We start from the raw sequence: 144179 nt of genomic DNA, 5'->3' as shown, positions 1-144179 counted from the left end.
TGACAGTAAGCAGGGAAGAAACTCACTTTTATTTACAGTTAGGCAGCAGAAAATCCCCAGCCCTTATCATACGGCACAGCATAAGGCCTTTAACCCTGGGTGCAGCATTCAAAGATCCAGAAGTCTTTAACAGTTGTTCACGAAGCAGGTGAGCAGGAAGACAATTCCTACAGCCACGTATGAGAGCTAAGGACCGAAAAACTGACTTTCTTAGAGGGGCAACTATTTATCAGTATCCTCATCCATCATGCTGAAGAATGAAAGGCCAAATAAATGACCCTGCTACCGGCCACTATTATTCCAGCACTGCACAATTATTATTCCTGCACTGCACAAGGAAGGCAAACACCTTGAAAGAGCTTGGCTGAGCTTGGGAGACCAGAGCCTGCCTTGCATAAAGCACTGGGACTAATAGATTATGACAGCAGGTAAACAAGTGTGTCCAGGTGAGGCCATCCTGGTGAAGGGAGCCACTGCTGTGCGGTGGCTCTTGGATGATTTATACTGCCCAGAGGTAGAAAGTGGAATGAAGCTCCTCCTCCAACTCCACAACAGGTTTCTCACCAACAACAGCGCTAACCTGGCCTCAATGGGCTGTTATCTCCCCTCACAGACCTGGGAGAGCTGGTGCTTGAGCAAAAACCATTCCTCTCTATTTTTCTCAGTGGAATAACAATGCAGAATTAGTGGCATCTGTTTGACCGTGGTCATACCTGTTCTGCCAAGAGGACCACCGTCCAGCCCTCTTTTCACAGCCAGTCCTGGAGCTATGGCAGAAATCCAAAGAGCAGCCATCAATGCAGCACCTGCCTTTATCTTCTCCACGCAGGTGGCAGGCATTCATGGAAATATTCTCACAGCTGAGGTTGATGGTACTTTAGCAAGGGAGGATGAGCCACCTGCAGCAGGTGTTCAAACGAATGCCCATGGGAAAGAAGGATAACAGCAAGTGCTGCCATCCCCATCATTAAAATACAGAGGGTGTGACACAGAGATGCTGAAGGAAAAATCCACAAGGATCATTTGCAAGGTCTTAAGTCTTACCAGATGATTCACAAAGGGAAACTATCTCACTCCTGAGTCACCGCCTGAAGGACCCCTGCTCTGTGAAATTGCCTTTCCTGCATATGCACAAATAGCTGCCTGAAGCCGTGTTGATTGCACCCTGTTAGATGGTCCCTGTGTGCTTTGGGCAGTACCAGTCGAGCATTGCAAAGTCCATCTATCTTCATGTTTCTTGCTTTCAGTGATTTACAATGTCACACAGAAGCTCGAGGCAGAGCAGGAAATTAAAGCAGATTTCCCACTGTGACCCCCTTCTTTGAATCCCTCCTCACCTCACCAGTGGGCTTCTGCAAACTCACAGGGATAAAGCTCAGCCTCTGTGGCACCGCTTGTACAGCACCGCATGCCTAATGGAGAACCAGAGCGGTACCAAAAGGCCTGGCTGTATTTGTATGAGAATTGGCTCTTGTGTTTGCAGGATCACATTCTTGATACACACGTAGAGTGGGAGACAGTGCCTGCCGCAAAGAATCTGAATCTAAGCAGCCAAGGAAGCATAGAAAGGAAACATTTCTGTTTTCCAGGTAGGGAACCAAGGCAGGAAGCGATTAGCTGATTTGCACCATTGATGTAGGAAATTTGACTCACTTCAGGAAGAAAGCAAGCTCTCCTAAGCCAAAGTGCTTACCTGCTGCGACATCCTTGTCGGTCACCTGGACACCAGACTGCCAGCATCTGCCATGGCAGCACAGGCCAGCATTTCAGTGGCATCCTCTGCTCTAACACAGGGTTTAAGATCTGCAGCTCTGCATCTTGCAGACCCTTTCTTGGCTTTACTGCCATCATACACTGACAGATACTTTATGAGCTTGGGGACCCAACTCCTTCTGTTCACTTCAAAATCACTTTGCTGAGCAAACGGAGGCAAGGGGTGAGCAGAGCCGGTGCATGTCCCAGGCAAGGCTGGGCTCTTTTGGGTTGAATCTTTTGTTCTTTTCCCTCACTGCTTCTGCTGGCTTTGGTGATCTTTCTTCATAAGTTTCCCAAAAGTGACAAGGGCAATTTATTATCTGCACACAAGGCCTTGGGAATCTCCTGGAGACATATCATTCCTGCTATTATCCTCCTCACATGAGGAGCCGTTGTTCTTGTCAAGCTCACTCGCTTCATCCCTTGCAAAGAGAAGAAAGGATGCTGGGGATTTTTCATTAATCATTTTTACGCCGAGAGCTGCAGCTCCCGTCTGCATTCTGATCACTTCTGATCTCTGCCACCATTTTTCATGGTAGCACTTATGAGGATTGTTTTATGCTGCTGGTTTGAGGTGCGTTAATGACCAACCATTCAGTGTCCACAGCAAAGCCTTAAATTTAATGTACACTCCAGTGGGGAAAATCTATTACAGCTATACATCTTCTTTCTTGCTATTCTTCTTCAAGGAAGGTGCCGGTTGCAAAGAGTGGGGGGAGTAAGGGGGAAAGGCTGGCAGGGAGGAGTTTGGCTTATGGTGAAAAGGAGGGAGAAGCAAGCAGAGGTTTCTGCACTTGAGCTAAGGCTCGGAGCTGCCATGGTTGAAAACTGGAAGATGCAGTCAAGGAATGGCCAAGTGGGAAGGGAGAATATTGCCAAAACATAATGATTTCAACTGAAGGGAGCTCAGCATGTCCTAATTTCTGGTCCACGAGGTAAAGCTGCTCCTGACAGCGCGCCAGGGTCTGAGACTTATCTCTGACAGGCTGCTTTTCTCATGGGTTGGGACAGTACCAAGCACAGAGCACTTCCATCACAGTCACGGCCTCTTCACACACATCTCTCAATCTAACAGAGCCAGTCTGCGAGGTTACACAAGGCTGAGGCTGAATTAGCTTCGTTCTGCTCTAGGCTCTGATTCCTTCACCTCCCTGGGCATTCCCAGTTTCTAACAAATGCACTTATGAGTCCAATAGGTGATTATTAATAATGACACAACCGCCTAACTTCTTCCGTCACCTGAGCTCCAAGCCCTTTAGAAAGGCAGTAGGACCAAGCCGCATTCTCCCACTTCCTCTCCAGAGGATGGTGCAAATGTGGTGTATCTAAAAATAACACCGAAACTGGACCTTGAATAAGTCCCTTCCTTTCGCTGTGCCTCTGGACTTCTCCCAGCTACTGTCTATCTTGTGTGCTAATTTTGTGCTGGCTTTCTCTGCAGCGGAACATCAGAGTCTGATCCTGGCATCTGGGATCAATGCCCCTTCCTTAATGTGCATGTACTGGCACCTCCGTCCATGCAGAATTAATCTCAAATGTAATCTTGTCTTTTTACACAAGGGTCAGGAACTGGCTCCTACTCTGTGTGTGCGTGACTGAATACACACTGCATTGTAATTCAGACCCTTTGACATCTCATTTTAATACAAAAAGCGTAAAACATAGGAGCAAGAGATTGGAAAAGACCTTCTAGACCATGAAGTTCAGTTCTTTGAGATAAAATCTCATTCATAACCTATCAAATTTTCTCTTAAAGCTGTTACGCTTCCTTCTCCTACTGCCTTCATCCAAGACCAGTCTTTCCAAGGTGTAGAATTCTCTCTAATTTCCAGCATAAGTTTACTCACAGCGAGGTTGCTCTTATACTAACAGTGTCCTTTAGCTTAAATAGCAACTTCAATACTAACATTAAGAATAATAAAAGTTAATTACGAGCCTAGAGGGGCTGTAGCTGGGACCAGAAATAACCCCAGTGAGCCCAATGTATTCAAGCTGCAGGATAGTAATAAATAACATCTCAGGTTCATTGGCAATAAAACAGCTTGTCCCAGTCGGAGAGTCCAGGAGGGAGGAGAGATGCTGCAATGAGTGGAAAGTGGTGAGGCAGGCTCCAAGGGCACTGCTCAATGTGGGATGCGGGCGGACAAAGAAAAACGCAAGGAGGAAAGAAAAGAAACCTTATTCCCCTGTGCAGAGCAATTTACAGACAGCTGCTTAGTCCCCTGGGACCGGGCGGAGGGGGGAGAGAAAGACATTCTTGCTGCCTTTCAGGCTGGACCTACATCAAACTCGTTAATGTCAATAGGAGGGAAATTGAACTGGGCTTTGTTGTAACCCTAATGAATCCTTTGCCAGTTACAGTAAATTTATTCTTTTGATTTCCCTTTCTCCCCCCATCTTGTTTCATGTGGGCTTCCCCCCCCCCCAGTTTTATTTAATGTTCCTTTTCTGGCAGCTTCTTCTTTTTATTTCTATCCAATTTAAAACACAGTTAAAAAGCTGTGGTTGATTCCAATTAAATACCCCCTTTGGGATTACTAAAACACACACACGCAAACACACACACAAAGACCCCCTCTTTGATTGTTTCCACGGCAACGCATTTAAATATCTCATTCACTGTGTCCAAGTGAAGAGCTGAAGGATTTGGAGAAGCTCTTTCTTTTTCTGCTCCCTCACCTCCCTCCTCCCCCAAATTACTCATGCTATAGCTGTAACTGTAACTGGTGTGATACACATACTGCACTCGCCAAGCTCTGGCTAGAATGCAGAATATATCTGGAATATGCGTACACACTCCTGGAATTCCAGAAAAGGAGGAGAATTAAGCCAATAATATATATATTGCAATAATGCAATAATGTAATTACTTAGGAATGGCGGGAATGATAGGAAAGTGTGTCAGCAGCAAGACAGGTCAAATTCTGCCATTCGCTAAAATAGCTTATCTACAAAGTAACTCTGCTGGGAATCGTAGGGCTGCGTTGGCATAGAGGTGGTTAAGAAAGAAGTGGAAAGGGGCTAATTTCGGATGATACAGTTAACAGGAAACATTGGCAAACTATAGGTGAGGACACTAATCTTTTAAGATGTCTTTCCCCATCGCAGATACAGGACCCAGTTTCCCACTTACTTCTCTTGCATTGTAACACAGATCTGTATCTGAGCTTTCTGTGCAGTTATTTCCAAGACATTCTGGTGGGACCAAGTTCACAGAAGCTTCCCCAGTGAAAATAAGGTCCCAATTTGGCAAGGTGTAGTCAAGATGCCTTTCTGAAAGGTGGGCTGAGGAGCACAGCCTGCCTCTTCCCTCATCGGTGGGCAAAGCAAGTTCCAAGTCCTGATTCTGCCCTCACTTCCCTTGTGTATGCTAGATTCCCACTAAAACCAGTGAGAATCTAAAGGAGAAAACTGGGCCTTCAAACATAGACTTGGGGAAGTTTCTCCCTCCTTTTCAGCAGAGAGTTCTTAGAGTTGAAAGCAGACCCTTACCGAGAATAGGAACCCGGTCACTGGCAAGGCTCAGTCTGTGAAATTCCTGTGCTGAGCTTTCCAGCACAGACTCAGCAATCGCTGGAAAAGTTGATTCAGAAACGTCCTTTAGTGCCAGAAGTTCACTCCTTCTCTGCCCACAAAGTTCTTACAGAACAGAAAACTACAGTGAGTTTTCTGCCTGAAATTTTTCCAATGTCTTGTCACATATTTCTGTAGGAAGCGCTTGCACTTTCCTTTCCTCTGTTGGCTCAGCAATCTGCTCTGTGTCTGCACGCAGCTTGCTCTGTCCTCCTCCTCCAGTGCAAATATCCCAAGGACTGCAATTTGTACACAGGGCTAAGTCGGGACCTCGGTGTTCATTCCCCACAAAGAAGTTCACCTGCGAGTGGTCTCTGTCAGCTACTCTTGCAAGGTCTCAGAGAGGCCGGCCAGACCGCAGCTGGTGTGGTTTTAGCTGTTCCCAGCTCTCACCTTCTTCAGGATGGGAAGCAAAGCTCAGAGCTCTCTGGCTGTGAGCAGGGCCAGGTACTCCCGAGGTGGCTGCAGTCACATTAGTTTGTGTAGCGGCATATTGACATGTGCAATAAGGTATGTCTATGTTAGTACATGTGTCTGGTGGCACCTGTACAGAGGGCCACGGAGACACATCTGCTCCAGTACTGCTAGGTGAAGCGAGAGGTAACACCGTATCTTGCAGGCGGCCAAGTGTGTTCACAGCCGTGACTTGCATGTCACAGATCCACGCACATGTGTGTAGCACTGGATCTGCAGTTTACCCATGGACCTGGGCATGAGCAATCTATAAACCCACTTTAAACACAGAGGCGAGCAGACTGGGAGGAAACTGCAGCACCTGCTGTGCCCTTGACATTTCCCCCTTCCTTCTCCACTGAGGAAGCTGGCTCCAGTGTGAACTGGTTGCTTTGCAGCTGTTAAATACTAGTTCTGCTTTAACAAAGGTGGTATTTTATCATTAAGTGTTCTGTCTCCAAGGAGGGAAAAAGCCCAAAAGCAAAAGTGCACAAGTCAAATCATCATTGCAGTAATGAGTGGAAGACTCCTACAAGGCAGTCATTTTACCTGCTGTTCTTTTCCCTTTCTGTTGCTTTGTGTTCACTCACTTCTTCACTGCAAGAAACACGGCTTCTGGCTGAGCTTTCCACACCCACACAATTGTCCAAATTTAGGGTATGAAAATTTATAAAGCAGAGAGGCAGGTTTAAGTTTGGCCAATATGATTCCTGCCTGCTTTTGAGTGTTTCACGTAGAAGACACGGGCTCTGTCTGTCCGCCGCCTATAAACTATTTTTCTTTTGGAAACAAATAGCGGATGTAAACATGTAGTTTTCTTTTCAGGAGGAAAATATCTGGCCCCTTTGGATTTGGTCATGCAGACTGGCATTCTTTGCAACTCCAGGCCTGTGTTTCTTAATCTGTGAGGTTACAAACCAGCATGGGCTCTGGGGCTGTCTGCAAAGAGCAGGGAAGGGAATAATGAATTTAGCGGACGTGTGGTCTGCTTGTAAAAAGAGCTCGGTCACCAACACAAGCTCTTGAGTGACCTGGCCTCATACTTTCATTCCTTAATGGCAGCAAACTAGCTCTGGAGCTCTTTTCCTCCTGGGCTCCTTCCAAATCCTGCTGATGCCACTACATCAGAGCCCAGGACCCCTCTCAGCCACAGCTGATTTAAGGGAGTCCATCTCCAGTTTTCATTTTTCCTTGCTCTTCTTGTCCTGGAAGCTCTGAGGCAAGAACAACTTTCATACAGATCTGGAAAGACTCCTTAGAGATTAGGGCTTTGCAAACCTCCTGATTAATTTGGGGGGGTGCTGTAATGTTGCCTGGTTTTGCTATTTTATCATGGGTCTCAGCTCTTATTTTTTCTTACAATTTTAGCGTCTGAACCATGGCAAAAAACATCACAATTTCCATTTTTCTTAAAAAAGGAGAGGGGGAATGACAAAAGCTTGAAAACATGAAGCAAGAGAGAAACTTGAAGAATCAGAAATCAGAAGACGAAGATGCCACACGTATTATAGCATTGTTAAACTTGTGACTTTTTAAAAAGAGATCAAAATATTTCTGGATGGTACTCCTAATTTCTCAATGCTTGGTGGAGACCATAGAGAGTTGTGAAATAGTTCACATTTGTAAATATTTTATTCCTATGACTAAAACCCATGTGATTCAAGCACACGTTGCTCTGCATTTCAGTGCAAGGACTGAATAATAAATGACCATGTTGGAAACTACCTGGCCAGAAAACAGAACAAAACAACTTCAGTGTGCATTATCTGACTGTGAGAAGTGAGATGCTGGTGGGAGAGAGAAGGAAAACTGGTGGTTCATCACAGATCTACTCAGGGAACTCTGCAAAGACAGGCATTTCGTGCAACTTTCCCCTTTGCCTGTTTTATTCCATTGCTGGGCTGTCATTTCAGCAACATTTTTAACAAACGAAAACCCTCTGTGGAGTCGATAGTAATTATAGGAATTTATCACAATTGCCAATCAAGGTGTGTTGGAAAGACTCATCTTTCTTGTTTAAATTAGCTTTCACTGCACACAGACCACAAGTTGTCTTTAGGAAATCAATTGCAGGAAAATTACAGCTTTCATGGTGTTACGTGACCTCACCAGCCATCTTGCAGCTTAATTCCTCTTCTCAGATACTTGGGTGGCCTCATACAGCTGGTTTCTGGAGCAGAAGGGGACTATAACCCTCAACACAAAGCCAGAAATAATCCTCTATGCTTCTGAATGCAGTGATGGTATCAAACAAAATGCAGGCTCACCCTGGCCAGGTTTGTAAATAAATGTGAGAAGAGGAAGCCCTGGCCACATATATGCCTTGGTCTCGTTTGCTGCTCCAAACCACACTGGCATGAATTCTGCCTTCGGCTGTGCTGATACAGCTGCCATTTTAAATGGAGACAAAACTGACACACCTCAAGGCAAAATTCAACTGTGTGCGTAGATGCAAATGCTTCCTCCTAGATGATTAATGCACATTTCTAAGGACTTTATTCTCTGCTGATAATGCTGCCATGAGGAAGATCCTCAGCTGATATATATCAGCTTGAGATCTGACTCTGTAGAAGAGTGAAGGTAAGCAATTCAAGCCAATAAAGGGTTGATGATTTCATTCTGCTGATAAGAGTCTATATTCCTGTCTCGTCCAGAGTTTTCCTGCCACCCACATACTCTTATTCCTAGGTTTTGTCCAAGTATATATGTCAGGGACTATATGAACCACAGACTGATATACTTGAGAAATTAAATTAGATCATACAACTGCCCAGGGATTGCTGACTCCTTCCCTTGACCTAGCTGTGCATTTGGAAACAATTTACTGATCAAGTTTTACATCTGAACATGCCCCTTTGTCTGAAGAAGAGTCCTGGCTTGTGCAGATGTGCAGTGAGACTGGGACCACCTGTAGGGTAACACCAGAAGAAACCAACAGGGCCACATCAAACCGTTCCCTGATTCTGTCTTACATTTCCATCTCGGACTAATATCTGTGGTGATCAACAGGATTCTTTCCACTGACTTCACTGGCTTTCAATAAGGTCTGCTGTATTTGAAGGATTCTAAGTATCTAACTGCCATTGATTTCAATGGTTGTTAGGCGCTTAAACGAATTTTAAAATTCTAGGCTTCAGTGATTTTTACATTGGCATAGCCTGTTAACTTTCAGTAGGGCTATTCCTGTTATACATTGCTGTGGGTAAGCTAAGGAGAATCGTTACAGTTTACCTGTAAGGCCTTGGTTGGCTCCGGAACAGCTTATCCTGTGGGCTAAGACACCAGCGGGGCGATGCCATCATCCCTGGGCACTGCTGCTCGTTCGCCTCGTCCCGTCTCCTGCTGCTGCCAGCACCGCTCCTGCACAAGACTCATGCTCCCATGTTTACTGATTGGCTCTTGTCTGATCTTGACACCTACCCTGGAAAGGGAGTGATTAATTAATAGGGGTTATCATTTCACAGGAGCTACATAAGGAAATACCGCATCTTTGAGTTTTCAGAGTGCAGTTTATCCTTCCAATGTACCTAAGCGACCGCTGCTTAAAAATCATACCACTGCCTGGCAGCTGAAACAGGCGACTGCACCGTGTTGACTATTCCGTTAACAGAAGTAAATGCACTTAACAATTTACCTTTCCCTGGCACAATATGGAGCCTGTCATTTGTGGGGGAGTGGTGGAGCTGTGAACACACTGGGGTATTATGAAAAAAACAACTTGGGCTCCAGCCCTGCTGACAAGAGTTGCTCAAGGGGGAAAAAAAAAGAAAAAAAAAAAGGAAACCAGTTGATATTTAAAGGCTTAAGGATCAGGGAAGACACAGGGTGAAAAATAAAATGGAGTTTATGGAATAATCGCTCCTGTGCCCGCTTGTCTGTTCCAGAGGATGAGCCACATCAGCTCTCATAAACTGTCACAACTGATGGAGTGATTTAAAATTGCAGTGGAGCAGTACAAAAGGAATTTAAAGAGCTGTGAATAATTACTGTTGTGGGTGGCTGCGGGCTGTGCAAGCAGTGACTTGCAGATGAGACAAGCTCTGCACCGCTGCTAGCACTGTAGCTACCAGCAAGGTTTCCTATTCTCCCATCTGGAAGGGTGACTGCAGACAGTGACAGTTCTGAAGAAAATCTTAACGGGGACTGCATGCAGCACGTACAGAAATAATGTTCCTTTTATTTACTCCCACACAAACTGGGAGTCACTCCACTGAGCCAGTGCATTTGCGCTTGTGTATAAATCTGGCATCAATTTTGCACAGATGTGGTGATGTTATGGGTAAAAGTGTTGGAGGTCCTTGTCTAGTTCCTACACCCAAAACACTAAATGAGGCACTGAGAGACAAACCACCAACTATGATGCCTAAATTCAAGATAGCAGTGTGGGATGCACATCGCATACTATTTAGGGGTGTAATATCAAGCAGTAACGTTGTCTCCCAGAGGTGATTTATGCAAGAATTGAAACTACTTCCCTCCATTGACTGCAGGGGCAGTTTCATTAGCGGTCTCTGTCTCGAACCTTTATATAATCTGGATGCTGTTCCCCATTAAATCCCAGTATTGAAGCCGTGATAAGATACTGAATTTCAGCACAGCTCCATTCAATTCTACTTTGATGCTTATGGACAGTCATCACCGCATGGCCCTGTCAGCAGGGTGTCACACCTGAACCATTCTCCAGCGCTCTCCTCCTGTGCAATCCTGCAGCCTGTTTGCTCCCTCAGTCTTTAAGCCCGTAAGCTCGTGCCTCACATGTTTTTCACTACGTATGTATGAGTCCTTGTACTGTAGGTCTTGTTCTCAGCTGGGGCCTGTAAACACTGTCATACTATAAATACTACTACAAATCTTGATGGTTTCTTCAAAGCCATATAAGTACAGAGCATCCACAGGTCAGGCACACAAAATTATGGTCTCTGTTGGGTGATTTCTTTCTCAGTTAATGAGGTATAAAGCAAACAAGTACTTTAACAGGGGTCTGGTAGTTAAAGGAGCTTCGCAGCAGCAAACATCTAGGGGAACACTGTGACCTTTCATTATCTGCAACATTTCCTTGAACTCACTTTGGCTCACAAACCAACTCCCTAAACCTCAACTCGTCCCAAAGTCTGCACTTGCTGCCTGCAACCTGTAAGCTGGTATCTCCTCCTAATTAAAGTCAGCAGACCTGTAATGTCCATTTTGTAAACAATTTCCAGTTCAGTGGCGTGGAGGTGGGGACAGACACGTAATATATCATTGGAGAAGAAGAGGACTCTACATTTCAAAGTGGGGAGGGGAGCATCCAAGGGATGTTAAATTAAAAAGCCAGAACAGAAGAGGCTATCATTTAAATTCACCGGTTTCAATTTTGCAAGGTGCTTCTTAGCTGCTGCTAAATATGCTGAGAGGGGCTGAGAGATAAATGGGTCAAGCTTAGCCTCTGTCAGCACTCTTGCATCTCTAAATCTCCGGGATCCTTCCATTGCTGTAATTGTTTACTGGGTTCCCAGACTTAGGGAGGCATTTCCTGCATAAAAAATAGTACCTCTCTTCTCCTTCCTCCAGACAGTCTCTTTCTTTGGTCAATAGCCACTGAAGAAGAAAGTTTTCCCTGCAGATAGATTACATTTCCTCACCCTAAAATATGTACAAATTAATAGAAAGAGAGAGGGTAAGAAGAGGATGCTTTATGGAGGCTTCTGGGCACACCGTGGTCTGACCCTCTCCAGCTCTCAGCCCACACTGAAGAAAGCCATTGCAGAGAAGAGATGCAGCGGCAGATCTGGGCTTGTCCTCAGCAGCTGCAAGACCTGCTCTACACTCAGCATCCCCACACCCGAGCAGAAGGCACCGGGCACTGGAGGAGCACGAGGGTGTTTACGCAGCATGTAGGCAGGCAGAATTTGCAGTAAAAAATTCGAGTGGTCTTGCCACTTGCCAAAGCCACGCAGTGAGCTGGTGCAGAACGGAGGAGAGACCACTGCACTCATGAGTCTCTTCAGCACCAGAAAATCTGACTCTGGGCCAGGGCTCAGGCCCAGAAGCCGTTGGCCTCTCTGTAAAACAGGCCCCGGGGCCGAGGACCAGAGCTGTCTGGATGCAGCTGCTGCATTTGTGCCTACGGTCTGTGCACCGGGTTATTAGTTACTTTGAAAAAGTCATCAGCTGCCTATTGCTGATCACAGAGTATGAGAAGTTATTGGTTACGTATCACCGCCTGCTGTCTCCCTGAAGATTGCTGATTACTCCGATATGACAGACGTAGGCTATGGCTGTGCGGGTGCCATGACAACCCCAACACCCTCACAGCTCCATCAGGAGGGGAGGCACTGCTGCTATTTGGTCCAAAAAGCCCTTTGCTCGCTTGTGAGAAAAACACAAAACCACAGCAGAAGAAACACTGGTGTCATTGTAATATAAAGCAGTCAAGGCTCTGACCAACCAGTAATAAACTATGGTAGAAGTGCAGTGGCTGTGAAAAATAGATAATAGTGAAGACTGCCGGGGTAAGGAGAAATCTTGAAGATGCAAGAGAAAAAAGCAGCATGAGATTTGAGGGTGTAGGACCACAGGGATCAGTGTCCCCTGCAGCCAGTGGTTTGGATGCTGGGATTTACCCCTCACTGAGTACCCAGACTCTCAGATTGGGACAATGCAGGGGAAAACTTAACCCCTGAATTTTTAAGTTAGTACAGGGATCAAATCAAAGCACACTCCTCCTTTTAACTACTCCTGTTAACCAAATGGGATTCCTCCATCTTTCAAGTACTAAAAAGGTCTCCAGGTCTAGAAGAGCTGAAATAAAAGTTGTTCCACTCCCCCAAGCATCTGCTTCGTGTCCTGGCTTTCTTGGCTTGCTTTAAATGGCTATCTCCCGCACTTTGTTAATTATGTGATTACAGCATCCATTGACAATGAGAAAATTAAAACTCCATGCTGCCTTTCAGACAACACTTTATTACTCTGCAAAAGAGGCTGAATGCAATTTAGCAAAATGCTGTGCTGAACAACCGGAATTGTTCTCTTCCACAGGCTTCCTCCTCCACTCCCACTGTTTCCCCAGAGACAGCAGTGTTTGCAGAGGCTTAATAAAGCAGGAAAGAGAGCAGGTGTGAAAGGAAACATCAATTACCATTAGCCCTGACAATCCTGGACGATCCCACCCATGGAGAAGGAGCAATGGCAGTCAGTTCTGTATTTCTTTCTATGCAGATAATTAAGTGCTTTGCTTTTCTCATAAGGGCGAAGCTGGTTAGGACTTTGGGATGGAGGGGAGGTAGGGATTACTGTTAGTGAAACCTGCGCTACAGTTGTGACTGTAGGCCTGGACTAAGTTCAGATTTCCACAGACAATCCCTCTCCTGAAGATTTTGCAACCTAAACACATGGGAGCATTAACGGTTCTGTCCGTACAGCTCTCATGGGAGACACGGAATTAATGGTCAGGTATTCAAAGGCGCAAAGGAGCAGGCCTTTTACAAGACTGAATGCTAAAACCTTTAGAGGAGCTGAACCCCTAAACAGCTTCCGATTATGGACCAGGTTCTGCCGACTCGAGGATCCCCTTCGATCCTCAGGCAGGGCAGAAGCGGCACTGGGTTCTTTGGTGATCTGGCCACAATGCAGAGGCTGAGTGTTTTTCAAAGTCGGGCCCAAAAGGAGTTGCCCAATGCCTCAGCGACAATCCTGGGTACCATTTCCTCATTATCATCCTCTTCTCCTGATTTGGACATTTGCTTGCAGCAAATTTCATAGGTCTTCCAATAGCTAATGGGACGTATTTATTTCCATTCCTCTGGTGCTTCAATTTTAAGTACAGCAATAATTCAATGTATCTCATTTTGGGGGAATGAAAGATTACCCTTATTTTCAGCTCATTTTTTTGTGTTTCAGTTCTCTCTCTCCCTTTTTTATTGAGCTCTGAACATTAATAATCAGCCTTCATTAATTCAGTTAATTCTTCAAATCCTCATATTCTTCATGCCCAGCACTATAAAGCCAAAGAGGAGACTAATGAAAGCTGAAGAGATGGTTAGAGTTATTAAAAATCAATTTTTTTTATTTGGTAACCCTGGGGGTGTTAATATTCTCATCTCACATCTTCGCGGTGTCATTCCTCCCGGAGGAATTCTAAGCTTTGTGGATTTGCAAGACACAGGAGGGCCTCTTCCAAGTTTCTGAGAACCCTTTAGTTTTAAGGTGTTACGGTCACATGTAAGTCATGATGTTACAGGGGGCTGCTGACCTCTCTGGAATGCAGGAAAGGGAAAAAGAGCTTTGTAGTCCAGAAGACTGTTGTGCATTGCTGTCCATCCTCCCTACAGGTGTCTTCACTGCAGTCAGCACAGGGGACGGTCAGAAGAGACTGCTGCGCGGGAGGGAATCCACCTCCCACAGTCCTGGCAGGCAGGAGGGCTGCGATTAACACATTGGCTCTGGCACGGGCAGAGGAGCAGCCTGGGTTCCTGCCTTTCATTTGAGGAGATTAGTGATAATGGAAAATGCAGAACATTAAACAGTGGAGTGATTACATTGCGGAGGAGGATTGGCAAATAGATTTGTCCCAATGCAGGGTGTGAAAAAGGGGTCACAAAGCTGAGTTTACTTCAAGCTTAAGAAGTGAGAGAGATGTTTTTCAGGTTTTGCAACAATTCATTCCTGTCTTGTTTTTGATCTGTCTCCACTCCCTCAGCGTGCCTTGCCTTTTGGCAGCATTTTTAATTCTTGAATGCATTTCCATACCCTTTGGTCACCTGTCCTAACAACTTATCCCTCCTATTTCCTTTATTTGTCTGAGTACAAGTGTTCCGCACCAAACCCTGCACATTAAAACACAGTCCTAAGCTTGAGAAAGGGGAGGAAAACCAGCAAAGGGCAGAGACTCCTAGTTCCCTTTGTAGGGCGTGACAGGGGAGAGGACAGTGCTGGCGTAGGAGCGAGGGAACAAAAAAGGGATCTGAGAAGCTGGCCAAGAATAACCAGATCTCCAGCTGGTGATCTGTACGGGGTCTGCAGAGGTACGCTGCCTGTGTGATCTCATACTTGTTATTATCATCGTGTCTGAGATGAGGCACCATGGCAACCAATGCATTTTCATTCCCTCGTCTTTAGGATGATGCTCCTTTAGTTCCCGAGTCCCTTCTCTGCTGAATGGGTGACAATCCCTTCACCAAAGGTAGAAAAACATCCTTTTGCCAGCACTTTCCTTCCCCTAACAGACAGCTGAGAATAGACCTGGAAAAACACCCTCTTGGAGGCGGTGATTCATCAGCCTTCAGTCCCACTTCTATGGGACAAAAGATTTTGTGGGTACGGGATGGCTGTGACATTCAGCCCTCTTCCTTCCAGCACACCTTTGATGCCTCCCATGTCAGATTTCACCTACAGGAATGACTCTCAAGGGGATTTCTATTGTGTATGCCGGCCAGGTTCCTGCGGGATTCACTTTTAAATCTCCTTTTCAAACAGATAATTAAAACATAATGGTGTTTACATTACAGATGGAGCTGAGAGAAAATAATAATAGTAATAATAATCATAATAAACACTACTTTGCTACTCAGGGGAGTATGTCAAATGGCTCTTGGAGAGGCTTGGCACACTTTAATGAGTTTAAAGAAGAGGATTTACACTGAGCAAACTTACTCAATTGTTCCCACGTGACTGGTGAGGTGAAGAAGCATTCAGAAGCTTGCAACCGGAGCAGCCAGCACTGAGTCCGCAGCAGGACAAAATAAAAAAAAGGAAAGAAGGAAAGGGTATTAAAATGCCATAACTTTTACGGCAGTGGATATGTAGAATGGAATTGCAGCTCTGCAGAGTCCAGAAGCTATTCTAAATTAATGGTTTGGCTTTTCCAGTCCATTCAAACAAGCTCATTTCATGCAAGATAAATTACAGGACCCTGCCACCCTCGCTCTCTGAAGAGAGCTTTTTATAATTCACAATGTGTGTGTAAGGGAATGGACGGTTGGATTTTCTGACAGTTACCCTGTGGCACAGTGACCTGCTTGGGAGGCTGCAGCATTTGATTCACCCAACACCAGCTGGAAGAAGAAGTAGCTGTCTAAGGAAAAAGAGAGAAAGGACCAAAAACAAGCTCCCAGTACAACCAGCTAAAACAGCCCCATGAGAAACAGAAGAGACTTGCTCAATATTTTCTAAAAACTGGGTGGCTGCCTCAAACCTTATTTTATATGAGAAACCAAGAAGCTTCCGGTAAAGGAGAGGTGGCTTGAGGACTGGCCTGATCTTAATCCCATTGCAAAAAGAAATAAAGCAAGCCCTAACCCAACAAAGATTAGAAATCCAGTGGCTGTATCCCTGAGATTCCTTTTCTCCCAATTTTCTAGTGGTGGTAAAATTGGCTCAATCAACCTAAACAGCCCATTATTAGCGCTAAGAGCTTGACTCCCTGCTTTTCTTTCTTCGGAAGGTCTTGAGGCACCAGCAAATATCCAGTGGACTTTGCCTCTGAGCACACTCCTGTTCCCCCTTCTGCCAACACCATCTCTGTCAGTCCTGCACTGTGTTTTTGTCACCCATTTGGGCCACTTAATTACATTCTCTTTTCTTTTGGAAACAGCTGACATGTAATTATTTTCATGATTAACACCCTTGTGCAGCTAATTGTAATTATACCTTATAATCACAGTTGTGATCGTCAATTACTCATCTTTGCTTCATTTGAATGTTTTTCTTTATCTGAGTTTCTGGAAGTTGTCTTGACTAAATACACATGCAAAACAAACTAGCCCAACTTTCCAAATTTCTCTGTTTTTCTCCAGAGGGATTAATTTGAGGTCATAATAATGAATAAAGGCCAGATCATTGGTTGGTGTAAATCAATGCAGCTTCACGTGTGTCAACACAGCAATGGTGATTTACAACAGCTGAGATGTCAGATATTTTACTAAGAAACTGGTGTCATCTAAGAAAATATATCTGCCTTAGAGCCACTTTGTGATATAGTTTCCATGTATTGAACAATGCAAATTTTTTTTCCTATCTCTATTCTCTTACATATTTTGGAACCAAGAAAAATCAAACCATCCTGTATACTCGCTAGGTTGTGTATTATGCAGCATTTTGAAAGGCATTTCATTCTACACCTTGAAAATACACAGGGGACTGATTCTCCTCTTGCTCATGCCAATTTTTATGTGGTGTAGCTGTCAATTTGAATCGAGCGGCTCCTGGTTTACACCCTAGTGAGTGCAAACAGCATCAGACATCGGATGAATATATCAGTTTTACAGGGAGGATACTAAAATAAATTCTAATCCAAGCCACATACAGGAAGCTCAACAGTCAAAGCCACATACTTATGACTCATAGAACAATGTGATTTTCAGCTCAAAACCTGGCAGTGGTTTTGCTGGGCTCGCTCTAAACCATGGACAGGTGACAATAGATTTATTAATTGTAGTGGGTGCCCAGAACCTTAGATGAGAGACTTAATGGACCTGAACTATGCCGGGTGCTGCAGAAATACAAAGTGGTATAATGTGAAAGCCTGATGGAAAACTGTCAGTGTGGTTTCCTTGCTCCACCCTCCTCTGCCCTCTTTGGGCAAGCACTTTAATTCTATGCACTGGGCTGCAGGCTGGGCCTTCCCAGCCAGAGCATGTGCTGCTTTAAAAATCATTCCCCATTCCCAAAGAATTGGATGAATGAACAAAGAGGTGAACTCCCAACCTGGAGATTACTGCTGCATTAATAAAGCAACTGTGAACGAATTGTCTCAGCTGCCTGAGCCAACCAGGATTATTAAACCAGGTCCCTGATTTAATTAGAGTGCTTAAAACTCATGCTAAAAACAAAAATGCAGCTCTCAGCGAGAACACGAGCTTTGTGCAGGAAGGGTCACTGCAAAGGTCAGTTCTTCCCACAGTTTATTCATAGTTATTGAATCAAATACTAAGGTGGAAGTGGAGGGCTCCGCTCAGAGGGGGCAGGGAGGGAGAGCTGTTGTCCCCCCCGCTACAGCCCCGAGCACTGCCTGAAGCCAGCAAACAATACAGGTTATTTCTGCCTGCCCAGCAACTTGTGTGAAACTGCCTGAAAGAACAGCGTCTACATTGGATTAAACAAAAAATCCACACGCACCAGAATTGCCAGCCTTGTTAAAAGGCAAACAGAGTGATCCAGGACAGAATGGTGTGACTTAAATCTCCACTGAGCCCGGAGAGCCTCCCTGCAAGGGCTGGGACAGACGGCCAGGGTGACAGGTTGGCAGAAGCTGTGTGGCTCATGCGAAATGACTGCTCTGTGCCTCCTTGCATCAGCAGAAGTTTGTGACACCCTGAACTGGCAATATAGTTTCTCACCGGTGCCAATTCAATTAGATGCCCCTAGCGTGACAAGCAGAAAATGGACCTAAAGTAATGCCTTGTGACTGACTAAGCATTACACACTATTTATTCTTTAACTTTTAGCCTGGTTTTGAACTGTGACTACAGGAAAAAGCCACCACTGCCCATGACTGTAGCTGTGAACTGACAGGAAGCTTTTTTCCTTTTGAAGAAAACCAATTTTCAGACATCAAAGGCTCCATACCTCAACTGCTTTTTCCTGGCCCAAGACTCTGCTGCATGTTTTTCCTCAACTGACTGAAACTATCAGCACGACTGGGAGTTACTACAGCATCTGAAAACTGCCTTAAATGATACTTCTGCCCTTTCCGCCAGCCTAGCCAGTGTTGGTACCCCAACGGCACCCTCCGTAACATACCAGGCCTGAGATCAGAGCACAAACTCCCTTCAGTAATGGCAAGCACTGAAAAAAAAGTGAAGGCAAATTAAACCTCACCAAAGAAAAGTTAAATGATTCTATTGTTATCTGAGTAGTTTCCAAACGAACCCATCAAAGCCTGGAGAATTATTTTAACTGATAGCTACAGATTAACAATAAGATAAATAGAGAGATTAGAAAACACCCCTTTACACTCAGCTGAGGCTGTAGGAAATTTTCAGCCTCAGCTAATTGTTCTATTTTGCAGTTTTAATTAAGTGCAGCCTCCTGAACTGAACTATTCCAAATAGTGCCTGAGCCCGTGCATACCAGATCACCCAAAATTCCCTGGATATGCTTTTAACTCCTTGGAACCAGCTTCTGACCTTAGGGACTGGAGTTGGGCAGTAATTATACTAGGTGAGATTCATCACTATGCAGAGACCTAGCAGGGAAATGATGGATTTAAAGGAGTATCTACAGGGTCAGCTACGGGAAAATATGAGCCAGCTCCAGTCCAAAAGAGGTGGACCAGCTTTAGGGCGATGCTGAGCCCAGGGTAATGTGCCCAGCCTCTCAGGAGAGTTTACCAGCCTGGTGCTGGCACCACACTCATACCTCTATACAGCTTCCACTTCAGGCTTGGCTGACGCCCAGCTGGCCCCAAGTGTGGGCAAAGCAGGCGTACAGCTGTAGACATAACCTGATAGCTCTGCACCATGCAGAGATTTGTTGTTGTTTTGCCAAACAGGTTTAGGTTTCACCAATTGCACACTTTTCCTATGCTGGCAGTGCTCTAAAAACAGGTATCTCGCACTAAGGGGCCAGGTATCACCAGGCTCCTAAGTTCAGGAGTTTGATGCTATGCCACACAGAGGAGAAAAGTTAATTTAAAGCAGGCCGATAACAGCACAGCCCGGGTGAGCTCAGGCAACCCTGCACAGTGGTGTAACATGGCCTGTTCCTGCTCTCATTAGTAATAAAGTCCTGCTTTGTCAGGCTCCAACCTGAGTGATTGGGGCTGGAGTGGGATGCCGTGTTGCATCCCAGGGCTGGAGGTCTTCCAGGCTGCGCCTCGTCAGAACAGGGAGGCTGCTGGGGCCAGGCAGCTTTACCTTCGCCCTCTGCGATATGGGCAGCTTCTGTCTTTGACAGCTGTATTATAATAACCATCTCCGCAGCACAGCAAGCTCATTTCACAAACTGACTCTAATAACTACACACAAAATGGCCTGTTCATTGAGGCCAAGGGTTCCATTTACTCCTGAAACGTTACTTGGAAGAGGAAGCGGTATATTTAATTAAGCATCATGTTATGCTAGGCTTGAAGGATTAAGCAGTAGGGCAATTTCAGGAGACTTGACACTATGATGCCAAGAACAGTACTGGTGGCTATTTGAGTTAGATGGGATTCTGGCTCCCTGGAAAGGAAGCGTTTGTCATTTTCTGCCAGGCTTTTCCTCTGATCTCTCTTATACCATTTGGTCTTGGAAGTTATGAGAGTTTTTCCCAGTTTGTCACTGACTCTGTATGACATCCTTAATATATGCAGTCATGCACCTCCATGTGTCCACACCTCCATCTATATGAGGAAAATTGTAAATGCTCTGAGTTCTAGGAATTAAATATCCTCTTCACTTTCTAACCTTCCAGCCACTGAAGCTAAGAAAAGAAAGTACAATTCTTTTACTGGTTACAAGGTGCAAATACACAATTATAAATACTTCTGATATACAGTGATTTGAGAGGAAAATGAGGCCTGATGCATGGTAATGCAGGACCCACTGCAATTCCCAGGCTGGATTAGGCCACTGGCTGCGCTATGGCTCTGTCAGCCTCTAACCGCCTTCAACACTGGATGTTTTAAAGAGAAGACACAGCCCGGTGCGTATATATGCTATGATACGATAGCCAAATCTTGTGATCTTCCTGCTTGACAGCAATGAAAAATGAAAACAAGTGGGGGTGCTTGCCTTATCATCTCTGCACTCAGGGCTGTCTGCACAGAAGTTCTCATTTGCAAAGGGATGATTATTAAACTGATACCGTCAGGTCCTCCTCACTCCAAGCTGCCTCTGCTCCTAAGTTAGGTCTGGCTCTGAACTGCTCACAAGGGGAATTCATCTTGCGACTGTGAGAGGAGTCTATGGAGTCGTGCTTTGAACCCAGACATTTTAGAGAGTAAGGTGATGGAAATATGCCCCTATATAGCAGTATTTTCTTGTACCCATACAACTTCTAAGGTTGATGGTCAGGCAGAGGACATAACTGCAGTTAAGAAAGAATGAAATACAAGAACTTCACAGGAAAAGCTCTAGGGAACAAGGGGGAGCAGGGAAAGAGGGTTGAGATATATAGTTATAGCTGACATAATGAAGAGAGAAATGCAACTTGGAGCTGACAGGGAGAGAGCAGAGAGGAAGAGCTCCCACAACAGAAGAGAATTGCAGATTTGGTTATTGCAGTCATATTTGCCCATTTACTACCACAGAAGGTACAAACCTCTGCCTTTCACTGTAAATGAAGATGGACACGGATGTGTGCTGGCAGGCAGTCTCGCACAGAGGGCATTCCTGCACACTAATGTACTCCAAGGAGCCCTGAGTTTGCACTTAATCGGAGGAAAACACACCAATCCACACATCCTGTTGTTACTCCAGGTCACCCTGACAAAGCCAGCAGCTGGTGCTCTGGGACTGGGTTGATGGTATATTATACCTGCCACTCTTCATTTGTTAGGATGGCAAGAGTCTTGCATTAACACAGTAACTCATGACGCTGTATTTAGGAGAAGACAGAGGAGATGCAATGTGTGGTTGTAATGCACCTTTTGGTATGCATTAAGGGGATTCATCTTATCATCACTGTTCAGCAAAGTTTTTAACCATACCCTTAACTTTAAACGGCAAATAAAAATAAAGCAATCAAGAGTCCTTTGTGTATTTATTCACATGGTCACAGATCTTTTTTTATGGAACATCGTTTAAAGCACTGTCATACCAATAAGATGCCTAAAACACTACCTAGAGACCAAGCAACCATGCATTTGCATTTCCTACCTGTCTGTGTTACTGATTCTTTGAGACATTTTGCACAGCCTGTACATTAGGCATGCAGGTGAAGAACAGCATGGGTGGGGTTGTGTGTACAGAGTATGTGCACCTTGAGAACAGACGTTCGTGTTCCTACACTCCTTCTCCCCAGGCTCTCTCTGCACCATTGATGCTTCTTTGATCACACTAAAATCAGAAGCATCTTCCAAAAATTCAGGTTGTATTAAGAGTCTTATCCTTAATCCCTCAACTTAACTGCATTGATAAGAAAATACCAATTAAGATTCATATTCCCATGCTGGACCTGTAGTCAGAGACTAAGGAGATTATGTGATCATTCTAATTTCACACCCAGGAATGTTAAATAGTTATAACTTTATCTCATTCAAACAGCAATGGCCCGTGAGCTCCAGGGTCCTTTTGGCCTATTTGTTGCTACCACTGCAAATGTCCCCTGACCTTCAATTGCAACAACCTGGGTGGCCCCTCTGTACCTTCAAAAGAAAGATTTCTGCAAGGGAAACAGCGGCAGCATGCATTAGCAGTCTGACCATACCAGTATCAAAGTGCTTCACCCGAGTCTTCAAGACAGATCCAAGCATGGATGACAATATTAATGAACAGCTGCCAGCACCAGAAAGTACAGCGCTGCTGCCTGATTGTATGAGACAAGAATATAAGCTGATGCTTGCTAAGGTAGCAGGAGACAAAGGAGGGGTTTCATACACCTGAATCTACCAGGCGCACCTAAAATCAGGCAGGAGCAATAGCACATATTTGCAAGGGAGACTTACAAACCATGTGAATCGCTTGCAGCTGTAGGATTTTCCCAAGTTTGCTACCAATTTACGTAAAGTGAAATGACAAATGTGGCTTAGGGGAAGTTTTATTACCACTCATCCTTAACAGCCTGGGAAAAGAGAGATTGAACTAGGAAATCCTGCAAAGCCTGATCATTTTCCCTTGCAAAATTAAAGTAAATCTGGTGGGGATTTGGAAATTCAAATGGACTAGCTCAGAAGCTCACATACTGGTGGGGCAGAGGATGAGATGAGCCTTGAACTGTTGTTTGGTTTAGTGCATATATATTAGGCACTGAAAAGCTGGATGTAAAGGTAACCAACGCAACAACACTATCTTGTTTCTGTTGCTCTGACATCTTCCATCCCTCTTCATTTTTTCATGTACTCATTAGCCTCCGGGCCTGCATGAGATCTGAAGAGAGGCCCTTCTTCAGCATGGCGCTCCCACTGAAGCCATTAAGCCTCTGCGTGAAAGCCCAGAGCTGCTGCGCAGAGCTCGCTCCTGGACGGAGGCCCCAGGCTCCGAGCTGCTCGGGCTGCAGCTGCCTCCTGCTGCCTGCCTCCACAGCACCCAGTAGAATCAGGCTCCCAGGCTCACTTGGCACTAATATAATATGAAAAGTAGTCATAAAAAATAACAGCTCCAGGCTCTACAGATGTGGGAAAACTGACTCCAGCTTTAGTTATTGCAAGGCATTATTTTTACAGGAACAAAAGAGCAGAGGGTGTTTTGCGAACAAGCAAGCAGACATATTCGCTGGCTGCAGAACCTTCAGCCTGGATAGTTTAAGCCCAAGCGTTCACTTGGCGTTAGAAGGCAATGAACTAACCTTTTCCATTTAATTTCTGAAAACTCCAAACTAATTATCTTTTCATTCTTCTTCCATCCTTTCACTGCCAAGGGAAAGAAATCAGGACAGCACTCCTGGGCTTTCTAGATCTTGCAATATTTATCACCTGAAGCCTTGTTCCCAACAGGAACACTCAGCACTGAATCTTTTGTGCTTAGATGAAACCAGCCAGGGAGGCTGGGACAGGCACTGGGAGCATCATTCTGAAGCCCTGAAGGAAACATGACCATTCCATTCGTGAAGAGCCCAATCGCTTACTGAATGTCAGATTATTTTTTTGTTGGGGTTTTTTTTTTTGAGTAAGGACCCAGACGAGGGGGACAGCAGCAGGAGAAAGACAGAAGAAAGGAAGAAGAAATAAGAAAAAGTGTGAAAATACAAGAATAAGGGAAAGATTAAAAAAAAAAAAAAAGCAGTATGGGGGATTAGGATTCAGGCCAGCATTGTCTGCAGCCTTACAAACCATATGATATATCTAAGGAAAAAGGCAGACAGCACATCTGAGTGAAAATTACAGGTGGCTGAATTAATTAGCTCTAAATCCCAACACCCCCAAACATCAGGCGCTGGGATTAAGGACTCAAAGCTAGTTTGCTGCTGAATCCCAAACCTCAGATATTATTTGGATTCAAATTGGAAGTGTTGCAGATGGGTTCGTTTAGGGAAGGAGAACGCTGTCTTTTCCCATTCTTCCTTCAGCTGAAGCAGAAAGGCACCTTTCTCTTTCCTTCATAACACGATAATAAAATCACTGCAGCCTTCCCTACCCCTGACTGTGATTTGTTCCCATTGATCTAAACAAGCTTCCAGTTCTCCTCAAATGCTCTGGTGCTCCAAGATGAGTAGGGAGAAATTCACTTCAAGGCAATGTGAGATTCGCCTCTTTCCATCCTCTGTGCTTGTAGAACATTATGTGCAAGAAATTTACTGTCCTTAAACGCTGAAAAAGTCCTATTGTGTGACTAAACAATGGGACCCAATGACAAATGGCATCTGATTTTACCCTGAAACACTGAAGAATTGCCAGCTTCACTTGACTTTGAGGCAAAGCTCCTAAGAGGTCACCAATAACCATGTGCAGCCAGATTCAGAGAGGCTCATCAAAATAGTTGATAGGCATCAGAACTACATTCATTCCTAGTGCCACCACCTACACCCTGTGATAAGTCATTTGATCCCTCTGTGATTCGGTTCTTCCTGCAAAATAATCCTTATTTAGCTAGTGGCAGCACTGGTAAAATAAAGCATTTGTGTTAGTGAGATGTTCAGACATTATCCTCATCTAAGTGGGGTGAGAATCTGTACAGGTTGAAAAGTTCCTTAATCTTGCAAAGAACACAACCTGTATCTCCTGCTAAATCAGGTGAGTATCATATTATTTGCCAGCACCACCTTGTGCAGGTCTAATTATCTGCTGGCAAAGGAGGTATAGAAGCACAACTGGCAGTGCACTTGCTTCATCTGGATGGTGCCAAACAAGCTGGTAAGTTCATCACAGCCTGCGTACAGCATCCAGAAGTAGTACACAGGGAGACAATTACTGTTCATGTGGCTTTCGTACTGGATGTGATCAGAGGCCTGGAAGATATTAGTGTTTATTATAGCATTGGTACCCAGTCAGGACTGAAAACACAGTCATTGCCAGGATGCTCACTCGAAAATGGATTTGATGGACAGAAAGCTTGAAAAAGCTTGAACAAGAAGAGAAAAAGAAAAGGCAGGTTTGGAACAGTGTAATCATTTCTCAGTGAAACACTGAGTATGGCAATTGATTATTGATCATGGATCCCTCTCTCCCAGGGTCCTGTGGATCTGCCAAACACCATGCCAGAGTTAATCAGGTATTTGCTTCCACCTGGGGAGCCCACTACCTGTCTCTGACGGACACAGTACTACTTGAATGCAATAGCTTCTCATCAGGTCTGGTTTTATATATAATCAGGCACACTTTACAATCTGCAGGTGGCTCAGCAGGTTGCAACAGATTTTTACTGCTTTTATATTACGCCTTGACCACACATCCATCCCATAGAGCAAGCTGCCAGTGGCAATGGGCAGCGTTTGTTTAGAAGCAGAGCGCTGGCATTCCGCAGCTGAGTTTTATGTGCCCCACAGTAATGCTGACTGCCTCCTCACCAGGTTGTTCCCTAAAATCACTGAGCATCCATGCTAGTTACTGCATCCTCTTAGTAATCACCAGGAGAAGATAACTACATGTCAATATGCATTAGCAATGATGAGGGCAGCAGTAGTCTTTAGCAGGGAACTCTCAGCATGAGCTGACCTGAAATAACTCCACAGGAGAGCAGAAAGGCAGACAAGACAGGATGGAGACACCACAGCTTTTCTACTGCAACTTTCTGAATCAATGTAAATGTTTGGGAACTTTTACTCTCAGCTTGTACCACTGCTTGCTGAAACCGGCATCTGGGGCAAGAATATGCAAGTATCACCTCCCCCTCCTGCAGGATAATGAATTTCCATTCTCCCTTTAAAAAACAAATTGCGCTTTCATTGCAAGTCATTTCAGTTGGATGTCTCTGCTAATACCACTGTAGCAGGGGGCTCCAGATGGTGCCCTTACACGTCCTCTTATATGTTCTCTTGGCACAGAAGCAAATCTTCTTTGGGTTAGAAGAAACTATGTAAGGTTTCTCTGGGAGAGATAAGGCTGTCAGGAAACTGGTGCTCTGTCACTGTTTTTCTGACAACAGTCAAACATAAGGGTAGAGTTCCTCCTTGTAGGCAGTGTTGATCTAAGACCATAAATGAGAAGGCTGCCAGAGATATTTTTTATTACCTCCATTGCATGACTGGCATGCACAGGGTGACATACCAACACAGCACGAGGGACAGTGTACTAGAGAGTGCTTGCTTTTGCAAACTGCTTTAAGAGCTACTTGCCATAAAAGTCCCCAGTACAATTAACACTGTAGATGTCTTACTCTGTGAATATAAGCTTGATCCAAAGGCCACTGCAGTCTTGCCCAGATGTCAATCACCTTTGTGTTAGGTTCCTCATGAAGCTACAGGGTTCTTCTGCTTGTACAGAGACATCATCCTGTCTTTCTCTGCACGCCATGTTGTAGTGGGCTGTATCACAAAAGCACAGAAGTATTCTATAGAATGAGTCATTCCCACCAATATCTTTTGGTTAATGAGTCCTGCTTTACCTAAACCCCCCAAATGTGTGTCTAACTGTTCCCAAGTTAATTGTTATCTGCAAATCCCTGAGGAAAAAAATATTGAAAAAATCCTAATTGGAACAGTTTGCATCACGGGGAAATAGTTCAGTTAGCTCCATATATCCCTTATTCATATGGTGCTGAGAGCAGTGAAACCCAGGAGTGTATCCCTTTGTCAGCGCATGTCCGTTGGTCTGTCTAGCTCTCATCTGTCTCTGTTCCCTTCATTAAGGGGACAGCAGGTAGCACAGTGGATGACAGATGGGCAGAGGATGAACTAGAATAAGGTTACTCATCATCCGTTTGTGCACCAGAGCAAGATGGATGGTCATGAAGAGCTTTCAATTTATCCAAAGGCTGAGTCAGAAAGCCCATGTCACATGTCCTGCAAGGGCCTTTCTCACAAGAGCAGGGGACACCGATTTGTAGCCATTGATGGGCAAAGCATTGGAGAGGGCAGGAGCATGCAGAGCTGGTTCCAAGGTGTGACCTCATCTGAACTACATCTCAGGCTTAGAGATCTTGGACGTACAAACAAATTACAGGCTGGATGCTTACATTTAAGCTTCTCGTCAATAGTCATGGCCTCCCTCAGGGGAAAAACCCTCCATGGCTTTTTCTGGAAAGGGAAAGAGTCAGTCTTGCAGAAGGGAATCCTCACGGTATGCTATTTCCTGGCAGTAAGATCTAGTTACTTCTTATTTACATCTGCAGCTATAGACTCTGGGGACCCAACCGTTATACTAGGGTACCACGCAGACATATATTAAAGAATAAACAGCCCTGAGGTACAGCCAGGCTAACAGAAGGCTATGTGGGCAGAAAATGTGTAGGTCAAGAAGGTGGGCAAATGTAAACCTGTGCTTCAGCAGCTTCACCCTTACAAAATACACAGCCCAAGTAATGCAACCCTGTCACTGAAGAAACAGGAAAAGGAACCTGGGTCTTCTGTGAAACTTTGCTGACAGTAGCAGAAGAAAAGCAAGTAGTCAGAGACAGTGATGAGAAAGGAAAAAATTCTGAGCAGCACCAAACAATTTTTTTCTTAGTTATTAGTTATGCAGAAATTGCCCCTACCTCTGCAGCTTCCTCCAATTTTTTTTATACAATGAAAGACCTCATTCCATACCAACATGCTCCTATTCTTTCCCTCCAGTATACAGGGGAGCAAATTCAATCTGTGAAGCTTTTGTGATTCTCTTTCTCACTCTGACTTCCACTCTCTTTTCTTTGTAAAGTTTGCAGTGTACCTACCACAATGATAAAATGCAACCTGTTTACAGGGAAAGAAAAATCTACCTCAGCACTTTTTCCATGGGTGGAAAAGGCGGGGGGGAAGAGTACATTTTAAAGCATTTTAGATTGTGACTTCTGCAAATTAGAAAACGCGCACTTCTTCCCCAGATGGAATATAAGCAATTACACTGTGAAAGCAAGTGCTATTTCTGTCCTTTTCGCCTCACAGTCCTACTAATGCTTTTAAGATACATAAAGATACACTTGTTTGTGGTGAGGAACTTGGCCACCTTCAGCAGTTTGCATCTGGTCTATGAGATCAGGGAACAAGGAAATAGCTTTGCTTCATATTAGTTTTCATACCAGTTCAATAAAATTCTTTGAAAGCCTCAGAGACTGAATTCCTTTTTATCCACAAAGCCCTGCAAACTTTCTTCCGTAGTGTTCTTCAGGCCCAAAACTGCCATGGGTTTCCACTGCTGGTTATTCATAGTACATGGCAGGACCCAAGATGGGCATGGTGCTCCCATACCAGATGCTCCTGAGGGGAAAAACATCACAGCAGCAGGGCCCCTTGGTGCCAAAACCAAACTTCTCTCAGCCCTAAGCCAGCTTTGTCAGATTAGGGTGGTATTTATATATAAATACACACCTCAGACCTTGCTTAACAATTTCAATGTGCAGGAAAACACACTGTGAAATAGCTGTTAATGATATTGCCCCTCTGATTCCATTTGTTCTATCAGGATTGAGAGAAGACATATTTAAGACAACAGCAAATAAATATAGGAATAAATGGATGGCTAGACACATGGATACATAGACAAATATAGACATATCAGATCCATCTGGCATATGCCTCTGTACGCCATCCCTCCACATTTGCACTTCACCCAGAACTGAGCATGTGCACCCCACAAACTGAAACCTAGCAACATAATTGCACAAATACCTGGCAAGGGCAGGGCATGGGGATTGTCTCCCAGCTGAATGATCAGTTTGGGCAGCGCAGGTGTTTGGCCTCTGCCAGGTAAAGAGCTAAGAAATGCTCTCCCAAAGAAAACTTCCATAGGCTTGTTCTCCCTGCTGCCTTAGCCCTACCTTACGCAAAGAGGTCTTTTTGTTGAATGCAACCTTCCCACTGTTACAGACTTGGCTTTTTTCTGTTGCCCTTTCTTTTGCATTAGCAGAGCATTGCATTATATTGTGTCCTCCCTTAGCTAACCCTTTATCACTCCATATGTGATTGGAGGAGCTATCTACCAGCAGCATATGTGTTTAATCAACTTTAATACTTCCACAGACTATAAGTAAGAGAAATGTTCTGGATGGGGAATAATTATCATTTTAATTACATTAGAGAAGATAGTTAGAGTGCCAGAGGGTAAAAGAAGATCTGTGGCTTAGTACACGACGAGGCTGGGTAGTAGCAGCCAGGAGGTAGACCTGCTTTGGCTGTAAGGCAGGAGAAATATGGACTGAGGGCGCACATCTCTGAAAAAGCTCCTTTACACATGCAGTTCTGGCTCTGGCAGGAGCAGAGATGGCTGAAACTGCACTGCTGCATCCCTGTCCCATCCCAGCCCAGAGGTAAACAGTGGATCCTGGAGATTCCGAATCATATTCCCCTGGTACAGATTTATAAGCATACAGAAAGCATTAGGAATTTACATCTGAGTGACTTCTAAGAACAAACAGAAAACTTTCCTCTGCAGTGGTCACAGTACTAACAAGATAGCAATCTGCCTCAGGCATGATAAAGAGGGGGAAAGTGAGATACAGAGGCAGCACACAGCTCAACTAAGACTATCATGTGTCAGAGGCTTAGCTCAAAATACAAAAGCCCGATTAAATTTATGGAATATCTTTAAAGTTTGAGCTTAGATTTCTTTCTGTTTGCCCCAGGGTATAGGTAAGGCACATGTCCCATTTTTCTTCTAAATCTACAAGGGTTAGAAACATTCCTTTTCATAAAGAAACAAGTGCATAATGCTGAGATTCACATGTAATCACATCTCTGCAACAAATGCAGCCTTGAGAACAAACAGTAAATATTGAGAGACTTGTACTGATAGAATCACAAAAACTGGCAACATTATAAATCCCTTTGGAGACTTTAAATATCTCCTGCCTATCCTTAAAAGCTTGCAATCCAAGAAGTATTCGCTTAGTAAATTTTACATAGCTATCTGCTCTTGGTGGTGGGAGATTGGTTGCTGTAAGTCTACAGGTCTGTTTCATAACTACAAGCCTAAAGTGATTTAAACAAAGAAAGAATGAAAAGCAAATGGTTTGTGGCACTCCCACAGAAGCAGACTGCCTCAGGTTTCTGTGAGCCCTGATTTGCAAGAGCAGCATAATGAAGGAAACTGGATTCTGCAGCACGCTTGCAGGACCTCTTCTTCCAGCCCCAAGTTTCTCCCATGATGGGACCCATTCCCACATCACAAACTTTTGCAGGATGAACTGCCAGGCCCAGGAATTCTTCCTGCTGAACAGCTGCAAAACTGATGTGAGTTACCTGAGTTTCCATGAACAGCTGGTGGCCATGACACCCTTCATACATATCGGAGCCCACCTGGTAAAGCAACCAGCTCAGTCCCTTACCTGTTGATTGGACTGTGTAATTACCATACTTAACTGTCTCTGTTACAGGAGTGCCAAGGGATCAGCCAAGTCATGGATCACATTGTATGAGCTCATTTGCAAACAATGTAGTCCCTTTCTTGGGGCCCTTCTCATTTGTTTGCATTTACAGAGAAACTGCTGCATTAAAAAAAGGAAAAAGGATGCAGGAACTAAAAAAAGAAACACTGATTTGTTTCAGGTTTGCTTTGGTACTGTTCATTGTATTTAATGACTAGGTTTCTTTTCAGCCCAAAATAAGAGATTTAAAACAAACTTTTTTTTTTTAATAGATCACTTGTAGGATTACCTGAGCCATCTCCTCATCTCCTCCTCTGGATTAGTATAATCAGTACTGAATTATGCCCCCGGGGCCAGTTTCATTACAGTCGTCTCTTTTGACACATGCATACAGCACCTTAGATTTTAAGCACATGATTATGTTTTGCATTTAGCATCAGCTTGAAATATATTTGTTTTGGCCCAGTAGTACCAATATTTCACATACTGGTTCTCTGCAGGGCTAAGTAACAAATATGCATCACACTATTATTCAAGCAAGGAGGTGTTTCCTTCCCAAGGCAGCCCCAGTACTCCAGCTCTGCCCCAAGTGAAAACAAAGCCCTGTGTTACTGTACCAAAGGATGGGAATCCACACAACATCCCATCTCGATGTAGCCAGCGAGCAGCAGCTAAACTCCTTTAGAGACTGTTTGCACGCTTGTTTCTCTATGAGTGTTACCAAAGCTAATTTACTGTAACTAATGTGGTCCTGTCAGTTGTTGTAATTTTCTACTGAGGTAAAATCGCCAGCTCCAAGCAGACAGCATTCTAGCTGGGAAAGATTAGCTCCTGTTAGAGAGGGGCAGCTCTGAGACTGCTCCCTGGATTGTCATAGCAGTCAGATCACACGTTGCCTGAATTACCATTACCCAGAGAGCTCCACACACAGTATGGCATAAAGGGACTGGCAGCATCCCAGTGTCAAAAAGCCTGGGGCTGAGAGGCAGTGCTCTGCAGAGGTGACACCTCTGGGAAAGTCACAAATACAACTGTGCTCAGTGTACAGCCTGGACAGCAAGCAGCAGAGTCCAGAGGTGGACCATATACCCCAGGCTACCATAAGAACCAGCTATCGTGTCTATACAGGACCCAGGCAGGACCTCCAACCACAGCTTTGTGTGGAAGGGCCCAAATATTCCATGGGGTTTTCTTCCTTATTTTCTAATTTTCTGGTTTTATATTCTGTTCTTATCCTAGGCTCAGAGAAGGACCATCAGCAAAACACTAAAATATACTGTGGAAAAACATCTAGTTGCAATGACAGAAAATGTCTTGGCTAACAAATGAGCTGGTTAATGTGTCTCCCTGTTCTGTCCTAGTTTTCCTATACAATACTGAGATACTTAGGAAAGTTGATCCTAATTAACTAATGATGTGAATTTAGAATGATTTAGTTAAAACACATTTAGCCTCCCGGGGACACACACATTCATATCTGAAGCAACTTTAATTCCATCTAGAGAGAATGGGTATTGTCGAGAGCAATCTAGTTACCATGACTTAATAACTTACTTCATACCAGACACGAACTGCCTGTGTGTATGCTCTTAGCCCATCCTAACCGCAAAAAGAAACATCAGCTTTAGCGGGATTTTGCTTTACAGTTGGCAGGGTAAGAGCTTGTGCAGTTACTGCGATGCCACAGGCAGGTGGTAGCTCGCAAAGCCATGAAGCTCCATCTTTTCCAATCCTACACTAACTCCACACTAACTGAATTACATTTTCTTTCGTTTTGACTGAGGTTATCCACACCACAATTTAAAGTCATGCAATTAATCTACTCTGAAAGTTAGTTTGGATTAGTTTTTCTATGTCTACCTGTACAAACTCTTGATGTCTTTATTGCTTCACCAGTAGCACAGAAATCCCTATGAATACATGCTGTGTGCATGTTTCTGAGTTTGCAAGCCCTGGCTATGGATTTTAAGCCCAACTATGAAAAATGCCTGCCTTTAACTTCAGTAGACAACTACAGGTGTTTCCTTAATACCAGTAATAATCAATAGGAGTCATGCCGATGGGCTGTTAGAAAAGCTGCGCTCTTGTTAAGTTCTTATATTAATTTTACATTCCAAAATTGATTCAGATAATCATCTGAGGTTTTATGTGCTTATCTGAAACTTCAAGCCTCTGATTCTAAGGTAACACTGATAAAGGTATTTAGCACACACACAGAAACACAGCAGTAAAATGCACAGAAGCTTTGTACTCAAATACCGGTGTATCCTGGGTGAGATTTATCTCAAAGGGAACAAATTCAAGGCCAATGTCTCACTTAGCTCCAAAGCCACGGTTCTTAAATTCTTAGTAGGACTTTTCAAAATTCTATTCCAGGATTTTAGGAATGAAATAATAAACAAGCTTGATTTTACATTTCTGCTCTCCAGTTTGCCGTTTCCTTAGTGAAGTCAATGGAACTGTATAGACTTACACCAGCTGGGTATCTAACTCTCAAGCATCAAGAATCATTGCTGCTTTAAAGAAGAACAATGGATATACTGGAGCAGTAAAAAGTCTTTTCTATCTTTATGATTTACTTAGCTTATCACAAACATGCTGCAGATAAATACTTAATTTCCAGCATTATGCATATCAGAGGGTGGACTGCTTTCTCTGGTCACAGATTGAATTTATCATCACCAGTCAAAAGCACCCTACAGATTCAGCAGAGGGCAGAGATCAGTTGTTTCATCCAAATGAAACATCCTTCTCCTTAATGGCCTTTGTGTTTGCCCCATCCTTCCTACTTTGTCCCTTGGCTACAAGATGATCACAAACGCTTTTGGATTAGACCTTCAGATTTGCTTTTGGACACACATAAAATAATCATTCCTGAAAACAATTCCCCCGTGATTAAAGATCCGCTGCTGCTAAAAATATTTAAAGCAGGAATCATCCTGAATAATAGACTTGGCAACATGCACCAGAGATGACAGAAATTGCTGGCACTGTGCAGAAAACAAACATCAAAAGACAAAATAGCATCAGACACTGTGAAGCAGTGGAATTTTTTTCCCTTTTTGCTCATGCCATTTTGCCAAGGTTGTTTGTGCATCTTTGTGTAATTCCAGCTAATCACACAAATTCTTCAATTCAAGATATTCTTTGAAATCTCCCTGGGATGGCACCTACACTTGTGTGCCCCTCATTCTGCTCCCGTTATGAACCACCCTCTCGGTTCTAAATGAAAAACTACATTCAGTAGGAAACTGTCAGGGGTGTTCCATTTCGCAGCTTTTATTCCACTTCATTTGCTTTCTTTTTTCCCCCTAAAGAAATGTTATGGAAGTAGCAACATTTGCTTGCTCCTTCCTCCCTTCCCTTTCTGTGTGGGAACTCTCTCAAGATACATGTGCTTGTTAGTTCATGCAGTCACCCACTGCTGTCACCACACTGCCCTTTATTGATAATTCAGCCGATAATTGGTTCTAATGGATGTGATCTGGAAGTGCTGCCAATGAAGGGCCTGATCCAGAGAAGGTACCTGGATGCCTCCCCGAGGGCACAACACAATCTCAAGCAGCAAGGTCAGAGAGAGTTGGCAGCATAGGGGAGACCATAGCACCTGGCAGGATTGGGTTGTGTCTTGATGTTGCTATCCATTATTTTTCACAGGGACTCAAAATCATCTGCATGGTGCTTTGCACTCATCTGTAAAAACATGTAACTTACCCCAGCCTCTGAGAGCCTACGGCCCCAGAGACCTTCCTAAGGAGAATAAGGTACATGCAGCAAGCAATCTCAGGGGGCTGACCTCAGACACTGCTCTCCATTTGCAGCCTGTTCCAAGACAAGCCACGATTGATTAAAAGTGCTCTGCAGGCCTCAGACTCAGAGGGGTCTGACAACATGCAGATGAGACCACAGTGTAGATCAGACAAGTTTTTGCGGAATCAGTGCTGTGCTCAGTCTTCCAGTGTCAGAACCCATGGGAAGCAAACTGAGCAGCAATAGCATAAGATGAACCAATACAAATCTGGGTTTCATCCTTTCCACCCCAGGGAGCTGATCTCCTTTTGTGGCTGGGGATGGGAAGATCCTCACTTTACCATTGTCCCAGAGATAGAAAGAATGAAGAGGACATGGAACAGGCCAAATCCCGCTTCACTAATTTCATTCCTTTAAGCATTATATGCAAGTGAACTATGAGAAAAAATACAGATACTTCAAATCACATATGCATACAGCGCTACGTCTTAGGAACCTTTTCAATTAAAGGGTCTTAACAAGAGCCTAGCTAGAAATTGCTAAGAGGTGCATGACTGCAGCATATTTGGCACAATCTGAGAAAAACCCTTTGGGGAGCTGAGAAACAGCAATGAAATCAATCACATCAAAGCAAGTATAGGAAGAGGGAATGACAGAGGACATAAAGGTGAGGAAATGACCTTGCTGAAAGCTAAGTAGACTGAAGGATAATAGTGCTGAAGGACTGTACTCCCAGGAATATCAAGACTGAATGTAAAGGGACCAATTCATAGGACTGGATACGCAAAGATGTGTTTCGCAAGTTGCTAATTTCTGCAGATCCCGTGAACATTAAGTGCAGAGGATCAAGGTTGGGGCATATTTACACTCACAGAAACACCTACAAAAGCAGAGGATTTGGCCAGATCTGGCTTAAAGCCTGCTGGGGCCCAGGGGAGAGCTTTTTGACTGGCATCCACAGTTTGGTATGAAGCTGATGACCATCTTGGACAGACACAGTACAAGCTGTTCTCTTGTTCTGTAAAGGTGCAAAGTAGAGACGTGTGCTAACGATGCAGATAGTCCGTCAAGCAATATCAGGTGCTCCTCAGCACACTTGTATGTCCAATTAGGAGTGAGAACTGTGCAGCCAGTGCATATGGATATCTCGTGGAGTTTTTCCCAGGGTCAGAGGATAATGACCCCTAAAGTTTAAAGACCTTCAACACAGCAGTACAGCAACCCTGCCAAATCCTGCTGTCAGTTTGAAGGCTTGTTAGCAACACTTCTCCAGCTTATCTCCCTGTGATTAGCGAGTTTCCAGTCTCTCAGACCATGTGAAAGAGCAAGGGCTAACAACATTTATATTTCACCTTCCACATATAAAAGCAACAGCATTTCTACTTCATTTACTTGGTTGTTTGGGGCTTTTTGTTTTGTTTCTTCAGGGGAAAAGATGTTCTGGTCACAAATCTCACTTTCTGAATGCACTGGCAATAATAAATTTATCCAATTACTTCTAGGGGATATTTTTAACTTCACTGGAATTTCTGATGCACACACAGAGTTATATAGGGATCAGATTCTTAAGCAAGCATAATGAATATCTGTGCACGCACAGTAAGACATCAGCATATTAATGGGAGCATATAAGCACATACAACACCAGTATGAAAGCTGCACAAATGTATGTTCATACAACCACTTGCTTATGCCGATATCTGACTCCCATGGACACATGGCATGTAGAAGAGCTCAGAGCACGTGCTCAGCCGTGCTTATCAGCACCACCATCACGCCTGCTTGCTCGGGTATCTGCACAGCCACATGTGCCCATCTGATGCAGTCTCAGGCAGACACACACATTCTGTAAGCGAGAGTGAAAGGTTCAAAACCTTTTTTCCAGAGGAAAAAGTACCTGGCTTGCTATCCACAGAGCTAATTTTTCTAATTAAAATGCATAACATTATCATGAATTACTGCCAGATGCAAAAATAAGAATTAGAGGTGGGAAAACACACTCTAGCCTGACTCCGGGTCCTAGTATTGCCTACAAAGTCTGAGCTTGTCCCTGCATTCTGTGCTTACCATCTGCCTACCAGCATCAAGACATCATGTATACGATAGCTATGGACCTGCCATTGCTTCTACCCTGTGATAGGCTACTTCAGTACTGCAGCAGTTCCTCCCCCCTCCCCAGTTTTACTATTCATATTAAATCTTCATCAATGCAGCAGATAAGTCAGCTACGCAGAAAAACAGGAGGAACAGAGCTGCAGCTCAAAGTGCATTTTCCTCCAGCACCCAAAGGTGGTGCTGTTGCATTTACTGTTAAGGGCAATACACTTCAACAAATACACTTTTTTTTCTTAAAGAAAACATTAAATCAAGTTTCCTGTACATTAAAAATGCGTATTGTTTAAGCCATATTTAAGTTTGACACCTACATGTATGCCTTTGCCATTAGCATGTCTGGTGCATCTGTATTTCTACTGCTGCTGCACAGCTCACTTTTAGCTGGAGGTATTAACTGGTGTGTGTAGCATCCCTGGTTCAGCAGCCTTAGCAAGGTTTTAACAGAAATGGAAGTATGGAATGACAGGTTCGCCAGGCCCTTTCTCAGATCCTGAGTACCCACTAGTCACAGAAGAACCCAAAGTTCACAAAACCCCTTTTCCATGCTTTGGCGGCAGCAGCTTCATGCGTGGGAGAACACAGCCTGAGAGCTTGCAATGGCCACGAGCTCATCTTGCACCTTGCAAGCCCATGAACAAAATGAAAAAGGCACTGCACAGCCCAATGAAGGAGACAAGTGGTTACAGTGAGAAGCTGCAGTTACAACAAAAGCATGTACTGCGAGCAGCAGGCAGACAGCTTGGCCATGATGTCACGATGCAGGAAATCCAACCCAACCACCACCACCACCACAAAGGAAGCAAAGTGCCCAGTTTTCAAACTGGATAGTTACTTTTTGTCTCTCTGACATCCACAGATCCTGAGCAGTCTAGGACTGGAGATCACTTCATATGCCATGCGTCAGAGCGGTTTTCAGAGAACAGCATGCCAGAAAAATGGTCAAGCTTCAAATATCACCAGAGGTCAGAAATGTCAATATAATAATGCCAAGCAGTTTTAGGGAGTGCAGGTTTCATTCAGCTAATGTTAATGGATGATTTCTGTTCAGTATTTAAAGGAAGGGGCAAAGGTTAAGCTCCTTGCCATTATACCCTGTGGGGAAGATTGCTCTTGTTTCCAAACAGGATGAAAGGAGGAATGATCAGAAATGATAGAGGTCAAAGTTATGAAGACTACGTAAGAAAAAAGACTAAATAGAACCTGAGAGACACGAAAAGCGAAAAGAAAAATTCCACACTATCTCCTCCAAAAGAAAATGCTATTATAATTTTTAAATCATCTACTTGTGCTGTGACGCCCACAGGAAATTAGCTGACTAAGCCATCTCTACTCATCTATTTCATGAATTTGTCTGATGAATGAATTGCTTGTCTTCATGAAGGAAGGAAACACAAGGACACTGAAGCTGGAGTATGGAAGTGCAAGAAGATAAAAGGGGACTATATAATGGAAGATGGAGAAGAATGTGGAATTTTATGTATTCAGTGGATCAGAAGAAATATAATAATGCATAACTAGCAAAGCAAGGATACATAAGCAGACTACTAGCCTTGCCCCTGAGGAGAATCTATCAGGACTGACTGAATTTCAAATTGCCAGTGAAAATTGCAGGGTATTTATCTCGTAAGAGCCGAAGTTGGGTTTAAGTTTTGCTTAGTGAAATTTATGGATGTTTTTACTGGAATAGCCAAATGACCACAATAGTAATTTGTCTAAACTGGTAACTAGCACATTCAAGAAAATATGGATGATAAAAGATGGAAACAGATAAATAAAGTCTATTTCAGTTGTGCTTTTTTTTTAATTTTAGATGTAGAAACAGAATACAAAATGGCAGGTAAGTTCCTGTTGATCAGCAGACAGCTCAACCTAATTATGTATGATTCCTGCATTATATTTTTCCACCTTTATTGGTAATCCCACATAAACAGCTACCAAAAATGGAAATGCAGAAAGTTCCAGTAGGAAAGCTATTCTTCTCTTTTAGTATCCATAACACTGCCAATATATACATTTGCAGAGTGAAAATGGCATACCATTGTGTAATGAGCCTCTTCCAACTTCTGCATATAAATATTTTATGATTCCTTTGGTTCCATCTTTACCTTCTCATCTTTTGATTGAAGCAAAAGCTGATCATCAGTAAAACATCCCTTAACAGCTTCATAAGCCAAAAGCGCTTGGAAATGCATCTCTATTCTCAGCATCCTCCTTAATGAATGTGGAAAGCTCTCTTCAGCGCTGTAAGTGTATGAGATTGATAAAGATTCTATTTACTTTTTTCCCCTTATAAGAACTTAATGAGACAAAATTGGTAGCTCGTAATCAGGCATTGGCCTTTTCATCTCTCCGGGTTTTATTTACAAAAGCTTATTAGAGCAAAGCACACTAAGTGATATGCAGCGATAACTAGAGTATTGCCTAACGATCCCTAGCAGGCAGCACAAAGCACAGAAAATTAAACGGAAAAGGTGATTAAAGAAGTGTTACCTAATGTAAACAGAACCCTTCCCCCCCACTGCCATCAGAGACCCCAATGCTGCACATGAACCTGCAGATGAGTCCACCGGCTGGACTGCATCTTTCCAGTCTGTGGCATCGCTGCACTGAGACAGGTTTTCTGGTGCATAGCCCATGACATCTCAAGGGCTGAACAGCCCTAGACCAAACTGAGGCAGATCCCTGCAAGCAAGGAGCCAGAGCAGAGTCAGCTTTGCTGCCCACTCTGATTTTCCAGCTTCAACACATTTTCAGTATTGAAAAAATGGGAACTACCAATGTTCACAGACAAAAGTTGTTGTGTCTTAGTTTGTGCCTCTAAAATAGGAATAATAATATTGAATGCTTTCAAACTTAGCAAGAACTTGGGCAACCTTTTAAAATCTAATTAAAAACAGGAAGTGCAAGGAAGGGCCAGAGAAGCTGGAATTCTGCAGAGAAAACCCGTAATAGGCTTCCAAAAGGAACTGCTGCTCTTTAACACACACTGCCAGTTTTGCTTACAAATAGAGCAATACAGTTGCTCCTTCTCCCTCTGTAATTTGCTGCTTCAGTTTCATCCTGATAAATAGAAACACCATGCTTGCACAGGGAAAGAGAAGTTACTGTATCATAGGAAGCAATCACACCATACACAAAACAAGCACTCTTAGTAATTAAACTACTTCCAGCCCCCTTTCTCTGTTCCTTTTCAGCATTGCGCTGACAGGCTGTTTATCTTTGGCACAGCAGAAGCAAAGGAAGCAGCAAAATGTTCTTGTAGCAATTCACTCACAGGGGGAGGGGGAGAGACAGAAAGGCTGAAGACAAACATATTCAGTCTTTGGTGCCAGCATTGTTTCTTTAGAATAAATACTTGAACAAGGATTAGCTCTCTACGTGATTGTCCAGGTGGCTATTTTGATAGAGACCTGTCAACTCACTTGCTTGTAATATTAAGTGCTTTGTGTTCTGTCCAGACGTTTCTCCAGTACTATAGCTATGCTCCAGCTGTGTAGAAACTTGCATCTTGCTCTGCTGTTCCCATCTAAAAGGGGATTTTCTGCATTAGAGGAGGAGACTCTTGTGCTGACTGACTAAAGGAAAGTGATCTAAAAAGAGTAAACAGTTTGAATATATAGAATAAGGAGAAAGAATGAACTGGCCATCTCCCTCCTAGAGCAGATAAATTTTGCCTTGTTAATACACTCGCATAAGGACAGCACACTGGAAGGCAGTTTCCAGCTCTACCACACACTCTATATGGGATCTTGTGTGCGTGTCACTAAAGTTCAGTGTCACCCCACCTGAGCAAGAGAGATGCTAACTCCTTTGTCTGAATTGTCTACTTATATCATAAATTCTTCTAGCTAGGAACTGCCTTTTATACATTTGTACAACAGGACTTTGACCTCAGCTGGGGTTCCTAGCTGCTGCCGTAATACAAATGAAGAGTCAGATGAGCCCAAGACAGGCTGTCTGGATCAGTATTCTAAGCTTGCGAAGGTGGTATTTTGGCTTCAGCGCCACCTTGGCAAATAAATAATTAATTGCAGTGAATCTGGATGCAAAACAGAAGGAAAGGTGCTAACACACTTCCCTGGTGAGGTTAATCTGCAGTCTAATAGACCCCGCATTGCGGTGTGGTTCCTCTCTGACCCTCGCTCAAAACACATCGTTGCTGAAAATATGGGTCTCTGGCTCTGTGCCTGTTCCCCATCAACAGACACACTGTTTGAGTGCTCTCAATTTGCATCTGTCATTATCTTTTGTGTGTGCCGAGGTTTAATGTGCAGTAAATGTAAATGGGTGATGTATATTCTGCATTTTATTAGATCTTATTTCTCCTTGGCATCATACGCAGTTGTTATGCCTCACAAGAGTGCTTTCTGGTCTACAAGAAAGCCCCCCAAATGGGGAATTGTTGCTATTGTTACAAGGTATTTTCTTCTGAAAAATCAAGAGTAGTAATTTGCAATTATTAATAAAATTATAAACTAACTTCACCCATTGTTTTTAGCTAGCTTTCCACAGCTTTGACTTGAGACTTGTCCAAAAGATCAAAAACTGAGCTGAAAAATTGAGGACCACAGGCCTTCTGGTATGTCCTGGTTTTGGCCTGAATTGGTCAGAACACACAGAGGTAAACTGTATTCCCAGGCATATCCCATAAACCACTAGAAATGAGCTTTTCTATGTAGTTGTGCTCAAGGTTTCTACCATAATTAAGATATATCCTCTGTCTACACATTAAGTAACAGAATGTTCTATTCCTGCCTAAGTTCCCCATCAGTGCTTGAAATCATTCCTTTCATCTTCTAAATATTAAAGGATGAAGGGGTAATATACAAAAACATAGCTTGCTTTGAAGCCATTCAGACTAAAGACCTATAATTCAGGTAATGGTGATGGCCAAGTCTAGCTCTTCAACAGACAATTTATGCAGCTCCCTGTAGGGAGGTTTGTACATCCCTCTTACTCTCCTGATGTGTTTTCCCATATGCAAAAAAACCCTCCTGTGTTCACATCCATCCAGCTGGCTCTCACAGCAGACTGAGGAGAGTGCAGTGCAAGGAACTGCTCTGGGTAGAGAAGTTGTAAGCTGACTTGCTCTGCAGCCTTCACAGTGAACGCACACACACACACACTAAGTGGCAGGCATGAGGGGTCTCTCAGGTTAAACATCAAGTATATGCAAACACCGTTTTGTTAGCCCTAGCTGCTGCAGCAGGAAAGAGATCTTTATTAAATCTGCTGAAAGGCTATAGGCTCTCAACCATCACCTTTCCCTGGCCTGTAATTACATGGGCACATTTAACAGTCCCTCAGCAGCTTCACTGCCTTCATCCACTTCCCTCCATCCAACAGTGAACAAGAAAACTTGAAATTGGATCATCATCATGCAGTTGCAGCCTCAAGCTGCACCTGCCTTGTAAAATGGCTACGTGTCCATTGAAGTCTGGTATTTTTTATCAGTTTCTGTTAAGTTTGGGGAAATTCACACCATCTCTCTTATCTTTCAGATTTCCCACCTGTAAGATAGAAATAACCCTGCCTTTTTCCCACATGTGCCTTATGGTTTTAGCATGTCATTGCATCAGGGAAGGAACCAGCTCTTAGGTTATAGAAAGGATTCCTATGTTGCTCTCTTCGACAAGAGTTATTAACCTTACAACTCTGCTGGTAAAACATGACCTCTCTTCATATGCTTTGGTGAAAAAATTGGCTTAGTTCTAGCTGCTACAGTAGGCACTTAGAGCTTAGTCACCAGACTTGCACTGCTTTGGAGCATTGCTACACTTTCTTGTACTGGAAAGCTAGTGGTAATAAAGGCAATGCAATAATAGTTTTAAACTGCTTTCACCATTTTGGCAATGAACATCTCTTGGTGTTACTCTTGTTTCCAGAGCATTTGGCACCATTCACTGTCTTAGGTGTGAGGCTTTCTGGGTACTTGTGAAATACCAGGCATAAGTGTATGCAATTGATAAAAGATGCCCAAGAAAGCCAATAGCAGAATTATACTTTGAGCCCTTGATCTCAAATTAAGTAAAGAGGTCTGGTTACAAGAATAACTCCACCTTTTCACAATCATGAGCCCTCAGTGTCTTTTTACACTACTGTCATGTTAGCAAGAGTATAACCACAGCTAAATAAGCTGACAGCTGTTGCTGAAGCCCTAGGAAAACTTGGGCATTTCTACCAAGGTCTTGAGACAGACTGTCTTGAAGACAGGCTGCTTGTAGAACACACAGAGGTCCTTTGCATTACCCCATGGGTGGAGAATAATTGACCAGATGTTTTTGAACAGAAGCACTAGAGAAGCACACTCTCATGGGTGCACAGAGGGTACATTTGTGTTCTCTGCAGATAAAGCAGTAATGAACTGAGATCCAAGTTATCAAACCAAGTGAGGCCAGATGGATGCATTCTGTTGACACTTATCAGGTCACATTATAACATCATATGAATCTGGCAACCAGTGAAAAATGGCATCTGCCTTTAGACTGAAATGATGCCTCGGCATACAGGGCAGGATAGAGTTCAGAAAGAACAGTGGAGCAATGGGTCACCTGGGACTGAGAATGGGTCTCAAAATCCCATGAGTGCTAATAGAGCTCTGGACTGTATTCACCTCACAGAAGAGAAGCCATAAGTATCTCAGGTTGGCAGACAGTAACTGTAGAGTCCACTGTAGAACATCTTTTAATGCTTCACACAGCCAAGCTCTGGTTCTGCCACAAGAAGACTTCTGTCTGAGCCCCACACACAGATGCTGGGGACTTTCCTGCCTAGGCTGAGATGCTGTAGAAGCTACACTATGTTGCAAAAACCTTGGAAGTGAGAAGGCAGCTGGTGTGCTGTGATTGCTGCTTATCACACTAATCACAGCAATCTCACTGACTCTGCTCCACACATCTGTCTCAGAATCCAGCTGTTGCTCCTTGCATTATACTCTGAGCATTCTCTGAGGGAGAGCACAAGAGTCCAGACACAGATTCAGTCACAGCCTACCCCCAATCAGTGATGATTATAACAAAGACCAATAGCTTATTCTAGATACAGATTGAAGGATTTCATAGTTAGATTAACAGTGCTGAGAGTAATTAGCAATTTTAGATTCAACATTATTCATGAAAGCTACCAGTATGACTATTCCTACATTTGCTTTTTATGCTTTCTGGATCTCATTGAGTGAAAGACTTACTCCAAGTTTAAGAAGGTGTACATGGGAGCAAAGCTAGGATAAATGACAAGATATTTAAGCCTGTTACCTCCTATCAGTCAGCTATATGATAAAGAAATTTTTTTTTCACTAATTACTTACATTTTTTATTCCACATTTAGGACCTACCTTTAAATACAATACTGGGAGGCAGGTAGATTTTCTCCTTAGCTTTCCAGTGAACTCTCAAGCACCTGTGAGCAGGATGCAGGGACAGTAGGCAGCCCTGTGGTTTCCACAGGTAGCATTACCACATTCGCTTCCTATCACCATGGATTCAGCTGGCATTAATAAACTCCTGCCTGCATAAAAGGAGCTGCCAAAAACATGACTTCTAGCCACATGCTTGGCTGCAGCCTCATGTGAGCATGATTCACTGCTCTGGAAAATGGCTGCAGGGCAGAAAGAAAAGGGCACTGGCTCCCATGCACTCCTGGCCAAACACACACGGAAGGAAATAAATATCAGCCTTGGCAAACCCACAGATAGCTCAGATCATCCTCATATAATAATGGGACACTGATGGTCTGCAACTGCCAACATTTGCTTAGGGAGAAAGATTCAGCATGTATGGTATTCAGATTAATTTATAATTTATATCCTCAGATATCCCAGTGAAAGAAAACTCACACTGAGACAGTATAAAAAAAACAGATGGAGAACCTTTTGTCAGTGTCCTGCATCACACACTTAGAAGGTACTGCCAAACCAGCTCCTGCTCTACTGCAGTGAGGGAACAGCCACAACACTTGCTCCAAATCAAGCACCAGGAATAATCCCAGACTTCCAGGCTCAGGTGTGCAGCTGGGCTGTGCCCCAAACCCACCCTGCAGCAGGATGCATTCATTTACTGCTGGTACCCCTGGGTCATGCTCTCGAAGAAGTGCTCTATTCTAGATTTAGGAAGCTTAAGAAACCATTTTACTTAAGAAACCATTTTAATATAAAAAATTAAAGGAACATTATTCCCCAATATTTTCCAACACCCAGAGGAGACCACATCAGGCAAGAAACCACAGGATTTTTTCCATATGAAAACATCTACTTGCTTAGGATACTTTATACTTACACATCAAACTCACCAAAACCCTGGCAAACCTACTAACAGTGCTTTCTCTGGGAAAACAAAGTCTTTTTGAATAATATTCCCCCCCGTATTAACTTGTTGCCACCTATGTTTTCTATAAAAAAGTTTCTATAGAAAAACAATGCCTCTTATTTTCCACTGAGTCAATTGTCCTTTTCCCATTTATAAAAATAAAAGATAAAAACAAATGAAAGGTGGAAAAAAGAAATAATATCTTTTCTTCCAGAGAAAATTCCCATGGGAAAACCAGAAAACTAGTTATTCCCTTTAAGTCATTTCCCCCATAACAGCTACAATTTTTCTGACCTTCTCCAGTGAACAGTATTTGCTAGGACATGGTGATTTCTCCCTGGGAACATAGAGAAAAGCAGCAGCAATATACTGAACTAAGGATGCCAGATCTCCAAACTTTGGCCTTCACACTAAATCACAGCTTTCTCCTTCTGGCATCAGTGAGTAGCTATTGCAGCTTTAAGGCCACACAGAGCAATCATTTACCCACCATACAGTCTAGATGTTACCTCTTTCATTGGCATATACACAGGCACCTTCCAACTTTTTTTTCCTCCTGCAAACTTTTAGACATGTATTCTTCCCCTATGGCTGCAACAGGGACCTCCTGCTGTAATGAAGTGACCCTCAGTGTCACAAGGGCAGGCACACACTGGCTACCAGCCCATTCCTGACAGCAGAGAGAAGCTCCTGTGTTCAGCTCAGCACTTCACCAGCTAGCTTTCATTAGAGACAAAAACACCTGCCACCTTCACTGCCTTTTTATTTCTTTTGATCAGTACAGCCCTCTCTGCAGTTATCAGCCAGTCCCTTCAGCAACCAAGTGAATCTCATGCCCAATTACAGGCTGGAAATTGAGAACAGTATCAGTTAAATCTGAGAGTGCAATACAGATAGGTGATCTTTTTTCCCCCATGCAGAAGACCTGTACAAAGCCCGCATGCCAGCTGAAATTTCATTTTTCCCCTCTCTATTTTGAGGACCTAGACAATACTTGAAATATATAGGCCTCTTCATACTTTTAGCCCTAATTAGGTAATATATTTAGCAGGCACTTGCCAGTAAATATGGTTTCAAATTCTGGATGGATGTGGTTGACAAGAACACCAGCTTAAAGCTATGCCCTGCATTTTTGCCACATGAGGGTCTGAGAAAGTGTTCATACCTTCTTTCACATGGCAATAGGATGAGAGATCAGATCTTAAATATGGCCTCAGCTGGGATTGTGTCCACCTTGCAAAAATCATTTAACTATCAAAACTTCAGTCATTGTCAATGTGCTCAGGTCATTCACATAGTCATAGTACCAATCGGCTCAAGTATCAAAGGTATTCTTCATACAGAGAGGTCAGTTTTCTCACTTGACTCACAATTATACCAGAACCATTACACTGGAATAGTTATTATTGAAATAAAACTGATTTTAAGGTTCTTTGTAAATTACTTATTTTATGGATCTTGCAATAAAACTACCAAATAGTTTAATCATATACTAAAAAGGCTAGAACAAGCTAATAAAATGGAAGCATATTGTGAAGGAGGGAAAAAACAATGCCATCAATCCACAGTTTAAAAGCTAGAGCAATAAAAAGGTTTGAGCATCACACTTACGGGGCAGGTTCACCATAGGTGCAAATTACATACTTCTATTGAAGATCCTGGTGCTAAACTGAGTCAAACCAGCTGAAAATTTACCCACAGGGAGATTGTGTTGCTCCCTCAGACACAAGTGAGCAAAGCAGAATTTAATATAAGTGATTAAAAAAAGACAGAATAACATTTCTCATACCTTTGTACAGATCAGAAGCTTAGGGCGATGAGAGAAACTGGTTTGGGATACAGAGTCAATTGGCCTTGTCATCTTTAAGATTATGTTTTTGTACAAAAGCTTATCCTACATCATCTTTACAATTTTTTGTTTAGCATATCAATCACTTCTCCCTCCTGTGATGCCTAATGCTATTGCTTGGTCCTGACACAGCTCTGTTTGGTGTAGTTGTGCACGCCAATGCAGAGGGCGTGTAACCTTACCACTGTGAGCTGTTCCCACTTCACTCCCTTTGCACCAGTGTATGCAGTTCGGCTCCACACACATTGAGGCAGACAGTATTTCATCTCAAATACTCCTCAGGGACATGTCTCACTCCTCAGTTTCCTCATAGATTCCTAAAAAAAAATTTAAAAATTTTGATTTGTATATTCTCACAAATGTCCAAGTCTGGAGTTAAAAACCATACAAACAGCTCATACATATTAGGACCAAATAAACTCATTTAGCACTTTATGCATTTCATCTTTGATCATGGTATTTCTGCTCTAAGAATATTCAAATTAAATCAAAGCAAAAGAGATAAAAGCCAGCTGACTTTAGTTGATCCAACCATCCAGGGAAACAGTACGTATTTTATTACTGCATCTGGGTTACTGAAGAAGGAAACAGAACACTGAAAGCAGAATGCTCTGCAGCACTACTTGGATGTAAGTCATCCCTGTGCAACAGTCCAATGCAATAGATAACTTTGGTCCCACTAAGACCTGTTCAGGTGATAAGGATAATACCTTAGGAAACTACTGACAGCACACAAAATTGTTGTTAAATGCACACTACTGTCAAGTGTGAAATACTGAATCAGTTATTTTCAGTTGAACATTTATTGCTTCTACAAGCCTGAAATGCAAGAGCGCATAGTCACACCATCACATCAGGCTGCCTGCAATTAGGTACCACTTCTCTCAAAAAAAGGAGCTGGAGTTATTAAAAGATGCTCCACAACCACTGTATACCTAAGGCCAGTGAAGGATTCTTCCTGTCTCACCTTCTTTCATGCACAATAGTAGACAGCCAGTTCCTTAAACAACACGTGATGGAAGAGTTAGCAAAAGTACAGAGATTGGGATTCCCGTGTTCTCATCCTCTCCTGCAGGGATCTGTGGTACAGATTCAGAGCCTGAATATCTTTCTCTACTCTTGCATCCTTTTATAACTCAATTACCTATTTTATAAAGTACTTATGAAGATTAACCACCAAGAACTGTGGGAACTGTACAAGAACAACAGAAACAATAAAACAGTACAAAAACTTTTTACAAACATAGCAGATAGTTGCACTGTAAACCTGTCTCTTAATGACTATACCAGCACAGCAGATGAAAAAATGAGGCTATATAAATGATATCCCATATCAAAATTAAAAACACAGAATGCATTTAAAAATCAAATGCAGCTCTCAATAAGCACCTTTCAAACAAATGTTAGGGCAAAAATTAGATGCTGTTATTATACAGTCAATAGTTTAAAATGACAAATATATTTCAGAAAAATCATACTGTATTGATTGAGAATTCATGAATCAACATGAACTAGAAAAAACAGATAGCACGAGTACCTTCTGGAAATCACTGTTGTCCCCAAAGTCAAAATATTAAACTCCTTTCAATGGTACCAGAATTTTGAGCAGCTCAAATTAACTGTGATTGTTCTTATAGTTAATTAAGCAAATTGATAAGAAAAATAAAATATCCAATATGGCGCTCTTCAATGACAAATTCTAACTATTTTCTTTAATTATTGACTTTTCATTGACAAATTAAACACACAGCCTTACAACAGCTGGTGAAGGAAAAGACCACACTTAACAGCTTTTCCTCTCCTATTGGCTATTACACAAGATGCTCATACAAGGCCATTGCAGCTACTATTAAAAGGACACGGAGGCAAGCAAAAAAAATTATATAGTCAGTCTTGCTAAATTAGTTTACCTAAAATTGTATGTGTGAGTGATTTTAATCAAAATCTAATTTCCCCTCTTTTTAGAGTAACCGAAATGAGATTTTTCTAATTTACTTTTCGCGGTTCAAGTTTCTCATAATTCTTCTATGGTAGTGACAGCACCGTGAAAAGCGTCTGCTGCTACAAAGCATTAAAAAAATTAGATTTTCAAATTGATGTGCTAAATTAAAAATGTTTAATGTTTCTCATCAAAGGCACAGGAGTATGCATAGGGCCTTCAGTACAGTTAGAGGCACAAGACTTTTTTCATCTGTTTCTTTAATTCACATCCCAAGGCAACTCTGCTGTGAACATTAACAAGCTACAAGCAAAAAGTGTTGTAAAATAGTGTCTTCAGAGAAACTACCTTTTAATTTCTTCCACTCCCCATTGCTGGTCTGACCTTAAGGATGTCATAATAAAAATAGATGCTATGTTCTGTTTCTTACTAACGTTAGATGGAGTTTTACTGAATTCTTTCAGAGCATCTGAGCCTGTGGGCAATTTCAATTCTCTGGGCTTGACTTGCTAATTCCCATGTTTTAGGAAATCATATCGTTTCTGTAAATTGACTAAAATTATTACTATATTCAAATGTGGGCTTCTGACTTCAGCAGCTGCTTGTGAAGTTGCTCAAGGTTGAGATAGGTCTACTTGAATAGCTGCTGACTTATATACAGGTTTGGAAGTTTCTGAGGAAAGGGTTACACATTGCAAGAAATATTACATGTTACACATTGCAAGAAATATTACATGTTACACATTGCAAGAAATATTACATGTTACACATTGCAAGAAATATTACATGTTACACATTGCAAGAAATATTACATGTTACACATTGCAAGAAATATTACATGTTACACATTGCAAGAAATATTACATGTTACACATTGCAAGAAATATTACATGTTACACATTGCAAGAAATATTACATGTTACACATTGCAAGAAATATTACATGTTACACATTGCAAGAAATATTACATGTTACACATTGCAAGAAATATTACAAGCCTTGGTAGCTGCAGATTGCTCAGCATGGCTGCTAGTGTCTGGCAATAGAAGAAGCCTGGAAACATGTAGCAAGTCTGCTGTGGACTCGGGATTTATGCTGGGGTCTCCTGCCGAGCAGAAGATCCTCAATGAAATGACTCCACATGTACGGCCGTAACTTGACCACATTGCTTGGAAGCATGTTTTCCTTTCAAGGGAAGTAAATCAAATGCCAGCGATGCCTACTGGCCCTTTATTCAACCATGGCGTTTTTGCAATCGCAGCACTCATTGCAAATAACAAGTGAAACACACATTCACTATATTTGCATAAACATAATTGCTTTGATTTAAATGCATTTTTGCTGCCTAGGCCAGCCATGAACAAAGCCTTCTGGTGAGACAAGTACCACCACAGAGTGCACTAAATATTTTGCAAGCCCAAATTCTGTAAGAATGTACAAAATATTGCTCTGTTTCATTTCATCCTCAGACGTAGCAACTTGGTAAGGAAACAGAAAAGGAATCAGAGACTGTGTACAACAGATATAAGGCCACTGAACCATGGTCTGTCCCTACCGGGGCTGGAGGGTCAGGGGTGGGGGACAACAGCTTCTTTACCAACTTTACAGCAACTGAGAAGCGTGATCTCAAGAACTTTTTCCAGTAAATTCAGAGATAATCTATTCTCAAAAGCTGTTCGCAGAGTAGGTGGCATACCCCAAGACCTGCCTGTCTCTAAACACTGCAGACCAGCAGGCAGCATGACAACATGCCAGGAAGGCTGCATTGAAAAGAAGAACAAGCAATGCCATTTGTCTCTGCAAGAGTAGGGAATTTCATCAGAAGAAAAAACAAAATGGCAATCACCCTACAAAGCAGGCTGTACCCTATGCGAGAGAACAACAGCCCTCTTCACCCCTCTGGATCTTACCTAGCCAAGAATTCATACCCACTACCAAGTGATCACTTAAACCCTGATCATACAGACAGCTTGGAGTTTCTCCACTCCATTAAGATTCATCATTTGCAACCAAAATGCAGAGCCTGGATGCACAACACCTCTTCCCAGCTGGATCACTATTAAAACTCAGCCATTCTCCATCCCTCCCTTCTGCTGAATTACCAAGAATGCTACATTTGCTTGAGGGAACACAACAGAAAAGAGAAAGCTATGACTAGCATTTACCATCTATTACTAGCCACAGCTGTGAATAAAATATTAGACTAGTAGGTCAATAGTTCATCCAAGTATACAATTCCTATCTAAAAAGCAGCTCCTTAATTTAAGCTTTCTCTTTAAACCTTTGATTCCAAATTCTGTGCAAACCCAAGGCAGCTCAGCACAGCTTATCTGATTCAGAGAGAGGGAGGGGGAAAAATGCATGCATACTCAAACACTTTATGCCATTCACAATCTGCATACTGCATATCCTCCTACTGGTAAGAATTCTAATCTACTCATGTAAAACCTACTGAAATAGTGTTATCCTTCAGCAGGTTGAGATAAAATAAAACATGCCAGACACGTGCTTCATAGAGCAGCAGCAAAGATTCACACCCATTGATCTGGAAACCAAAAAGTTTTGATGACACAGAAAGAGGCTGGATCCCATTATGGGCCAAGACATCTTCTACCACCTTCTTCTATCCCACAGATCACTAACATATTTTGTGGGTGGCTGGAGGAGACTGTGTATGTGGGGGGCACCTTCAGTGCTAATAGTTTCAGAATAAGCATCAATGATGACATTCAAAACAGCACCTGAAGATAATTTGAAAGGTGTAGTAGCAGAAAATTAAACCCTGTAAAATACTGTCTAGCAAATTAAAAGACATAATTGATTATATTAGCTCATTTTCAAAATTAAGTGTTGCTAATTGCCAGAGATAGTATTTATTTGATACAGGCACTGTATCTAACTAGCTGATCTAAGTTTACATTATTGACAGGCAACTGAGCCAAAGTTGCTAAATGTTTATTCTTCCTTCTATTTTGCCCAGGATTTGTTTCCAGGATACACAGAACAGGCATCAGGCAGTCTCTGACCTTTCTGCTATCTAATTCCCATACACAACAGAATTTATCTGTGTGCAAAGGTGTCAAAAGCTTAAGCACATCTTCAAACTTCTGCAAGATCACAAAATGAGATTATCCTGATGTAGTCACAAATACACAAATTATTCTTGCAGTTCTGAACCTCTGTGTCTTTTTAAACAGTTTGGGTTCAGTAACTGATATCCAAAGACATTTATAAATAAAGCAGGAGTCAGACCATTTCAATCCTCCAATATTATTTTCCATCATACATTAGGAAAAAATATGTCAGTTCTGTTGCAAATTGCTTTGTATGGGCCTGATGCTTTGGTCAGGCCCAAAAACAAGACAAACAGAAACGGTTTGAGTTTCATCTTGCGCAGGAATTTTCACTCATCCCAAAGACATAAGGAATTTTTCCATCTACTGTGCATTTGTTCCAGCATAGATAATGTTTTCCAATTGCTGAACTCACTAATTCATAATATCTTGAACTAGGCTCATTAAGCATTCGGCACAGATTAGGGTTCCCATGAAAGACTAAAAGAAAGAAAAGCAAATCCCTGGAGGACAACATACAACCAGTAGGACATTATCTGTTCCTGTATAGCATCTCCCTAGTGAACAAATATCTGCTGCTTTCCATGTCCAAACCAGGAGCTTCCAAAACTAAAGAAATCAATTGTTGACATGTGAGAAGTATGGATTAAGTTTATAACTGTGTCTAGAGCACCAGGGGATGAATTAGCCTAATTGGTGTATTAGTCTCAGTTACACAGAGTAATCACCACAGGCTGCCTCTGTTTTCATTAGAAATTTAATTAAGTTTATCAATGTTTGGCTTCTTTGGACCTGTTTTCCACCATCTCCACAGGCTTCCCTTTGTTTAATGAATATTTTTAGTGGGGTGGGAGGAGAAATTTTTTCCACTACACCCTGCTTTTTAAGTTTTTTTTTCTCTTGACCCAAATCTGTTCAATATTTCAAAGCAGGGAAAGTCAGGGATTTACTTGCAGCCTCTTCTGCCTAAATGGTGCTCTGCCACTTCACAGAGAGGGCATCAAGATTTGAAGTTCAAGCTTTTAATACTAAGGGCATATCTACATTGAGCATGACCATTTCTCAGAGTACAAAGGCAGCTACATTACTTCAGGCACTGTCCCAGGCATCTGATCAACCCAGAACATCAATACTGCAAAGTCCAAACCTTAAATGAAAACAGGTACTTTTGATGTTGGCCATATACATTAAGCCATCTTGATCTTTTCCACTTATGTTCTCAATTTCAAGCATCAGGTTCTTCACATGTGCTGTGTTTTTAGCCACACAGTTCTGGAACAAGCCAAGTGAGCTTAGACTGTACAGACCTCATGCCAACGTACTACTAGATTTAAACTGAAGGTAATGAAGTTACACTGATTTATAGAGCACAGAGGTAAGGTTGTACACACTCCTGTTTAGAAAGTGAAAAGTCTCCAGCCTTAGGGGAGTTTTTCCAAGATATGGAAGTGTCTGCTCTGAAAACACTGGCTCCGAATTCCATTCATGATGCTGGTTCTTGCACATTTCTTACCATAATATACTGCCAGCAACAACTCTCACCCTGCCCTCCCACCCTAAACCTAAACTTTAAGGACCAGGAACACATGACTAATGGGCTGAAGGCACAGTTTTAATCTGTAGAGGCTGGCAGCTGAAAAGATACAGCCTACAGTCAATTCTTGTTAAATGGAACAAGCCATGACATTCTCCTGTCTAAAGTGACAGAGGCTCTGATGCATCTCCTTCCAACACAATCATCAGGGACACTGGCATTGGGGGACTTGTTAACTCCTCCCTTAGTGAGTCTCTTCTTGCTATCACCACAACTTAAAATAGAAAACAAATACTCAATACTGCTTAATGTTTGTCATTAGTGCAAGAGGCTGCAAGAGTGGCTGCATGCCTTACTGCATTGTCTAAATTAATCCACTGAGGGATATTGAATCACTTCATCATGGTGGAAAGTTACTGCCTTGGAAAGGCACGCTTTCCCTTCATTAGATTTAATATATTTCTCATTATACAAATCTGCCAGTGCAACAATAAGTCTTGTTCATAAATCAGTTTGCCCTTTTGCTTTGCAGTCTCAGAGAACTTTCATCAAACAAGACATAAATGGGACCTGTAAGACAGGAGGTCAGAGCAGCCCTAACCAGATATTAATATCTATTCATTAAGCTTATTTTAATAGCACATTTTAATAGCTTCTGTAAAACAATTACTGGCCCTTCCTTACTTCCCCCCCATCTTCCTGTTGGTATTTTTATATCTCCAAAAGGAAAGGGAAGAAATGAATAATTAGATTACTGCTTTTTATTGTTTGTATTATAGTAGAATCTAGAAAGGCCAAAAAGGTTTTTGTCCTCCTTGTGTTTGGTGCTGTACAATAAAAGAGACTGATTACTATTATAAACTCATTTCTTAAAATTTTGATGTAAGTTTTCCAGGAGACCTTTCTGGAAAAAATATAAAAGTTTTCTACCTTAATGCAACACTTTTTAGCAGTATCCAGTAGTACTTCTGTTCATGCACACATAAAACGATGGCTGCATTTGCTCATGGCTTGCACAGTAAGATACACATCTGCATATTTGTTTCATGACAGCATATCAGTTATTCCACAACATCTGGGACCAAGAGATTATGAATCATAACACAACTGCAGCCTGAAGCATCATATTGGCTTATATAAGCACCTTAGAGTTAATTCTTCACTGGTAATACAACAGGCAAGTTCTTAACTAAAAGAAGAAAATTAAGGAGCTGAGAATTTAATTCTTCACAAACTCTACTGCCGCAATTCCAAGCGCTTCTAAGATACTGCTTATATCCTATCCCCCATTGAGACCAAACCACCTTTATTTTAATTTGTTTCATTAAGAATTAATATCTCCCCACAAAGTCAGACCCCATTGCTCTAACACAGTAAGAAACTCTCAATCCTGAAGGCAGTGACAGACACACATGCGGCGTGACTTCTGAATTTCAAGAAACCAGCCTAAGGACTGAAAACTGTTTATAGGTGGGAAACAGTACTTCTGTCTTTCTCCCCAGCTGACGCAGATCTGTGGGAAAACCAGGAACTACATCCTGCTCTCTTGAATGTCAGTCCAAAATCCATTTCCACAAACTAAGTATTCCAAGAATGTAAGCTTATCTCCAAACTCATTTGGCTGCCTACAGCTCAACACACCAGCAAGTGCCATGACAAAGGCTTCATTTTCACTTCTAGTCATTGTTAATGCTTAGTTGCACTAACTACCCTTTTGTCACAGGGTAGTTTGCCATCCTACATCTCCTCCACCTCTTTCTCTCAGTTTCTACCTCTTTTCCCGGAAAAAATATCCCCTTATTTATCTCAACCTTTCTGTTATGCATGGACAAGTTATGGGATGCTTCCAGCTTCATAAGTAATTTATCTCTAGATTTACTACCCAACTCTATTTGCACTTTCTCCCACACGCAATACAGAACATGTTTCCTCCCCAAGAGGACTACACACTAAACCTGCCCAGTGTTAGCAGTAAGTCTGACAAATAGGTCTGTCCCTCTGACCTATTCTCTGGTGTTATACCGTCAGCTAATTAAGATGTAAGAGCTCATGAAACCTCACACTGGTGCAGCTTGTGGGCAAATGTTCTCACACTCCAGTTCTTTGGAGGAGCCTTAGTGCAGCTGAATACAAGCTCCCCTTATTCCTACCTCTGCCTTCTTTGGAAAGGCAGGCAAGTAACAGATCCTTTCAGCACACACGATGCCACAACTACTAGGAGACACTCCATGGAGTTTAATTTGTATCCTTTGGATTTGTATTAGAACAAATCAGAAGGACCATTTAGCTTCATAAGGATGTAAATAATGTGTGTCTTCATTACTTCCTTCAGGTACAGCAGTAGTTATTACTCATCCATTTCCCCTCTATTTTACTTCTTTTAATTTATTTTCTCTTCATCACTTTTTAATGAAGAGTGAGCAAGAATTTGAGCAAGTATCTTATATATCCACATTTGAGATACCTAATGCACGTCAATTTCTACCATGATACCAATTACACAGTACCACCCTTTACATTTCACTTATGCTTTCAATTTTCCATTTTCTTTCTCCTGGCTCTGGTTCTTGGTTCTCCATCTGTAAGCCTCTGCCTCAATTTTCCATATACATTTCCTGAGCAACTGCAATTCCTCTCTCATAAGCATTTTATATGAAGCTGGTCCATACAGACAGGAAAAAACACCTAGTGTGTCATATGCACATGCCTCCCTGAGAATTCAAAGTTGGCTTGCTACAGTTCAGTAGAGGAAAGTATTTAGGGCAGCGTCCATCTTCCGTTTCTTGCCCTTACTTTCAAGGCTTTAACATTGAAAGCCTCCCATGCAAGACTGAAGATCTATTTAACCACTCTTAGTGTCCTAGAGTCCTTTAAAAACAGTCTGTTTTTAAAATTAATAATGAGCTTTTAGAAGTATTGAGATGCACCTTCTCACATTTTTAGCTATTGAGAAGCTCTGCAGCCTTGCAGTATGTGTCACTGCTTCCTTTATACACCAGTTATTTTCCTAACTTTTCACATTTCAGTTTGCAGATTACAGTTTTTCTATACATTTCAGTCAGTCTTCCCCCCCAGGATAAAACTGTTCCCAGGGTAATAAAGCATTAACTAAATGATAGCATAAATAAGTAATTATTTGATAGCCAGTATCTTTTAGTGGGAGCATTACATTTGACTTTCACAGGGCTGGTATTGCACAAAAAAGGGGGAGGAAGGGCAAGACAAGGGGAGGAACTGACTGAGTTCTCTTGTGGTTTTGATCACAAGTCAGAAACCATGTTCAGCTGTCAGAGGTACTGTTAGGGGAGTTATCACAAAGGAATAAAAGGGTGGGAGTAGAAAAAATCTCCCTTGCTCAGGAATGTTTGTACATTTTAAGTGACAGTTTGAAATGTTACAGAGAAAATGCTTGACTGAATCTTGCATTATCTTTTTACTTCAGTTCTAATAAAAAGGCTGGTGAGGAGAATGTCCTGACAATCCTAACATTACAGTTATTGGATCACAAATTTAAGGCTTGTACTTCCAATTAAAAGCAATTAGACAGATCATAATAAATATGCAGTACATGAACACCCATGGTCTCTTCTAGGACTCAGCACAATTCCTCTCCAACAGGCAGAGAAAGCCTGTGTCTTGTCTTTTACACCTCTCCATTTGTAATGATAAAACAACTAGAATAATACTACTTTGATCTTCATTAGAGACATTATATATTTCACTGAGTTTAATAACAATGGAAAAAACAACAAAGAATTTCCTTGGAACAGAAAAAACAGCCAGTTTCATTAAATTCAGCAAGAAAAACAATATTAGCAAAAAAGCAAATGAAAGAGATACACTGTTGAGGTTTACCTTTATGCCCACTGTAACACTTAGGCATTATGAACTTAATGAAGCATTGCTCAACATATGCTCCCAGTGCTGGAATTCTAAGGAGCATTTTCATAGCAGAGCAAGGACAGATCTCCCAGGAGGTCCTGTCTCAGCCATTGGGTCCCTAGGGGGACTTTCCCTTCATACTTGACCCACAGCCCCAGAAGGACTCACCATTGCTGTATTAGGAGAGCAAAACAGATGTGCAATTTCTCAGCCACACTTCACTACTTAGTGAAGAATTTTTTTTTTGTGTAGACTAATAGACCAGGGGCTGAACTGTGTCCACCTTCCTTGCTGTTGAGATCATAACCTATGCAGAGAGGTGGAGCACACAGATGGAGAAAGGGCTGCCCCATCTAAATTCAAACCAGGCTTAAAAATCAAGTCTCTTAATGTTTCATACACTTCAACATCAGAAAATAAGTGCCTGTGTGCATTAGGACCCTCCAGGAGTTCCACAGCACTCCACAGACCAGTGTTTTCATAGAATGGTTTGGGTTGGAATAGACCTTTAAAGGTCATCTAGTCCAACGCCCCCTGCAATGAGCCAGGACATCTTCAGCTAGATCAGGTTGCTCAGAGCCGCATCCAACCTGTCCTTGAAGCTATCTTCAATGCACTCCAGTAGTCTCCTGTATCACCTACAGTTTTCAAATTATCTAACCTGTTTTGAAAACATTGCCTCCAGCTCATGCAATAGAGGTAACAAATTCACATCTACCTCCAAACACTGGTTATCTACACTATTTGATGCAAATGAACAAGTCTTCTTACTACAATAACACCTCCAGAAGGCGTCCTAAACCATTCACGACCACACTCTATACATCTGTGAACATATATCTCTAAAGCATTGGGCCACTTTAAGGCACTGAAGGTCCCAAATGAAAGAGTAAACACTCACTAGAGTCAGAAACTTACCTAGTTACCTTACAATTTTATCATCGCAATGATTCCTGGGGTGTTCAAGAGCCAAACTGTTTCTCTTAAGAGTGCTGGACAACAGTGAATAATGCATGTTTGTGGTTCATTTGTGATGCCCTACTACCATAGTTATTTTTGTCCTTTACAAATGTAGTTGCAATTTAGCAATCTATTGACTTGACTTATTTTTTTTCATAAACATACTGCCTCCTGGATGCATAATTCAAATCCACATATAAACTGTGAGCTGTTTGCTTTAGCAACAGCTATAATTTAAGCATAACCTCAGCAGAAAGCCATTCTGTGCCATCTCCCTGTAAAGTGTAATTTAGTCTGGATATGCAATCTTCCTCTCTGCCATTCTAATAGAGGAGCTTGTTTGCTAAATAATCATCATAGAGTTTTGCTCAAAGCACCAGTTTTATGTAGAGTTGGGGTTTTTTGCCCCCCCCCCTTCTTCTTCTCCCTGCCACACATAAACATTGCCAAGCTAAATGAACACTTTTTGGAAAGCTATTACTGCCATGTAGTTTTCATTTGAAAATGTCACAATAAAGCAGTGTTCTTTGATGCTGAGAAGCACACCAGGTTACAGCATGATAAAAACAGCAAATAAGATAAAATAATACATTAGAAAAGCCCAAAGGGCAAGAAAGCAACACTTTTTAAAGTCTGAGGAATTTCCCCTCCCCCCTACTCTGTGCCCTCTTAGCACTTGAGAGGAAGCCAGAGAGCACAGCCCAAGACAAGCCTAAACCATTAAGTTTGGCTCCTCATACAGATTCCTTCTGCTGCATGGGAGCAGCTAAGGTCAGCTAGGACTGAAAACCAGAGAGAGAGCATAGCAGCCCAGGTTTAAATACTGCTAAAGGGAAAAATTCAGAGAGCTAAGGGCAAAAAATCCCCATGTTACCTGAGGGCATTACACCAAGGCCTAGCCCTTGGGGCAGACCTGTACTTGTCCACTCAGGAGAGCAGGCCCAGGCATGGCCTCTGCCTGCATTGCTTAACCAAAGCCTGACCTGAAGTACAACCTACCTACTCACCCTCAACTATATTTAAGTCAAGAAGGAAACAAGAGGGCACAGCAACCCCAGCGCTGAAATAAGCAAGGCTACAAGTACCTGTAGCCAAAGAGGAGCAGCTCAACAGCACCACAGGCAGGCGAGGTGAAGTGAGGGAGACAGCCGCCATTTGCAGAAGTGAGTTCCCGCGGAGGGGGTTTTTGTATGGGGCTGGGCTGAGGGCGGGGCTGTGAGGGGCGGCTCTCCCCGGCCCCACCTGTGGAGAAAGGCGGGTATTTAAAGCAGAAAAGGGGAGAGTGACTGTTTTGCAAGAGAGCAGTGGGGTATGGAGGATTGTTCTGGTCCTGGTCCTGGTCCTGGCTGCTGCATTAGGTAAGTAATAGCACTATGAGGGTGCTGTAGTGGGTCGAGTCTGTGAGGTGAGCTGGCTGCTGAGGGCAGCTTTTCTGAGGTGATTTGTGCCTAGCTAAATGGAAGGGTTTTTTTTCCTATTTGATGTTGTATGTGGTGCTACTACAGTGCTGGGACTGCACAGGAACAGCTAATCCTCAGTAGGGAAGTGGTGTCTTGGTGAGCAGCAGGCCTGAGGCCTGCACTGAGCCTGCAGCCCTGACAAATAACTCTATGAGTATTTTCAGTTATGTTTAAGGTCTGTATCCTGAAAAGGCAGAGTACTTCGAGCAATGGAAATAAAGGAGGTGTTAAAGTAGAAAAGCTGCTACTTCTGATGCAACTTTTAAGGTGTCTACTGCTGGAGGCTTCCCTGGTCAATAGAGGTTGTGAAGCAGCTTTCTGGGTTGAGAGAAGGGTTGATGGTTGGGGTTGATACTTGGCTTTGTTCCAGCTCAAACTTCCAAATGGTTTACTGAGTAGTGACAAAAATAATGGGTTTGGGAACTGAGGGATCTCTGCTGGCTTAAAAACTGGTTCCTGCTGAAGAAAAGAATTCCTCACTGTTCTTATTCTAAAAGAAGTAGTAGGCTTTGCTGTCTCAATTTCTAAAAATGAGTACTGTTGGCAAGCTTTTAGCAATAAAGCTATGCAGGATGCTTGTGTGGAGGGGAGAGGGAATAAAACCCCTCAGAACAACCTTGAAAATCTACTGTCAATACAAAGGTTATGCAACTCAAAGGCTATGCAACAGGGATTTAGAGTTACTCAAATGTCTAAGCTGACTATTGAAAAGCTTGTTGTGCCAAAGACTGCAGAAGGATGCTTCCTTTTCCCTGTGTCCTGGGAATAGTAAAGATTGTAAGAGCTCATTTCTCTATCTGATATTTCCTGACCTTTGCAGCCTACTCTATATGAACAGCAAAGATCAAGCTAAATATGTGGAAGAGCTCTCAGATGAGCAGGTTATTTAGTCTAAAAATCATGTCACATCTGAGCTTTCTCTTATGCTTTAATATGGTTCTAAGCTTGACTCTTGTCACTTTGATTTTTATCTGCCTTTTTTGTTTTGCTAGTCCTAATTGACCCAAAGTCTATAGCAGTTCTTGAAAGGAGTAAAAAAGTGTTTGATTGTTGTTTGGTTTTGCCACTTCAGCCTATGGAGAAGTGATTTAAAGCAGCAAAATCTGCTGTAGAGTTGCCTGGGGAAATTGTGGAAATCTGCTGGTTGCCTGGAAAGGCAACTCGGAAATGAGAACCCCAAAATACTTTAAGTGAAGGAAGACCAAAATGTAACTGCTGTTTATATTTTTTATCTGCACAGTTTCCTTTCTGCTGGTTCTTAGTTCACTTGAAAGTTCACTTCAAATTCTCATGAGCAAAACCACTTAATGTGTGTTTCTGGTTCAATGGCAATGGTTGGAACTAGATGATCTTTAAGGTCCCTTCCAACTCTAACCATCCTATGATTTTTATTTCAGTAAAAATATTTTGGATCTAAGTTTAGCTTGTATGTCAATATTACTGTAATGTTCCAAAACTGTTAACAGGTGTTTCAGAACTTAATATCAAAATGTAAATGTCTTATTAAGGCAAAGCAACCCATTCCTTTAGTGTTTAGCTCTGCCCAAGCATCTCTTCAAGTCAGGTGAAATGCTCTGATGTGAAACATTTTCAGCTGTTTCCAGTTAACACTTATCACCACAGCAATGCCTGTGTAGAAGATGGAAAGAATACAGCTGTGGCTCACAGTAGCTCCTTAACTTGACATTAATGCATAACTCCTTCAGAGTATGTTTTTTTATTATTTGCACTGAGTAGGTGTGTGTCTTGTTCATAGTAGATGGGTTTCCAGTGAACTAGAGGAAGCTTGGATGTAAACAGGAATGGATCAGTTGTGAATTGCTTTTAGATGAAGTGAAAATGGCAAGTAATTATCTTGTTTGAGGGGATGGATCTGTGACCAAAGCATAGAGCATGCAGTAGAGAGTACTGTGTCAGTCACTGCTTATGTAGAAACACAAGCAAAGGGAGGGAACATGCTCAGCATACAGGAACAAAGGGTTAGACTGTAGAGGTTCAGGCTTTTCTTTGTGTCTAATTTATTAATACAAAAAAAAATCCATTGCTGCAACTTCAGTGGTAATAGTAAATTAAAGTTTATCTAATGCTGCTACCTTTACCATATGCTTTCATCCAATTGTATAACTTCTGTTAGAAACACTTTACTGTTTCCAGACATGGTGTGGAAAATACACTTTCTTCTCCTGTGCCTGTGTCCTCTGCCAGCAATGGGTGTCTCACATTTGGACAGTTGTCTTCATTCTGCTATAAGTTTAAACTGCATCTCCCCTAATTCAAGTTTGTGACTGTCTGCAAGAGAAAAAAAGCTCTTACACAGAGGGTCTCCTGTTGGCTTGTAAACAGAATGATTGTCTTCAATTGCTCTTAAGTAATGCACTCTGTTAAGCTTAGATTTTCTTCTGTGTTTTCTCTTAGCCAATGTGTTGCTTTCCTTCTGTGATCAGCTTGACTTTTCCTGGCATTACAACTGGCTTGTTCCTTTCAGTGTTGGCCAGGAAAGGGAGTGAACAAGGTGGGGGCTCCAGCTGTATAGCTGAAGCTCTGTGAGGGATTTGTCATGGTTAGAGACAGTTTTATATTTCCTTAATGCAGTTAGCTGTTCAGATGCTGCTGAGGCCATTTGTCTTATTTAGTAAGGTTTTAGTTCTGTGCATGTAACATAGATTTACCTCTAGGATGACGCTTATGGGTGTTTCATGCTTTTCACCATAGGTTTTGTAGCTGACTAGTTAAGATTTAATGCTACCAATGTCAATCATAAAACTAAGCTGAGTAACAATACTGATAACTTTTGGCTCCTTCAAGCAGCATGATGGCTAGTAACTGCATCTCCTATCCTTGTGGGCATTAGAATAATGATAGCACATGACTATTTTACTTCATTGTTATTGGTAGTGAAGAACAGTAAGCGGCAAAAGCTGTAGTACTTGATTCTAGGAAAAGAGGAATGTCTAGTTATCGCAGAACAAAGGATCTGGTTTTGACTCTTATGGTGCTGAAACTGCATTGGTATCTCAGATTTATACTGTTCAAATCTCCCTGATCTATCTAAATCACATTGGTGTATGTGAAACAGCCCATCACGGTTTTACTGTGATGCGAGAGCAAAAAGAGCTGAAGAATTTTAGAATCTCATTTTTAAGAGTCAGGTTTGCCACCTGAAGGGGAGTGTCTCTAGTATTAAAATGTCTAACATTCCAAGATGTTTGACTTTAACTAAACCCAATTTTATAACTAATTTTATAAATTTATTAGTTCATAGTTCTATCTTAGAGGTAAAACCAGGGGATGTAAAAAGCAGTCCTCAAAACCCAATGTTAATTACAAATCCCTGAGGTTGCTAGGAAACCTTATCTTAAATGAGTATACAAGCAATCAGGCTAGATGCTGATATTAAAGAGATGCTGAGATTTTCCTTCTGTCTTTTTCTTCCTCTCCTGGCTGTGATAGGAGATTGATTTATATGAAACCATGTCAGTTTAGGGCTTGGGAAGGAATCATTCCTCTTCTGAAATGTACTAGAAATGCAATAAGGGGTGGGGAGAATTTTGTCTTTTGTCACATCTATTTTGTAAAAGAAGGGGTCATGCTGACAACTCCCCTATTAAAATGTATCCTTTAGTTACTAATTCTGCCAACCTCCTTGACTGAAAGCTTTGGGTTTTTTAAAACAACTGCTCTCTCTAATGAAGAACAATAAAGGAAGTGTGATTTCTGCCCCCTGTCCCCCCCCAATGAAGTATGGTTTAGCCTGCACTAAGTCAACAAGCTTTTATTACTCTGTGTTAAATGAGCAGTCACATAATATGAATCTGAAGCGTTTATACCCAAAGTCAGGTTTTTCCTGTTGTCCAGTGCTTTGAAGATGTGTGGTAAGGGCATCTATACTAGGTGGAATGGAGTCCTGTTTGATTGACAATAAGAAAATAGAAGCCTAGAAAAGACAACAGACTAAGATAGCTGCCACTCTGAAAAACTGGCGACTTAAATATTGAAGAGGACAGACAAAGGACACTTGTTTGTCTAAGTCTGGGAGTCTTGAGTTCTAAATTCTGTTGGAACAAGTGGCTCTTCTGTACACTGGGAGAACTTGATGCACTTAACTGTGCTATCAAAAATGAGGATACCTGTGTAGGTAAGTGGGCCTTGGCTTACTCCAAGATTTGGCAGAAGTTAATGCTGAGTTGTGGTTTAAGTAATGATATCCTGTCTTTATCCAGCCTGCATTTACTTCTGGGGTAGCCCTCACTACTAGAATATGTCTTGCCAACTGGCCTGCAGAAATCCCAAGGTGTCCTAAATTGTGGGCAACTTTGAGAATGTAGGACACTGAGGGTGACCGCTACAGAAGGAGTTTGTGTTGAGTGGTAAAGATATCAAAGATAGTGCACTTGGGTGTGCCAGAATTTAGCTCTAAAGAGACGACTTCCACCTTCTTTGTATTTGTCCTGAGTTAAGACAGGAGGGAGGATGGTCTACCACTTTAATTCCACCGATATATTTTTGCTACAAGACAGAAATAATCATGAGGTTGAAGCAGGTTGGAAGTCTCAATGGTTGGGTATTGATTTGAAATTCTTTGGTAAAACAGGAACCAGCACATTGTCAAAATAAACATACCTTGTGTGGCAAATAGTTTATTGATGGTCTGCCTGCAATGGAGTCATGGAGGTGACCTTACTGCCCTGACTTACAGGATTTTTCTGACTGCAATGTTGAAAGGGCAGAAATAATACATTAATTTCGTGTTGGAGCTGGGGGAATTACCTCTTTGGGTTTGTTTGTCATGTCAGCTTTGTTAATTACCCAAAGAGCTTTCTTGATAGTTATTATTACAGGCAATTTTATCCTTTCAAGCACTGGAGACCAAAGCTCTGTAAACAAAAAAATGTATGGGTCTGTTTGCACTGCTCTCTAACCTGGGTTTCTAACAATGTGTATATGTGTCTAGGGAGTAAGTAGTCCTTATAGGGAGGAGGTAAGATTAAGAACATTCCCAGCAGGTGTCTAGAGTGAGTGCTCAATAAGAGATGTTGGCTGGAAGCTTAATCTGAAGTCTGCTGTTACCTTTTCTACATGGTAAACTCTTACTCTGAAATAACTGTACCTAGGACTTTAGGCAACTGCTCTCCACTTAGAAATAAATGCCTGTTTTAATCCTATTTGCCTTGTCCCTCTGAAAAATCATAGCTGTTGTTAACATTAGTAATCAGACTTCTTGTTCTGTATCTGTTTTGGAGCATGCCATAGGAGTCATGCAGAAAAGCTCACCTGTTAATACTGTGGATAAACTTGGACTTAACACATGCTGCCAAAAGAAAATACTGTTTAATATTTGCCAAAGAGAGGTGCTATTCCCCTGGTGAGCCTGATGTTTCTGAAGTGTACCTAGCTATTCTGTCTCAAGGGAAATCCTGCAGAGTTGTCCAGCATCCAGAAATACTAGAAGTAAATACAGTATGTTTCTACTCAACGCAAACTTGAGAGACTCTACCACTAGCTCTGTACAATCCAGGAATGATGAACAACATCACTGTAAACCTGTTGCTTTCTCTGTTAGAGAAACAGCTGTAAGGGAGAAGAATCCAAAGACCTATACTGTAACTGTAGATCTTCAGGAAAGGGCTGTGCCTAGTGTCTGGAAGCCAGGGTCCCATACTTTGTTGTTATTATGAATATCGAAGTCAATGAGACTGTATAGGTGAAGGAATATTTGTGCTTATTGGGAAATGAAGCTGAACTTCAGCTGTAGCGAAGACTGACTCATGGCATGCTATTTGGGGTTCACATCCCTGTGTCTGTCTTAGAAATTTGGACATTATGGTCTGCTGCCATCACAGACATACAGCTGAGCAGAACATATAGAAGATAATATGGGTAACCAAGATATGAGACTTTCTCCCAAAAGAGGTAACTACTCAAAGACTGTCTAGATGCCACCATTGTTAGTAGTAGTAGATACCGCACCAGGATGTTGTGTAACATTCACTGATCCTCAGTAAAACATTTAATACCCTCACCCTGGTTTCCATGGCTGTCTTCTGCCAATGGATTACATTGCTAACCTTAATGTCAATGTGATATTGTGTCTGGATTCAGCTTCTCTTAATTAGGGTCCAAGGCATTTTGCACAGTGTTGGCTTTACGGATGTATTAAGTAATGACAAATGGAAAAGCTCTTGGAGCTTTTTATTATAATAAAGCCTCATGTGACTATTATAAATTATATAAAGCTTTGCACAACACTTTAGAAATGCCACAGCAGGGAAACAACTTGCTCATCTTCACAGAATAAGTCAGTAAGATATAAAAGTGGAATCTGGGAGTTCCCTGAGATAAGTTGGGGGAGAAGGTAGATCTGTGCATTCTAACTTGAATAAATTGCTTAGGACTATTCTCTGTTGATTTGTGTGTGATGTCATTGCTCAGACCTGCACAAAACACGGTTTAAAGTAATGTGCTTTGGACAGATGAAAGATCTATGCACTGACAGCAAAAGCTCTTTAGAGTAGGGCTACATTATTCTGTCCTAGCTGCACAAGTCATTCATTCCTTCTGAAACTGTAGTGACAATCTTGATTTATTTTGTAAAGTAGCTTTGGGGATGAAAAAGGCGAAATGGCGTAGACCAAGAACTGTTTCAGATCTTGATTAGTCCTAAAATCTTAGATGAATTTGAAATGCTTTGACTTCAACTCTGAAGTGAATTTTGTAATGGTAATTTCTTTTTTTAAATAAAAGCATTTTGTGTGTTAAAAGTGGAATAATAACGGTTAAAGTTTCGCTTTTCTTTTTTCTCCCCAAAAGACTTGCTTAAGACCATGTCAATGAACCTTTCTGATAGAAGTAGCTACTGAAAAACATCAGTGTTTTGAACAGAATATCCCAACAGGTCCATGTGGGAGTTCTGACATTCATTCAGCCCTTTGATACAGCTAGTAACCAATGAAGACCTCTTTATTCTGCCTCTAAATAGCTCTTAAAAGACCATCTTTTAGAATGCTCCCAAATTATTTCCCTTCGTTGTTGCCCTGATTTATTCCCAGCTCATGATCAGATCCAAATGAGAAAAAGGAAAACCTTCTTGAAGGTGTCCTAATTGGGTGGATAGGCTAGGCCTGACTCCTATCCTCTTGCACGTCTATTTTGCATTTTGAGTTGCTCTTGCAAATCAAGCGAGTTCTCTTGCTTACTGCTGTTAGAGTCTTGGGTACCTATCCAATCTCCTCTAATCACTAGTATTACAATGTAAGCCTTGAAATCACAACTTTATTTTTCTTAAATTGCCAATTACAATGCAGGTTATGGCCTCTTTTATTTTGGTATTTCATAATATCAGTGAAAAATCTCTTCAGTCACAGCTAACAAACAGAGGAACAGATTTTTATTTAGCAGAAAAAAAATGAGGATTTCACTAAGGTTTTAGTTTTTTATCTTTATATTCACACAGAATAATACATTGATTGCTAGATACTTGACTGTTTGGTAATTATGAATTACTTGCTCTAAGTTTTGGGGGTTTTAAGCTTCAGCTTTGTGCCAAAGTGGTGTTTTGGTCTAGTTATGCTCCTGGGAAAAGGGAAGAAATTTTGTTGGGAAGCATGTCTGCTATCTTACTAATTGCAGCCTGCCTTTATGTTAAAGCAGGCTGAAAGCCTGGATAATGTAACATCATCTGGGCAGCTCCCTCTACATTTCATGGCAATGAAAGGTGAGTGGAAGCCTTGGAGACAAAGGGTCTGATTCTGCTGCTGCTGCAACGAGTACAACCCTAATGTTCTTGAATTGGTTCTAAATTTCTCTGGGGATACACCTAAAATAAGCTCAAGCTCCTGTCTGTCAGGTAGTTGCCAGTCCTCTAAATAGAACTGAATGACCCAGCTAGGCTTGGATACAAAAGATCTGGTCCTCTGCAATTCCAGGTAACTCTGTGATGGAGGGTTAAAATGGAAGGATCTGTTTTTAACTTTGGCTGCACAAAGACACAGTGGACAAGCCCTAGAGATTTTGAGGCTCACATGCATCTCTCTCCAATGGTAGATCTGTATAAGCTCTACAGAAATACCTCACTGCTCTTTGCTGCCACTAGCAGACTGAAATGAGGCAGGTCCTGGATGGACTGGTTTGATATTTAGGGTCTCAGGAGGTGATCTGTCTTGATTAAAATAAGCTTATAGTTGTGTCTGTAGTTTTGTTTTGCTACAGGAAAATATTGTTAATTTATATAGCTAGAAGCTTAACTGATGTACTGACTTGTGCTCTCTAGTCTTGAAAAAGATTCTGTTGGAATCCAAGTATACTAATGATTGACACTAATTGTTTTCAGTCATGTAGTGAATTGTATGGATAATGCTTATGTGAATAGATGGTAGGTGCAGATATTAGAGTGTAATCATACATTGTCATATTGTGGTAGCAGTGTCTTTTTCATAAAAGGTCAAAATAATTTGTGGTGACTTTTATTTTAAATGGTGTGTTTACAGTGGATAAAACTGGCCCAAAAAGGATTTAATAAAGATGACTTAATCCTCTGGAGATTACTGAGGTGGAAGGATGCTTGTATCTTGCATACTCTACCACATTGATTCCACTGGGGGGTGATCTGGATTGATTTCTCTGTGTCTTTTTCAAAATATGTACTGTGTTCCTCAGCTGACTTCTGCTTGTAACTTGGTAAGCTGCTTGGCCTTGCCAACCATCAAGTCTCTTTCACAGAGTGTTGTCCTCTGGTTTTTTAGAAGCATCTCTTTGCACCACTGAAGAAATTGATTATCTTCATTTCTAATGACATGCAGATCCTCTTCACTGCTTTTTATAGCTAAAGGTCCATGTGAGGAAGGAGGGGGGGGCAGAATGTCCCTTGACCATATTAAGTCACAGGACTTTTCATGTTTTCATCTTCTAATTACACAGATTGTTTTTCACCCTGAAGTTAACAGTCTCATCACTACCTGAAACAGGATTTCAATGACTGATTCTAGGGGCAGCACTGTCCTCTTCTAACAGCACCAGGTGTGTGTGTGTTTGCAAGCATGTAAGGGGGGAGGATGTGGGGGGGGGGGAAAATCTTGATGCTTTGCTTATCAGTCTAATTATCGAAGTAAGTTGAGATACCATGATTTACCCCAGCTCTGTGTGTAGGCAGACAGATTTAGTCATCTGAATGGAAGACACAACATGGTTTGAACTAAGTGAGGTTAGGGAATACAGGTAAATTCAGTAGCAAGCTGACCAATAGCTTTATGCTGGTGTAGACTATAAAGAACAAAAACAGCAATAATGAAAGCCGTCGTTATAAATCTGCTTCTTATTGCTTACAGCTTCAGGCTGACTTAAAATCAACTTTTATTAGCTCCATATTAGGGGATTGTTTCCTCTGGATTTGATTACTGGGATGGATATATTTGAAATCTGCATTTCCATATAGATAGAGCTGCTCTCTTATAGCCCTGCTGCATTCCTGAGGAGGCAAAGGAGTTCACTGATGCTGATTGCTTTTAAAGGACTAGCTGCAACACAGGCCAGGGAGAATGTGGAGGTGAGGCATTAGGAGGGGATATGGTATCTGGAATGAGTCTACCAGGCATTGGTCTGTAATTGCATAGCATTTTATTTGTTTTAGACTAATGATTATAGTCTTTGTCTGAAATAAGGGTACCATTATACTAGGTCCTACTTTTTGATGAATGGACATGTGAAAGAAAAGATGCTGCTATCCTGTTTCAGAGAAGAAACTGAGGCAGAGATGTAGTTTTTCAGCCTTGTAAAGGGCTTAAGGATCCTTAATATGCTTTGAGCAAGCCAAGAATATTTATCCTTGCGTAACAGACAAGCAGTTGCTGCCAAAGGAGAGATGGATCATCCCCCCTTAAAAAAAAAGTACTGTGTGAAAGATGCTTCCTTCCAAAACTGATTAACGCTGTACAGTCTGGGAAAAAAAAATAAAGGGCAGCTCTAACCTGTGATAGACAGTAGTGTAACTACTGTGCTTGCTGTGTGGCATATTAACATACAGAATTGTAGTTTTGGGGCCAGTTGACCCTTCATAGCAGCTTAGGGGATAGTGAGAGATCTTGCTTTCCCTTCCTCTGCTTCTAGGCATGAGGTTTCGTTCATTCTGTCTTGCAGTGGCTCAGTCAAACACCTGTCTGGCTGCGTGTTCTTTTTCCTTTTCTTCCCTGGCTAGTCATCTGACACTAGAGAAATGAACTGGTTTACAGAGAAGTCACCTGAGTTTGGGGCTGGTGGGGATAAGCAGCAAGAGCAGAAGGGAGAGGAGTAGCACCTCTTTCTGGCAGGGGAAGTGATAAATTTATGGATTAGACCACCCTACCCAGTGAAACTACTTCTCTAATCTCACTGCAAATCGTAGTTTCCAGCTGGCATGATAACTGCGATTTCCCAAGCTTTGTTTCCATTTCTAGCATAGTGGGAGACCTGTAGGTGAAGTGCTTTACCACAGGGTCTTTTGTCTGTAAAACAAGGATGACACTCTTTTGTGAAATTTTGACATCTGCAGATAAATACTATGTCCTGCAGCCTGTGCCAAATTCCCTTTTTTCATATGTAACCCCTGCTACACACACCACCTACCTTGAGATTTTTAGTGACATGTGGAAAATTGCTCTATTAGCAGAACTAGGAGAAGTTAATCCCTTCTAGCACCAGTTTCTTTATGGCTGTGAAAACTTTGAATTGAATATGCAATAACAGGTAGAGAAAAATTAGGTACAATCATGTAAAAGTAGAATTATTCCAAATTGATTTCCCCCCTTCCTTCTTGTACTAATTTTGTACCTATTTGATGTTGCTGGAATGAGCAGGCTTTGAATGGAAGTTACTATTAGTGAGATAGCTCTAGAGTCTAAGGGTGGAATTCAGCTGAAAGTTTATTATTGTGCACATTGAGTACTGATGCTCCCATCTCTTATCTTAACCTTTGAAGTCCTACCTAAACCCTCAAAGTAGTTTCAGAGAACTTAAGTTTCATAGTCTTGTGTAGTGGTTGATAACACAGCAGACTTGCTGACATTACATTCCCTTTCAATTCTATATGTCTAAATTTTTAGAAAAGCAGAAGCTGCAGTGCCTAGGCTGCAAGAGGAGCACAGTACAAGCCTACCATGCTTGTATTTGTTATGTTTGTTACTGGGTATTACAAGTGAGCTTGTCCCTTTTAGGTAGATAACTGTGCAGAGCAATGGTGATTTCAGTCTTCATGTTTCAGATAGGTCTCTCAACATGTCAAATCTAGCAGGTGAATGTGAAGACAGGTTTCCTGAAGATTTATGTCTGGTTCTTGCTGGGATATGCCAGGTCCTCAGATTTCTTTGCAATGTATTATTCTCGTATGTTTAGTTCATTCCACTATTACATTGGACTTTTAGACAGAAAGTTGTGAGATAAACCTGTAACAACAGAGCAGAAGGAAAGGAACTGTAGCTGAAACATGCTTTGCACAAAGATGCTTTCTTTGAAACAGGGAGCTTTTGTGTTGCTGGTCCTTTGCTGCCTCATAGCATCAAATATTCATTCCATGTCTGCATTTTGATTGTGATAGTGTGATACAAGAAGACATGATGTTGCTTTAAGCCAGCAAAACCACAGAGCTGTCAGAAAGGAGACCACAGCTACGTGGAGCTTGTTCTTCAGAAGAAGCAGTTAGCAGGCATGTCTGGTGTAAAGAATGAAAGTGTTGTAAAAACAGGGGATGGCCCAAGAGGAGATGAAGTTTTTCTGAAAGATGTGGTATTTGGCTTGAAGATGTAAAATCCCAGTCCTTTTGTACATAGAAAGAAAAAGCAATTTAATCTGTAGTACAACAGACTGCATAATAAACAGATACAGATACATAACCTGTTAACCCTGAACTGGTGGCCGCTCAACATACTGCATGATAAAAGATCGTAGCTATATTACCTTGAATTATTGCTGGTATAACAGACTGCAGGTAATAAACAGGCATGGGTATATTACTTTCATGTCTTTCTAGAAAGAGTAGGAAATGTTATTCTTCTCTCCTGCTATTCTTGGCTCATGCTGGGCTACTGCAAAATGGACTTGATTTGAAGCTGTTGTCAGCTTAGCCCAGGTCAGTGAAGACTAAGTGTAGTTTCCTTATGACAATTTTCTGTGATTGTGAATAATTTTGGTAGTTATCAGGACCTTTTTTTATTTGAAGGGTGTCCACATTGTTGAAACCTCCAGTATAATAGAAATGTATCGGTTTACCGACAAACGTGCTGCATCCCTTGTTTCCTTTCATCTATGTCCGGGACATGCAGGTTGGGATTTGGCTGGAGTTGTACATTTTCAGAAGAAGAGGTGGTAGGGGCGAGGGGGATTGTTGCCAGAGCTTGTGCTGTCACAGTTCTGAGAATAAACCACGGCCATCAGTCTCTGGGCTGTCAATCTGGTGCTTTCTTGAGAACTGTATTCAAAACCTCCTATTTTCCTAATGCTCCTTTTACTGGAGCAGTAGGGGGGGGGCTCAGCATGTTACTTATGCTGAACTCACCTCACCTCCTGCTTTTACCACAGTTTTTAGAGTTAACTCTACATTAACTCTACATTAATAGAGTTAACTCTTATTTTCTGGAGAAACCCTGAAAAGATCTGTTAAGCAGTGCTTTAGACAGAGGAAGGTCTGTCCGGTGGCCAGGGTCATTGTCAACAGTTATCCAAGTTAATTCCCCTGATAATTACTTGACTTGTTAGCTCAACTTGAAGTATGAAAATGTAGGAAGGTGTTTGCCCTGACAGTTTTACAGGCCACGTAAACTTGCAAGGACATCCTCATCAAAATCATGTATTTGGCCTTTATCACAAATAATTACTCTGGACAACTGAGGAATATTTACTAGGGCACATTCAACTCCTGACTTGTTCAGGAAGCAGCTAACTCTCTCTGCCAGTGCCCTGGGAGAGAAGAATTGTCACTCCTGGCAGATGACAGCCCAAACGATAGCTCACACTGGTTCTGCCTGGGGAAGGAGGAACAGGGAAGCTACTTTTTAACCGAAGCTGTTGATGTCAAGCTACCATAACAATCTTTCTCAGCAGAGTCTTTGAGAGATTACATGTGCTGTACATCTGTGTAAATGAAAAGAAGTTTCTTACCTTCAAGACACTGGGCTAGGTAATAGTGTTTAATTCTAGAATTTGACATCTCTTTACTAATGCAAAAAGGCTAAGAACCTTAATCTTTCCATCTTGAAATTCTGCATACGCAAGACAGGGATAACGTTCCTAAATCTGACTTCTAAGTATTTGTCTTGTTAGACCATGGCTTTCACTTTGAACTCCCTTGCTGCTACTGGTTTTGTACAGGGGCACAACAGGGCCCTTGGAAAAGGGTCTGGATCAGTCTTATGAAATAATAGCTTCACTGAGTGTGAAGAATTCACAAGAGAAGGGAAGAAATCTGCATTCTTTTAAAACATCAGAACAGAAGCATTCAGGATAGTTTTGGTGAAACAGAATTTGAATAACTGTTTCAGCTCACTGATCAATATGAAATCAACACAGGGATGAAAATGAATCAGTGGCACTCAGTAACAGTGGCCATCACCCATGCTGTTCTCATTCACAAGTGATGAAAGGAAAAGTGAACAGACAACAGATCAAACTGAAGAATGGATGTCCCCTGCTGGAGGTGTAATCATTGTCTGACTTATTTCTCTGTCCCAAAGGAACTTGAAGTTGAGCCTCACTGGAAGGTATAATCATGTAGATCTACAACAAGGCTAGTCTTAACGTTGAGAGGGTGTAATCTACTCCTCTATGGGTTTTACTAAAGCTCATCTTTAATCTACATTATGTAAAACCTATTGTCAGAGAGTGTACTTGGAGATTGCTGTCAGTGGTCAAGAATCTCTGATTCTTAACTGAGATGCTGTAATTGACTGTATGCTACTGTACTGCAAGTGTGAAAGCAGGTCAGTGTCAGTTGCCAGTGGCTGGCTGTTTGGAGAAGGTTTAATGCTCTCTGTGTGTTTCACAGTTCCTAGCTTAAAGCTTACTGAAATATGAAAAAGTTAACTTGATTTGAGGGAACTCTTGGCCAGCCTCAGATTTTCTACCAGTCTGACCTTTGAAAATATATACCTTAGTGCTGAGACAACAGCAAGGAGGCAAAAATGTGTATTTCACTGATGTATCTTGTTGAAGGTCCCTTGTATGCAGCACTTAACAAAGCTACTTTAAACTGTCTGACAAATACTTAACTACAAGCCAAAACTTTCTCTACTGCCACTCAGAAAACTTGTCCGATTCCATCCATTGCATGCTTGAAAAATTACTAGAGATGGGTCTGTGTGGGTTTATTTTCCCCCCCTCTGCAGCTCTTCCTGCTTGTAGACACAAAAGCAATAGGCATCCTCAGGAGTTTACCTACTCAGTAAACTGTACTGCAGCAATGTTGTCTCTTTACTGGCTCTCCTCTGACACAAGTGTCCTTTTCTGAACCTTTTTTTGCTACAGCATCTGTTTTCTCAGACTGTTTTGCTCCTCACTATTACCTGACCTTTCATTGGAGGGTGGCCTTATGGTTAAGACTGTAGTCTGGTACCACGACAGCAAAATCTACAATCAGTTCTTGCCTTAGTATAATACAAGGACCTATGTGGTTAGGAGCTGATTTCCATTTAACTACAGACTTAAATGAAACTGTTGCAACTCCCATGCTGCTTTGTCATTTGGAGCCAGAACTTCAGGAGTCTAACTGGAATATTTCCTCTAACTCCTGTGGGGCTCTGGCAGCCAAAGCTGACTGAGGGCTTATTTCTTCATGCCTGGTAGAACAGCTTTAGTTCCACTGAGGGAGGGTTTCTTCCAGAATTTGGACAGGCATTTTAGAGAATGAAATAGATGTTGCTTATTTATTACAGCTACGTCCCCAAAGGCCTTGACTTGGAGGCAAGTAAGGCATCACAAATACAGTATATAGTGTTCAGCTGATGTCTCTGAGCACTTACCCCTCTTCCTTTAACCTTCTAAAACTGTTTGATGTAGATGATAAATATTAAGCCCAGGAGAAAAGCCCACTATGCACTGCCATGAATGTCCATGTCCAGTAACTGGTGATGGGATATAAATTCATCACGGAAAACACAAAATGAGGTGGCAATTAAAAATTTCTACTTTGTAACTGAATGGCAGCTGTTGAAATTGAAATTATTACCTCCTGGGGAGAGAAAACAGTGAAAGTTTGGTGCAGACCAAGGCAATACTTCTGGGGCTCAGATAGAAACCTGCTTCCCCTGAGGATCTATTTTAGTTTTTTCCTTGCAGCATCTCTATAATAGAAAAATCAACCTCCTACCTCTTCAGCTGCTCCCATTTGCAATTAGTTTTCTAGAAGCAAAAGCAACTGAGGCATTGAATTTCCAAACTATTACATATGACTTCATGGAAAATCAGGGGTTTTCACACTAAAAAAGCTAGCTGACCTTAAATTTTTTTTCTAACAACTTAAAACTCCTACAGAACTCTAACTGCACTATCCTGGCTTGGTATAAAGCTAGTTAATAATCACAGCCAAGAATGGATTTAACATTTCAGTTTGAACCAGGAAGTTGTAAGGTTTTCCCATTTACACTACAGAATGCGGAATCTTTCCATCAATAACCCGGCAATTAAAGACCAAGCAAATGTCTAGGTTACAAACCTATGTAAACCCAGGCAGAGAGCTCTATTGTGGGTAGCAGATTTTACTGCTGTTATAGGTGTCAAGACATAGAGAATTATACTCTCTAGCCAAGGGGAGCAAACTTGAACCTCCCACTGTTTAGGATTGAAGGAGAGAGACAAGGTTGCATGTGTATTGGTTTCCAATGCTGTCATCCAAAGAAGTGTTACGTATAAATCTATCAACTGGGCTTAGCCAGCTAGCTCAAACTTCAGGAGTTGCACAGCTTTTGTACTATACCTCTCCTTTCCTAGTATCTTAACCAATGGATGGGTCAGCTTCATCTTAATTCTCCACATGAAACTATGAATATTTCGTTAGCACTGGCTAACAAGAAAGGTGAAAACAGAAGAACACCCTTGGGAACTACAATTTACTCTGCATAAATACAGACAAACGTATCTGTAAGTCAACCAGAAGGAAAATGGGAGCCTCCTAGCTGTGGTACTCTGGATGCTCATTCAACCCCTTGTTTTGAATTACACAAAACAAGGACATGCTCTTTATGTTTATAATCCAGAGATTGGATGTTGTATATTTTCTAGAAGTTGTATATTTTCCAGGAAGGTAGCTGGTTGGTTCCATTTTATTTTGAGGAAGTAGTAGTGAACTATTACTGTGAAAGTTTATCTATGGCACTACATTATGGCAATAATATTCTAGTTCAGAATTGCCTTGGTGTTCATTGTCACATTGCCACCTTTATCTAACAGGGAGAGTGTTACCAAAATTTTAAGATCAGACCAAGTGTTTCTAGAGAAATATAGTAGATATGGGGTACATACTTAACTTTGAGGACACTAGCATAGCTTTTAAAGCTGAAAACAAAAAAACCTGGGCTTGGAAAAAAAGGGTATGAAAATGAGCTAAGATTAACTATTTTATTCAAGCATATTCTGATCTCTGGGCAGCCAGTGGTAGGGTAAGATGGGGAAGGAGAGTATTCTTGGAAAGAAAATGATCAGTGGAGAGAAGGGAATTTTTGGAGAAGCTGGGCTTCTGGCTCTTCTCATAGCTGCAGGATTATTGCTTTTAAGAGCATGGGTTTTTGCCTTAATGGAAAAGGGGATGTTTCTCACTTGAAGTGAAGCTTTTTGTTCTGACAGGCACAGACCTGTTAACTTTGGCTTTTAGTAAAGCTGCTTGAGCAATAGGAGGTTGGACATGCTGAGTTGTGTTCTGGTATTTTACTAGTTTTACATCCATGTATTCCAGCTGGTTCAATAGAGTTGTTGCTGATTTATATCAGGGTTACTAAGGACAGTTTAGCTCACCATTTCTTGCTCAGGAATGTTTTCCTTATCCCATTTTCACTGTAAGAAACACTAATTGAAATTCATGCTTGTATGTCTTATGAACTATGAGTCAGAGGAATAAAAGCACTTAATCACTTAATGAAATTATTGCCTCTCCAAGCATGAAAAAAAGGTGGTGGTGGGGGAAGCATAGAATGTTTTATGGCAATCACTTTAAAAACAAGTCTCTTCCTACTTCTTTGTAGTATGTATAACTTGGTATGTTCCTTTCTTGTGCACTGGTTCATAAAGAGAATGATTGCTAATGCTTATTGCTATTCTCAGCTGAGCTGTTCTGTAGCTGTATACCATGTCAGGCTTGCTTTTGATTAGTAGCTGGATGGTGGGTATATTGTGTAAATTGGTATTTTTTTCAGAAAAGGGTCTTGCATTTCTGAACTGGGAGGGTGGCTTAAGGAAGAAGCCTTGTATTAAATTACAAATGGCCACAGTGGTGACTGTTGGTTCCAGCTTGTAGCTTAAGAGCAGCAAGTGCTCAGCTCTTATAGGAGACAGAGTAATATGTTTTTATTCCTTTGAATGCCAGCAAGTGATGTTAGATTCACCTAGTTTGGTCTCTGACTAACAGTTTAGAGAGGCATCTATTTCCTTTACCAGCTTACCGACATCAGGTGAGCAGTAAGACAAACCTGAGTTTTTAAACCACTCAGTGGCACCTTTTGCAAATATGCAGATAATAAAACCTGATTTCCAGCCAAATTACAGTTTGGTCAAGTCTTCTGTCTCCTGAAGCCTCCTCTGCTATGAAACATTCTTCACTTCCAGTCCAAGCTTTTTCTGCTGTGCCTGGCGTGCTCTTTAGCAGAGTCTGTGTTCTGTTTAGATGGATATGTGTGAACACTGAGTGAATTGATTCTTGTCAATTATAAAGACTGCAAGGAGCCTGGAGACTCCTTGAGATGAAAAGCACTGAAAAAATGTGAAACATTAATTATTTATCTCTTGCAGTCATTATTGTATAGGGTTTAAATTACTACTTCAGAATCATTTCTTGTTACACCGTACTGTCATCTCTGCAGATACAAAGAACTTATATACAGCAGATATTAGCGAATGCAAGCCACTCCAGATTTATTAGGGAAGAGGCTCTTCTCCCCTCCCTTCCGTTCCTCCCACTAGCCAACTGGATTAGTTTGGACTAAATTAAATAGGCTCAAAAAGCCAAAAGAAAGAAGCAAATCAATACAGAATAAGAAATTAAAAATCACTTCATTGAATTTATTTTAATCTGCAAAGTTGTAAAGTGCTTAAACTGCAGATCCCACACTCTGAAGAAATCCAAGGGGATTCTCAATATGAATTTTGAATGCAGTGCTCAGGTTTGTGGTTCTAGTGCATATGAAATGAAGTTTCTTTTGTTCCCTGTGGTCAACTAACTAGATTTGTACCTGGGGGTGTGAATGAAGAGAGGGGATGTACCTCATGTATTTTTGCACAGTGCCAATGTTTTGGTGACAAAGCTGCCCTTTAGGTTCTGTGAATATTTCAGCCTAGAAATAAACAGCTTCCTCTTTTGCTGGACCTGTTTCCCCCCTTAGATGGTGCATTCTTTTTTCCTGAGTAATACATCATTGAAGCAACTCATTCTGGTGATGAATTACTTGTACATGTTATCAGATGGGCCTGTTCTGATACTCCTGCATCATCCAGAGTATTACACTAATATATCAACAGACTGAACTGTTGCTCCGATTATGTGCCTCAGTCTCATACATCACTGCGCTTATACATGCACATAGATCCTGCTGGAACAATGCAGTGCAAAACTGGTGCCCCAAGCGATGCCCCTTGGTGAGGTTCTCTAGCAGGTGTGCAAAGTCAGCTTTTGGCAGAATTTGAGGGCAGGCTTGCAAAAGTGACCATCAGCCAACATCTCAAGTTTTTAAGGTTATGGAGTTCTTTAACATTGGGGTCATATATAATTTGAATGCCTTTCAGAATCAATGTCTTTGGACACTTGAGCCTCTTATGAGAGTCTTCTGAAATGTGCTCATACCCAGTGGGTATTTTTGAAATCTTGGGGGTCTAGCCCTCCCTCTTTTTCTTTTGAAAAACATTGCCATGTTAACATTTTAATATCACCCAAGTGCTAAGAGGGACAAACCCATTTTAAGGGGGGCAGGCAGTAAGATTAGGAGCAGAGCATAAAGTGCGTATTTTTCAATCTCTGAATATTTGGAGACAGTTTTGGGGGGAAGGGTTGTTTTGTTTCAGTTACTATAATGTGAAGTCTGTATTGGTACCAGACTTTCCTGCAGTGGCCTTCAGATATAGACTTCTGCCTCAGGCCAATCTATATTTGGATAGTTTGAACTTGTCTTTAAACTGTTGCAATTCCTAAGGCCCGTGCTTTGCTTCTAATCCTGCTTAATGCTTTTGTTACTTAGCTCAGGTTTAGTTCAGATAATGTTCAATTCCTCTTCCAAAGCCAATCTAAAATACCCACACCTCATGAATTTGCAAGAACAGAGTTTATTCTCTTTTAGGCTCTTGGCACTGGTGCTCCCAGGACCCAAGCTAGAACCTGCTGAAGTCAGCAAAGGTGGTTCTAGAGGATGCTGGGTCAAGTGTCTGGTACAGAATGAAAAATATGCAGTCGGCTTTGTAAATACTGCCCTATAGCTGGATTTTTGTCCTGTGTACTCTTTCCCTGCCCCACACAGTATGCATAAATACGGTCTTCCTGGTGGAGGAAAAATGGCTGTGACCTCAACCTGACATTTCTCTCTAAAGAAGATGCAGCAAGGAAGCCTAAGTTATTTGCATCCTAGCTAAGATGTTTATGGTTTTGTGGATAACTTTAGAGGCAGTTAGTTTATATTCAGGGCAATCTTCTGCAGCTGTTGAGAATGAATTGCAAAATTAAAAAAAGCAAGTAACTTGTAAGAGGAAAATAAGTCTGGATTTGAATAGGAAACCAGAAAGTAAATAACAAGGATTATACCACAGAGCCTCAGGATAGCAACCTAATATAATGCTGAATTGAGATACAAACAAACTGTAGACATAACTTTGATAGGAGCTGAGACTTGGCCACTTAATATTTATGTGAGAACATTCAGATCAAAGCAGAAAAGATGGGTTGTTTAGATGTTGCATCCTTTCAGTGTTTAGGAGGACAGATATTAGAAAACTATCTGTGGAGACATGTCTGTCCTTATCAGATGACCCAAGCAGAAAAGGAATTTCAAATCTCTATAGACAAAGAAACCATTCTTGCAAGACAATTTGGCATGTAGTCATGTGGTAAATTTGCAGAAATTTCTTTCAGGACAGGGAGACAAGTGAGGGGGAGCTACAGGCATGACAGAATGAAAAGCAAATAACCTGGTTACATTTAAGGTCTCTCTCAGTTCAGGTACACTTCTGGTCTCCTGTGGTCTATCTAAGGAATGCTGTATGATACATTTTTGCATATATTTAACTGCTAGTTCAGTAAAACTCACCTGAAAGTGAGGAAATGCCCTTTCCCTGTCAGAATTAGTTATGCCTGTGCAGTTCATCTTTCACTTTCCAGGTTAAATGGGCTCAAACTGGTGTTAGCTAGGAAGTTGGACTATCTGGCATATGTGGTACACGTCACACATGTCTTTGTTTTAAAAATAACATGCCTGCTCCAAAGCGTTCACCAGATGAACATGGGCATCTGACATACATGCAAGTTATTTAAGTCCTTCTGCATTCAGTCTGGCTGGATTCAGCTGGCATGACAACTTGCTGTGTACCTCATAGTGAATGCTCTTTCTCTTCCCACAATTCCTGCCATCTGAAAGAGGACTGACATGTATCAGTTACACTCATTAGCTTTGCAAAATGTGACTGTGATTCATAATCATCTGCTGCTTTGAGACAAACAAAAACCAAAAATGTGTTTCTTCATCTTCACTGGCAGTAGTTGTCTGAGGACTCAGGCTGGAGCCTGGAAAATAAAAACCTTGTGGAGGTTTTAAGGCTGAAGAAATAAACGTTGTTTTCAATCTTACATGGTCCCTGTTAAACTGTCAAGCTATACTAGAACCACTGATTTATTTAATTTCACTAGAAATTTCCTGCATATTAGATGTTTAGATATACATCAGGATAAAATTTGGACACTGGAAAAACTTGCTCTTGTATTGTACAACATTTGCAATGGTGCCATCTTTAGCATTCTGGTTCTGTTCTTTTGTCCTTCACAAAGCTTATTCCCAATGATGGAGAGCAGTAGATGATGGAACATGTTTTTATTTCCTCACAAAGCTGGGAAACAAAAGTGTTACAGTACTGTTTGACACCAATATATAAGCAAAATATTACTATAACTGGTTGACACAAAGCATGAGAAAACAGTCTAGCCTCTCCTTTCTGGGCACCCTTGTGCATATGGCAGGATTTGCTACAGCAGCATATCAGATGAAGGTGAAGGTCTTATCACAGTGGTATCAAACTGTATTGTTTGTATCAAGCCTCACAGGAGAATTTAATGAAAATGGTTGTTTCTCCTGTTAAACTGTAGTGACCCTCAGGGAGGGTTTGAGCACTAAATTAACTTTATTGTCCCTGGAAACCACCAATGAAGAGAAGATCAGAAGCCATGACTTTGGTCATCAAGCCCAGGTTTTGCTTGCTGAGTCTTGGACACAAACTCCAAATTGCAGAAGCAAAAATGTCCCTTCTAAGGTTTGCCATTCAGCCTTGCATTTTACTTAGGCATTAGAAATGAAGATTTCTTATTTAGGCACTTCATGGAAACTTCAGCTGAACTGACTATTTTAGTTTTGCTGCAAGCTGTGTACCTTATGGTTTGTCTTTGATTTCCCATGTCATTTGCTTATATGAACTGAAAGTTGTTTGTGGAAGAGTCAGTCTCTCTCCAGTACTCTGCATGCTGGTGCACTGCTGTTGATGTGCTACAAGCAGATATTATTGCCTTTTCAAAATAAGGGTGATGTTAACAAGAAGGTGATTTCTGAAGGGAATCATGAGGTGAGCTGTGCTTAGTTCATTCAACCCCACTGAAGAGTTTAAGCAATCAGGTGAGAAATACAGCTGTTTGCTGGTTAGCTACTGCAAGTCAGCCAGCTGGGGGAGCGCAGAGCTGCTTTTGCAGGATTTTCAGACTACCTTGAGGTTGCCCTTTAATTTTCTCCAACAGCATATTCCTGCACTGTTTTTCAAAAGCTGGAGGACCCTTTCCCTTTACTATTTTAAAAAAAGTAAATTAGGACATGCTTTGGGGGCCTCAAAGCCTTGGTAGGCCTTTTTCCAATAACACAATTTGCCACATCCAGCAAATAGCTGCTCAGAGACTTTTTTTTTTATTTGCTAGCTACAGCACCTGAAAGCTAAACTTCCCTCATTAACAATTAATGACACTTAGGCTTCATGCTCCTAATAATGTCATCATTGATTACACTTTTAAATGGCAAGACCCAGTTGTCAGGGATAGCATCCTCAGTCTACACCAAGCAAATAGGTCAGCCCTGGGGGGGTAGTGTTGCATGAAATATTAGTTAAGCTGTAGTTTGACAAAAGGGTCTTCATGATCTTTCATTGGGAAGTACATGACTCATTAGTAAGCTGCGAAGAACTGCAAATGGCATTTTCAATGCAGCTTATACAGAATTAGAGGATTGCAAAAGGCAGGCTGCTGCTGGGTTTTGCTGTCCTTCCTGTACCATGCAGAATGGTTACCAGAAAGAGTTGGGAAAACTTACCAATTGTTGAGCCTTTGATTTCTGGATTGATTGTCACACTCCATAGAGAGCCCACCTGTGTGTGGAAGTGCAGATGTGCTCTCTCTAGGACAGGTGGTAAGGGGGAGCAGCATGTAGAAAAGAAAACCCTGCACAGGGTTGTGTGAAGGAGCTAAGATGGAGCTCTCCTTTGCTGAAAGTGTCACTTAAACAAAATCCCTGGCCTAACATTGCTAGTCAGTCCTCTAGCTGCAAGGTTGTGGAGGGACACTAATGGCTTGGGAGTGTCTTAAATCAAATAAGGAAAAAAAAATAATCTGACAACTAACATGTTACATCAGTGACAAATTTTTAAGGTGACTTTGCAAGCTCAGAATGAAGGTGATTTTCAAAAACCAATTTACACTTTTGTTTAAATAAAACAGTATTTTTTCATGTTGCTTGAAGACTTGGGGCCAGTATTCTTGTTTGCAGACTAGTAGAGTAATACTGAGCTTTGGATCTGGTATCTCTGCATGTCTGCCTTAACCTTCTCTTTTTGAAGTGGTGCGGGGAAGTGACCAGGGTAGGCACGTGTGTTCTCACAATCCCAAACACTCCTGTTTCTCCTCTGGAACTCCAGTGCTTTCCCAGGCTCCAGCCTTGGAGGCTACAGTGTTTGTTATAATAGAAACAGCCTTAGGGCCAGCACCTGTCCTTTTGGGAAACTGCAGTGCTCAGATCTCTACAGCATCCTTTCATGCTTTGAAAGTGTCAGCTAAGAAAAGGAGGGTAAGACTTCTGAAGGAAAATAAAATCTCATTAGGTTCATTGTATAAGGGCACCAAAGCTCTGTTAGGATATACCAGTGTCCTCACACTCATAAGTTATTACCTTCCCATTTTTCTGTTTAGGTTGACTTCTTTGGAGCTGTGGCCATTTTTCTTTATTTCTAAATAAAGTGCTCTCAGTGCCATCTGAAATGTGACAAACAGTAAGAGTAGTAATTAGCCCTGCCACAGATATCAAAGCTGGGGAAACTGTATTTAAAACCATATTAGTGGCACTGAAGATGTTAAGTGAGGCAATTTTCATGCTAATAGATATGGTGTAGCTAATTAGAGAACTGAAAGTTGCCTTCTCTCTAAGGCAAAGCACTTAGGAATGTCAGGTGCCTTGTTAGGTATGGAACATACAAAGGAATTGGGTGGGATAGTGCCAGTGGACTGTACTTGGCATACAGCACGCAAAGCCCAGTAAAATGTCTTGACAATTTTTTAAAGAATTCAGCAAGCACCTCCAGAATATTCATCACTGAATTAAAAGAAAAATATCTACTCTTGACTTAAACATGTACTGATGTGCTACGCCCCACTGCTGTTATTTTGAGAGATTACTCGGACCCCTCCCTGCTTTTTCCCAGTGTCATACTGTTACAGTAGCCCATTGTCCTCTGATCGGTCTCTTTTATAAAAGTCTGGTCCCCATAGTAAACTTTTTGGTTCTAATTTCTTTTAGGACAATAAATGTCATAAACTAGATAACATGAGGAGTTTGACTTCAAAATAGAAGTCTTCAGGCAAAAAAGTGCAAGCAATTCGACTCCTAGCCTAGTTGTTTTTCCTGAAGAACTTGACATGTGTTCCTTAACAGTAGGCTTTGAGCAATAAGTAGAATAAATGTTAGGCTAATCCCAATTAATGTGTGCAAACAGAAGTCTTAAAACACCATGGCTCTACTTAAAATGCCCCTCTCTCCCCCCATCTCTGCTGTAGTAAAACACACAGCCAGGATAGCAGCAATAGCTTGCTGATCTGAGTGTCTCAGAGTTTAACAGGCTAAATGCAGCAAAAGCAAGAGTGGTCAGACATTTTTTTCAGACAAGGAAAGCAAGGCTGTCAAATTAACAGCAGTAGCACAGAAAACATCTTGCCAGGCCAAAGATTTAAAATCAATCATCGTAAAACAGCCATGATATTGCTCGAAGAAATACAGTTTATTGTAAATAAATTTTGAGGGGGTAGAGGAATTTTTGTTTCTTCCATGTGCTTGTCTAGTTTCAAGCTGTTCTCCACTATCAGGAAATCTTGATTTTTTTTTTTTGTTTTAGCTGCTTAACTGAAAGACCCAGCTTTTGTGAACTTGTCCCTGTACAACATTTTCTGCTGTAAGCTGTGAGTTTGGACTATAAGTAGAACGGCAGTTCTCGTAGATCTCACACAGTCAGTAGATTTGACAGTACTATATTAGGAACTGTTTTCCAGGGCAGTGGTGGCTATTGCTGGTGACTGGGTAAGTTCTCTGTCTCTCCAGCCTAGAATCTCATCTTTGTTTTAAAATACCCTGTTTATTTATCAAAGCTTTTTCCCCAAAATAGTATTGATTTTTCAACTCTGCATCAGTTATGGAGCTGGAGTCTGTGCAGTGGGTAATGGGAATCCTTGAGCCTAGAGTTCAGAAAATGGCAAGATGTGGATTCCTGAATGTGTCATCTGGTAGATTAACAAATGTTAGAGGAAATGGCTTGTAAGGGAGTTTCTGTGGTAGAGGTAAGTGAATACAGGTCCAGAAATGGATCATTATGAAGCTTGAGAGGACAAAGACTGACTGAGAGGCTGCCAGGGAGGTGCCTTTTCATGGAACTTAAACTTTCTAACAGCTGGGTGACAAAAATGCCTGGGGACTATTTTCCACAGTCTCACTGCATAGTCTGCTAAACGTCAGCTACCTAAATATCACTAGTTATTTTACTGAATTTATCCCTAGAGGGGCTATAATGAGAGAGAATGGGGAGTATATTTTGGAAGCAATTAGCCTTAAAAGTCTATACTTTCTTTTTTTGAGCACAGTCTTCAGGGAGCTAAGTACAACGTTGTCTAATGGGCTGGGTGTCTTCTATTGCCTGTACTCCATCTTCAGGGATGGCAGCTAAACATGAATCCCTGGCATCTCAAATTAGATTTTAAAAGCCTGAGATTCAAGGACTAAGAAAGGGGAGAGAGGAAAGGGTTTTCTCAGCTTGTGGTTAAGTGCACTGCACTACTGCATAATGAGAAAAAGAAAGAAGAAGAAAGTTTTGAGGGAAAAGAGGCACCTCTATAAAATAAGAAGCAATACTGATATTAATCTTTAAAAATAATTATTATATGATCTGGTCATTCTTTGTACGTTACCTTTTGCATTCTTTTGCTGTGCTCCGTTCAGCACAGCAAGTATGTATTTAACTATTAAAGTTTTTGTGAAGAGGGATTTAGGTACTTCCTTAAATGCTTTTCTGAACTGGGATCCAGCATGACTGCTAAAGCACTGGGTTCCAGATTGGTCCTCAGCATCTATAATTGTAAAGAAGACAAGGGCTTCTTTATATTCATGGTATCCTTGGAAAGCAGTTATTGAATTCTGTCCTCAACGTCAGCTCTGAGGAGCAGCCAGCTTTAAGGGGTTGCCACCAGAGAGGCTGGGAAGGTTGTGGAGATAACAGACCTCATGCTGACTTCAGTGGACACTTGGTATCTCAAAACTGTCACTTCTGTCTTCAGTGTTACAATATGTGCATTACCACTGAGACTAAACTGCTTTTCAAATGAATATTAAGGCTTTCCTTTCAATCTCCTGGTAGAGAGTACCTTCTCTACTGGAGTATTTCACCTAGAGACTTTTACCTAAGTTATTTCATGTACAAACCTCCTCTTTGCTTAAAGAAAACCTTACCTTGAGTGTTCTCTGTCAGGACAAGATCTTTATTTTGTTGATGGTTTTTTTTAGCAAGCTGGCACAAGTGCAACACAAGATACGCAGAAAAATACTCAGAGCTCATTTTGGCTAAGTTGGTTCGATAGCTAGAATACCTGTCTCTAAGTCAATTTTAAATAGGCCTCGGTAGGAAAGTGATATTTTCAACGTGTGAGAATCTTGATCGTTCGGAAATGCGATTTCTTGAAATAGAATACAAAATGGAAATTTCAATTCTTTTGCTAGGCTAAAGTTGATATAAAAAGTATTATGATCCATCAAAGACTACTTTTATAGTTTTGAAACATCACAGAAGATATCAAATATAGTATATGTAAATATACATAATCTAATATTAGTGAAATGAAACAAGGTATTTGAAATCAATCTCTTGACACTTTTCCATTTTCAATTTCTATGAAAGACTTAAATGTCAATCTGCATTTTTTATGAAAAAAACAGTTTAAAAATGTCACCCATATCTGTCTTCAAATAAAATGCAGAACAAGCTTATCAAGGCTGAAATGGTCTTTTTCAGGTTCCAGGAAGCTAGTCTACTACATGCTTATAGCTGCTTAGAAATCCCTGGAGTTTGCTGCAAGATACAAATATTGCTGTTTTATCACAGGCAGTGCAAAGGGAAAGTGGGCCAAACTTGGTGGATGAAGACGATTCCCCATCTTGTGAGCTGCTCCCAAGCAAAGTGCGTGAGAGGAAAGCAGCATTTTCTCTCCAAAACCAGAACAATCCCTCTTGTGTTCTCTCCTCCTGCTTTTAGGAACCCTGCCTGCCTCTGCCCCCTGCCACTGCTTTTGTCAGCTTGGAAAGCTTGCAGACCAAATACATGGCTGGGACTGTTGCTATGGATTCGTGCAGTGCCTAGCAGCACTTGTTAGCTACAGGACCAATTTCCTGCCATTCCTGTTTCACTTCAAGGCCCACATTCTTCCTGTGGCTTTCCCTGGTCTCATCTGGGGTCTTCACTCATTTTCATAGTGCAGCTATACAGCAGCCAGAACTGCTTTCTGTTATTTCATGCATGCCTTTACAACACACCTGCAAGAGGAGGGAGATACTATGCTTGTGTTACAAAAAGAAAATTGAGGCACAATAAGGTTTCATCCTAAAAATATCAACCACAAGGACAGGATACTCTTGGTCCTAAAATGTGTCTTGGCTCAATTCTGGCAGCTGAAGGTTTGAGCTAGGTTCCAGATTGCTTTTAAGGCACATTTTATACCATTCCGATAGCACAAAGTGGCTTTATGAGGCTTTTTCCTCTATGTCTCTCATCAGTACAACTGCTTTAAAAGCATGGTGGGAAGCGGCAGCAAAAACTCTCCTGCTAGCTGGGGGATCTGCGATACTATTTGCTTCAGTCCACTCACAGGAACTGGCCTCCCACAGACAGATTTGGCAAAACTCTACTCTTGCCTTATCAGCCCCTCTGTATCCTATGGTGGTATGTATGGGGGGGGTGTTGGTCTGCATATGTCTTTGCTTGCTGTGTTGCAAACTTGTCCCTTTGCATTTTAAGGGTAACTTGAACATTGAAATCCTGCTGTTGCCCTGGTGCTTTTCTGCCTCCCACCCATGCACACTTGCTCGTTTTGCTGCTGGACACCCTCAAGGGTGTCACAGAGGATACGGAGAGCTGGCGAGCTGTGGGCAGCCAGGGACTAAGAGAAATTCCAGCCTCCCTGTGGATTTCAATAAATGCCCTGAGATGCAGACGATGTTTAGATGACATGAGGGTTTGCGTCAAAGGTTGAGGAGTGGAGAGCAGACCAAATCTAATCCTAAACTGTGTCTGTTCTCTTTTTTTCAGTTTACCATGTCCTGCTGAAATCTGGTTTGGCATCTTGGCAGTACAGCATATACTTTCTGCCTCTTTAAAAACTGGAAGAGAAGCCACTCTTACTTGACAAAGTCAAGCTGGGGTTTGTCTAACAGTTAACTTACTAATGAGGAGGATTTATTTGCTGCTGCTTTTCAGTGTAGTCTGCCATTCTGTAAACTAGGTAGGGAAGCTAATCAGTAACAATAGAGAAAGAAGAAATTCTTAATTCTCTTCAATGCTGAGCTGAGTATTGATTCAATATTCTCATTCAGTAACAATAGAACCCTCATTATTATCATGGGCAAGTAAAGCACAGGAAAGTAAACTGAGGTAAACATAAATCTGCCTCATTTCCTAAGCAGACTCGATGTCCTGACTGCAGCTGCAGTGGTGTTTTTCCGGGGGAGCTGATGGCACCCCATGGGCTCATGGACAGCCAGCAGCTTAGTGTGTTCCCTGGCACCACACGTGGGTCACAGGACCTTTACAAACACTTCTGAGGTTTCTCTACTGCAGCAGTACGGATGCGGCTTTTACATGAATGGAAAAAAGCCCTGCTTGTAGGCAACCTGTCTCCATCTGTTTCTTCCTCTTATGTGTCTGTCTCACTTCCTAGGATCAGGAGGTGTCTTCCTCTGCTCCTACACTTTCCCCTTCTCTTCATGCTGAGAATTAGGTACTTGGGAGAAATAACTAATGTTTGGGGTTTAAAAATAATGAAACTTTTCGGTGACAACTAGGCCAAAACAAGACCATGTGTTGCTGAAATGCATGTGGGTTTGTCTTCAGCATGCTCATTAATCATGAAGGCCAAGCATTTGGGAAAATTTTCCCCTCTTTCCCCTTAAAATGACGTTTCAAATAATTTCCAAATATTGTTTTTGACCCTTCCCCTAAAGTAGCTTGGAAAATCTGAGGATCTGATGGTTTCTGGCTTGTTTGTTGCCTAGTTATTTACTCCTATTAGGCAGAAACAAAACTAGTATAAATGGACTTCTCTGTTCATTTTTGTATAGTTACTGATCTAAACAATATTAGCAATCTGCCCCTTTCCTTGTGTGAGATGATTTCGCTCATGACATCAGTAGCCCTACAGAGCTTGACTCATCAGGGAGCTGGATCTGTAACACGATTACCTCTAGCACTACGAGACAGTGTAAACACCTCATGAACTGCATCCCTAAACCGTGGTTGAAATGGGAGGTGGACTGTCTCTGTCAATGTGCCGGGCTCATTCTGCATAAAATCAGAGAATGAGGTCTCAGGGGTGCTCATCCCAAAGTATTTTTTTAACAAAAGAAGGCTCGAGGCCTCTCCTCACAGACATGATTAAAACCCAGTTGCTGAAGACTTGTCTTTTGAGATCAGTCCTTCCAAATTAAAAGGCAAAGCAGAGTAGTGTTCAGGAATTTTGGATAAACTTTCAAAATTCATATCAAGACTTGTATAGAAAACAGCTTTGGAAACTTTTTGGGAAACAATTCATTTCACTAAAGCTTTTCATTCTTAGTATTTTGTAAGTTAAACTTTTTTCAGTCTGAAAACAGCCTTGTCTCCAAGCTTTCTGGAACAATGCGCTGTATCTGGGGGATTTGCTAAAGCAGCTGGGGTTTTCAGTCTGAATGTGAGAACTTATTACGAATACTTACTGTCTTTCCATTATTATTCTAGCAGACTAAATTGCTTTTACTTGTAGGGAAAAGTTTGAAAACATGAACCAGTTGTGCTTCAAAACTAAATGATGAGAAGGAAGATCGACAAGATGCAGGGATACAACTTTCCCTGGTCTTTATAGAGCCCTATTTTTATACTTGCTGGCCTGTCATGGTCTCGTTTTTTCCATCTGTTAAATGGTGGCTATAATTAGCCTGTCTTTCACAACTTTTCATGTTTTGGCACTCTTGATACTTATCTTACTGTATTTTGATTCCTTGGGAATAAATGTGAGAACAAAACAAAGCCATTATAATTTCTCTCTCTCTTCCTTTTGATTCTTTCCTTTTCCTCTTGCTCTCCTGCATTTACCACGTTGTTGAACCTCTGAGGGCCTTAGCACCCACTGCTGTTAAGCTGCTGTGAAGTGACCTTCAATGGCAAATAAATACTTAAATTCAAAATCTCTTGCTAAAAACTGTTGTTTTCCATGGTTACCTCATGATCGGTTGCATATGCAAATAGTCTCTTGTAAGTAACATTAGGGAGGTGGTATCATCCCAACTCTAAAGTCTCTATAGTGGTTTTTTTTTAAGCACAGAAGCAAGTATGGAATGATGAGCTATTTGGTTTCGCACTCTTGCAGCAGGTGGAGCCTGACTTGTGATGAACAAGCAGTGTGAGCCTAGCACCCTGGTTAAGGGCAAAAAGCAGGGTTTCAGTGGGACTTCAGTGTGCCATGTGGATCGTCAACAGAAACGTACGCTACAAAGTAAAGAATAATTCCTCTTCTGCTAGAACAGTGAAACAAAGGGAGAAGGGGAAGGAAGGCCTGCAGTATAAAGAAAGTTCTTCTCTCTGTGGTATGAACCCAGGGCAGCCAGCAGCTGGGCATGGCATGGCCAGATGCAATGAACTCTCTTTCTGGAGAGGTTACTTTATTGCAAGGTGCATAAATAAAACAAATTAGTGTGCAGTAAGAGTATAATTTTCTCCCTACATGCTGTGACTATTATGTTTATTAAGTTCAATTTTTCTTGCAAGGAGATAAACATAACAAATAATTCTCTTGCTCATCTGCTACTGAGAGGTCTTTTGACAGATAATTGGTAACTTACACTGATGAATCTTCTTCTGAGTCCTTAGTAGTCAGTTTCTGCTGCCTTTGCCTGTGATGACTGTTAAAACCATGGAAGACTGTTGTTTCTGAGAATGCAAGAGTGCAGATGAGGTAGGTAAGAACAACTTCTTGTACTGTCTGAACTCTCTACTCTGAGTTTCTACCTCACCTAAATGAGGGCATTAGATTCAAGACAATGGGAAAAGCTTAAAATTGACTATCTAGGAGAAAAGCTGACCTGCAAGGGTAAAAATGCTCATCTTGGGAATGTTGACTTGATTTCATGTCATAGTTTGACAGATGACAATTTTTGTTCCTAACTTTAGAAATCAGTTGCTGTGATTTTGCAGCTCCTTGTTTTGCAAAGGTTAATGGTGATCTCTGTATCAGAACGTATCAAAGTACTGTCCCGTAGCCATCTAGCAATGCTTCCTTGTGAGGGCAGTGGTAAGACATGCACTGTACCTGCTTATCTGCTTATTTCTATAGTGCCTATGCAAGGAACTAATTATACTAATTATACATTTGTGATTTTGCTGGGTGAAATACCATTTGAAATAATTATACTGAAATTTGTAAGTGACAAGAATCTCTGGACAAAAGAAGCCAAAAAATCATCTTTACTCAACTGTAAACCAGAACCACCAGCAGTGTCGTTATAGAGCTCTATCAATGCTGGGGGAAAAGCAGTTCAAAAGAAAGTCCCGGGTTTTCCACTGTCTTGAGTGGTCTCATCCACTTGGAGTTCAAGATCCTCAGGGCAGCAAGGGGGGCGCACAGCAAGCTCACTACCCTGGACTTCAGGAGAGCAGACTTTGGCTTCTTCAGGGATCTGCTTGGCAGAGTACTATGGGATAAAGCTCTTGGAGGGAAGCAGAGCCCAAGAAAGCTTGTTAATACTCAGGGATCACCCCCTCTAAACTCCGGAGCAATGCATCCCAACAGGTTGCCCAGAGAAGCTGTGGCTGCCCCATCCCTGGAGGGGTTCAAGGCCAGGTTGGCCGGGGCTTGGAGCAACCTGGGCTGGTGGGAGGTGTCCCTGCCCAGGGCAGGGGGGTGGAACCAGATGGTCTTTACGGAACCCAAACCATTCTACGATCCCTACCTGCACAAGTAGGATAAAAGTAGATGGAAAATGTCTCAACCATGCCTTTCTTGAGACACGGCTGGAAAACTGTTCTCTGCTGGACTCTATATAGGTGGGGGGTGGGTGGGAGAGTGAAGGCCTGTTGAGAGGGCAGCTCAGAACCCTTAAGGACTGGTTGGCAAACAGGAACCCAAATATAATCCTACTGCAAATACCATTTTCTCTCCTTTTCTGTACTTTGGGCTGTAGTTTGAAATAGCTTGAATGATTATACAGTGTGAAAGACAGGAGGGATAGTACTTTTCTCCTTTTGTAAGACCTTTAAAGCTCAAACATGTGATCAAGTTGCAATGATACCACCAGAAGATACATGTAGTATTAAAGTGCATATCAGTTGGCCTGCAATAACGGTATCTGCTTTTAGCCTATGACAGATTAAGATGATAGCTCCTCAAGAGAGTGTGTTCAGTTAAGCTGTATTTGCTGTGGACCAGCAGTGATCGGAGGCTGTTAGAATAGCTCAGTTGGTGAAGTGTATTGCGTAGTCAAAGCTAAGACTGATTTTATCATTGTTAAATCACTTTTATATTCTTGCAATAAGACAACTGCTTGCTCACCCTTCTAAGGTCCCTTTACTCTGCCAAATCTGTTTTGAAAACCTTCTGCATTCATTTGTGCCTTTGCAAAGTGGGAATAAACTGACACAAATCTGATTTTTTTTTAAGCTTATGTAGCCCACCATTCCTAGTGTGATATTGTATAATTCAGAGATAAACACTATAACTTAGATCCATGTACAGTAGAACCCAGACACAAATCAATTTCTTTTTGCTATTTCTTTGTTCAGAGGGGAATCTGTGGAGTTACAACATTAATTCACCATATAACTAGTATAAATAGAGCATTGTATTAGAAATATATGTTTAATTATCTAGCTCTCTTCTGCAGGATGGAAAGGAGTATGACCTGTTTTGATTACTGGGACCACTCTGAATTATAGGAAACTATAAAGCAGAAAAAAGTGTGTCAAGACTTACGTCTTGTGGCAGAATAACTGCTTTGACAGAAGAGCTCTAGCAAATGTTGTTGCAGGAGTTTAAGAAGTCATTGCCCCACACATCCATTGCCCCCAGTTTTGGTAGAGGCAGAGTCTGCAGCAGGGAACGTGTGCTTTTGCCTCTGCTATTGTAGAGTGCTGTTGCATAAACGACCAGTGAGGGGAAAGCTAATCTTTATTTTTGTGATTTACATTGCACAGCTCTTTCCACTATCTCTTTTTGGGTTGGGCGTATCAGGAGATAAAGGGCCACACCACAAAGAATTCTTACTAGACAACCTAACATCCCATGATGCCTCTATCCCTAACCCCACAAACCCAGCAACCACTCATCTCTGAAGAGGAGGCGGCAGCTTTCAGTGTCTTGAAAGCCTAGGGAAGATTACAGAAGTATCTCTTCCCATTGCACCCGTGCCCTCCAGACCTCATTTTTCAGTTGCCCAGGAGGTTCTGAATGGTAAATCAGCGACACAGACACCGTGCAGAGACTCCTTTCTACCTAGCCTGTACAAATGAGTTGAAGTGATTCATATCCTCAATGCTTTTCTTCCCAGACCTTTATACAACTGTAATCCAGCGAAGTGTCAGGCTGGCTGGAGCCAGAGCCCTATAAAAGAACTGACCCTGTCGTCTGCATTGAAAATATATGACCGATTACAAAAAAGTATGGCTGCCTTGGAGGGCTGTAGCTGTAAAATACTGCCTAAGGGACTGAAAATGGAACAGAAATGATGAACGTGTAATTACAGAATTGAGATACTTTCCAGTCCCAAAGTAGCATTTCACAGCTATTACTGCAAATGAGAGAGAGCATTTACTTTACTATTCATGTTTCTATCCTTTTGAATGGTTTTTATTTATTTTTATTTTGAAATGAGACTGAGTTCTTAGCTCTAAAGATGAAGCAACATATGGTTTCAGGGGGAACTGAGTGGGCTCCTATTCTTGCTTCAAACTGGTGACAAAAGAGTTCCTTAATCTAGTAAAGGCACAGCAAGAATCAGTGGAATAAGCTAAAGCAAGATAGATGCAAATTAGATGTAATGGTGGGTTTGGTTGCCAGTGGAACAAACTACCAGGGAAGTGATATCTTCAAAGTGAGGTAGGACTACATTTGGAAGCATGTTTTAGTGAAAATCTGATTTGTTACAGAAGAAAATAAATACAATTTAATGGTCTCTGTTAAACATGGAGATCAAACTAAATTGTTTTGTGTTTCTCCCTGATGTTACAATCCCTAAGGATGTCCGTCTTGTTTTCCCGATTACAAGTTTTCAGTCCTCAGCTGGATAAGCTGGTGTACTAGATCTGAAATTTCCTTGACTGAAGAACTCCTTGTAAAAAGTGTTTTTCTAAATTGTGTTTTATTTTACTGATTTTCATTTAACAGAAATACCCCAATAGCTTTTACATTAACAAATGAAATTGATGTAAACATTAAAAGGATCGCCATTAAAACTTGGCCGTGTTAGTAACCAGGAGAAATGCTGGTTACACATATTGCTTTTTTTCACATTCATAGGAACAAGATTTTATTTATAGACAGGAAGAAATGAAAGAGGTGTCGGAACTCATCATCGCTCTTAGTGGGAGCTATCAAATAGAGCAAGGTTGCTAGACATGGTTTGCTCATGCAGAACAGGAATTATATTGTACAATTTCAGCAGCAGTGTCCCTGGTAGCAGTTCCTCTCCCTCCTCAGGAGGAAGTATTTCTCCAGTCCTGTTCCTGATGAAGTTAGCAGAGATGAAGGCAGAACCAGTACCGGTGTTAGGCCAGACGCAGGAGAAACCCTTTTTCATCCTTTGTCTGGGAGGGGACTTTAGCCAATAGGTTGACACAGGGAGCTTTGCTGGAGGTGTGTGTATTTGCACAGCGCTTTGAAACAGCTTTCAAATGCTAATGCCCCACCACCTGGGAGCTTCTGAACCAGCCTAGTGGTTTTCAAACACTACAGTTTTCACAGTTCCCTGGCAAAGGAGAGCAGTACAGAATTCCCTTTGGACACAGGTTGCCCAGAGTGATTCTGGAGCCTACCTCCTTGGAGGTATTAAAAAAAACCAAACCAAACCCTAAAAAATACCAAACAAAAAAGAAAAACTAAAAAACCCTGGACACTGTCTTGGGCAGCTGGCTGTAGGTGGCCCTGCTTGTGCCAGGGGGCTTGGCCAGGGTGACCTCCAGGGGTTCCCTCCAGCTTCAACTGCTCTGTCATTCTGAACAAGCAGAGCAGACTGCCCTGTTCCACACAGAGCACTGGATGGTCCTTAGATTCAAGCATGAAGCTGGGTGTGCAGGTTGGAACACAACTGCCACAGATCACCAGCTATCACTTCTCTTCCTCATCGGATACAAACAATTTAATGTGGTCAGGACAAATTATGCAACCTCTGTGTGACACCGAGAACAAGCAGCAAGGAGATAGATGGCTGCAGTTGTGAAGCATGTGAAATGTCAGTCAGTTGGTTTAAAAAGAGTAAAAGAGTCCTCAGAGAGACTCCTTTTATAACGAACTTATATGATCTGACAGTCACACACTCCAAAATTGAATTAATAAATCATTCACAGCTCTGGTTGGAATAGCTAATACATGTTTTGTGCCCCAGCAGAGAGGAAAATGGCCTTCTTTCCTTGCTTTATGACATATTAGGCCTAAATAGAATTAATGATAAGGCTTTCTAACTTTATTTACTGTGGAGAAGAGCTGTTTCTAAGGCAATGGTAAGGGAGGAGGGGAGGAATGAGCTATGAATAGATTATTTCCCCAATATAGGATTTTAATAACATGTAGCTTTTCTACTTATTGCCCTGTGTACTATGGCAGTCGGATGCACAGGGAGAGGGAGATGACTTTGCATGTGGTAAGCAGGTAACAAAATTCAGTTACTGCAAATAAGTTGTCACAAGTGTAACATTTGCATGAATTCATGATGGGTGCACACCCAGTGCACCCACGTCTTTCATAAAAGCCAAATGAATAAAACTCTTCAGCTTGTTTACACAAAATACAGACTTTGGCTATATAAAATGCTATGAATTATCTCTGATTCTGAAAATCTGAAAAGAAATTACACTTCTAGAGAAATCAGAGATCGGGTTTGGATGATAGGAAGAGTGGTATAGTAAATCTAGATTGCATGTTGATAGGCAACAAGCTGGAGTTTTTTTCAGAAGAAGCAGCTCAAATTTTTAGAATCCTGTTCAAATCTTTCCTTGGGTGTTCACAGATCACTCTGTCCCCAGCAATCAGCAATGTAGGATGCTTCTCTGGAAAACAGGTGAAATTGTAATGAGGAAAATTACCTTGTCTCTGCCCTGACAGCAGGCTTTTTCTCCCAGGCCTATGCACTCTTCAAAGAAAAGCATTTGTTCCTATAATCATCTCAATATTTTTTTGTGTCCATGCAAAGAGATTATAGAGCAGAGGACAGTACGGCTAATTAAACAGCTAAAGATGGAAGTAAACAGATAAATCAGATTTTCCCCCTGTTGCTGTAGAAGTTAATTATTGAAATGTTAAGTGTATTAGATGCAATGAATAATTAAACCAAATTGTAAATTAAACATCCCTGGCATAAAATGTTGGAAAAGTTAGTTATGTTAGTTCCATATCTCTGATGCCAAGATCTGTCCTTCCTATTTCCAATGTGGGGCTTCCAAATTTGGGGAAAAAAGTTGCCCTTGCAACTAGAATGTTGCCTCAGCAGCTTCCCTCTTTGGTTGATGGCTTTTTTACTACTGAGCTTGCTAAACTTTTAGAAAAGGATCTTACAAGTTTAGTAAATGTTTACGAGAGTGAATGTCAAACCTCCTTGCTGTCAGGAGCAGGGAGTGTGTATTAGGAGATGGTGTGTGCTGCACTTGTCATGTTTCTTGCATCCTTCCTAAGCATCTGTCAGTGGCTGGGGTAGAACAGAGAGTTACCTGGGCTGACTTGGTGTGGTAGGAGTTTGCTCTGAGAGTACATCATCATTGGAAACTCATGTAACCCTTCCTAGGCAGGATTTGACCCTGGCTGAAGGGGTTCCTGTGCTTCCATGATATGCACTGGCCAACAACATGACACTAAAACCAAAGTCATTTTTATCAAGGTGCCTCCCTCACTCTTTCCTTATATCAGTTCTGCGTGGATTGTTGCAAGCAGGGTGTTCATCACTTCTACCCCATTTATTTCTTATTCAGTGCCCTCCCAGATACACTACTTGGCTCTTACTCAGGCACATGTTGAATGTCAGGGTTAACTTCAAGCAGGTACATAATCTGTTCAACCTCACAGCGTGTTCCAAAGTGCTTTCCTTAAAAAGGGCTCAAAATCTCACTGTCCTGTAGAATTCAATCCATTTTGTGGACTCAACTGGTGTAGACATTTTAAGCTGGTTCGTTATGAGTTCAGGCTACAAATGTGTTCTTTATCCAGCATATATTTCATGGAGTTATGTGGTTAAAGTACTGGTATGACACGCTAGGTAAAGAGGTGATGTATGATTTATGTAAGATGCAGGCTCGGAGGGCTTCCTGAGGCACCTTCTCTTTCCGATGAGGTATTTCATAGCAGCATGATTCTTCTGCAGATCACAGCCTGGTATATTGGTGTTAACCTCAGTCAGGTGTTTTGCATTAATACTCTGGGCCATAAACTGTAGTGGCAAAGGGAGGGGGTGTATGTTCCTTGCAGCCTTTCCTGTCAGGTTGTCAGTAACCTGAAGCAGAGAGCGCAGATGGACAAAAAGGAGCTGCAGTTGTGAGATCGTGAGTCAGAGCCTTTCAACTGAACTCCGCTCTGTGTCAAGTTGGAAAAATAAGGTGACAAAAGAGGGGGGAGTGTGCTGTCAGATGTTAGTCATTGCTTTCTATAAACTTGTTGCAGAAAACACTAACCTTCTCCTAATTATGCAATTTAGTCTTTAGTGTCTTTGAGGACATAGTGTGCAATACAAATTGGAAGCAGACAGACTGATAAATTTGGACCTTTTGTGGTGTTTGGATTCATTAGTTTCTCTAATTACTGGAATTAGAGCAGTTTTCATATATTCAGGATGCTACTTGGCTAAAACTGCTGTGAGGAAGGCCGGAGCCATCAAAGATAAGTTAGCGTCTAAAGAGATCGTGACTTCTTGTTAACCTTTCTGCTTCATTTACATGGAAAAAAATAAATCCTTATTTCAGTGAAAACTGGTGTTTATTGACAAAGCTGGACTACACCTAAGAATTAAACCTGCCTTCTAAGTGCTTCTTAATTTTCACTGAAGTTTTGCAGTGCATGAAATCCACATCTTTAAATAGCAGAAATCAGCATGGGCACATTGACTTAGTCTAACCCAGGATCTGGCCCCTTTCATTTAGCAGTGCTGTGGGAGTCTAAAGTAGCCACATGTGTTAAGTGGTCTGGCAGCACAATGCTATTGAATGGCCCCTGGTGTGTCAGCGAGCTGAAATGGCCTTAAAATGGTCACAGTAATTCTCTCTGCAATTTGATTCTTAATATGTTAAAGCCACAAAAGGGAAGAAAGGGCAGAAAGTTATTTTATGTAGATAAAAATAATGATTTTTGAAGCAAGCTGTCTCTTTCATTATGGTCCACGTTTATTCTAGGTAAGATTAACAAAATATTTAACCAATGCCACCCTGAACATGAACTCATCCTTCAGTAATTCATCCAAACTTTAATTAGACCTGAAAGAAAGTAATTGTCAAATTTATCCCTTAGATGTTATTTTGGATCAATTTTTATGTTCCCAGGAAGTCAAACAGCTGAGAAACTACAGAGTTCCTCAAGATTCATATCTTAATATTTGAGAGCAGAAGTGAAAGAGTGAAGTTAGCTTATTTAGGCCAAAATATTTTGTTTAAAGAGGAGAGCCCTCACATACACAAATACATTCAAAGTGAAACTGGTTTAATTTTTCACTGTATCTGAATGGCATAACTTGAGGCTTTTCTCTCCCTCCACAGACGCAGTAGTGGTGTACTTGGTCAGAGAACTCCTGTCTATCACAACTCGTGATTGCAGAGCAGTTGAATTTGGAGGGATCTCTGGAGATCAGCTAGTCTGTCCCCTTGCTCAAAACGGGACCAGCTAGAGCAGCTTGTGCTGGGCTATGTCCAGTCAAGTCTGGAGTATCTCCAACAATGGAGACTCTGTAACCTCTCTGTCCAGCGCTCGATCACCCTCACAGTAAAAAAAATAATAAAATCTTATGTTTAAGTGGAATTCCTTGTATTGCAGGTTGTGCCAGTTGCCTCTTGTGCTGTCGCTGGCCACTGCTGAGAAGTCTGGCTCAGTCATGTTTACTCTCTGCTATCAGGAAATGGTGCAACAATATGAGAAAACTGAACTTAAGGCTGGGAAGGCAGAGACTAGGAAATATGGCTTCTAATAGATTAGAAGATTAGAAGTTTCACTGCATAAGGCAGGGTTATTTGAACAAGTGGGACTGCAAAAAGAATGCCCCATCATGGACACCGTAGGCAGTAAGGAGCTCCATCCATAGTCCTGAGCTGGTAAACAGAATCCCATTCATCTTCAAGAATGATGATTCTTATTCTTAATCCCACCTTCTGCCTGAATCAGAGATGCAGCGTGTGAGCTCATTTCCTTCAAAGCAACATGCACAGAGTGGAATTTAAAGTAGACGTTTTGAATTTTTTTTTTTCCAAGAAAGTGTCTTGCCAACTAATCAAAGCTGTTTCCTTGAAGCCACTCTCTATAAATAAACCTTTAATAGCATATGACTTACAATGCTAAATATGTTTAAAATAAGAGTTTGTGGTACATCTGGAAAGGGTTTTCTTTTGCAACTATAGAAGGAGCCATTTTCAGCAAGGTTATAGAATCTTTGGATTGTGTGTTAAATAAGCTTATTGGCAGTGTAAGGAAAATACACAGAAATGCGCAGGGTTTTTTAACAAGTAATATATACAGAGCTTACTGATGGCTCAACATAAGAAGGATGCTAGCGTATAAAATTGCAGTTGTAATTCAGGGTGACTTGGTTGTCAGTTTGTCTGCTGGGGGTTACCAAAGAAACACAAAAAATATGCTTCTTTTCAGAATTGTTTCTTGTAGGAATGAAACCAATAACTGGCCTTTGGGTTTAGGGGCCTTTAAAAATTATCTCTGTTTGGAATTTCTGGTAAATCCCCATTTCATTGAGAAAACTGTTTTGATCAAGTGTGTTCGCACATGTGGAATGGGGACAAGGTGTAATGAGAATGTAGCACAGTTCTGATCTACACACAGCCTGCCTCTGCTGGGGCGGAAGAGCTGGGTTCTCTCCTTGGCTCAGGGCATGATCTGCAAATACATGAAAAAATAACGATGCACCTTCCTTCCCAAAATTATACTCTAAGGAGTAAAGGGAATATACTTTCATGTGTGAAATGCATATTACAGCACCCATCATATTGGTTATGCTGTGGGTAACAGCAATAGCCATAGTGAAGGTCAGCAAGGACCAAACTCAAGATACGAACAGCAAAGATGTATCAAAACCCATCTTTATCCTGTGCATCAAGATCATTATGCTGCTTCCTAGCTCTTCCTTGCACGTTAAAGTGGTACACCATGAAAAAATCTTGTGGCATTTTCTTGATAGCTTTTCTCTTTACCCTTTACTTTTAATGGCACAATGGCTTATTAAAGCTGCCTCAGTATATAGTTCTTTGAGCTGAACGTGCTGTTATTTTGTTATGCTGTGAGCCATTAAAATATTAATTTACCCTAATTTCCTGTGTTTAATCTGTTTATCATTCTCTCCCAAAATGATTCGATCAGTTAAGGTTTTTAGATCAAAAGCCTTACTCGCTAGAATCCTTCACGAGGTGCTGGAAGAGGCGAAGCAGGTTTCCTTTTATGTGCTTCTCAGGCTTTAGATCTGAACCCTGCCAGGCTGGTCTCCGGTAGCTTCTAGTTGGCTGAGCCTCTGCTCGAGCCTTGAGGAGAGCTCTTCCTTGGGAATGTTGTTGCAGGTATTTTTAGTCCTTCTGGGGTCAGCAAGTAGCTTCTAAGGGCCCAAGAATTAAATTAATAAATGCCCCTTTTCTGTGCATTAGAGGCTGCTATGTTATTGCCAGAGATAAACACACAGGTATATTCCCAAGCATAAGTTGTTTTCACTTGTTGCTAAAGAATGCCTGTTTTGTAATCAGTACGAAGCTCTAGTTTTCACCTCATAGTGTCTCCCAGTGACAGCTTCCCAATGCTGTCTGGAGACGATACATACAAGGTGATAAATCTTAGTGATATCTTAAATCTGTATTATTAATCTCTCTTCTTTGATGTTACATAATTAATAATGATCATATTCATGTTCCTGAGGGGACTGGAGGTGAGGGATATAGCGGAGAGGAAGGATTACCACACAGAGCTGGCAAATGGTGGCCTCATGGTCAGTGACTTGTCTGTGGTCTGCAACGACACCCTGCCCTGTGTCATGGCAGGGAAGGCTTCGGTTCAGAGGCAGCTCTATCCACCCCAAAGCTGAACAAAAGTCCTATTGCAGATGAGTTGTGTTTTTGTCAAGTAACAGATACTGGCAACATACTGTCTGCAGCTATAAAACACATCTGTAAGCATAAACACATTAGTAGAACTTCTAGCCAAAGCATAGGCATCTTTCCCCGAACACTTGCAAGAGCTGTGTGGACTTTCAGCTACTGCTGAGGTCTGCAAGTTAAAGCTCTTAATCTGACAAGTAGCCTAGGAGAAGAAAAGATTCCTTTTTATATGTGTTTGTCTCTCTCTTCCCCCATCTTTGCCTGACATCTTGTTGTAAAACTCGGGTCAAATATATTTTTCTTTCTCTAAAAAACCTTTTCCAAAACAGCCCATCTGTCTCTGTCATGCTAGAAAAGAAATGCTGATGAAATGTCATGGAGCCACATCCTGATTTTGCTTACATTGGGGTAAATCCATTAATTCATTCTTTTTTTCTTTCTCCAAAAGTAATAGAATCCTATAGTAATCTTTTTCTGGTATCTACAGCAATCGTGCATGTTTGTTTTTAAGAGGTAGGGTCCTGTTTCAGATAGAGGGAGCAGACGGACTTTGAAGAAGTTCTTTGAGCATAAGAAAATTGATGTCTGCAGTTCTATGAAGTCATCAATTCCTCAGTGATTGTGCACAGCTCCTCTATAAATCTTTTCAGACTACAATGAGGTCACTCTGAAATCAACTTCAATTGAATAATCAACTTTTAAATAGAACGGCTTCAAACTGGTGGCTGTTTAAAAATAGAGAATGGCTTCTTTATGAACTGTAACTCTCACCTTTCTCATAGAAAGGTAAAATGCTTGCTTTCATTAACTTCCTGAACTGTGGTGGTTGTTATGACACCCTTAGATAATAGCAGAAAGATGTCTCTTTCCTGACGTATTATTTCTTCTTGTACACATTGTTATTATTACTTGCTGATAACAGGGCCTGCATTTTTGATGGACAAATGTTGTCTGTGTCCTTTAAATTCTGAGCAATCTGCTTTTGGAATGATTTCAGTCACTATTTAAACTTCTGCTGATAAAAGCTTTATTGTCGTAGTGCCAGTTCTTTTCAACAGTTATTTCTATTAGCAAAAGCACCACCTATTTATTATGCATATGGTGCAGAGGGAAAAGGAATCATATGAAGGGAGAGGTTTTTATATAAATTTGATTTCCAAAATCTGATGATTGTGGTTTTGGTAGAGAGGGGGCTTAGTTGTGTGTATGCCATATGTATTCATTATAAAATAACCCATTGTTTTGAAAATATATCCATTGGTTAAATGGATGTGGGTTAAATCATAGTGGTTGGATTAAGTAAGCAATGCTTTGGCTTTCTAGCTCTGTTGCCCTGAGCAAGTAATAAAGGTCTGGGGAGGAGTATGGCTAGCAAATAGAACTTTTTAATGCTGTTGATGCCATCGCTATTGCAATGGTACTTTCCAATGTTTTGTGAAACTTGAGTGTGGTAATGTCAAAATAACCTCGCTAAAGAGCAAAGCTGTACCTCACCTTCAAAGCACTTGGGCTCTTCTGTTGATGCACTCTGATGTGCACAACAACTCTGTTGATGCACATCTGAACTTGTCCTATGGAATTCTGCAAATCAGTATAAATGACTTGCAATGGTGTATATAATTTTGAGAAGAAACCCAGGGCCACATGAATTGATGTAAATAAGCAAAGCTTCACTGATTTCATGGAAGCCTGCAGATTTATAGTAGCTGAGGATCTATCCCTGTGGTCTGACTTTACTCAGCTACAAGGGAGTTGCTTAAAACTTGCATTCTGATGTTACTACAAAATGGAAATATATAAAAATAGAGATCCATGTGTCTTTTATTTTATGGATATAACATTTAAAACGAATATAGAAAAGAGATACATTCTCTGCACTTCCCAAACAGCCTTTGGTTATTGGCGTGCATTTCACTAGCTACTTAAAAGCATTCAACATAACACCCAACATGAATATCCTTACGTCTAGGAATTCAGAGCATCTCATTTTATTCATTGCAGATCTCTACTATTGCAGCAGATTTGCCCAAAGAACTACGGGGAAAAAGTAAATGCCTTTTGCTAAACAAGCCTGCAGATGGAAAGCAACTTGCATATGTTTGTGGAGAGGACAGCGCTGGGATCGAAGACAGCAGAAGATGACTAGAAAGGTAAGTTTACAAGTTCCTAGGTATTGCCTTTAGCTCATTGAGAAGAAAGCTGCTTAATCCTTGAAGTTTTCAGTGTATGTTGAAATCGCTCTGCTTTCTTTAGGGTATGTTGATGTGTAGGTATCATGCCAAAACTTAATAAACAAACTGCATGCTTACTGAAACAGCCCATTTAGCATTATGATACCTGACCTCTGTTATTGTTTACATAGTCCATTTGCCTTGGGAAATCAGATGTCTTCAGGGCATTCCAGCATCTAGATAATTTAACCCTGAAATATTTAACACTGCAGAAGAGGTAAGGTTCTTTATTTTTAATAAATTGATGTTTTCTTCTAGCAGATTTCCTTTAATATGCTAATTAGTGGAGAAAATGCACTCTGAATTAACATTTCTAACAACAGTTATTTTTAAGCATTGTACTTTCTTGGGAAAAACAATGAGCTGGCTTGTCCAGCTTTGATGGATGACTAATGAAAAGAATAATCCATTTGGACAAAACTACCCTGTGACTGTATGGAATGCAAAACTGTTTTATGACATGCAGAAAAAATATTCTCAATTGACTTATCTTAGTATTTCTGCCTAGAAAGGTGTTATATCTCTTTAGAACTAAATCAATACCTCAAGTCATAGAAACTTTGGACTCCAAATTAATTATGCACCTCTAAAAAGAGGCCGTTGGTCCAGAAGCAATGAACATTTGACTGTGGATTTTGAATTCTGCTTGATTTATCAATAGCTTTAGTAATGCTAATAGCAATGTAAGCATTGAAATACTGGACCTATTTTCAAAAGCAAACAGTCTTTTTTCCAGTCTTAGTCATGTGGCCTTTAAAGTATGAGTGTCACATTTCTGTGGACTTAAAAGGATGCTAGATACCCATGTGCCATTCATAATGTGATCCATGTTTCCTAACAAGTTTTTTGAAAGATACTTAGGCATCCTTTATCAGTGGCTGCAATGAGACAGGTTTCCATTCACCACTAATGTTCTCACCCCCTGCAAAGGCTGAAAAACAGAACTGAGCTTGTTAGGTGGGTAGGTGTTCTTGAAAATACTTGTTAAATATTCTGGGTTTAACATTTTGCAATCACTGCAGCGAGTTTTCACCGGCTGCATGAACACAATTGCCTTTACTTAGCGTCTGTATTTTAATACACTGTAACAATGATTTCACGTACTAATTGCATTTCTTAATTTGCTTCTTAACATCCTCTGTTGTATTTTGCAGAAAGGTACCTAGAAGTGCACTATCTGTTTCTTTTTTCCAATGCTGTTCACTATAGTGTGTGTTTTTATGTGCTTGTTGTTCATCTATTTAAAACAAACAGCCCCAGTGTGTGTGATCTTTCTAACATAAGCAGCTGTGGCTTAGTAACTCTACAGTCTTCTAATACCCTTGCAGCCAGGTGAATGCCATTATCTTTGTCAATTTGGTTGCATAATTAATAACCTTGTAGAGCAAATGCAGTATGCAGCAATGGAATCATCAGTATGATTTTAATACAAATGGCTTTGTCAGTAGGCAGCCAGTGTGCTTAATGAGCTTAAACAAAATAATAACAAATGTCTCTTGCTTTGTATAGGCCAAAATGTCACTACCATCCAGAGATAGTGATGCTTGACCTACTTACGTCTCTATCTGCGATGTGCCATGTCCATGTCTCTTCCTGTACCACTTCATTTGTAGCCTTGCTTGCTCCATCAAGCCTCTAACATACGCTGCAGTCACTTGCCTGTCAGAAGCATTCACCCTTTCTTCCATCACTGCTCAGGAAGCTCATATCAATAAGATATTGTTGTTACATAGCTGTCATTTCTGCCCTCCAACAAATCTTGTCGCTGCAGAGTGTCTGGAGGTTGTAGATGCCTAATAATGTTCTTCCCTGCTCTGTCAATTGATTTCAAGGCTGCAAAGCCTTGTCAGACTGAATGCACAGCACAAGGTGCAGGGAGCCTGTCTGTGATAAGGTTTTGTAGAGATCCTGGCAGCTCCACATCACACTCGTTTCCAAACCAGATGTTCATCATCTTCCCCATTCTTCTGCCTGGTATTAATTTCTTACAGCCCTATTCCTAGGCAGGCTAAAAGGCAGTTGAAGCCCTCTGTCCATTGTCTACTGAAACCTTCCTATGTTTGGAGAGTAAAGTCAACATTAAGCTATACCTGATGAGCAGCCTCCATGCAAATGTCTTTGTATGGGTGAGACTTCTACTGCAGAGACCTGTGCATCAGGTTCAGCAGTCAGTAGAGAAAGAAAATAAACATGTCCAGAAGTGGGGTGAGACCTTGGATTGTCTGAATCTACCTCTGGAGGGTTGGAAATTTTTGTGGTGTTAGAAGGTTCCATTGTGGTTATATTACCCAAGATGTGTTTTGCCTTAGAATGGAAAAACGTCTTACAGATTATCCTATGAAAGGGAAAATTCCATCCTAATAAAATACTACTTCTGAACTTTACATTTGTGTGGAATTTTGGGAATAAAAACATCTATTTTGTTATAGGAGCCTCTTCACTTGATCTGGAGTTAGTTCTTATTTCTCTACGTGTCAGTGACTTGATGGAATTTTAAAGAAACTTGTATTTCCCACTGAAGAGTTACATTAGTTCTTAGGTTGTGTCTATACTGCAATTTGATGTCAGACTTGCACCTTAGTAGAAACAGCCAAACAACTATTAAATTACTTAGAGAATTAAATTACTCTACAGAAAAAGCTGTATAGACTTCAGATACCCCAAAAAGGTAAGCTGTCAGTCTTGTCAGCAAGAGCTTGCAGGTTGTGTTCTTGTCTGGTAGTTCACTCTAGTGTATTCTCAGAAAAGCATTGGATAGCACAGATCATCTGCTAATCTCAGAACATCAGAAAATGATAAAATTGAAATCTCTGATTAACTGGCTATGTAACCCTGTACTGGGAAGTGCATGATAGCTTTAGACAAACTTAGCAAAAGGTTGGATGCAGATAAAAGGCAACAAGTTTGATTCTGTTAGGAGGCGCAACCTCTAAAGCTTAAATCTAATTACATTTCTACTAATGTCATGTTTTGGCCTGGTATGCTCTTCTGACTGGTTACTGGTATGTAATTTGAGTCCAATCTACTGCCTTGGACTTCAGTTAACTTTACTGCATGTGTGTAGATACATATGTATTACACACATGCACATGTACTTTTTTTGATAGATTCCATTTGGGGTTATTAATGTTGTCTCCTCTCACAGGCTCTTCTCAACTTGGCCAGTATGTTCTGTCACAGGGCATATTAATCTAGAATATGGAAATGAGGGGAAGAGCTGATAAATCAAGATATGATAACTGTAAATGCATTTCTAATGAACATACATTGTGTAAAATAATGGCAGTATCACTAAGACCGAGAGATAATTTAATTAAAAAGACAAAAGAGGAAGAAAAAGGGAAGAAGATCTCTTTACTTGGTTATTAATTATATGAAGTGTCTCACTGAAAGCAATGCAGTGTTACTCTGGGAAAGTGCAAGAATCACCACCTTTCACCACACACCTGTTTTCTCTTTTTCTCTTTACTCTTTCAAAGTGGTAATAGTTGAATGCTTAAATGAATGTCTAGAGCTGCTGGGAGCCATTTTCTGTTCTAAACTTCACCTGTTATTCTACCTCCTTTTTGATACTTGTTTGCCAGAGTGCCGAAAGATGTCACTTGGAATATGCTTTGGGTGAAAGAAAAAATAATAGTACTAATTTTTCTGTTCCTGAAGTTCCTTAAGATTCAGGGCTTCTGAGCTCTCTTTAGTTGTGAAAGCAATTTGATGGAAACTGAGGCAAAGTACTTTGGCAAATCCAAGACAGGAATATTAAGGCTTGCATATCAGACAGGTAAATAAAAAGGCTTGAGATCTTGATTAAAAAGTATTGAAGACAAAGCACCTGTATTTCCCAAAATTAAGGGAAACTTTGGGCAGGCCAACATGACTCCAAATTAAATTTATCATTTGTGTCCTAATGACATGAATATTTCAGTGACGATTCCAAGGTATTTGGCAACTCATTTGAGAGAATTTTCATTCATCATATTGACAGTGATGTTAATCAAATTGACTATCCTTAACAAAAACCCCTGCTTCATTTGAACTATATTGCTTTTCTGCCTGAGGGGAACATTTATGCAATTAGCAAAACCAGATCGAATGCTAATAAAGAAAACAAATGATGATTTATGCATAATCTACAAAAGGACTGCAATCATTTAATTAAGAGTATATAGGACTTTTTGGAAGAGAGTATTAGTAATAATGAATGAGCATGCCTTTGTATTCAAATAGCACTCGGTCAAGGAGGTGGCTGGTTTCTTATACAACTTGGGTTTAGACCTGCCCAAGCCACCATCCCCAGCAAGATTTTACTGCTTTCAAGAAAGTCCAAACTTGACACTCCTGCTCGGAGAGTCAACTGGTTAGGAACAGAGTTCATTTGCAACGTGACCTTCTGTAGAGACAGGTGTCTAAGCTGTTTAGTTTATTTTAATAGGTGAACTGTATGAGGTTTTTGCCATTATCCCGCTTTGTCACAATCCTCTGTCTAAGGAATGGAAGGGAAGGAGTGTGTTTGGGAGCCTGACACCCTTGTGGAATGTGGCAGCTCTTGCTCTCTGCATCTCAGTTAAATGACGGCTCATGGCCTGTCGCTCTTACTGAAGTATCTGATATTGACTGCTGCTGGAGACAGGGAGGAGTCTGTCTTTTGGGTTCAGCAAGGCAACCTTTCTGCTGGGGCTTTATCACAGTAGTTTCCAATCCGGTCAGGTGTTAAAGTAGGAATTTTAAAAACTGAATTTTGGAATCACTGCAGGTCTTTGCCATTGCTTAGGTAGGTAAGCCTATATTTAAGTGCTTTGCTGAAACTTAGCTTTGGATTCAATTCTATTTCTGAGTGTTTTTGTAGATGGTCTCATTAAAATTTTAATCAGTTAAGTTTGTTTTAACTTAGCCCAGCAAGGAGGTATGCTAACTCTATGCAAGAAAGTGAGAGATGAGTATCAGCTGGCAGAGTAAGGTAAGGGGAGTTTATTCTAACATGCCCTAGATGTATAGTTTAGTTGAGAAGCGCCAGTCTTTAAACACCTTGTAGAATGGAAATGAATAGTCTAATAATAATAGTAGTAAAACTAAGAAATTTAAAATCTGTCTTACTGGGCTTTTTATAAATAGTTTGGCATTCAGTGTCTAGTAATAGGCAGAGCTGGTCAAATTCATCCCTGTTCTAAGCATGACCAACTCCACTGAAGTCAAGAATTAAGTTTTCACTTACAGCCATTATTGAATTTGGCCTGGAATCTGAAAGGGAAGGAGAATGATGCAGACAGGATGGATTCAGTCAGAGCAGCAGCTGATAGGGAAGATAGTTGGCAAGTTGGAAAGCTGTAATGAGTTTGGCTGATGCAAAGGCAATTGAAGTCAGTAAAAATGAAACAGCTTTAGTTCAGGGGCTGGGGGGGTCTGTTGTCATACTTGATCTTGATCACAGGCTTCATTACTAATGTCAAATTTAAGGAGCATGCAAGTGTTGTGTGGGCCTGGTTGTATATGCAGAGGCTTACGGTTTTGTACAGTAGTGAGATTTTCAAGGCAGCTCTGATCATGCTGCTGGCCAAACTTTGAAAAACCATTCTTAAGCTATTCTGCAGAAGCGCCCCCATACCGAGGGGAACTATGTAGTTCTATGTGACAGTAGTGCTGTGTTTTCAAAACTGGATGCCTATAGCCATGGGGTTTCTGGAAGCTAAAATCTGAATCTGTTTTTAAGAAACATTATGCACCTTCAGCTTTTAGAGAAATTATATTACAATGAGATGTAATGCAGTCACGTGTGGGGCTTACTAGAGAAAACTTTCAGTGGGACCATTTGCCTAAATCCCATTACCAGCTTTGGTTGGCCTTGGCCTTTGGTTTCCTTGCAGTTGACTATCACAGGATAGATGGGGTAAAAGGCAGTGGCTAACACTATTCGTGATGTATCTCTCTGGATGCAGATGCAAGAGAACTAGTCAGTAAAAACAGTGAATTCAGTATCTTTTAAGATCCTCAGAAAGTCAGAGAGAATTTCCTTCCAGTCTGTCAATATTCTTCATATCAGGTATTGCAGAGACCACCTTTGGGTGGCTGGAAAGAACTTTTTCTCTGTGGCATGTTTTCTTTTCAGCCTTTAAACTGATGGTTAACAAGCAATAGAATAATCTGAATTACTGCCTTGCAGGAACAAAGTCCATTGTCAGTTTACTGGCCTTATAGCTACTAAGTGATTATAGGAATCTGACTCAAGATTTGTTTGATCCGTACCAGTTGGACTGAGATTTCTCAAAGCATCACTCTAGCCAATTTTTAAGTTAAGTCTAAAAAACCCAAACCACCCCCGGTTTCTCCCCCCATCTTAGGGTGTCAGTTTTCTTGCTTTTGTAATAATACTTGTGTTTTCAGAGCCTTAAGTGCACATTTCTGTGCCCTTGGTGTTCCGCATTCCTTTATGGAATATACATGTACTCTAACCATTCCATATTCCTCTGGTTAGCCAAGGCTGGGTTAAATCAGTCAAAGTCAAGAGCAAGGCAGGTGCTGTTTATGGAGGGAGGAGGAAGTGTAAAGCTGTGTTTTGCACACTGGCCCCATAGTGATAGCAAATCATCTATCTATTTATCTATCAAGATACAGATACATTAAAAATTGGGAGGAGGTTCTGCAACCTTTAAATCCTTTCATATCACTTTATGTTCCTGCTGTTAAGCTTTTGCTATGTTAATGTCATCCTGGGTTGGTAATGTTTACAGCACCTAAATCAATGTTGAGGACATACAGAATATTGAAGGATCAACTCTACTTATTTCAAATGCACTTTAATATTTTGACTGCCTGGCCAGAGTTCGGGAAATAACTGTGGTAGAATTATAATGAGAAGTTTAACAGTTTTATGATGGTTGGAGCGGACTTTATGGAAGTTGATAAATTTCATCTTGTAGGTTTCAATTTCTCATTCCCTACAGAGAGATGGGGAGAATACATTGATACTGCATTTCAAATTGGCTAGATCAGAAGGAACAGCAGCTAAAATCCATTACAACCCAATTACATCCATCAGCTGAAGCTGTGTGCATTCATTCGTGAACATCAGCATTTAATCCATAAAGAGGAACTAATGAGAAATTTGAAAATGGAATCCATGCATCAGTAACTTTGGAGAGATTTTGCTGGGATTAATGAACTGCCAGAACATTGTCAACACACTGAAAACCTATTCTCTCTAGGTTTGTTTACTGACCAAAGAAAGATTGGGTGGCGTTTTTTTTCGTTCTCCCTATTCTTCAGCATGTTTTTGTCGTATGGGTTGTTGCTTTTTTTCTTACATTCTTGTTGCAGGAAGTGACATCTTATCCACTTGAAGGATCAAACACTTGTTTCTTTTTCATCTTTCTCTTATGGGCATCTGGCTGGGTGGTTGGCTGGCTTCTAAAGTCAGATACGCTGCAGATGAACATACACAGAATCTCTATGCCTCTCTGCAGAAGTCTCTTGTACAGAGCTCCAAAAGACAAGGGCATGTGGGCTAGACCATGTTTTGTAGTATAGAAGGAAAGTCAAGGTATCAACAATGACTTTTTAAATAGTACTATACTATAGGAAACTTGCTGAAAAATTGCTAGTGTTCATTTGTAAGTTCACCTTTAAGTTTCCTTTGTAAAATGCTGTACTAGCTAATGGATTTTCTGATTCTCTGGAGCTACCAGCAGGTATTTGTCCAAAGAGTGTAGATTAAAGCGAGCCCACAGGAAAGCTAATCTCTCTAATGGGAGCGAAGACGTATAGTAATTGCAGAGATCTGGCTAGGCTACCTTATATAAACAAGGCAGTAAACCGTCATTCATCAAGATCGTATATTGAAGTGACAGCAAGTGCAGGTGATTTTTTTTCTGGATGCTCCAGGGTATAATATTGTTATATCCATCTCTATCATTTAATGACCTAAAACTGTAATTATATTTGGGTTGTATTTAAAATGCATATTAATTTCTACATGCCTTTTACCTGGACGTGCCTTAAGAACATTGTTGGTATTTCAGGACCAGTCTGTGAATATTTCTCTGAGCCTTTTTTGCACATAGATGCTCTCTGTCTGTTAAAATAAATCTCCTTTATATTCCGAGCCGTATTCTCCCTTGCTACCCAAGTGGTCTAGTAAGGTTTGATGGCTTAATATTTATCTCTTATTTATTTTGATAGATCTCTGTCATATTCACCAGCTGGATAAAGTTACTATGCTTAACAGCAATATAGCAATATTTCCTCCCAGGAATCATTCCTTTCCACATTTAAGCAGCAGAGCTGATCTCCAAGTAGACATATCTGACAGGTAGCTCCTCTGAGATCCTCTTTCCAATTGCACTCCTGATGCAGACGTGACAGGTTCAGGAAGAAGAGAAGGATAGTGGGGAGGGGGCAGGAGAGGGAAACCGAGAAAGAAGGACCATACAATGTGTATTATATTTCAGTATTAAGTGATAAAGGATGGAGAGACATAGGAAACAGAAGAGCAGAGAACTTGAGTCAAAACATCTGGGGCTACAAACTGGCAACTGCAGCTAGCATGGAAAGCAAAATTATGGATGAGAATGGCATGAGGAAGGAAGCTCGAGTGGCTCCCTGTGTGAACTGGGGGAAATCCCTGAAACAGGGTGTGCTTTTGGTCTCTGTCAAGAAAAGCAAAAATCTCTGGCCAACTGAACACCTTTCAAATGAGGCCAAAGTAACATCTATGCAATTCAAGCAAATGTGCTGCAAAAGCCCCCAGCTCCCAGTGAGGGTGTTGTGCAGAGACACTGCTCGGATGCTGTAAACAGGAACAATTAGGTTAGGCAGGGTGCTGTGCTGGTGTCTCTAGAATGCTGCTTGTTGCAGTGCTATTCTAAGTCCCTCTGCCCTGCTTTACCCAATGTAGATGCACCAAAAAGGTTTGTGGTTGTTGGTTTTTTAACTTGTCAACATGCTAATGCTGAGGTGATGGGAATGGCAGTTGCTGTTCCCCCATCAGCATCTTTGTGACTTGAGCAAGTTGCTTCACACCCAAATACAGTAATTTGCCACCTGTTGGTCTGCAATGATATTTGCTTACCAAATGTAACTGACTTTTTTAGAATGAACAGATCCTTGAATTGTTTAGAATCCTATTCTCAAATGTTGCCTTTAAGAGCAATTTAAGATCAGTAAATTGCCCTTACTTGCTAGAATACAAAAAACCTGCAAAATAATGCTTTGGGACAAAAGCTACAAACAACAGGGAATAAAAGAACATAAACGTGAATAAGGGTAAATGCTTTCACAGCTGTTTTAAACAATTGCATCAGACTGTTTCCTTAAATCCCCTGGGGTTTTAAGCATGGGGGGTTTCTTCCTTTCATTCATCCTTTTTTAACATTTAACAAAATAAAAACTAGGAAAATCTCCCAAACAACTGTTGTCTTGTTCTGTTCATTGTATGTGGCCCTTTGACTACCATGGAGCAGTTATGTCTCAGTTGGGGAACAGCATTTGCAAGCAACACAATCTTCTCTATTATTGCGTTTCTTTTCTTGCACCTCACATTAGGGTGTAAATGACATACCAGATATCCCAGTGCTCTTGGCACATAGAAGCAGAGTGTAATAAAGAAGATAATGGTTAAGAAATAAAGCTAGATCCAGAAACATCTTGCAGTGTTTACTTGTTCAATGGGATGTCTTTAGCCATTCTTTGGTGATCAATAGAAATTATACCTTCGAAAGGACTGAGGCAGGTACAGTGGCCTGTGCTGCTGAGTCTCCAGGTGTTGCAAAAGGAAATAAAGTCACTGTGAATCAGTTCTTGCACAATGATTTTTGTTCAGGTAAGGAGTTACGTCCAGGAATACTGTACAGAGACATGTAAAAGGCTGTACAATGTAAGCATTTAGCCTTAGCAATGGAGATGGAACCAACTTTTCTGCAACCTCTCTGATATCACAAAGCTCTCTTTGGTATAAGAGATTTCCTCAATGAATGCAGATGAAGTAAAACACTATTTGGCTGAGACGTGAAGTGACATTTCTAAAAAGGAAAAAGGTGGTTATGCTTGTGCAGAGTAGGAAGTGTTGTTCATGGTTTAGATCAATAAAACAGATGTTAGGAGCTGATTCTGATCTCACTAATTTCACTTTTACACTGAAATAGCTTTATTGATTTTTTTAAAAATAAAAAACAAACAAAAAACCCAACCCCAACTTGTTTGCAACTGCGTAATTGAGAAGGAAATTATTCCCATAGGTATGTCTTACCTGGGCTATAGATTTGTTGCAGGACTTTGGCAAGTCATTGAGTTGCTGATCTCTTGGTTAGCCTTTGAGTCCACTTAAGAAGAAAGCTCTGGCTCTATACTGTTATCAAATACTGCTGTTCTGTGGCTGTTTGTGTAAAAAATAATGGGTGGCAGGGAAGTTTTAAAGAGTTGGGCAATGCCTAAGTAAGATACCTTAATTTCCTTTTAGATGTACAGCCATCCTCCTCAATTTGGCAGTTGCACCACACTTTGCTAATAGGCAAAAAAAGGCATCGCAGGGTACCACTGTTCTGATTTCACTTGTTTGATCCCTGGTACTTGCTTGCCATGTTTGTGCATTTTTCAACTACATTGGTGGAACCCTAGGCATTTCTAGGGATATTGTGGGGCATGAAATTCTGTTGAATCTAAGAAAGTAGTGTTAATTTCAATAATGTGTAGAAACGTCCTGTGAAGACACTTCTGTATCTATTTCTTGCTTGAGTTTTGCTTTAGAATGACTGGTCTAATCTACCTCCTGTTTCTGTCACAAAAGCGGGTGGGGTGGAAAACTGCTGACAACAATTACTTGGTTTGGTACTTGTAGTTACAATTACGTTAAGAGTACATTGCCAGAAGGGGTGAAACAAAAAGATTCTTTCTCAGAGACTCATACCTGTTTAATTTCAGCAGAATAAACAGGCTGTTAACCTGAACTAGTCTTTGTTTGGCTAAGAGACAAAGGTTTGCTACTTCTCTTAAAGTAGCAAAAAAAAAAACCTCACAGAAGTGACATGTGAAGGTATATCCACTTCCATCTGTCAAACTTCTCTTCACATAGAACATGTGTAGGGATGTATTTGTTACATTCCTGGCAGTATCTGACTCCTCACTAGGACTCTCCCTGCAAACTGTATTCCCCTGCTTTCTGAAAAGTAAATTACTCTTTTGGCAAATACACCATCCATATCTCGATTAGCTTCTCACTAATAAACATATCAAAGATGTTATAAATATTTTTGACCTGTATGCCAATTGTACAAGAAACTGTAGGAGATGTGGAATCTGGAAGGCTCCAGCTTGCAGATGTCTGTTGTCTCGCCTGACTTGTAACAGCCCAGAAATGGGGTAAGGGGAGTAGATTTGAATGTCCTGTTTAGGAGAGACTCCCCAATTCCTTTTCAATATAAACATCCTAATGTGCCTGAATACAGATCATCACTCAATGCTATAAATCATTTATTGTGCTTCAGTAGAAATCGGCTGATTTGTAATATCTGGGGGGTGGGGTCTCCCATAATGTTCCTTGTGTTTAAGAGTGCAGTATTCTTTATTGTTCCTTATTGACTTTAACCAACTTTGCAAAATACAAAAGACTGAATCTTGTAGGAAGAATCAATCTGCTTGGCCAAACACCCAGTTGTTTCAGATTTCTGAATGCATGCTGGTTTTGTCTCAAAGTCATGGTTCTGCCATGAAAACCCATCCATAAATCATATTCCAAGAACAGGTCTTAACTACCTACTGTTTTCTTTACAAATACCCATTGTTAATCATCCTGACAGTTCTGACACTCATAATATTGCTGAAGTTTTGAATGCCACATGTTGCAGACAGCTGAAAGCTTCATGTAAAAGGGAAATATGTATCCAACATGAACCCACCATACACTAAGTATATGTACAGGTTAATCAGTAGATCAGGTGTATAATATGTGCACTTTATACACACAGATTGTGCAAAGTACCTCATATAAATGCATGCATGTGAGTGACATGTAGGTACAGTGACATACTGAATGCTTTACATGAATACCCACTCTTGCAATAGTTAAGTCATTTTAAAGGTTAAAGAAGGAAGTAGCACTACCTAGATGTTTTCACCTTTTTTGAGTGAGTGCAATATTGCAATAAGCTGCGTCTGAATCCCGCTCTTGGTTGATTTGTGGGTTTGTGTATGATGTCACTAAAGCAATTACAATATCAGGCTGTGCAATAAATATTTTCTGACATCACTTGAAATGTTTGCTGAAGGGGTGATGTGAAGTTAGTTTTATATCCAGAGTCTGAGCTCAGACCACTCTCTCTACTGAGCCTTGCCTTCAGAAACCTACTCATCTGCTTCCCCGTGACACCACGCTGCCGAGAAGCACAGTCCAACTGAGAACCAGTTCCCTGTGGAGAACATAATCCTGCCCTTGCTGAACTTTCAAAAGCAGAAGGTACAGATGGTTCAGGCTTTACACGGAGAATGGCCCCAGGTGCACATTTCACACTTACTAATGTCAATATAAAGTTTTTTTAAGTTTGACAGTTGGGGATCCAATTACAGGCAAAACTGAGGTTTCTGACGCCTGCTGGAGCCTGCAGTTCCTTTTACAGGGTCCCCCCATCCTGTCGCTTCCTCACCTGGCTTTGAGTAAACATTTGTCCCTATATCTTCCTCCCTTTGAAATTCAGTGGTGGAAAGCAATGCCTGTTTCTCTGAAGCTGATCACTTCCAAGTAAATATTTGCCTTCTGAGTTGAGGTAGAGGCAAAGAGAAAGATTCTGACAGTAGTTTGTAAGATAAATTCCCTCTTCAACTATCCAAACACTAGGGGCTTATTTGTACCTCTGCAAATAAGTTACTAAAAATAAACTGAGTTATGAAGTCTGTAACTTGGGACCTAAGTGATACTTAGAAGATTATTTATTTGAATTGATTCGATGACATAGCTCTGGCCACGACTTTTTTGTCAGCACATTCAGATTACTCTGAATTCTCTCATCCTTTATTAAAGGACAATTTGCCAATAATCTTTGCCTGTTTGCTGTTCTGGGATTGTGTAGATTTTTTTTTTCTTGTTCTTTATTGCAGAGCCCCCCGTATAAATTGCTACTAGCATCACAAATTCAACCATATTTTAATTTTCCCACTATTATTTAACTATCTTTCAAATTAATTAATTCTATCACTTGATATAAATTATTGACTTAACGGACTCACTCCTGTTTTCTGTGACAGGTTCAGCAGTAAACAGGCTATTAACAATTCATAATGAGTAGCTCCTGTTTGTTTTTCCTGTGTGCTAATTTTGTTCTCTCTTCCTGACATCCTTAGTGTGCCTTGTCCCCTGTCTGCAGACTGGAGGAGTGTGTGATGCCAGGTGACTGTTGTGCATGGTGCTATCTACCAGGAAAAGCATTCAGATTTGGCAGAATGCATTTTGATTTTCTGGATGAACAATTCACTTGTGTGAGTGAGGACAACGAGGGAGGAAAAACTCTTCTTTCTGTTCTATCTTAATACCGCTACGGGAAGAGCATAAATACAGTCACTGTTCCTGAGGTCAGTTTCAGGATTTCTTTTTACCTTTATGTGTCTGGAAGGTGTCAGGGATGTTCAGATCATCTACTTTCTCTATTTTAACATAGCCAGCATTCTTTCATGTACTTAATGCTGCTGCTGAGTCCCAGTAGCTTGTGTTTGACTTGATGTTTCCCAGGGAAGGTATCTGATGTAAATTAAAAGCATTGAGAGATGGTGAATTCCCCAGTGGCTTTAGTAGTTTATTTCCATTTTTAATAGCACCTGACATGGAAAAACTAATTTATGTGTATGAATCAAGCTTTAATCTTTTCCCACTTGTAGCATCTGAAATTGAGAATAACTCCATTTCAGTAAAGCTTATACTGCTGTAAAATGTGCATGGAAAAGAGCAAATGTTCTTTCTGTGCTCTTGTCTCTACCTTGTGATGGTGGATCAGGAGACTTAGCTGATAGTTTCCCAACTGACATTGATACTGTCTGTGAGTCTGTAAATGCAGTCAAGTCCATCAGCTTCTTCACTTCTGTATCTCTATCTGAATTATAATGCTGACCTGCCCCGTATCCTGCTATAAAACTCAGTCTATGTAAAGCTCTCTAGGCTGGATTAAAATCTCACTGTAACAAGTGTGAGGTTTTGAGCTTTTGCTAGAGTTAGATTTTTTTTTTTCAGTTAAGATAGTTAAAGCGGATGCAAAAGTCTTTAGAAAAAGCTCACGTATCCCATTCGCTCAAGACAGCATGGCCTGTTGCATATATGTATCTGGTCCCCCACTCTTTCCTTGAGGGAGAAAGGAGCCATACGCTCACACAGATTGCTGCCCCAACAGCTAAATGCTTCGTCTTGAGTCTGCTGTAGTCAGCTCAAATAGCATCCACCATGGTCAAACTTGTACCACCCCGGTTTATGGACTAGCTGCTCCACAGCCATGCTCTGAGCCTTCCTCTGTCATAACATAATGACATTTAGTTCAAAATTGAAAGTGGTTTCAAGCAAGTGTACTTCACAATTAGGATAGGCTGGCTGCACACAAGCTGGCAGCTACTGTGGCTCCATTTTCAGCTTCCAACGCAAGAGTGAACCTCAGGCACGACTCTGAAAAGAGTTTTTCCTGCTGGTTTCTGTTTAATACTAATGAGAGTTACAAGTAAACATAGGCTTATAAAGTGTGTTGTATTCAGCTCTGCACCTTTTAAGTGCTCCTGTCTTTTGGGGAAAATAACGTAGTTGGTGAGGAGTGTGGGTCAGTGCTAAGCACAGGTTAGGAAAAGAAGCAAGACACTATTACACTAAACTGGAGCTCCCGAGGCAGTTCTGTTTGCTGGCACCCAAGAGTTGTGCTGGGTAGAAAGTTCTCAGATTCTGTGGTGAAAAGGCCATTTGAGCATGTAAGTAGACAAGATTGACACGTCCCTGAATTCAGACAGTGAAATGTAAGTTGAGAAACACTTTCATGGCAAAGGCTTTTTGCGGCTTTACTCTCTTTTTAAAGTTTACCAGCTGGAATTTTACACCTCCAGTGATATACCAGCAGAAACATGCCACTTGGATATCTGGCCGATAGATGGATCCTGTTAGTTAATTAAGTTTCTACATGGTATTAGTCAGGCTTCTATTTGCAAGCCATTTGCATGGTCTAGAAACTAAGACTTTCAAGTACAACCTAGTAATCGCAGGCTCTAATTTCGTTTCTCTTTGATTTGCTCTGTAGCCTTGGAAACATTAATTCATCTGCGGGGAGTGGGAGGGTGGCGCAGCAGAAGGGATGGAAAAGGTGGGTTCATGGCTAAGAAAATGGGCCAGAATGCAAGAAACCTGGATTTAATTTTTTTAGCTGCTCTTTTCTGTGTGGCTGTAATCTTGACACTTGTGACTGGGAAATATACAGATGTTATTGTTTTAAAAGTCCTGATAACACTTGGAGAGACGTCTGTAAGCTACTACTGCCAAAGGTGACTGTCTTCCAGGATCCATCAGATTTTTTAGTTTAGAAAAGTCTTTGTGGTAGCTGAGAATCTGATGCAAATGAACAGTTAAAGCAGCTGATGAGAAGGAGATACTGCAATGTATAAGCACAGGAAATATGAGCTTCATAGAGATGAAAACTTTCAATTTTAAGGACATATGTAATGAATGCAGTGAAGAGGAACAGCAACATGGCACTGCATAAAATAACTGGAATGTCATGTAAATTGATCTGAAAATTACTGGTAATTGTACTATTCGATGACAGAATGATTCACGCTAATTCAAGAAAAAATTTCCTTTTGCTGTTAACAGACTTATTGCCCAAGCACAGGGGAAGAGGAGGTGACTGGCTGTGACAGTCCTGTAAATGCACCAGTTCTCTCTCTGCTGTAACTCATTTCTTTGTGCTTGTGAAATGGATGATCATGAGACTGGGTAGATAAACCATGAGGAGAAAATACACCTTCCTGGGGGGAGCGGGGGGGAATATCTGTGAAATGCATGGAACATGGTCTTAAAGCAGGATTTTGTTCTAAATGAGCTTTCAGGAAACATCTATTGTGTCTGACAAGTAGTGGATACTTTCATAAAGGATTTAATTCCCACTACTGAGAAGGACAAGAGCTGCTCAGGGTTAAGTAGAAATATTTGGGGTGGAAAAAAACCCACATCTCAAATAATGAAAACTTCGCTGTCTATCTCAGTAAAAGTGAAAGGAAAATTGATTTGAAAACCGCTGAGTAACTTTTGTTATTTTTGTGTAGGAAAAATTGGCGGTAATTTTACCATGAAGTAAAATTTCACCATGCAGGTTTTCAATTTTCCTTCACAGAATACTGAGAAGAAATGAATGTGTTCCACAGAAGACTTTCTTCTAGGAAAAAATCACTTTAATTGGAAGACACTGAATAAAAACCGATCATGATCACTGCATTCTTGTGTTTTGCTCCTCCCCCCCAACTCCTTTGCACTTTCCTGCTCCACTTACTTTTTGTTGCCACTTTCTCATTGTTTGCCAATTTCTCATTGCTCGACTTCTCTCAGCCCAGTCTGGGAAGTAACAGAACATTCTTGTCTCTGCCAGAGCTGGTTAGCTTAAGGAATGAGACAAAATTGTAAACGATGAAGGCTCTTGATTATCTCCCCACGCTATGCTGGCAGTTCTGTGCTTCAAAAAAACCAGGGCAAACAAAACAAATAGTAAATAAACATTCTTTGCTTTTCCAGAAACTTCAAGACAAATCAAATCCGTTTTCCTTCCTAACTTACAATTTTTTGCCATACAGACAAAAGATCAAACTAATGCTATTTTTTGGATCCAGAAGCCATGCATTTTGTGTGACTTCAGATTTTTCCTCTTATGCTCAAATTCTGCAGCAGAAAGGTAAAAGCCCAGCTCAGCCAGGTTTCTGTATGTCAGTAAACTTGTACACCACCTATATGAATGCAAGAACTTGCAATAGAGCAGGTTCTATCCTAAAGTCTTTTGGTATATGGAAGGAAAATCTTGAAAATTAACTTGAACACCCCTCCCACACACCCCTGCTTTATCTTGAGATATATATTATTAGGGAAATTAGGAAAAAAATGTAAGGATCTTTTCCTGATTAAGAGCTTAGAAAATTCCTGTTTGCAAGAGAGTAGCTCTCCCTGCATGGCACTTATGTTAATAGTTTCCTTGTTTACTGTTTCAGACCTGATGCAAAGTGTATAGGAACTGGTGGCAGCAGTCTTTCACTCATAATTAGGTTTTGCATTTCTAATGTGTACAGGCTGTGAGGAAAGCTTTCATGCTCATCTATGCTGTGAGAGAGGTCAGCAGAATTTGCAGAAGTTCAGATGTTCTGTCAATCAGCCCCTGAAATAACTCCCAAAAAGCAGAACTGCCAGATTCTCAGTTCAGGGCTACGTTGGTCAGGTGTCAGCTAATGTAATCTGAGGGAAAACTCACCAGAGTTAAGTTCAGATGCAGTATATGGAGATCAGGTTTGTTTTCTGTTTTAATATCTTCCACAGATTTTGCATAACAGGTACATTTGCAGGCCTCCATAAATAATAATTCTTGCTAGTGCCATGCAGCCAGAAGGCTGCTGAAGTCAGGGAGAGGAGCGTACAATGGGTCCTCTTTGTCTCTGACCTCATTCAAGAGATGTTTCCCCTTTGTTTCCTTTTTTAGCATTTCAGCTCTGACAGGTGCAGATTTGCCAAAAGGAATGTTAATTGCCTATTTACTGCATCCCAGCTTGTTCAATTTACTCACAGATCATTTCTATTCAGAGCCCAGCAGCAGATTCATTTTCTCTCTCTCTCTCTCTCTCTCTCTCTCTCTCTCCTGTTAATCTCTTTACTATCTAGGTAAATGCCACAGGAGCAACACTACCACCTCCTGAAAAGCCACCATCTTTGCATGTTAAACAACCCACCCAGTTCTGAATCCCAGAAAGGGCAAGGTCACATCCCTGAGAACATATAACTGCACGAAGCCAGCCAAATATGAGTGTGAGCCCTGTAGGATGAATCAACATTAAAGATCATTAGAAAACTGGGCAAATTTGAAGAAAAGGCTTTGCTGATGAGCATTTCTCTAAGCCTAAGATAGCCTCTTACTTTGCCTTCTCCTTGGGAGACAGCTTCTGAATTCTCATCTTCTATTTAAGTAGTATAGTGGTTCTTGTTAGCATTTGATTGATTTTACCATAGGCATGTGATAACTTGTTCCAGTTCATTCTTGCTGGTACGAAAAGAGGAAAAGACAACTTGAAAACAAATGTGAGTGTGTGGCAGAGTTTAAATGCCCAGGGAGGAAAGAAGTAATGCCACGGGCTGCTATGGCTATGAGGGTTCCAGCCCAAGGTCATTTAGCTATTCGTTTCCAATAGATAATCCAGCTCTTACGTATGTCTCCTGTTTCCACTTTGTGACTTTTAGTAATATCTCAAAGGGAGTTTTTTTCATTAGCTCAGCAAAGCAATGGAGCAAAGGGAGGTGAGATTGTGAGGTGCTAACCTGGGCAGAGGTGTGATAAATCTTCCAAATCATCCGCTCAAAGCATTTTCTCCACTTTGAGGAAGGGGAGTAATTATACCAGTTCATCTGCTCCACTCCACCTTCCAGAACAGTGAAGCAATTGGAAGAAGCCTCTACCTCAGTAAAAGGTTTATTTTAGTCTCTCTGGTGCTGTAGTCAAAAGAAAAATACCTGATTTCTCACCTATGGCTGCTCTTCATCTGTTCCTTGAGGAAAAGACCTCATTTGTGCATCAAGAGAGAAGCTGCAGGTATTAATGCTGGCCATGTGTCACTTTCTGATTTCCAGCCCTGGCCTGTGAGGTGACAGCATGTGCAAGGATCTTATGAACATTAAGATGGTGAATTCAAACTGTACCAAACACTCAACTGGTATAAACTGCCTGAACATGATTTTGCTGCAACATTTACTGCTTTTGCTTTGACCTACTTCATGACATTGATGGATTTCTGCTCTTGGTAACAACTACCTGGAAGAGTTAATAGGTGGGAAAAGTTCATGAAATTCATCAAAGGTACTAAAGACTTGTTTCCTTCTGTTAACCTAAAAATAACTGGTTTTTTCAAACACTAACCGAACAGGTGCAAATTACAACATCTGGCATCTTTACTGAATAGGAGCCAAAAAGGATCAAACAAGTTCTGATGGAAAAAGTAAGAGCATTTGTATAATGAGGCTAATTTTGCGCTAATTTTGCTCAATACTTGGAAGCCACAAAGAAAAACAAATCATAAAAGATGCTGTCTTTAAAAAAGACTCTAATCTTGTGGTTTCTTTATGTAATATACACATGTGACTTAATTTAAGAACACTCAGTTTCTTGAATAAGGAAATTTTTCTGAACTAGGGCCTTGATGTCCATTTTTAAATTCTTATTTACATATACAAAGTTGTTGTAGATCTTTGTGCTGCAATAGCTTTGTAGAGAGAGGATCCAGAGTACTATGGATCACAGCTTGCGTTTATTTGCACTGCCTGTATTTTTCACAGATGGGGCTGTTATGTTCCAGGAATGTAGCTGAGATAGAATGTGACCGTGAATTGACTCTAGAATTAAATTGATTCTTTGCTTTCTTTTTCAGTAAGGCTCATAATATTCAGTGTGGACTAAGGACTTGTGAGTAATGGGAAGTAAAAGGGAGAGGGATTGAAAATGGAACATCTCAGTAAGAAGTGGGCAAGTCTGCTGGTAGCTCTCATCTGACATTTCCTATGCAATGATGTCCTTTAGTTCATTAAATTATTACAAACTGGTGACAAACAATTTTTTCTGAAGATACTCTAAGAAAAGCACATATTTAGTGAACTGATTATCAGAGTATTTCCATTTAATTCCTTTCTCTATGCGTAGATTTTATTTGATAAAGTACTTTCTCAGAAGATTTACTACTTTCATTCAACCCTCCAGCCTTGTCTGCTCTTGAAATTGTGCAAGGAAAAATAAAAACTTCCTTATGGCATATAGGAATTGCAGCTGGGCGGTGTCTTCAATAATTAGGACAGAATGACTTTGCAGTCTCACACCTGTTCATCTGTTTCAACTTGCACAAAACCAGTTCTGCTGTATTCAAAATTATAGTGTGGGGTTGTGGTCAGTGAAGGGTCTGGCGGTTATGAAGAGATTTCATCTGTCCGGAGTTCTTTGAATAGGTCAGGTTCAAGTCTACTATTCCATAAACCCAGGAATAACGGCGCTGTGAGACATCAGTGCAAAACAGACATGAGAGGAATCAGACTCACAAGGTTGATGCCTTACAGCAAGAAGATTAATCAGATTAGGCCTTGGCATTGTGTGATTGCTTTGGGCCCGGCAGGCCTCTTTATGACCTTTTCACAAACACAACATTTCTGATCAACTTGTCAAAGTGTTGCAAAAACGTTATTAGCTCTGGATCTTTCTTGTCCGGGTCAGGAAGGTCTGCTCCCTTCTGCTCTTGCTTTTGTGCTAGGAATGCAGTTTCCACTCAGCGCTCACGATGTACGCTTTTTTCTACTGTTTTTGTATCTGTTTGTCTGGGGTGGAATAGCTCATAGAAACCCTGACACGGGCAAACTAGCAATACCTGCTTTTATCTTGTACATACAGAATCACTCTGTCTTCTGCAACTTCCCTCCATGCTATGGTTTGTTTTTAACCTTGTTTCTTCACACGTGGCCACCTTATGTCGGGCTGCAGGCAGTCTACCTGACAGGTAGCATCGCAGAAATAATGAGGTTAGTGTTTCAGCTGCACTTGGTCCTCGGAATATAATAGCATTAAGTTATGTTCAATAGAAGGTGAGTTGTTGTTGTAAGTGGGTTGTGAAAAGAAATGTGATTAAATGGTGGGAGAGCTCAGTATTAAATTCTCCACATGGAAACTTCATTTGGTTCCAAACGTCTAGGGCAAAACTGGATCCATAATGGGCTATGTGTTGTATTAATTTATTAATATTTTCACTTCCCCACACCATCGCCTCTTGGTTCCTCTGACTTGAAGTTTGATTTTTCTCTTATTGCGCTCTTAGATAATGTGTTTGTTGGAGGATGGGCTTTGTTTTTCTGTATGAGCAATAACTCGTCCAGTGGGGGACTCGTTGACTGGCATTGACTCTCGACTGCCACGGTTCAACAGCAGGAGAAATAATAGTGTTAAGTTTTCAAGTCATGTTTTCAGAACCACCAAGGAGTCTGATGTGTAGAATTATTTGTAGGATCGGTAGAATTAGTTGCAAAAGTATCTCTTTGTAAGGTGGGATTCTTCACGGCTGGTGTCTGCCGTAGGAAAGTTAGATATTATACGTGCAAGTTAGTGGGTTCCCTGTACAGACAATGGACAGAAATTGGCATCTCTGTGGCAGTTGTAAGACACGGGTGTCTTGTACAGCTTTCTGATCCAACAACAAAAAAAACCAACCCACCCAAAAATAGCATTTGGCCATCTACAGGGTTTTCAATACATTCTAGGACTTAATGCTCATTGATTCAAGACAAATTAATGTACTTAAAAGCTTTTGAAAATTCTGTTAGTGAGTGACTGTGTCCCTAATTGTCTAAATACAGTAAAAAAACCGTGGCTCATGAAAGCCTAAGTTGTAACATAAGCACCCAGGAGCTTAAACGTGGGAATTTCAAAAGTGTTTATGTGATTTAGGAGTTTAAACCCTGCTAAAACTCAGTAGGACGTATATTCTTAAATGCCCATCGGCTTTTGAAAATTGAACTTTGCTCATAATGCAACCACTACTCTTCAAAAAAATTTATTGTTTATCCAATCCTGAGTTATAACAGCCAGCAAATATATATTATTACCAAAAAAAAATGAAACACTTTGCTACTCATTAATTTCCCATATGTTCCTAACAGTGTTGTGTGAAATCCCCCAACACCTTTTCACCATACCATTAGAACCAGTAATGCTGAATCATTTAAATTTTTTTTCCCAAGAATGATTTATCTGTCCAGACTACGAGAATATAAAAGCTATATAAATCCCTATTGTCTGAAAAAAGAATGAAGTCTGTACCTTTCAAATAACTTTATATCCTTCAACACCGGTAATAAATATCCTCCTTTTTCTATGAAGTACTCTGTTCAGTGCCTGTAGCCCTGAATTATTTGTCTCATATGTGGAGTATCTCTGGATATGCAAATTAAAAGCATGGTTTTAAGTGTTGTCTTTCCTGCTTTCTGGTGTGCTTTGTTGTCTAAATACTTTTTATTTAGACTGGCCTTACAGTAATCAAGTATTGTAGTTTTTGAGGTGTGCTTGTTGATTCAAGCATTAAACCTCCCCCTCTTTTTCAAGAATATTGACTTATATCAGATTTTCAGCTGGTATAAATCAACGTCCAATTCCAAGGACCTACACAAAGAATTATGTATAACTTAGGACCTATTTTTAAATCTTATACAAGGCTTCAGTAGATCCATAATATGCTGAGGGCTTTGTATTTTTAATTCTAGCTGCCTGAACTTTTTATTTAAAACTTTGTCAGCAGGAAGTGGTTTTTTTCATTTACATGGAAACTCATGCAGGAAAAGGACCTTTTAAAAATAAAAAAAAATAAAAATAAACATTCATGTTAATTTTCATTTCTGTCTTGCATCCAAATAACCAGTTTTTTAGGTTAAATATCCCTTTGTTGTGGAGAATAAAAATTTTACAGTATTTTGCAGGCCAATGGAAGAAAGCTACCTTTGGGGGTGACATTGCAGTGTTTTAAACAACATAATGCTCCCACACAACAGCTGAGCACGGGGGGGAAGAGTACAATGTCAGAAATTGCATAGGGGAATTTTGCCTGGAAGGAGCTGAACTAAAATTGATCCAGGACGACAAGACATATAGCCTGATGCAAACAAGTAGCACTGTGGGATCTTTAATGACCTCGTATGATCAAGATCATACCCCAGATTTGTTGCCTGAAGCTTTATGGTCCATCAAACCATAAAATCATGCTTTGTAATTGATATAGTGCTGACTCAAAAGTAGAATTGCCACCGACAGGCTCACCCATACTGCTTCCCACAGCCTCCGGCTTTCTTGGGAGTACTGCTGATCTAATGCAATTTCTCTTGGATTGTAAGACGTGAGGGCAAAAAAAGGCAAATAGGTTTTTGTCTCTAGTCCAGAAGGTATCCCAAAAAATTTACTGTTTGGTTCATAGGGAAAGGAAAAGCTCCACCTCAAAGACTGTCAGTGTGCTTGGGGACTCTGAATCAGTAACCAAATCACGGTAATTCAGTCTGACCGCTGCTTACACACACTGTTGCAATAAGCTATTTCTTTCGTCCTGAAGCAAGGGGGAATAGAATTCTCAATCCATAAAAACTGGTAACATCTTAAGATTTGTTTTAAACATTCTTTTGTTTTATTTCTTAAAAAGTCAGAAATCCTTCTGACCTTAAAAAAAAAAAAAAAAAGACAGCCAAACACCCCAACCACCAAAAAAAACCACCCCAAAACTTTCCAAACTTTATTACTTTACTTTGGCTCGGGGACTGAGATGCAGTGCATATTTCCACGCACAATGCACAGCCAATTTTCACATCTTTCAACCTCCCCAACACTGTCTCAATTGAAGATAAAACAACAAAAGGCAGACATGGATCTTATTACCCATCTACCAGTTTGTTATTATTGCACTTGCACACACACACTGTGTCTTGCTGAACTGCCGGAGCTGCACAGCCCGCAGGAAGTGTTGCTTATTAACCCTGCAGCTAGTTTTCTCATTTTTTCCATGTTCTTGTCTTAATTCTCAAGCAAAAGCCATTATCTTTGTTTACTGAATAGTGCCTCAGCTTGTGTTCTGTTGACTTTGTGGACAATAATGAAGTAGTACATTCAACATATTAATATTTGTGATATAAATCAAAAGGCCCCAAAGGAAAGAAATTAAATGTGTGAGCGTTTATGCATAACTCCAGTATACTTGCTGCATGAAATGCTTATAGGCTGTGATAGTCCTTTAATAGTTGTTGATATGGTTCCTGCAGAGTTGAGAAAGCAGAAGTCGAAGTGTCAAGGCGTTTAATTTTGTTGGAACACACAGGACTGGGCTGCTGGGCCAGAGAGAATATTCCTGTACAGCCTTGGTCTTTTCTTTCAGTCAGAATGGCTTTGCTAGGAGTAAAGACTTTGACTATTGCTGCGTCCTGCCTCTGTCTTCTGCTTCCTAGAGAGAGATTTCTGCAATGGAAAAGTTATGAAATAAAAGCCCATCCATTCTGGGTCTCATTCTGGACTCTGACATGGGGCGCTGTTGTATAGCTTGCTTTGCCGCTCCATGCCTCTGCTCTTCTGTCTGTAAAATAACTTTAAAGTAAAAGTCTTCAACTTTGCTGCAAAACACTTTGAGCTGTATAGACTATAAATTCTTCTTCCACTTATGTTGTCCTTATTTGAAAAGATTTTAACTCTCAATCCCAGTACAAAGTCAAAATCTCCTGTCACTTTTACATGGTGGTTGTGAGCATGAGATTACTCGTGTGTTCGCACTACCAGGCTCTGAGCAGGCCTGCACTGATTTTTGTCAAACCACAGTGGGAAGAGATTTTCATCTTATCAGTGTACTCGGAACATTGCAAGGAAGTTTGGAAGGCTTTTCTGTAAATCTGAAAATCTAATTATCGCTTACCTGTACGTTATAGGGAGGAAGGCAAACTCCAGCAGCGATTCAGCAGCCGCTGGGAGCTGAAGGAGGGCATAATGCTGAAAGCTGCCCTACAGAAAGGGATCTGCTGCACCTCCCAAATATTCTGTGTTACCTTTTGCTGCTTATGATTTGATGAACCTCTATCATTGTCACTCTCGTTGTAGGAGAGCTTGTCAAATGCTTGAAGCCAGAGCCTTGAAAGAGATCTGTGCTGCTCACTTGCGTAATACCAAACATGCTTGCACAGTAAGAAAGCCTATTAAATATTTAAGCCCTGTCCTTTCCTCAAAAGCAGAACAGCAGAGATGATTTTCCATGGAATTTAACATTAAACTCTGGCAATTTGTACAGCTGTGCATATAAATAGTTTGCACATCATCTCCAGAGGCGAAGGTCACCATGCCTCATACATTTCAATACTGTAAGTTACATAGCAACAACCTTCCCATTTCTGTTTCCTTGTTATTTATCGAAAGGGACTTAAAAATTGGGATGAAGTACCATCGGTTTTTGAGAGATGAATGAATGCAAGCTGATTGTAATATTTTTCCTTAATCGCTTAATTTTTGTCTCTTCATTGAACAAGAAAGATAATAACGGTCCATCAGCAATGGGGACTGGGTGGCATAAAGCTTTTTCAAGGAAAGAAATCAGAACAGACAACTGCCTGATTTCACTTAATGCAATTTGTTCCATGACTGATCTTCAGACCTCTGCTTCATTACCTTATACAAACTTAAACCTGTTTTCCAAGAAGGAAAAGATTCTTATTTACAATTAGAATTACCCAATTACACACCACTCATGAAAACACCATGCATATTTAGCTCCAACAGATGAAAGCAGACTTTTAAAATGCCAGAGATATATTTCTTCAAATAATAAACACTTCGGAGTTAATATCATGAAAGGAGCCTGTACAAACAAAACACAAGTATCTCAGGATTAGTTCTCACTCCCTGTGCTTAAACAGCTCCAATGTTACTAATTTCAGTACAAATTCCCGAGGGCGGAATTTCATGTGGTGAAGGTCTGCTGAAAAATAAAGCCGAGGCGGTTGGTTACCTCACAGGGATTGAGGAGATCTGGTCCTTTGCTACTGAGCAGGGATGGAGCTAGGGAAGACCAGATCCTCTCTGCCACTGCTGCAGGCTGCATCCTTCTTATGCTCCAAACACAATTAGACTCGGAAGTGTTACAGAACAATGACTGTGTCCTCTCCACTTGCTTCTACAATCTACTTTGGCTGTATTTCAAGCAGAAGTTATATATTGAGCAGTACTTTTTTCCATATTGTTAAACTTCTCTTGCATTCATTTTACATGGCGTTAATATTTGCTTATTTCAATCTTGAGCATTTTATGTACTTATTTATCATTTGGGTAGAAGTATGCTAATTGACTCACTGGTAATTCAAATGCCTCCTGCTGTGGATGCATCAGAGGGAATTGGCTGTTTTTGCTGGCTCTCCAACTTGTTAATTGAGAAGCTATTCAATTATAGGTAATATACTTTTATTGCTAATAAAATATTCTGGTATCAACAACATCCCCAATTCTGAAAATAAATTTGAGAATTATAAGAAACTTGAAACTGCTTGGCAAAAAGGCTTCAAAAATTAGCCTTACATATATATACTCGCATCAACACCAGCTTCAGAGAACTGAAAAGTAAATCAATAAAATTCTTATCAGAGTTACCTTACTATTTATTTACTCTCACTTGTGGTTGTTTCAACGGGGAAATTTGTGGGAAGGTGAACTTGCTGCAGATGTATCAAGCTAAAAAAGTTGTTCTTAATGCAGATTATCAAACAGGATATCTAAAACATAGGTAATAGTGCTCTTTATTATCTAATTTGCCAAGATTAGATGATTTTTTTTTTATGCATCAGTTCACAAGCTCATCTTGAGCTCTGGTATTAGCTTGCTTAAGTTATTGAAGAACATTTCTGGTAAATAAATACCAGTTCTCTTGTTATTAATTTGCAAAAGAACAGTACCTGCAAAAGCCCGAGTGGAGTCATGGCGCTGTACGTAAAGGTGATAATGCAGCCCTCCCTCACTGAAGAGAAACAGCAGTGACGAAAGGTGGCAGGAAATAACAATATAGGAATCGTTATTCCCAGTTCATGTGGGGAATGAAAAATCTGTGGCAGAATTAAAATTTGATCTGATGAGCACTGTGCCTTAAACATGAGGTTGGTTTCCATCCTCACTCGTTTCTTGTTTTCCAAGTTTTTCATATTGTTTTTCTTTATTGCACTGCTAATGTCTGAGTGTTTTTTTTTTTTGTCACCTACCTTATTAGAGCCAAATCCAGAGCCTGTGAACTTTATTCTCAATTAAATTGATGTAAATCAGGAGTATTGATGTTTAAGTCAATGGCGTTACACTGGTGTGATTTTCCCTGTGCAGACATTGTGAGCTGCTGTGGTTACCCAAAGAGGTCTGCAGGAATTTCCAGGGTTTATGTCAAAAAAAGGCTGGAGTAAATTTATGTTGTTGCTGGGCACCAAATCCTCAGCCAGCACAAATCAGTGCATCTTCACTGAATTTGGGCTGGTCTTGCTGATAGTGACCAGCTGGGGGACAAGGACTATTTTCTCCATTGCAGCTGGCAGAACATTAAAAAAATCCAAACCAACTCATGTATCACATTCAGTTATTTTGTAGTTTACTTCATAAACTCTATTGTTTCATGATTTGCATGAGTAGACATGCTTGCATGTTTGTTGTATTCAAGTTTGTGTCGTGCCTGGGCATTTGCCTTAGAAGTACGTGCATATCTGGCTACATAAAAAGTAATTTCTGGCTCCTAGAAGAGCTGAATCCATAGGCTACCATTTTCTTTTCTCATTACAGGCTTTGGCACAGAGAACGCATCTAAATTTTAATGCCCAAAAGTATTCCCTGAAATATTTTAGGGTGCTTTACTATTCTGACCTTTCATCATTTCATATTTTGATTTGGATGGCGGTTCCACCCTGCTCTGTCTCTCGCTGGAGCTGTAAAACAGTGAAATGAGTAAAATAACTATAGCAAGTTGCAATACAGAATACTGAAAAGGTCATTGTGGCCCCATCTCCTGTGCTGTAGCTCCTGGAGTATACAACCCCTGAAGTATTCGATAGTGCATTTTATTTTACTTTTTGTGATAAGGCACCTTGACAAAAAGGAAGAAATAGCACCTGTGTTGCTCTGTGTCATGGTTTAGCTGAACACAAAGTCAAGGATGAGAAATGGTAAAACCATTCTTAACACGTTTTACTTGGGGTTTGACACTTCCAAGATGTTAAAACTAGTAAGATGTCTCATGTTAACTTCCAATGTCGCTTCAGTGGTAGAAACAAGAGAACTGGACTGTGTTCTTCAGAAGCCTAAGTGGATAACTGTCTTACAGACAATAAAATGCAGCCCTAAGTGACATATTTAAAGAGCAACAGTAGTTTGTTTTCCCCTCCTGGAATCTTATGAGTGAGTTTTTAATTTTCCGCTAACCTTTGCAGTTCACCTTTAAATTGAATTTTCTCTTGAGTGTATCTAGTGAAAGAACCTCAGCAGCTTCCCGTGGGAGAGTATTCCATGAACTTAATGAACTCATCTTCTAGAGATCTTCCCATCTTCAGTGTTTAGCGTGAAGCTTTTCCTCTGTTGCAACTTGTACATTACATTCATACAAATCTTACTAATTGTTCCTTATTTACAAATATTCAGTAGGATTTAAGCATGCAACGTAAACTAGTCAGGGGTACAGTTAAATCTAGGCTTGTAATTACTTAAATCTTTTGTGAAGATGAGATTTAGGAGTTTTGGAAACTGTATTGCATGTCTTCTGCGGGCTTTGCTAAATCAGGTGAGGGTTCCTCAAACAGGTAAGCACGTTGACATATCTTTTCAGGACCTCAGAAATGTAATTTGCTTCACCTAAATCTGACCAGATTTGCTTCACCTAAATCTGACCCAGAATCTTTCTGGGGAAAAATGAAGCAATTGTCAGTGTACACCACCAGATTCCGACTCTGAATTAGCCTCCTTGGAAATTATTCAAATGGTGAGAGGGAAGAAATCAGAATCAATCCACAGAGCCTACTGTGCCCCGCTTCTTTCATCCCTCCCAAACCGGGTTTTTACTCCTATTCCGGTGCCTCCACAAAATGGCTTCATGAGTACAGGATTCGGAACTGAGTGACAAATCAATACAGAGTTTAATTCCTGCTTGCTTATTTCCGTTTCCACCTAAGCAAGTTCGTGCTTTGTTGGTTGATTTCAAATGCCAGTATATTTATCTATTTGTGTCTCTTCATTTTTCCCCCAAAGGCAAAAGACGTTCACAGCAACAACAAAAGGGAAGAGAAGTATGAAAAGATTAGTTTGATCAAAGGAATATCATGTCACACCAGAAGATTGATTTTCCTTTCCTCCCGGACTGCCATGCTCCTTCTCTCTCTGCTGGCCGCAAGGCTGTTGCAGAGTTCGCTCCTTGAGTCTCACCATGCCTTGCATGTATGTCTTTTGATTATGACTTGTCTCCTTTTAATATCACACAAACAAGGCTCTGTCATGTCCCAAGTGCTGTCTGACCTTTTTGTTCTGTGCTGGAAAGACAGTTGTTCGGTTATCATGCTTCCCTTGCAGGTAGGAGTCTCGGGACAGGACATTCAGTCCACCTCTCTGCTGTCCTGTCTCATTAAGAAATAGACACTAGAAAGAAAATATTTCACATTTAAAGACAAACCAGTGCATGGCTGGATGTCTGTCTTGTTTACACAACCACTGAATCTTAACGTATGATTAGCTCCCCCCGTGCCAGAGTGCAGGCTGGAGTTTTGATGGACAGAGAGAAACATAAAGCAATAATATTTTAACACTTGGTATCAAATCACCTTTTGTTTAATGGGGATAAGGAAACAATCCAGTTTTAATAATGCCAGATCACTCTGCCTAAATGAAGTGGGAACAGGAGATGAGAGGCTGGTAAACAGTGTTGCCTGTCAGCAGGAAAATAGGTTTTAATCCTATAAATCACAAAAGGAAATTGCTAAGGCTATATCTCGTACAATTAAGCCAATTTAAGCCTGACTATTAGGGGGAAAAGATTACTCGTAAACTGTGGTATTTCAGTATGGAGTTTTGTGATAGCGTTAGATTCACGCACACAGGGTCAGTCTTCAGAGGCCTGTCTTTCAATAACCTTGTATCCAGGGCTGCTGGGAGCAACCCTAGTTCCATCATGGTTCAATGCTTTCTTTACATAAGGGATATTTGGCTCCAAAATTCATGTAGAATAATACCTGCCACATATAATACCAGGATCTGAGCTATCAGAGTTCATCTGTCTTTTATTACCACGCAGAAAGAATACATTTCTGGGATGCAAAAATGAGGTGAGGTGTACCTCACAAGCCAGGTACAGAAGCATCATCCGACTTATTTCCCTTTCTTCATGAATGATTAAAGGTTACATCTCCTGCTTTCCGGCTGCTCCTAGGGCAGTTCCAGAAGGTTGGCATCTTACACTTTGACTCTGGATTTCAGGCTGAAATTTGGTGGTATCAGGTACTTTGGTGTGTACTGGAACATTGTCCCTTTTGAACTGGAGTGAGGTATAGTTCTTTGCTCTCTAGCATTTTGAAGGACTCTTCGGTTTGATATATTTTAAATCTGTTATAAAATATTCTTGTTTTCATTTTAGAATAGAGGATCACTTTTGACTTCCCTCTGCCCCCCCTGTAAATATTATTTTATATGAGGGAACTAGGTAATCACAGATATTAGAGATAAAACAAATACCAGTCATCTTTTGTCTAGACAGTCCTGCAGATTTCTTGTTCTGAATAAATTCAAAGATCACAAGCCCATAAGGTTACACTTTCATTTATTCTGACTTTGTGTGAAACGCAAACCAGAGAGTCTCATCTCAGATCCCTGTCTCTTATTCAGCAGCTTCTGGTAGGATTTGAATGGGTGTTTTAAGGATACATGAACTTGATCTAAAAATCTCAAAATCATGCAATTTACCACTTCTTCCTATAATCTGTTCCACTGATTACTTAGTCTCAGTGTTAAACAGTTGAATTTGGTTTTTATTTTAATTGCAGTGACTTACATTCGTGGGGTTTTTTTGCATACCTCTTGTGCTGTAAAGATCTTCAGCAAGTTACGTTGATTGGCAGGCTATTACAACATTCTGCAGTGTATAGTGAATATAAGCTGATCAAATTCGGCTCAACTTCCAGAGCCAGCTTTCCCAGGCTGCTTATAAATAGTCCACAAGCGGAAAGCAACTTGGACAGGGCAGTTCTTTGTAGATTGGTATCGCCTTATGGATATGCACTAGTGAAGCACCAGCAATCATCTCATGAGTTTAACAAGGCAAAACGTGTAGTTCACCACACATCTTGTACAGAAACTAGTCTTACGTTGGCTATTGGTTTGAAAGGTTGGCAAGCGAAGTGTTAAAGTTGCTATTGCAGAGGCTTCTTGCCTGTCAGCTGTGTTCGAGACAAAAGGCATGGTTAACTGAACAGCTAGAAAGGATCTGCTTGTAGAACAGGGTGAGTAATTGAAAGCCAACGGGCTGGCTATTGACCAGCAGGTGCTTGAAGCCATAGAGATGAGCGGCTGCAGCAGAGGCCGTGAGATGCTGGGGAGGCTGACAGAGTGGGCTTGTAGAGTCTCTTCTGGTTTGCCCAACTCTGGTGCTAGAGAGTATGGGAAGAAGGGCTGCAGGTCCTTCTAGAGTATGTTGCTGCGATTATTGAAGCAGGGCTGGCCAATGTGTTACTAGAAGACCTTTATTTCTCTTTTTTTTCATCTGTTTTCTCCTGTTCCAGTCAGCTGCCATAACCAGGAACTGGATTTACGTCATCCCTGAGTAGTCTTTCACTGAGAAAGCCTTGCTAAGAAAAAAAAAAGTTGCAGCTATTTGTGAGCTGCCTTTGCAATATGCTCCACAGCTTGAACACCTCAAGTATAACAGATGAATTTTCAATCTTTAACAGCAAACATTCTATATAGCAATATGGCTTGCATTATCAAAGTGGTAATACAGTACAGGTGGGCATTTCTTTTTTGTTTAGGCTGCTGGATAATAAACAGGCATTCTTATTAAAAAAAAAAGAGTAAAGAGGAAGAATAAATTGTATAGGTGATTTTAACAGATTGATTTTATCAGCCCTCCACTGGAGCTTTGATAGCTCTCTGAGTGGCTGCACTATAGGGAACATTGCAAAGAGATTGAGTAGCAACACTTTGGTTTCCTAGAGCAAGCAAACGAAAGCTCTGAATGACCTGATATAAAAAAACCCCAATAGATACAAACATGAAAACGTTTGTTAAATTGTTGTTGCAAAGATTAGAAAAGTTTAAAGAATAAGTATTTTAAATTGCAATCTTTTTGTTGTTTTGTCATGATAAGCTCTGAGAAGTAAAATGAAATAGCAGATGCAGACCCTTTTGTGATGCAGATGGTGTAATGCAGAACTAAATATGAATAAACAGCACTTGTTAAAAGAGCCTTTTGCTGCTTCACTGCAGTCTATTCTGAAAAAATAATACAACATGTAACAATATTTCATACACTCCTATGAAACTTTTAAAGCATTTTACAGTGTAGGAGAAGCATTATTATCTGTGTAGTGATGATGAGGGAGCTCAAAAACAGATCCTGAAACTGCCTGATACCGTCTAGTTCACCTATTAAGAGCAAGTGCAGTGTTAGTATCTCTTGCTTGTGAAAGCACATTAGACCGCTCCAAAGATGTCAACCTCCATGATAAAATGGGGAAGAATCAGATAAAAACCTTGGTCAATTTTCCCTGGTAATCAATACAGGATTCACAGAATATTTCATTGTGATCCCAGTCGTTATTCTTGCGTGACTTCTGTGCTTATTTCTTGCTTCAGTCCACAAAGATGATGAATCCAGTTAAAGAGTGCCCTAAACTGATTCTGTTTAAGCATTATAAAGCTTAGTGCAGATCTCTTCTGTATCATCTGTTTCATTACTGAGAGAGATTTTTCTTTCACTAGACTATACACTCCATCAGAGTTTTTTTTCTAAAATGTTTTAAGTTAAATTGATATAATTTTTTTATCATAACTGCAAGGCTGAGATCCAAGTAATAGGAATTTAGAAGTAAAACTATGTATCCTGGGCTACATGAGCACTATCTGACACTGCTGTTTTGCAGGCAAGCAGTTCCTGTATGAATGCTGGATTTTTTAGAAGTCCTCAATTATGGCTGTCTAGTATCGTTTAGTGTTGTTAGGTTTCTAATTCACTTCAAAATAAATCCCATCATTGGGTAAAGAAATTCATGAAGGTGGATGTACCCTGTCAGGGTCTTTATTCTGATGGAGATTAGTGACTCCACGCTGAATCTCATGTTCTGGCTGATTCAGAGCCTATTCAGAGACAATTCAGATAAGCGTCATCCCAAGTGATTCTGAGAGGAAGAACTCAAAACACTAATACTGGTTCACGTGCCATCTGGCCTAGAGCAAAATCATCTGTCCTCTTTTCCTTTTGACTGTCTGCCTCTTACGGTGGCCATAAAGCTAAAAAACTTCCAGGAAAATTTTAGCTGAAACAGTCACCTACGTGCAATGTTTCAGGTTTTGAGAAGATTTATTTCACTGGAAATGTTTTGGTTTCCAGAACATTTGGGGCTCCCAGAACTGCAGGGCTTAGAGCCCCCCAGCGTCAGGATCTGTACATCCATGCAGCTGAGGGCTAGTCCATGTTTCAAAGGACTAAGTAGTCTTAAGTAGACCCCAGGGGAAAACAAATCCAGGTAGAAAGCATAATGCCTGATAATAATATGTCTTTACGCTTAGATCATAAATGAATTGTCAGAATTAACATATTTTTCCAAGGTTTCAGAAGGTTATAAGTACTGTGGTATCCATCCACCTGATTCGTATCAAGGTATGGATTGCAATATTAGGAACTTGGAAGCGACATTTCAGGTTACAAATTTGAAGTGAGGAACAAGTCAACAGTCCCCTGTAGGGTATTTATTGTTAGGCTGGCTGAACGATTAGCTTCCCTTTAGAAGGCAGCCTGCCAAAGCCTGTATTATTTGTTTATCACTATGAAGAGCAGCATTCATCAGCATCATTGAAATTAATATTGGTCTTAAATCTTGTTTTTCTTTACTTTTTTAAGTTAGCATAAAATTATTGAAAATTACATTTTTAAGATACACTTTTTTACAGATAAAGCTCTTTTACATCCAATTATAAATAATAACGATTATTCCATGGAGTCCTTGATAACAGCTCCTGTTAGGCCTGAAGAGCAGTCAAGCAAAAAGTACATTGTAATAAGGTCACAAATGCTGTAAATTACTGGATTCTCATCCTTGCATACATCTCGCAGTGGGCCAAGAGGGTTTCACTTCATTAAATGTGAGAAGTCACAACTCATACTAAATCACGCCACAGCATCTGAATCATTAAATAGAGAACATAAGAAATTGCACCACATGGAGATGTGCTTCTCCTTTCTTCTTAACCTCTTATTTGCTGTCAGCACATTTTCCTCTGACTTGTGTGTGGATTTCAAAGTAACAGCCTGAAGTTACTGGACTATGGGGAAACATCTCTTGCCTGGCCAGAGCAGACTTTGGATAATATGCTGGAAAAAGAAGCCGCCCAAGCAGTCTTTGACAGGGCGGAGAGCTCAACAGTCTGTAAAGGCTGGACAAGACTGGGCTGACCATGGGCAGAAATAGAAACAGGCCGAAAGGGCTGAGCTTATCACCAAAGTTGTGTTTCTTCCTAGTCTAGCTGCATGAGAACTATCAGTTTATGGTTTCCATCAGTGTTGCCTTTGTTACAAGAAGTTGTTCTGTAGATAACTATTACTCGGAATACACGTTCCTTTGCTAGCAAACCACCCACCAACTTGTATTTTGGATCCTTTTTATGTTCTGTGTGTCTCAGTGTGACCATCGTGTTCCATCATCTTAACCCTGCACTTCAGCTTTACGTGTATGATGGCCCAGAACTACTGCTCAGGATCATAAGTCCCTACTGTGCCACGATCTCAGAGCACTGAGCAGATCTTGAGAGCAACTGCCCATAAATATTAGCTGAAGGAGGTCTATTAGACCGTTGCCAAGGTTCACTGTCCTTGGGCAGCAAAATATTTTTCTCTGCCCTGATCCTCTTTAAAAGCTTTGTTCAGCGCTGGTTCTGTTTCATGGCCTCTTCTCCAAGCATCATCTTCTGGCTCTGGCTCGATATGGTTCGCTTCATGATCTTATCCTATCTAGTGCTCTTTCTCCCCAATGCGTTCTGTGTTTCTTACAAAGAGAACTACTATCAGCAGTTCATCTGTTTTCCATCCAGTTCTGCCCTGGATAGTTAATTCTGGATCGTTGGAGGGTTGATTGTTTAACTCTCTTGTATAGAAGAAGAAAGTAAATATGACAAAGTGCCCTGCTGTTTATTACCTTAGCAGATCATCAGATCCTCAGCCTTAAATGCCCTTAATTTTGCTTGTGAGGTGGCTGGGTTTTTCATTTTGACTCCAATTAATACCTCCCCTTTTTAGTTGTTGCTGGTGTATTTTTGTTCCTGTCTCTGCATTTCACATCAAGCTTATATTAGCCTAGCTTACTGAACAGAGCCTCACCCAGCATTAACAGCCGAAGGAAACTGGTCTCTGGAGCATTTGTGTGTTGGCAGCAGTTGGGGAGGCAGCGCTTGAGCTGGTGAGAAGCAGAGAGTTCAATTCCTATGAATGGCCCCAAATCTACTCTTGGCCACAGGCAAATGACCTCACTTCTCGGTTCCTTTTATCCATTGTCTATTTGCATTTGCAGCTTTTGGGGTAGGGAAAAACTCTTATTACACATTCATACAGCTCTTACCCACGATAAAAACCTCAGCAAACTCCAGGATCCCATGTGCTGCCAGAGAATCAACAGCAACTGCTGGAATCTCCAGGTGCCAAACCTCTTGAGAACCCATTATCTTGCATGAGGTTTGTGAGGGCCCAGCAGAGGGGAGGTGCAAGCCCTGGGCCCTTCTCTCACTGCCGTTTGAGAGACGATTCGACTTGGACGATGGGCCCTAAACTGGGCGCCGAATGCTGGGATTTAGGAGACAGAAGCAATGCTGCTCTTTGGCAGGAGAGCCTTTCCTTTCCATCATATTTGGGAAACTGGGTCTGTTGCAGCCTTCGAAATTAAATTAAAGGCTCTTGCCTGCTGCTGCATTCAACAACTTCTGAATATTTATAGATGATTCTGTAAGACTTCCAGAGGCCTCCACTGAAGGGCAGGCACAGCATAAATGCATCTGACTGCTGGTACGCAGCTGACAGTGCTGTGGCGCTGACCTCTGAGTCACACCTTGCTACCTTTTTCTTAGAGCTTAATTAAAATTAGCTGGTTTTGTATACTTGTCCAATGAAGGCTGCAACTCTTTGTAAATGAGTGAAGCGAAAAATCAGGTTTAAAATTTTTTTATTGACCATTGCAATAGCCATAAGCATTCTGTGTAATCACTGTGGTTATTTCTATTATGGTGGTACGTGAGAAGCAACTCTAGCAGTGGGGAGGGTGTGCCCTCAGTGAGGGCATCCCAGTCATTAAAACACTGGAAAATAGTTGATGGAAAGGCCTGCCTTCTCTAAGAAAGGGAAACTGAGGCACAGCATGTAACTGGCTTATACCGTAGTTTGACTTTGGGACAAACCCCGTCCCATGCTTCTGTGAATCTTTATCATATCCTAGGTATGGATTAGGAGACTGGACAGTCAGATTTAATATCTTAATAATAGGTCCACGGATTTTTAAAAGCCAGAAGTACCTTCTAACTAAATCTACAGGACTTCCCTAAATGAGTTCCTGCTTTATATATAGCATCTGTGCTCAAAATTTCCAAGTAGTACTGGCCTAATCTGCCAAAGATTAAATGTCTGCATGTAAAAAAAAAAAAGGGGGGGAGGGAATTTATTTTTTCATTTGAATTTCTCTTAACTTCACCATTCAGGTTTTACTGCTTCTTTTTCAACTGCTATTGTATTTCTGTGCTCCACGTTGGTACTTCAAGAGTGTTATCAAGTCATCCCTTAACTGCTTTGTAAGAAGCTAAACCTTCTCTTTGATGAGCTAAAACTTTAAAGGAAATATAAGAGCATATTTTGGTGAATAGATTCTATAAGTTATTTATTGTTGTTTTAATAATCAGAGTTATTTTGATCAGTTATTTTGAATTCTATTCCCATTCAGAAGAAAATGCAAAGAAGATGAGAGAAAAACATGCCATATTAGAAATCCAGACTTTGATTTTTGCTCATAAATCATGTGTGGTTGGAACAGAGAAAACGGAGAGAAAGCTGGGTAATAGGATTCATCAAGTTTTGCTGACTTTAATAATAAAAGCTGCCACCCCAAAGAAATAAAATACATTCAGTGTGTAAAGGGAATAAAAATATGAACTCATCTTGGCTAATGGCTCTGAGAAGTAATATAAAGATATGCATAGATTATTTTGAATCTTAAAAAAAAAAGAGATGCATCCAATTTGCATAAAATGTTAATAGTAATCTTAGGGGCAAGAGATTTACTTTGAAACATAGGAATCATTATAGGGAATTGTTAAAGCGGAGTCTTTGTCCTTGAATGTTTTCTTTGGAGTTCCATTAAACATGCATGATGATACCTTCGCACTTTAGTTCTGCTGAGTTTAGCTTATGTGTACATCATCAAAACCCACCAAAGCTGCCTTTTTGGGTGGAATTCTATTCCATCAAGGTAGAAAAAAAAATAGGTGTGTGGCTAGAAAGAGGTGTGGAGAAGTACACAGAACACCAAGACTAAACCATTTTCCAGAGATCTCACCAGGAGTCTGTGGCAGATTCCAGTAGAGTGTCATAAACATGGAACCATCTTCTTCCTTTTTAATTTCTCCGCTTTAGCTGCAAGGGAAGTAGTTTTGTCCTGAATAGGTTCCCTCTCTCCTGAGCAGCCCACCAGCTGCCCTAACAATGCTCTTGGAAGAATCTGTCTCTGGGGAAAGCAAAGCTGGTATTTAACCCCATTCTTACCCGAGATTAAGAACTGAGATTGCACCCAATTCCTGGCTGAGTGCCCTCTGATTTCCTCAGACACAGCTATTTCACATGCAAAATTAGAGACACACGCTGCAAGATATCAATATGCAATTCAGATTTGCTCTGCAAGGCAGGGTATTTATTCCCATCCATCCTAAAGATTCATTCGTGACACCTTTTTAAAGTTACTGTTACATTTGGCTTGCCATCTTTCTGCTTTCTCCACCAAAGGGCGTTGGTGAACTGGAGGCTTATTTGTTAATTACCCCTTTTCTTGGCTTGCCATGTAGGTCTTGTTGTTATTATTAATGCTTTTACAATCATTTACTGGAGAAGTTTCCTCCCTCCTCCTCTTGCAAACACAAACACATTTTTATCAACACAGCTAACATGATTGCAGTTCTGCTGTTATGTTTTATTTATTTCCATATAGGTTTGATTCTATTGCAGTTTCTCATTTTTGCCTGATGTATTATTCATGATTTATACAATATTGGAGCTTGTGTAGGACACCCTCATTTTATTAGCTGTGCTATAATTTTCTGAGATATATAAAAGTAAAACACGGCTGGCTCTTTTTTTCTCCTTCCACATTTTCTTTTGTGCTGTTTCCAGGAAAACAATAGCAATAATACTTGATTAAAACAATTACCTGTTTTAACACCTTAGCAGCTGAAATGGTATTGAAATGAAGGACCGTTTTACTTACTGATATATACTTAGGAATGCGATAGCTATTACTATCAACACTAGTTCTAGAAATGCATAGACATCCTTGCCAAGGCTGGAATCATACAGTATCTGGTTTGGTATGTACATGGTGCCCTTTTGGCTCAATCTAACACGTCGAACTACAGCACTTCAATTATATCAGTTGCATAGGTATGGAAAAAAAACATTTAAGGGCTTAAATTTTCACAAGTGCTTTAAGACCAAATTCTGCAATATAGGTACAGAAAGTGAAGTAGCTTTAAGTTACTCCAGGCTTGTTTGGAATTTCTTTTCTCATTTGATTTGTTCACACATGTGGGAATCTGAAGTTGAGAGGCGAAGTGAGCCAATAGGTTCATTTGTAACTGCGGACAGTGGTCTCTCCAGTCTACAGTTAAACCAAGCTGCCTTTGAGCTCTCACAAGTTAAAATTATAAATTACACAACAAATAGTAGGACTAGATAGCCCAGAGAAAGGGATATGATAATACGCTTGATTTGTTTTCTTAAGGAGTCATTTCAGTTCATCAACTGAGAAGCTGCTGTCAGTGATTCTGGGAGATGCTGCAGTACAGGTGAAACGCTGTCATCCTAAATCATAATACTCCGTAATCCATGAACTGACAACCCAGCTGACATCGCAGGATTAGGAGGAAAGGGTTGGATGCTAATTTGCCTGAACAGATGTGGCAGGAGTCTGAAATTCTATCCCACATTGTACATATATTTACTATATTTAATATGGAACTATATAATTTGTGACACCTATTTTCAGTGACTGCGATAGACATTATGAGCATCTGTTTTCACTTTCCAAGTTTTGCACCCAGACAAAATGCTGGGCTGGTTTTAGGAACAGAAGATGAGATTCTAGGGCTCATCTAGGTAAGGGAGGTGAGGAGAGTAAAGAGGGGGGGAAGCAAGTTAATTGCAGTGTGAGATCTAGCAGAAAATCACGGTGATTCTTTCAGCCATAAACACAAAAGCAAGGAGCTTTCATTTTAATAACAAGGACATAAAATCCGTGGAAGGCGTTAAGTCAAGGTGGTTATATTTAAACCTTACCACTGGGGAACTGATTAGTCTGGCTGAGCCCTCTTTTAAGAGTCGATGCCGGTCTCACAAGCCATGAAGCGTGTGGAGTTCAGCAGAAGTGCTCCTGCGCAAGCCGAGACGGAGCCCAGGGACTGCGAGTGCCCCCAACTCTACCAAAAGGTGGCAAGACCTCCTTGGTTTTGTGCCAAGGCTTTGCGATGCTACAGATGGAAAGCTCTGATGAAAAAGCACTGATTAATCTGTATCCGTTTAAGGCAGAACTGTCTTTATCTGTGCAGGAGCTCCGGGGCACAGCTCCCCTTCACCTATTGGGAGGTAAGATCCTCTGCGGAGAGGTGATGGCTTGGCTCCACTCACTCTGCTCACGCTCTGGCGTGAGCTCCAGCTGGCAGGAGATCGTACCCCAAATCTCACTGTCGTGATGTGGTTAGGTTCTTTATTTCTCTTCTGTATTCTTCTGTCATTCCGTGGTTTCCTGCATCAGTGAGATTCAATATACCTCTCTTATTGTGATAATTTTTCGCTTCTTTGGAATGCAGCATTAGGAAACAGTTTGTTAATTAGTCAAGCTCACCTTTGAAACACAGTGGAAGTGAACTGAGCTTTTGCGCTCTTCAGCGCTGCGTCTCCATGACCTTGCCGTGCTCCTGTGGCTGGATGGGCAGGGAGGGACAGGAAGTGAAATGGCAGAAATACTTGGATGTTGAAAAGAAAGTGGTAATGGATAGCAGGCTGTGTGGACTGACTTCAGGGGACTCTTCTCATTTTCAATTAATAGACTTTCAATTAATAGACTTTTATTTTCTTCAGATTTTTTTTGCGTTGTTGATATTTACCTTTTTACGACTAATATGCAAGTGTTCTCTCTCTGAGCATATGTAAAAGAAGGCTTAATAGTCTACTTTCCTGAATTAATCTTTTTCACTATACGTGGCACTTCTGTAATTGTCACCCGAGTTGTTACAGCTTCTGCAGTCTTGTGTAAACACATTACAGTTAATTCTTTTTCTATTCTTCTCACTTCCAGTTCATTCCAGTCACTGTGAAAGACACTGGGGAAAGCCAAGACATTACCCTAAACCAGCACATTTAATCCATTTCTATGCCGTGATACTTTTCTTTAGAAAGGGACAGGATCTCTTAGAAACAGCTTCTCGTGTTGCAGAGACGGAGCCTCCCTGCTGCTCTCCCACAGGCTGGCACTTCTAGAGCAACGTTTGCGTCTACCACATGTTAACTCCCACCCTGGCAACTCTCCCCGCAGAGTTCTAGATCACAGAACCAGTTATCCTTCTCCTTTTATTGGTGAATATATTACATCTAAATGGTTCTGTCTTCACATGCGCCAAGATAACACTTTCCCACCCTACAGCCTGTATAAAACTTTATGGTATTATTGACTTGAGCACATCTCAGCCAGACCTTGGTGTTATTGATTTAATGACTATGTCGTCTTCTCCCTCCCCTCTTTATTCTGCTGTATTGTTAATTCTCATTTTATTAGAGCTGCTGGTGCTCTGAGCTTTTTATTGCATTAGTACAAACTTATTTCTATGAGCATGACACCATAAATTATCTGCTGACCGTTCCCATGTTGAATGACAGGGTAATAAATACAAGGAAATTCAAAGAACTTAAACTCAGATCTGTTTGCCCTCTGTCTCTTGAG

Source organism: Rissa tridactyla, chromosome 20 (assembly GCF_028500815.1).
Source record: "Rissa tridactyla isolate bRisTri1 chromosome 20, bRisTri1.patW.cur.20221130, whole genome shotgun sequence".
Classification (NCBI taxonomy): domain Eukaryota; kingdom Metazoa; phylum Chordata; class Aves; order Charadriiformes; family Laridae; genus Rissa; species Rissa tridactyla.
Note: the sequence above shows the minus strand (reverse complement) of the source record.